This window comes from Balaenoptera acutorostrata, chromosome 18 (genome assembly GCF_949987535.1).
Source record: "Balaenoptera acutorostrata chromosome 18, mBalAcu1.1, whole genome shotgun sequence".
NCBI classification, from domain to species: Eukaryota; Metazoa; Chordata; class Mammalia; order Artiodactyla; family Balaenopteridae; genus Balaenoptera; species Balaenoptera acutorostrata.
In genome coordinates, this window is record NC_080081.1 from 28,501,238 (window position 1) to 28,645,416 (window position 144,179).

Genomic DNA, 144,179 nt, shown 5'->3' on the forward strand with positions numbered 1-144,179 from the left:
TGTCCCAGGCATTATCTCATTTCACTCTTACTAGCCAGTCTAAGACATAGGTGCTATTAACCCTGTTTTATTGAGGAAAATGAGCCCGAAGAGATAGATCAATCTGTCTGTGAGTGATCATACAGCCAACAAGTGGAGAAACATGGATAAAACCACTGCCAGTTTGATGCGGGAACCCGTATTTTGTGCTATTTCCCTCCCATCCTAGCAGTGGCAAGCAGGTAGAAAGACTTTTTGCATTTGAGATGGGAAACAGGCTGAATAGGGATGAATGCTCTTAAATCCCATCCTAACAGTGTGATACAAGTGCAGAGGGTTCTTGTGTCCAGAGCAAGAGGATATCATAGCATAACATACAATACGGTTTTATCATATACTTCCTCTCATAAACCTGCATAGCTTATGCTGGTTAAGAAAATGTTTTGTAACATTCTTAGCTATATGATACATTGTTATTTTCTTTGTTCTCATCTAAGTATAGAATTTGGAAGCAGGGTGACTGGTATTAACAAACCAGATTGACAAATTACCTGAAATCTTTAAATTTCCTCTCTTTGGGAGTGAAATGGGGGAAAATAACCAACTGAAAGGTCCTACTGAGAACTAAATCAGATTATATAGGCAGTTTATGAGGTCATATTTAAAGCATCTGTGCCAATAAAATACCAAAGGTAGCCAATAGTAGGTACCTGATCTACTCAAGCTATGAAAACTGTTATTAATAATTGGTCTTATTCCTACTCATATCTGTGGTTCCTGAATTCATGTCTTAGCTCTTATTTTTAGTGATATTGAATGAAATTAGGAGACTTTAAATTTAGAAATCTTCAGCACTGCACAGAAAGACAACTTATTTTCTGGCTCATTTATTGAACGAAGCTCCCTAAATTCAGGCCAAAACAGCTCTGGCTGTGCTTACAGTCATATCACATTAAACACAGATCGCATTTGCAAATTATCATTACTCTTAGACTCCACATTCCTTTTATTCCCCTGCCTGGAAAGAATTCAAACCATTTCGTCCATATTCATTCATTTACATTTTCGAAGGCCAAGTTTCTTTTAATGTAGACAGTTCTAATTTCTTTGGGTTATATTTCTGGTGTCCCTGGTGTTTGGTCCTCCTCCCAAGCTAGGATCATCTTAAAACTTTATGATTATGTTTTGAGATCTGCATCTTCCCCCAACACATTAATAAAAATATTGAATTAGAAAGAAGCTTGCACACATCCCTACGGTAACCACACTTACTATAGCTCACCAATTCAACAAGACTTCCACAAGGATTTACTCAATTCACTTTAACAAAATCTCCAAGAGCCTTCTTTATACCAGGAGCTGGAGGTGAAGAGTTGGATAAGACCACGTTCCGCATTTCCAAAAATTTCACATGTGAATTACCACGGGAAACAATTTAGCATCTGAGAGCCATCTTATAAACTTCTGTTCAATGCAAAGAGGGGAAGAAGTATCTCACTTGCTTAGAGCCAGCACAGTTTAAAAAATTAAAGAATTACTATTAATTCATCAAATATGGGGATTATTGGGTAACTTTATGTGTTTGCACTGTTGTATATTATTTGCAGATTAATTCATAGTTGAAGAAAGGAATGGTTTTGAAACAGGGTTGAGAGTCACTGGCAAGATTACTTGCTATGGTACCTCAAAAGCCTAGAGAGAGTACAATTGTCTGAACATGATCACAAGGTGAGTTAGCCAAACAGCCAGTAGCATGGCATCACCTTCTTCCACTGGGCTGCACTGCCTTGGGAAAAATCGCATCTGTGTTAAGTATGTCATTCTCCCTTCAAGGACCGGGTTGATTTGAGGGTAGATCTTGCACAGATCCTATCATATTTTGAGTGTTAAACATAAATTGGCAATATATTCACTATTTGATATATAATGTTAAATAGCAGACAGAAGTTGTGTAAGTTTGTGTTTGGGAAGTTGTGGCAAAGACGCCTAACAATATACCAAAAATTCAGGCTTCCTCTTCTGCAGGCTTGAGTTGTTGCTGGGAAGCGGCTGCCCAGCTAGAGACTACATTTCCCAGCCTCCTTTGCATGTAGACGGGGCCAGGTGGCTAATTCTCAACTGTTCAGTGGAAAATAATGTGTGTTACTTCTGGGCAAGACTGTTAAACAGTGAGCCTGACTTTTAATCTCTCTTTCTCCTTTTCCCTCCATATGTAAAAGACCCAAAGATCTTAGGGGAATGATGGAGCACAAAAAAGTGAGAAACCCAGGGTCTGAAAATTGTACGTGGAGGAAAGCCACCTCCTGATCAATAACACCTGCACTAATGGATGAATTTTAAAAAAAAGTTTCAGGTCTTCCCTGGTGGTCCAGTGGTTAAGAATCTGCCTTCCAATGCAAGGGACGCAGGTTTGATCCATGTTCGGGGAACTAAGATCCCACATGCCATGGGGCAATTAAGCCCGTGCCCACAACTACTAAGCCCATGTGCTATGGATCCCGCACACCACAACTAGAGAGAAGCCCACGTGCCACAACTAGAAAAACCCGTGTGCCGCAACAAAAAAGATCCCACATGCCGCAACAAAGATCCCGCGTGTCACAACTAAGACCGGATGCAGCCAAATTAAATAAATAAATATTTTAAAAAATTTCACTGTGTTACACTTGGGAGGGTATTATTTGTAACTGTAGATAAAATTACCTAAGGAATATGGAGGTTATTGAGAAAGCCCCTCAGGGTAAAGGATCAGGCAATTTGAAGGTGTTGGACTGTGTACATTGAAGGGAGTCCAACTTCTTGCTTTTTCAAAAGACTTTTTATTCTGGTCTCCTATTTCTCTCTAACTGACTCTGTCACGGACAGATTCTCCTTATTTAGAAACATCTCGGACTTCCCTGGTGGTGCAGTGGTTAAGAATCTGCCTGCCAATGAAGGGGACATGGGTTTGATCCCTGGTCTGGGAAGATCCCACGTTCCGCGGAGCAACTAAGCCTGAGCGCCACAACTACTGGGCCTGCACTCTAGAGCCCATGCGCCACAACTACTGAGCCCATGCACTGCAACTACTGAAGCCTGTGCACCTAGAGCCTGTGCTGCACAACAAGAAAAGCCCGAAGCCACTACTCGCAGCAGCTAGAGAAAGCCCGCGCACAGCAATGAAGACCCAACACAGCCAAAAATAAATAAAATTAAAAAAAAAAATCAAAGACACATCAGCTCCTCAATGGTATTTTCTGATGTAATCAGAAGAATAAAAATACTTTGGAAAAGAACTCAGGAAAGGGGGTGTAGTAAGGCCATTAGTGCTATCCTATATCTTGTACCCTCCTTAAGTCCATGGTAAGACTCTACTGGTTGTCTTCTTGCAATTAGCAAGCATAGAGTGACTGATTCCAACCAAAAATTGGGAGAAGAAATGAAATATGACACTTCTGAGATAGAATTTTTTTTTTTTTTTGGCCAATGCGGGATCTTCCCCGACCAGCTATTGAACCCATGCCCCCTGCATTAGGAGCATGGCGTCTTACCCACTGGACCACCAGGGAGGTCCGAAATATGTCATTTCTGAGCCAAAGAATTTAAGAGCTAATGTGCCACCTCTTTACTCTTTCTCTTCCTTAGAGTGGTTACCTTGGAAATAGTTGTTATCTTAAATATTAATGTCATCAGTTGGGAGAAACCTGGATCCTTGAGACATCTGATGAAGCAAAGCCCCTTCCAACTCAGCCAACTTTGTGAGAGTAAAATAATTGCTGTGTGTCAAGCCATTGAGATTTTGGAGGAGGATACATATTGCTTCTTCTACTTCCCTTGTTGATTGAAAAATGTAAATTACTCTCAAGGTTTATACATATCCACCTCCAAAAAAATCCCCCTCATTCATGAAACTTCACACAGTTGGTCATTATATTAGTCAAGATAACAAATACTAACCACTGCAATAGAAAACACCTTGGAGAACTACTTGAATTTTTAAACAATATGTGTATTACTTTGATAAAAATAATTTAGCATATAAAAGAATAAATGGACCTAACTATATCTATACTATTAATAGAAAGATGTACACTCAAGTAGTTACAAAAGTACATTTGGTGGAAGAGATAGCTGGAATTCTGTCAGGTAATTTTCAGAATCAAGGCCACAAATCAGGGAAATTTGAGCCCGTCTGGGTGTTATCCGTTAGAAGACAGGCAATGTGGGTCTGTTTTCCATAATTAGTGCATGAATAAGCAAAGAGAATTTTAAATAGGGCAATGACAATTAGTACTGAGAAATTCTCATCGATATTTCACTTTTGTGGCTAAAATAATACATTTGCTTTTCCCAATCTTGCCATACAACCCAGAGTGTACATGATTAAAAGGAGAACAATATATTCAAAATCACATGGTTACATAAGTTTCCCAGTTACATAAATATCTTGATCTATTGATTAGTTATATTTTTATATTTAAAAACTAACTTTTGTATGTAGTTTTGATAAGAGATATTTTTAAAGTATTTCAGGACTTTTCTGTTTATATTACAATCTCTGAGACTATGGACAAGTTACTTTATTTCATTGAACCATAATTCCTAATATTAGGAAAATAAATGAGATGTATGTGAAATGCCCAGTTCAGTCCTTGGGAAACAGTGAGAACCTAATAAATAATTGTGTTTATTATTCTTCATTATTATTTTTATTTTGTGTATTTCCTGGTGGGACAACATGTATTCCAATGAAGAGAGTGGCTGGCTGCCTAGGGTACTGGACCGTAGATACCTTGGGATTCACTTTCCAAATGTCCATACAGCTCTTATGCAAAAGCATTTAAACAATCAACAATTCTAGTCCACACTTTCTTTAAAAATTAGACAATTAGTAGATTCTTAAGCAAACGCTCTATGTTGTGAGGTCATAGAGAGGTGTTTCTAAAAGACTATTTTTTTTTTTTTTGGTCTCTGTACAACGGCCTAAGTATTGTCCAAGTGAAGAGCCAAACCATAGTCATCACAGCTGATAAATGATGCAGCCAAACTGTAGACACAATTGCTGCAGGAGTATCTCAATGCCATCTGGAGTTGTGGCTCTGGTGAATCACACTCTATAGGTAGCCATAAAATCGCCTACTCATGAGTGCCGGAGAAAATTGGAAGAAGAAAGTAAAAGTTAGAAAGAGAATTAGAGATGTATGTTTTCCAAATAGCCACCAAGCCCCCAGAGTTCTTGAAATTCTGCTCACAACCCTAACAGCTTCTGATTTACGTGTGAGGTTCATAAAGATAAATCTATTCAATTTGACATAAAGTAGGATTCATTCAGAAATTATGTGCTTCTGTACTTTTTTATAAAAGTGATTTGCACTGATTTTCTAAAGATTATTCACGATTTATAAAATGCTTCATAATTGAACATATCTAGTGTTGTAATTATGGCCAGGTTGAAAAATATTGTAGTGCATATATGTATGTATCAAAAGTTAGATTGTTTCATGAAAAATAGCCAAACAAACTAGCCTTTCCATATTAAGTAAAATCTTTCTCAAAGAAAGCTTACTATTAGTTTTTGAATGTTTTTCAAATGAAGCAGTTAATGTTTTTTTCTCTTTGCTGGCAACTAGCTTTCAACTTTTATTTCTGGGCTCAGCTGCATTCTGCTGCATTCTACAATATTTCAGAAAGCTCCATTCATACCCTTAGTCATCTAAGAAGCTACAAACACATCTGCATTTATTTTATTATTATTATATATTACAACTTTCTGCATTAGATTTGACTGTTACAAGCTTCAGTTTTTCCCTCACATTTTATTTCTCTAAGCACGTCGTCTGTAATGTATTCTGGGATTGCCTCTCTTAGGTACCATTCTTTTCTGTCGTTTAGAGATTCCATCTCTTTTACAGTGCAGGTTACTCCTATTATTAACAAGTTGGGTTTGGTGTTATACACTAGTATTTAATGTCTATTTTTTTCCTTGTAAGTGGTTTCAAAGATAGTATATTTGTCTTCTGAAAAAGAACAAACTCAATTCTCTAATGCAGTTACCACGCCAGCTCAACATATCCTGAGGCTGCTCTGGCAAAAGGCTGTAAAAGATTGGTATTGATATTCTATGGCATTCAAATTGTCAAGCTCCCAACAAAAGGAAGAGCATTTAGAAAATCTGGCCATGTGGCAGTTAATTACACCATTATAAACTAAATTTACAACAGGTGACTTGTAGGCTATGAATTGACGACAAACACCCAAGCTTTTCTTCGATTATTTTCCCATAAATTAAGAGGCAAGAGTAGCATTCTTTATGGGGTACATCAATGCAGATATCTTAAACATATTGCACAAATCCTACACAATTTCCATCATCTTGCATACAATTTCTTGGCGTTTGTTTTATTTTCATTATTTTCTTGCAACTCATATTTAGCGTATTCCCTGTGTTCTTCTATGATTTTTAAACTGGAGGCTCTAGCTCAAGTCGTTAGAATACAACTAAGGGAGATGACATACACTAACACAACACTATAAGACTTTCGGAGCTTCCTTCAATGGGGCTTTCTATATTCTAAGTGTGGAGCACGGAACCGGTCTTCAAATCTGAAGTCAGCTTTGCAAATTCTTGTCCTTTAAAACTTATCAAACACCTAGGGAAACGTGTACTTTATATTCAGGCTTGATCCATGTGTCATCGACGGCAAAGATCCAACATGCTATGGAAATTTCCTGGTGCATATTATAAGCTGTTGTTTGCCATCTTGGTGAGATAATCCTGCCTCATTTATTAGAGAGCCATTTCAGCTGCACTGTCAACAGCAGAGGAGAATCAGGTCACCTTTGCCTAGAATATTCTATAAAAGCTGTCAAATGTTCAGGATTATAGGCACATTAAATGTTCTGTAAGATTTCAGGCATATCAGTATTAATGAAGAAGATTTAATGTCAAGTTTGTCATCATTCTGCCTTAGATTTCTTCACTGTCTTGCTAAGATCTCGTAATAGTATGACCAAAATTTTATTAGAGCCAGTTCTTTGTGTAAGAGGAGCAGATGTTGGCAGGTTTATCTGGCTACACTTATAAATGTTGGAACGAGCACATTTTAAAATAAAAAATGGCCTAATTTGTCTTATTAGCTTTCAGAATTAAATATGCACTCCCTTTATTTCCCAGCCATACAATTCCAGTATATCAACACAGACTTTTCACAATTGGGAGGACCAGCTTATGAAAATCCACGATAAATTTAATAAGAAATTTTTCATTATGGTTTCCATTATAAAAAGCACAGTTCCCGAGCATGACTACAACAGTTCATTTTGAAACGTATTTACTTTTAAGTTGTGAACATTTTATTATAGCATTAAGAGACAAATTGATTCTTCTTATTGTACATTATGAATGCAGTGGGCATTAGCAGACGAACGGATATTGGCAGGCTCCGAACATTTCAAACTAGCAAACTGTACTGTTGAAAGGTATTTCAAGGTTAGCATGTCTCATTGGTGACTAATGTTGGGTTATTGCTGTAGCAAGCTTTCTATATACTTTTTGGATCAGATCTAGGACTTTTATCACCTTTTCAAAAAGAAATCAACTAGGCGGTAGATTCACGTAATTGGGAGGTCTTCATGATGAATTCCGCCCCTCCTGTTGCAAGATGCCATTGCATACTTTCTACCTGGGGGTCCAGCTCTGCAATCCTTTCCTTGATCCTCTCACTTCCCTATTCCTACCTTTATCTACATCCAAATAGTTCTTTGCATTTAGGGCACTGAACACTTAATGATGTTATAGGAAGTATCTAAGGTTTAACCCTGATAGTTTTAGAAGTCAGATCCTTCACAGAAATCCTACACATTTGCATTGTTCATTCCAGGTTTTAATTTATAGAACAACATAGAGGGAAATATATATGTGGAATCAAGTTCTATTTCCTTGCTTACTTCTTAGGTTTTTAACTTCAAAGTTTATTAGTTATCTCAATTAGCAGCTCTATGTTACAAGCTCAGGCAGGAACCTTCATCAAGCGCAAATGAAACTCAGTGCACTTGGAGGACCTGGGACACATTTTAAATGCCCGGAGACATATGTCAAATGTTCAAAAAGATCAGCTGTTAAAAACAAAAATATCAACAAGCAATTTATGCAAATATAGAAATATTTTAAAATACAATTAATTTAGCTTTTTTTTCTTTTAACATTGAGTCTTCACTTTAGAGGAAAATTTTCAAGACATCTGGGATGCATTTCTCCAGATGGGAGCAGAGCCCTGAGGGTCTGGCAGCTTGGCTAATGGGGAAGAGGAGAAGGAGAAATGATTCTGGAATATATATCATGTCTCAGGCATCACAGGTCAGAATGGGGGCCAAGACTGGACCAATTAGAGGGATGGGTCCAGGAAGAAGTGGAGGGATAATGGCATGGCAGTAAAATTTATCATTCAATCATATTTTCTCCCTTTTCTGCTTAGTCCTTGTTCTTGGATGTACGTTCTTTAACAAGCTAATTTACTGATTTTAATACACTAAGAGAGGAAATGTATTTGGTTTTTCACCCATTATTTTAAACTTACAAGATCATCCTTTATTATTCGATCAGCATCTTGATATATAAAAAGTCTGAAAGTTAGGAGATGTTTGTCTTGTTCCTGTTCTCCTGGGTCTGAGTTGGCTGAGACCCGAGCCCTCTGACCCTCTGTTCTCTCCCATGGAGAATGGAGGCAACACTATATAGTTATGAAAACAGTATAGTTGGCACTAAATTTAGATACTTTTTAACATTATTTTAAAATTCAAATCTGCTATCTTTTTAAAGATATAACTATCTCAAATCATTTGGCTGACTTTTTACCTGAACACTTTTTAAAAAAAATTCAGTAAAAATATATTGATGCCTAGTCAATTAAAGAGACATTTCTCCACCCCATCCAACGTAAGTCTATACCTAACACAGAACTCTGGAGTCCAGAGCTCCCCCATTGCCTAGAGTAGGAAATTTTATAGCCCCCTTTTTTATGGAAAATGGATAATTATTTAGGGAGTAAGAGAAACTTCAATTCTGCTTCCCCTGGATCCACAGGATATAGGTGAAGAAAATAATGATAATCTTGGTTGTGAAAATTAATAAACTCAGCATGATGGCAAGTGGCTTATGAACAGTAGAGAGAAGATAGTCCATCTAGTGCAGTCACTCTTCATCAAAAGTACTCACGGCTGTAAATTGTTTTTGATTTCCACACAGTGTCTTCTGTTTCTCCTGGATTGATGACAGGTATGATAACGCAAATAAGCCTGGACTCCCGGAGGCAAGAGACTTTGGGATTCTTGCTGGCTTGAGAGATGTGTGGGGTTTTTGAGAGTGTCTTTGTAGTCATTTTTCCGCTGCCAGCCCAGGCTCTCCTGGGAGCTCTGAGGGCCACCCACCCCCTGGACAGACGGTGGTAACCTTGCAAGGTCAGCCTTGTGAAATTTGAAGGGAATGGTTTCCCTAGCAGTGCTGACGGTTCCGTGTAGCCATAAAAGGGTCAAGATCAGAAGAAATTCCCCACATCCGAGCCCACTTAACTGCCCAGCGAGAGAGAAATCAGAGCATTCATAGCAGCAAAGAAATGCCTGCTTGATTTTAACACAGGGAGAGAAGTTTCGTAAGTAGATTTTTTTTCATGTGTCTAAGCAAGCCTTTGTATCTCATTTTCTCCTCTGGGTTTCCACTTTTCTTCTCTCAAGTTCACAGTTTCTCTTTCTCTGTTCAACCTATTTTCTGGAATTTCCCCAAATACTATGCCAGGAAACAATTAAGCATCTTCTACCTCCTTCCCTGACAAGAGTTAAAAGAGAAGGAGGGAATATGCCCTGAGAAGGAGAAAGCAAGTCTCTCTCCAGCTTGCAAACTCCCTCTCATTCTTTATTTTTTTGCCTTGAATATTACAAGGCATTCAGAAGTTAATTTTTGATATTCTATGTCATATTCAGAAGTAGAAGTCACAGGAGAGTTGGCATTTTGCTCATCAGCTGCTCCCGTGGAAATCTTTGTACCAGAGCTATGGAAGGGCCCCTTCTCTATGCTCAGCTGAAGTCAGGTAAAACTACTACTACTGATAATAATAATAATAATAGGACTTGCTAACATTTATAGAGTGCTATATGCAAGGAACCGTTCTAAGTGCTTTAACTTTTGTAAATCTCACAACACTATGAGGTAGGTATTATATTTATTCCCATTCTACAGGTAAGAAAACTGAGGCACAGAGAGTTAAGTGACTTGTCCAAACTCAGAAACTAGCATAGTCAGGATATGACAAAAACAGTGTCTTCACTCTTGAGCTCTGTGCTTTCACCTGTACATTCTCATTTTTTTAAATCTCAAATCCTTCAACCTAGTAGCCCTTGAACTGAGCATCTGAAAACAGAAAACGATCTCCAAGAGTGATTCCCTGAATTTTTATCGTTAAAATGAAGGCTGATAACATTATTCATAGACTGCTAAATATAGGGAAACTAGACATCACCATTTGTTTGAAACAATCCTGATTTATATCTGCTATTTAACGTCCCTTTCAGGCTCAAAAGTGTACTGATTCCCACAATAAGTCATATGGCTACCCTAAATTGAAACAAAGATTGCATTTGGAAGAACAAAAAGTAAATTGCTACTTCGATCATTGGACTTCTTTTTCTAGAAACGAAATCTTTTTGTACTTTGCCAAATTTCTAACTCCGAATTCTGGTCTGGAGCCAGACTCTTCTCTCATGTGGAATGCATGTATTCTTAAAAGAATGTTGGAGTGAGGGTGATTGCCATGCTCTCTTTGGGGAGATGATTGTTTTATTCATGCTGGTTTGATGTAGGGAGGCTCACTAAAGGAGTTGAAGTATTTTTTGTTTGTTGTGTCTTCTTTCTTAAGGAAGGGTGGGTTGTTGACTGAGGTGAAGGAAGTGCCTTGATGGCAAAGAATAGAGAACCTGCTTCAGTGTGAAAAAGGGAACCAAAGCAATAAAAGCAGGCATAATACTTGAAATGCATGAGAGAGGGGGAAAAAGAAACTTGAAGCCTCATGTATGATTTGGATTTAACATGAAGAACTGGAAGTTCAGGAGGCAGTTTGAAGGCAGAGAAAGGTTGAAGTTGAAGGGCCAGATGCTCAGAAGTGTGGACATCTTCATGAATGTTTGCGTTGCTTTTCCACAATTAACTAAATCATGTTATAGTCTTTGAATGCATTACTAAAACAAAATCTGGATTAAAAATTAAGCTGCAGAATTTGAGGAAAAATGGACATTGATAGTATCCTCAAAAAATGGTAAATAATATGGGCAAAGGGGTTGGAGGTCATTGACTATGCTTCTAGGTGAGAATTTTAGATGTTATTAAGCTCAGCATGAGTGATGGTATCTCTGCAGTGATAAACTACGGGATTTGTATTATTTTTTCACTTTTAGATTTTCTGTCTCTCTTGATTAAAGCAGTAATGTATAATGTGTAAAAGACTTCCAAGGGCTTAGGTAAGTATTTAAAAGAAAAAGCTCATTGCATATTTTAAGTAAACATCACCTCCTTGTACAATCTTTGTTGATCAATTCCTTCTATTCCTTTTACCCTACCCTCAACCCCACTCAGGCAAATCAGATTGAAGACCACAATTTTAACCTAGTTTCCCTAAATAACAGAGACTGAGGCTAGGATAAGTTACCAGCTCTTTATAAGGAAGTGAAATCTCCCAAGGCTGCAAGAATGAGAGAAAAGGGAATGAGTCACAGAAAGATGGGAAGCAAATACCAGGTGCTATGTTACTGTGCTGACGGAAACTGCTTCAGAATGTTTCCAGACAGGATGTACAGAAAGCCATGACTCAGACCAGTCCATTAGAAGGAATTTATCTGCTGTTTTATCCTGGTCCCATCTCCCCTTGGTCTGTTTGCCTCTTGAAGTGTCAACTTCCCCATGTTTTTGGATTATATTACTTGGCCCATTTGGAAGTCACAGCCTGTGGTGCTTCATCTAGTCCAGAATTGCTGGGAGGTGCCAAAGGCTCTGGGCATAGAGCTAAACTGCCTCAGGCACCAGTCTCTGAGAGCCCACAGGGAGTCTGGGCTCTTGATGTAAGCTGAGGTGGGCAACTGTCCAAGGTCATGTGACAGAGGAGCTGAGAGAATCTGAAGAAGCATTCGGATGCAACTCATATCCCTGCCTCCCCCATAGACTCTACCTAAACTGATTCTTCTCAGAGCTCTGAGTTTGTGAGAGCATCTTGACTCTTTGTACTTGTAGACATTAGTACAACATCTTGCACATAAAAATAGTGAATGAATGTTTGTAGAATAAAAGAATAAAAGAAGGAGGTTACATATCCTCAAAACTCAGAACTCCAACCCCCCAAATAAGGTATCTAAATTCTTATGACATTTTATTCACTGTATACTCAGACGTCAGAAATTCACAGCTAAAACAATAGTGGGTTTTTATAAATCCTCTAATAATTTAAACTCATTAAACAAGCAAACAAACAAAACCACCTCACATTGGCTTCTAAAAAGTCAAGCTAGCTCTAAGTACAGATTTTGAAACTATGGATAGGAACTAAAATGAGCATCTTTGACATTCCATGCTCAAAAAAATTATGTTTTTTCTCCATTTCATTACATTAAATTTTGGGAATAATAACTAACAGTTATTTTTTTAAACAAATTCATTGTTTGTAAATAATTTTCACACTGTTGCTTACAGATGAAATTTTCAAAGGAATAAATAAACCAAGGTAAAATAGCTTGCCCAGTGGTACAAAGGTAGAGATGGAAGAAGTTTCACGAAATGCTTATTTTTAGTACCTTTTCTACAAAAGCACATGCCGACCAGCAGACGAAGATGTACCCAACGTGTTTTCATACCTCTGTTACCTAACACCCCAGTATAAAGCCATAATGCACTGTATTAAAAACAGTCACGGGAACTAATAAACTTAGAAAATGGTAGTGACAAGGCTGGAGTGAACTATATAAAGGGACTAGTTTAAAGGAAAACTACCATAGATGGATAAATGAAGAAATAATGTAAGCCAGTACAGATAGAAACACTGCTTCAAGCAATACACACCACACGGTGTATCTCAAAATAGAAGCCCACAGTCTTATCTTTGCAGTTTTTCTACATAAGTACATAAATTAAAATTAGTTTTTATGCTTTTGAGGGAACAAATACTCATACATGGTAAAATAACAGGTGTGTTCAAGAAGATGGAATTTTAGATTTGGAAAGAAAATACTTGCTTGCGGGTCTGAAATGATACTATGACTAACAGATATTCATTTCAGGTGTGTAAGTATACGAAAACAAGGGAAAAATTGATAATATTAAGATAGAAAAAGTTAAACAGAGGCAAGTCTTTCTGTTAACTACTGGAAAATACATTCAGAAGCAGCTGTTGCTGGTGAACAGATGTTCTCTGTAGGTCAGGGTTTTAAGGGAAAAGAGGATAGATTTTCAAGGACTCAGTTATAATTTATATAGGTATTTGCCTTTTGTGTGTATATAGGAATATGCATCCTTTTCCTGTTCTGAGCAGAACATTTTTATTCAGCACAGTGAGAAAGCATACGGTGTATTGAGGACCAGAAGTGTGTACACTGAGGTCATTATCAACTTCCACAGACCAATTTCTTTCTTCAGTGCACATGAATTCCTGTGTCATCAGACACGAAAACCGGAGTGTTCAGGATCTCTGTTCATTTGTTTTCTTTCGTTGTGTATTCAAAAGAAAAAAAAGTACCACCTTAGTATATGAAAGACCAAGAGATAAAAATAAAAATAATTCAAATTCAAATCTGATCCAAATTAACTTAAAGTTAATTAATCATAGAAGATTCAGATAGAACACCTACTTGCAAGTCAGTGAATTTCAAATTTGGGCAAAGTCTTTTCGAGTTTTAGACGATTAGCATGTAGTCACAGTGACACTTTGTGTTCACTGTTAGGGAATGCAGCCTAGGAAAGTGCTGGATGAACAGATACCAAAGGCATCGCGCACGGGGATTATTGCTACAAAGTCCATCTTTGGGAGATCCAAGGAGAAAACGGGAAACAGAATGAGTCAGAATGAAACCTGTGAGCTCAGCCTGACTAGACCAAAATAAACATGATGGGTGGTTAACATACGGAGTGTGTCTCCAAATTCACTAATATTCTTCGTGTGGTCTTCTAGAGCCTTCTCTCTCCCCTTTTTAAGTTGACCGACCTAAAAATCTCTGTATCGAAAGTACCTGTTCTACATCATTTATTTAGAGATGTTATTGCAGGTTATTTCAATGGTTTGTTAAAATCTCAATGGATAGTGGGACTTATGCTCTGAAATAAAGTCACACAGAAACTTATTTGTATTCAAATTGTTTTTTTTCTTGAAATGATACAATTCTACTTATATCTGATGAAGTGAACAATAATAAATTACAATGACTACTAGCAAAAGAGACAACATTTTGAATCCAAATATCCAAACGTATAATTATACAACATCTGGTTAAGGGGTTTAAAATTTTTTAGTGCAAAAAGAATATTTTCTTCTAAAACCCTTGTATCTTTACAAGGGTTGTGTAACATAGATTTAGAGAAAAAAAATCATTTTTAAGCCAAAAAAATAAAAGTTGAATTTACTAGAATATTTATATTATAATAAAGTAGTTTGAAAAGAAATTTCAAAACCGTTCAACAATTAAATAAGTCATGGGCTAGATGTTAACGCAAAGCATTCATTAGTATACCTAGACCTCAAACACTTAACTAACCTGTGCTGAGAAATGAATACATAAGTTATTGAGCTGAAAGGCCTAAAGCCAAAGGACAGATAAAGTATCTGGAGTATCACTCCCAGTGGTGGTACAATCTTGTCTAAATACAATTTGGAAATAGCTGGAAAATAAGAACTATCTAAACAGCTAACTAGGGATATTTGGTAACTCGATAGAAACTTTTCACAATTCAGATGAGATAGATATATATATGTACACATGTACATATGCATATATACACGTACATGTATATAAACACAATATTTGTATAAAAATAGATTTAAATGCATTTGCATCTATGTAGATTAAGTCAATTGTGGAGTTGAGTAAAAATGGTGTATTAGAGACAAAATAGAGTTTTCACAGTATTTTTGTGAAAAATATGCAGATTGACCATTTCATATTCATTAAAATTATTAGTTGACTTATTTGCTTTCTCTCTTAGTTTACCTCTAGACAAATTAAAAAAAAATTCTAAATGAAGCTCAGATAACTTAGAAAACTTGCCCCAAAGCTGGCAACTAATAAGGGGCAGAGCAAGGGTTCAAACCCAGAGCCAGCAGGCATATTCTTTTCCAGGACATTACCGGTGCACTTCCTAATATACTTAGATTTGCATCTAAGAAGTTGTGTACAGTTGATGTTTTGTAAATTAAATCTCTCCTCAACAGTGAATTTGCTTGAATTTGGAAGAATTCTTAAATTGTGTAGTTTCCAACCTTAAATATTCACAGATTCACAGCAATTTCCCAAAGAGAGAGATATTTCTTCTTATATGAATGTGTTCCTTTGCAGCAAGTAATCAATAAGTATCAGATTACAGAACAAATGTAAGATATTGAAACTATGGGTTAAAAAACATTGTCCCTAAAACTACAGTTACGCCTTCTTAAACTCAGCAACCTCAACTTCATACTAAGAAGTGAGAAGTTTAACGGAGGGTCTATCATTGGTTCAAACGGTCATATTTTGAGGGTAAAAGGGGTTCTATTAACAAGTATATCAGAACAACTGGAACACATGGGGACAGTCCCCAAACTGACCACACTATTCATGAGAGCAACTCTACTGATGTAAATTTTGTCCTGCATTTACATCATTGCATGCAGTCAACTTACATTTTCTTATATTTTAGGAACAAGTTGGAATCATGGAAGTATCAAAATTGTTTTTAATTCTATAAGCAAAGCAAAACAGAAATGGTCAAGCATATGACAAAAAAATACAAGACACTCCAATCTTGTAAGATAAGAGAAAGGGGTGAAAATGAAAATGACAGGTTTGTTTTAAAGTATTATTGTTGGTAGGTAAAGGAAGAAAGCACTGAATAAATACAAGCCTAGTAAAAATAAAGCTATTATTATTGTTCTATTGAATACTTAACCGTGTACTAGAAACTGTTATGTGCTTCACAAACAATACCTCATGTAATTATCATAAAAATATATAAGCAAACTGTATTATCCATAATATACATAAGAGGAAACTGAGGCTCAGAGAGATTAACTAATTTTCCAATATCAACTTGGAAATGGCACAACTGATTTAAAACTAGGTCGTTTTTTCTCTAAAGCCCATACTTTTTACTAAAATGGCCAAAGAAAAAAAATCTTGGTGTCATAAGTGACAGTTGAGCCATGTACTCAAATGAAATACCCCTTAATGTTATTAAGTGTGATATTTGTTCTATGATTAAAAGCAGGCAATATGCTTTCACAGTAAGGTCATTAGATGAGGATTCAGAATATAAAAACCTACTTCTGGTCCTTAGACTATTTGTGCGGTGTTAAGCAAGTTCCTGATATTCTCCTAAGTTTCCTTATCTATAAAATTAGTTAATTCACTGAGTACACATTTATTGAGCCCATTTTCTTTTTTTTTTAACTTTTTATTTTATATTAGAGTACATTTGATTAACAATGTTGGGTTAGTTTCAGGTGTACAGCAAAGTGATTCAGTTATATATATACATGTATCTATTCTTTTTCAAATTCTTTTTCCATTTAGGTTGTTACATAACATTGAGCAGAGATCCCTGTGCTATACAGTAGGTCCTTGGTGGTTACCCATTTTAAATATAGCAGTGTGTATGGAGCCCATTTTCAATGCAAAGCCCCATTTCTAATGTTGTATGAAACCCAGAAATGAATATGACTCCAGGTCTGTATTATAATTGCATTTGGAATAGCTGTGACTTCTACATAATTATATGAGAAGTTTTGATGGATGAAATAACACTTTTTAAAAAAATCTGTGAATTCTGGAAACCAAACCCTAACCTAGAATATATTAACATTAATTGAGTGCTTAAAAATCTGTCATCTTACCTAATTATATCATCATAAATATTCTGTGAGATGGGTATTATTAGCTCTATTTTGTAGATGAGGAAACCAGAGATTAAATTACCTTCTCAATTTAACATAACCTGAAAGAAGTAAAATCAAGGATCACATTAGATCTATCTTAATCCCAAATCTATGTTTTCCATTTATTCATTTATTTATTAAACTAACAGTTGTTGAGTGCATAATAACGTGCCAGGTATGGTGCGAAATGCTTAGAAAAGAGATCAGATCTCTGCTGAGATGAAACTTACAGTCCACTGGGGAAATCGTCCATTTAAAAAACAGACATAAAAAATATAGCAGTAAAATTAACAGTTTGCGAAGGAAAATTACAGGGTACTATGAGAATGAATAACAGGGAAAATACTTAGAGTGGGTTGTCAAGGAATGAACCACAAGGTAGAGCTTAAACTCTGAGATAATCTAAATTTCAGTGCTGGCCTCATTTCACCTTTTTGACAGTGCCAATTAATTTAAGCAAAACCCTGTACAATATGGTCAATTCAATAACATTAGACCAATGGTTAAGGTCTAGGAAATGCAGTTGTGTTTATATTAGCACATACCCTCCTATCTGCGCAATGACAGGCAACTTAATTGGTATGTGAATGTGCTTTGGATAATATGGGTGTGTGTGTTGGTGGGGGGAGGTAGCGAGGAAAAAAAGAGAGCGTAATTCAAGGTAGTCAATTCACTGGTTGACATTCCCTGCTCTCTTCACCTTTAGAGCAAGAAATTGCTACCTTCACCTTGCGTGATGAATTGTTATTTTCCAGACATGGGATTTAGTTTTCTCCATCTTCTTCCATCATCTTTGCAAATCTGCTTGCCTCATAGCAGGGTTCTGAGGGTTAATCATTTATTTAGTGTGTAGAAAAGTACTTTGGGCATCTCAGAAGAAATATCTTATACGGTAGAGAATAAATAATACAACAATAACAAGCTGGTGAATTGTAGTTGGTGTGCATCTCTCATCGCAAGTCCTGCCTGGACCCTACCAGTTATTCCTCTATGGGCGGGCAGGGTGAATTACTGAAGTAAAACACACATATTATTCCTGGCCCGGAGAGTATATCCAACGGATAACAGGAAAAGGGCTCCTAAGAGTTGAACTGCAAAGGGGAAGATAAATAGAAAAACAAGATAATCCAAAAAGTGGATTCTTAACTTTTTTTATTCAAGAAGATCTTTCTAGAACTTTCATAGGGGTTGTGCAGGGCATTGTGGGCTGTATTTCTTTTTTATGGGTTCTGAACCTCCACCCTCAGTTTACTTTTGAATATACACTAGTGACCTGCTGAATGCCTTTTAAAAGATGAAGTGTAAGCACTTTTCTCCCCCAATGGATTTGCATTGATAATCTCCAAAGACAGATCCATAGACCAAAAAGACATTCTCAGTCTGTGCAGACCAGCAGGAAGCAAACTGTTCTTTTCCCCATCACATAATCATGAATACTGCTACCTCCAATTTTCCTTCATCTGGGAGCTGGAAATCCTGCAACATGAGCACATAACCGTACAAAAGGGATGAATCAACCATGGAGACCAATCAGATGTGAACTAAATTCCGTTAGGAGCTTTGGGAGCCTCTCCTCCACTCACAGCCCTGTTTCCTGATTCCATCCAGATTCCTCAGAGGTAAAGCCTGAGGTTAGGTCCATTCACGGCAGTAAAACGGGTGCAAACCCAGAGTCACTTACGATCATCCCTCTGGCGGAGATGCCTCGGTTAAGCTGCCAATAGTCAGAGAAGATCGTTCACATTCTTGGAGGAGCTAAAGTCAGTTTGCTTACTTCCTTTGTAACTCTGTTTGGGCTCATCCCCATGGGGAAAGTAGGGATTTTGATGGGAGAAAGAGAGGAAGAAGAGGTAATTTTTGGACCAGAGGCGATTTGAGAAGGCAAATAGAGGGTCTAGCTCTCTCGACATAATTAGATCCTCACCCACTCCTGAGAAAGAATTAGAGTCTGATCCAAAGGCTGCATAACTGTGGGTGCTGTCCCGGCAGGGGAGAAGTTGTACTGTAAGTGCTGGAGAGGGCAGCCGAAGCCTCCAGCGGCAGTGTTGGTTGGGTTTGAAATTGTGCCTAGGATGAGCGCTGGCCTTTCCTAGTAGCCTAGAGAGCCCACATGGGAGGGCTCGACTCAAAACTCCTCTCTTCTCCACCTCCAAATAAATAAAAGCTGCTCCACTTCTTCTGTAGGGGATTTTCCCTACATTTTTATTCAACTCTTGCCACACGTCTTAGCATGTCCATCTAACATCCTGCTCTGTAGAACAAGAGTGGGAGCTAGTGGCCTACTGGTCAGGGTGGGAGAGGGGAAGGAGGAGTGACCCATCTTCTGAACTCCTGGGACCTGAGCCTTCTGTGCTCGGAAGCAAGCCAGCTGTCACCATAGTCTAGCAGTCCAGTCACCAGGCTTCCCAGGGGCAGGCTGTAGGTGAACGGGGTGGCAGCAGCCAAGAGCTGTTCTGAGGAGGATTTCTAATGCTGCTGGGCATTGGGTAGGGGTGCTCCTTAGAGGAAAGCCAGCTGGGGCAAAACCCTGTGGAGGCAGCAAGTACAGGTCTGCTGGAGGGCAGAGCTGAGGGTGTATTTCATGGCCAGGAGTCTGGAAAGATGTGGGAGCAGAGATGGGAATGGGAGAAAGTGAACCTTGCTTCCCCGTGTGCCTGAGAAGATGATATCTCATGTCCCCTAGGCACAGAGAGGGGGGGAACATCTCACCAGGACGATGCCTGCAGAAGGTTGACCGTCACTGGTGAACTCTGTTTGGCAGTGAGGAGACTTCTCACCCTCTTGAGCCCCGTAAGGAGAGGTAGCATGCAGACCTGTGACAATATGCCCTTGGGATCCATCATGAGCCTCTCATAGCAGCACCATCCTCCTGGCTCATCCTCTGGGGCCAGGATGGGCTCTGCAAGAAGCTTGGCCCAGGCCTAGAGGTCTAGCTGCTCCTCCACCCATCACCTCCCACTTCTCTCCAGCCCACTTCTCTCCATGTATTCCAGCCATCCATAAAATCACCAGAGTGGATGTTCTTCCATGATACAAAATTATTAATTTTGCCCTTCCCCTTTCAAATAGAAAAGAAGGCTTGCTCTTCAATAAATTAAGTATTTGTGAAGGGGAGCTGTAACATGTGTCAGTTGGAGAAATCAATAATCCAAATATCAGCAGGCCTCACATCCTCTTAATAGCCTCATGTTCAATATTTCTTACTCCAGAAAAACTTTCATTTCCTTCTCTGAGAAATCTCCATGTATAAGGACTATAGATCCCATGCCTAAGGCAAGGGCTACATGATTCTAAAAACTAAATAGTTTGTAGTCATATGAAACAGCCTGTTTAATTCCCAATATTGAAAAATATTGGCTTTTAATAGTACCGTTAACCTCTTACCATCAACTATAGTTGCTTATTTATTCATTTAATCACTTAAAGCAATGGATTGGTGAGGAAGCAATTATAATGTTTCAGTACAATGTAATATTCGACTTTTTCACTCATGCAGTTTCCAGCAACATATTGGAAATGGGGTGTCCAGGAAAATCAGGTCAAAACTTCATGATGGTATAAAAGAAAAGGACTTATTTCTTTGTTCTCTGGACTTTTCCTTTGAGTCCTCAAAGCAAACTTAATGACTGAGTTAGGTAAATCGGGTTGCACAAACTTTCAGTGTAATTCTGATGTTATTGATCACCAGTTAACTGTCATTTTCTATTCTTGGTTTGAGCAACTTGTAGAGAATGAATAGACCTGGAATGAGTCCCTGGTATTTGCATGTCATTTTAGAACTGTCAAAGTGCTTTCATAGATCTAATCCTTTGGGTCCTCAGAAGAACTCTCTTACGTAGATAGAGCATCTAAGTAAAGCAATTATATTCATTCCCATTTTACAGCTGATGAAATTGAGATCCAGAGAGGAATGGATAAGCAGACCAAACAAAAGACAAGTGTTACCTTTCCCAAATTCTTGTGAGCATAATTCAAGTGTCTTTTCTTTTTCTTCTTTTTGTCAATGGTTAGTAAGCACCATTTGAAACAAAGTTTATTTTTGCCATTATTAAAAACAATAATTTTGTAATGACTCTGACCTCTTCAGGTCCTGGCTTTGACTCCTTCCCAGCTCTGGCCCTCCAGGCCTGATCCCTCTTCCCTCTAAGTCACACGATTCTAATCAATTTGTGCCTCTGTTGCTGTCACACGTTCCCCAGTGAGGCGTCAACATTCTGACCACTGATTTCAAAATAACTTTAGAAAACAGTGATGAAAAGTAGATTTTTCTACCGGAACTAATAGGTATTTCTGGGCAATTCCTTCCATATTTTTGCACAGTGTATGCTGTTCATAAATAATGTCAGAAGTGGGCCTTCGCTCCTTTGGTAAGGTGGTCATTTAATGTAAGTAAATTCACATTAAATATTGAAGATCAGAAAAAAGCAGCCTCTTCAAAGAGGTCACATTTAAGTGAAGAAAAAAAAACAAAAAAAAACACAATGTGTGGGGAGAAGACCAGCCTGGTGCTGGGTGGCACAGAGTTAATGGCTCATAGAGAGCATATACATGTTTTTTAAAGATGTTTTATTGCTTACAAAAGGAAGTAGTCTTGAGAGACTCCAGCCAGCTGCGGCTGTCAGACTAGGAAGGATCCTGTTCAATTAGTGTTGTAAAATAAAATACTTTGTAAAGGAAATAAACACGATGCTAGCTAAGATTCATGCTTTCAAATATACACAAGGTTTGAATTTTTAATTAGGACTGCTAATTACAGTCATCAGAAAGCAGAACAGAATAGATTTTACCTTACATTTAGCAGACAAGCCTTCAACCCCAGTGTATTTTTCAATTTCATTAATATTTTATGAAAATGGCCCTTGCAGCTTCAGCCTATTCTAGTCTCCTGCAAAACTGCCCCACATTATGGATGCCAATGCCTTTAAGCCATGTGCATTAGTGTGATGACAAAATGCAAAACAGCGTCTTGTCAACCATCGCATCAATTGATTCTATTAGATAGTGTAAAAACAGTTGGGTGTGACTTATCATCTCAGTGACACTAATGATGAGGCAAGACACTGGCTGAGAACAGCCATTAGCTATAAGCCAGAAATTAATGATTCTAATATTTTTGAACAAATTAACCTTAATGAACTGGTCTCGCAAATACTGTATTATCTCCAGATAAGTCAGCAAGTGGAACAACCCCGTTACATGAACACATGGTAAACTTATATAAATAAGGACATTAAATAAACACAAACCTTATATGTCCATGTTTTATAGGTTTACCCCTCTCTCATGCTGCTTGTACCTCAGATACAATATAGACCCAACTAGTCACTCCCCTGATTATAGTGAAATTGGTAGTGATTGAATATTTTATAAAATTGCCTGTAACATCGTGGAAGCATAAATAAAATATTCCCCCAAAGTTAGAGGATAACTGATTGTCAGAAAATTAAATTTTATATTTAATATACAAAGGACTTTCCTAAATGTAAAGTGAATCCTTTTGTAAAATGATGACTTTTTTCTGTTATTGTGAAGACTATCACCCCTTCTCATTATTTGTTCATCTGTTTTGTTAGGTTTGGAGTTTTGCAAATTGGGTTTTCATAAAACAAGTCACACCTGCGGTACTCCTAGGAATGAAGCGTGCATTTCCCCTCTGTAAATACTTTGGAAAAGTTCATTACAGTGAGCCCAAACTAATCATTGGTGGGATGACTTTGAAACGTAAAATAAAATAAAGACGGGCACTTTTGTTAGCAATTCCTGCACAAGAGCAAAGTACCGTACAGTAACATTTTGACCCATTCTTGCATTCTCTATAATTGTTAGTGTGCCAAAGCTAATGGCGTTCAGTTAGTAGGAGTACAATTGACAGACAACTCAAATGAAATACACCTCCCTAAGACAGTTCACTGCCAGATTCAACTGTAGCTTGAAAAAAAAAAATGTAATGAGTTTTTAGCAGTGGTTTTGCTTAAATAGTTTCTTGTGTGTTTCTTCCACACAAGGCGACTTCAGTTTTCTCTCTTCACCCAGAAATCTGCACTCATGTAACCACACTTTTCATCACAAAGGATCTTTACTTTTGTTTAAAAGTGTTTAGTACCCACTCAAATCTGTGGTCCAAAATCCTGGAAACCCATTCACAAGTCCTGTACAAAACTCAAATGGCTAGCATAGCACAGGGAGATCAGCTCAGTGCTTTGTGACCACCTAGAGGGGTGGGATAGGGAGGGTGGGAGGGAGGGAGATGCAAGAGGGAAGAGATATGGGGACATATGTATATGTATAGCTGATTCACTTTGTTATAAAGCAGAAACTAACACACCATTGTAAAGCAATTATACTCTAATAAAGATGTTAAAAAAAATAAAATAAAAAAATAAAATAAAATAAAAAAACTCAAATGGCTAATTTAAAGAAGAGGAAACAAAGGAAAGGCACTTGCCAACAACAGTTTGTTGGCTTAACTTTGACTTGCTTTTCCGGGAAGGAAGAAAACAGAATTTTCAATGTGAACTGTCAGCCCTGGTTATGACAGAAGCTCACTAGTGAGAGATCCGGAGTCTCCCCTGCATTGGCAGAGGAGCAAAGAAACCCTCCAAACAGAATTCTTTCAAGCCTCCTCTACAACTCCACTTAAATAATTTACTTTTTATTTTTTCTCAGACTATTCTTTTTAAAGTTGGCTGGCATGTGTGTTGACAAGCATGCTTTACTGCATAAGATGACTTGTGTATTTGGAAAGGGGAAAAAAAAATCACAAAAATCCCTCCAACTCAGAGAGTAAGAGAACTACTATATTTACTCTGGGGAAATACAGTTAGTCTGAACTCTGGCTTCAGCTAAGGGGCACTAGATATAAACTAATATGAGTAAAATAGCTGTTTTTGGAAGGTGGTTTACTAATTTAAGAACCAAACCAGTGGCTGTGTACCTAATTCAGCAAACTAACTGGCCATAGAACTGTTAGCTCTAGGCAGAAAGACCTTAAATCCGTTCATTAGAACATGATACATTGTTATTTAATCCATGAAAGCTTAATTCTAAAATTCATCCTTTCAAAGTTCTGACAGTTACTGGAGAGTATAGTAGATGAATAAAATGATGTGGAAATAATGGCTTAAGTGTAGCTGCTGATATTCTAAATCCTTGTTTTCACACTTCAATATTTATGATGATGTGCAGTGACTAAAATAGAAGGTTGGAAAGAAAATAAAATAGAAGGTGGAATGACAACAGGTTATTTAGGTCATTCATATATATTTGGATTATAAATGGAATGACTGACCTGGGCTTGCTGAAAATCTTTACGTTGATAAAATACAAAAGACTCTTTCCTACGTATCTCATAGTAAACGGATTCAGAAAACACAATCTTTTTTTTTTTTTTTACTAATCCAGAAAATATTCTTCTCTGAAAAGAAGATAATTTTGTGTTTTCTGAATAGTAATAAAACATTCTTTTAGTAAAAACACCATTTCACCCCCTCTACCCCTGAAAAGTTTTTATGTAATATCTTTTGAAATGGTTCACAGAATTCTACCCAGTGTATTACATGTCATACTTTATAAGATAACATATTATTAAAGATGTCTTTACATTGCTTTTTCATAAAATCTTCCTCTGTTATAAATCTTTCAATTGTTACTGGCAGGACAGAAGGAAACTGGCAGAGAAGACAGTGCTTGGCTGTAGGTATTTGACCTTAACCACTTCTATCTACAAGGTCTTCACCATTGGATGGGAAAATAGAACACGGTAGTTTATTTACTATCAGACCTGAAATTATATTCAGACCAAAGCAACAAACAGCATAGATGCTCTAGAATAGATTGCTCTGAAATGTACTTTCAACATGCAATGGAAAATGTTCCTAGAATTATTTTGAGATTATAATAAATAGTGAGCCTATGCAAGTCCATTTCTTCCTAAAGACCTATAAAGCATTCTATTTATAGTGACATACTCTCAATTTTATAGTTAATAAATACCTTTGAATCTAGATGCAAATAGTTGGTAGAAAAATTTTTTTTGATTAGTTGATACTCCAAATAATAAAAAGTATTGTAAAATTCAGGTGATTCAAAATTTGACAAATACTGGTCCTCATCATTCCATCCAACAACCAATGTACACTTAAAAAAATCTTGGGGTTTATAGTCTCCATCTGTGCAATAAACTCAAAGTGATTCCTTTTTACATCTACTTTGATATTCATCATTCATTCATTCATTTGTTCTTTCTTTCATGTATTCTTATCACAGGCATGAATTGAGCATCTGTAGCTGTGCTGCACTATAGCCACTTGTGTCTCTTGAGTACTTGAGGTGTGATTAGTCTGAACTGAGATGTGCTTTGACTGAAAAACAAACATTTTACCTTGATTATATGTTGAAATGATCATACTTTGGATCTACTGTGTTAAATAAAATATATTATTAATTTCTTTTTGATATGTGACTACTAGAAAATTTAAAGTTACATATGTGTCTTTCATGCTAACCTACAGGGCAGCAAGCACTGTGGTAGGCTCTGGAGATTCTAAGGTGAAAACCACAGTGATCTTGTCTTCAAGGAGCTTAGTTTAGTGCTGACATGAAAAGTCTAGAGCAAAAATTCCAACTGTATTATTTTCCTGTGGCTTGACATCCAAAGCAAATGCCTTTTTTATTTCTCTTTGTTGAATCAGTATTCCTAATATGTAAAAGTCACTTAATACTTGCAATGCTCTACAAGACTCCCTGTTTTTGTCAGCACAGAGTTTGGATAACTTGGATGCTAAGTCAATTTGGCCTGTTACGCTAACCTCTTCAGGAGACTTCGTCACTACTGAGGAGCTCAGACTCCTGGAGAGGCATTCGGAGCTGGTTGCCCAGCAATGGTTGCCCTTGCAATCGGCATTCAACATCTTATCCTGCTTACAGTCAATGACAAGGCTGCTTAGGGACAGGGGTACACTCAGTTGTCTGGGAATAGAATTTTCCTCCGCGTGAACCTAATTGGCCTGTACAGGGATTGTAGCTGTAACTTCAGCCTCATTAGCACCATACTTCCTCCGTTATTGATCTGGCTCAAATCGCTAATAGTAAGTACGCCCTCCTTGGAAAAGACACATCCTATGGAGAGCTCTCGCTCTGTGAAAACAGAAATACCTCACTCGTTATATCATGACATTGCTGGACCACGCTATTTATTTTCTGGAACCTTGAACTAAGTAATTTAGCTTACCAAGAAACAACTTTATTTCAGCCATAGTCACATGGTCTTTTTGTGCCTACAATAAAATATTTCAATTATTATAAGCAGTTTCTTTTTTTTCCACGTTTTCCTCAGAATAGCTTAAAGTCAATTAATTTATACTTATACATATATAAAATTTAATTTCAAAGAGGGGTAAAGGAATTTTTGACATCCTTACAATGGCATTATCTTTATGACAATTCCAAAATATTTTGCCTGTGGGAAAAATGTGGAGTTGGTACTTGGTAGTCATTAAGTCCAGGGCAGTCTTGTTAGGATAGTCAAATCCTTTTGCTCAGTGCATTACCCTCTGGTCTCCACTCCCCAACCAACTACTTGATTGGATAATGGTTGGGATTGACTGACAAGTGTGACAAAGGCCACAGGGCCATCTCTTTATGATGGGAATTGATGTCTCTGTAAATACAGTCCTTCACCTTCAATACCTTTAAACACCCAATGATTAACCTAAAGTATCTCAGATTTGCTTCTGTTTTCATTTATTCCCCTTTTACAACTGACATAAGGCCCCCAAAGACAAGAGTACTCACTGCACCATTTTTCCTGTTCAGATGGTCGATTAAATATTTATTTTCTGTAAATTTTGATTAAGAATGCTAATATTATATTTTACTAAAATGTATACTTGGGTCTATGGCTCCATAGTATATAGTCAATTGTCTCATACTTCTGACATATAACCAACTTAATATGGTTTACTTTCCACAAATATAATTATTAAGAATCATTGTTATAATATTAACTAGAAGAAGAAAATAATATTAAGCCAACAATTTATTCTTCTTCCCTTAGTTTATGCAATAATATAGTACTCTGGATCACCTTCATTATTCGAGTGAACTCAAATCTTCTTTGAAGGAATTTTATCACAATGGTAGATAAGGTTTAATTTCTCAGGATGAAATTTTTTATCAAAAAGTCTGATGTGAAATGTATAAAAATTAAACATTATCTTCATTTTTATATGTTGTTCCATTGTAATAAAAGTTGGTCGAGCTAGCAATTTTTCAGAGACAGATAAAGCAAAGTACTCGCTGAAAGCTTTAGTTAAAACAGGCAAAACCTCTTTCAAGTATCTTTTATATTCCAGTGGGAATAACATTTATGTGACAATTGTTTTAGAAATACTGATCATTTAGAAATTCTACAGTTGACTTCAATCAAATCAAAGCCAATTTTAGATTAATGATCTTTTTAGTCACTTGAAAATGAATTTTTATGAATTTTTATGTATATATAAAAATGAATAGGTTATATGAAAGCTGTATTGGATTGCATCTTGAGAATATTGTACCATTTAAATAAACTTATATTTGTATATAAGAACATTTTAATGATAAACAAAACATGAAGAGTGCAAGGTTAAGTTGAAAATCTTAAACTTCCATGCCATTTAGGTGTTTAATAGAAACAAAATTCTAATAACTACAACCATATTAAAACTTAATTAGAAAATAAGCTAAATAGTTAATTACATGAATCCACAAGCACTTATATGGTAGTTATCACTAGGTGAATTAAGAATGAATTACTAATATTTTCTACTGTTAATACATGGTTAATTAATGATTAAACAGTGTTTTACTGCTTACTCATTAATGATTTATTACAGTTACTTAAACAGTTTCCCAGATTTGAGTGCCTTAAATAGACATCTCAAGATTACTTTCCAGGTTTACCTTCTTTCTAATGTACTGATTACTCCATTTTCTACTGTATTACTCTGATCTTTCAACGGTGAATATCAAATATCTTGATTACCTGATGAGTAAGAGCTAATCCATTGGCGCATATGAATTCAAACAGTAGAACTGAATGTGAAAAGGGGCACAGATCTTCCTGTGTCAGTTCAGCTCTGCTCTTCTTCCCATGGACACATTCTCTTAAATAGTGAGTGGGAGAAGGGACTGCGGGACGTTAAACCCAAGTAAGCCAAATGGCCCCCCATCTTAGACTCTGCTCCCTGTTCCAGCATCTAAGTTGCCCTCATGTTGATGACAGTTCTGCCTGAGAAGAGCATGCTCTCTAGGTCTGTTTAGGTAAAGAGACCTTCTCTCGTGGTGGTCAGTTATGGGACCACAGAGGCCGTCTCTTAGTCATGGGGCCCAGGTCAAGGTGGTCTCTGTATTGTCACGCATCCTGGTAGTGAGGGAGATCTCTCACTGTGCAGTTCATTTAGAGATGGCCCTTACCTTGAGATATAACAGTGATGGAGCTCATACGTGCTGGGGACCTGTTCTTTATCACAAATGTGCTTGTCATTGCTTCTGGATTTGCCTAGAGTCTCCCAGAATGCAATTATATCTTCTGATATGTACCTGACAACCAGATTGAGGTGTTTTTCTCTCATTTTGGAAAGCTACATGGAAATAGCTTCTGGGGTGTGACATTGCAATCTTAATGCTTGTCTTTATGTAACTATTTATCCTTATCAGGGGGATTCTGTGGCTGCTAGGAGACTGTGTTTAGTTGGTTTAGAAATGACAGTAATGCTCTGGAAATGGCTTTTCTTTTCTAAAAAAGGACAGGTATATGATAGGGGTGAAACTACTAAAATTAACTCTCTTTCTTCCCCACCTTTCAAAAAAATAGAACTTTAAAAATACAGACCGTCAGAGGGAATGCACTTGTTTTACATTTGTTAAGGAAAGACAGAGAAATCTAATTCTTACCACAATAGCCTTAGAAATAATGATAAGCTTTATCCAATGGAAACTTGACTATATTCCTGCACTATAAGCTATTTTGCAATTCGCTGTTAAATATCTATTTTTTTTAAAAAAATCAGCTTATTTTAAAAACTTGATTTATTTTGTATGTCCTTAAAAAATTTAATATAAGTTCAAGGTAATGTGACACTTCTAGGTTTCTAGGAACAGAAAAAAAACTTATACTACGCCAAATTTGAATGGAGAAATCCGTATATTGTAGGATGGTTTCTATCTTCCATGCGAAGAAAAATGGTAGAGATAGAATTGAAAATAGTTCAAAATAGAGAAGAAAAATCAGATTAAATATTGCTGATTAATGTTGTTTATTAATCACAGCCCTAATCTATAAAAGCTGATCCCGGTTACATATTTGAATCAAGGGACAACAATTTTAGAATTATGAAATGTTGTAATATAGATTCAATATATACACATATTGACGAATGAGAATTTAGTTGTATATAATAAAACAAAAAAGTTAATATTGCAGTACGTATCTAGAAACTATTTGGAAAGAGTCATATTTACCTTTACAGTTTGAGTGTTGTTTGGGGTTAGGATTTCAAAAGCATCTGGCTAACACCCATTGCCAGCACAGTTTTGCCAGAGGTAACATTTTTAAAATTTATTTGCATCTCTTTAACTGTCAACCTCTGATGAGGTAGGGATTGAACATTTGGAAATGTAAAGAAATATATAGAAGGAGGGAAGGAGAAGAGAAGTAAAAGCAAGGGCTGTTTGAATGTTTTGCAAATTTTATACCAGCCTGAAGCAAATGGGTATCAGTCTGTGATAACTTTTGAAGGTTAATTTAGAAATCTTTGTTTCATGACATCAGTGGATGTTTCCATTATCCACTGAGATGGTGCCTTGAGTTGTAGAATCACACTTCATTCACTCACTCATTCATTCACAGATTTTTGTTCGATATCTGCTATGTGATGGGCTCTGGACTGAGCAAGGACAAGAAAGGGGCTCGGGACTGAGCAAGGACAGGAAAGTCAATTTGAAAATGAAACTAAGAGTTTCAAGAAAAGTGGCTGTATTGTGGAATTCCAGACAAAGCTAATACGACTCAGTAGCAAACCAAAATACGAGTTTTGTAGCAAAACATCAGTAGCCAAATGTCTTTTCATAGTTTTCTTCTTTTATTATTATAGTGACCTACAATGAATCTGATAAAAGTGATTTCAGATGATTTGCAGGCCCACCATCCAAACAACATTGTGCAGTGGCTCCTTCTACTATAGGGGTGCTGGCCAAGGATTGAATCCTCCAACAGTAACCTCAGCGGGATGAAGTTCTTCATGGTTCAAGGACAAAAGTCGACTAGAGTTCTAGGACATGCAGTTCTCCATTTCAGAAACAAAGACGTTAGATCTCTCGTTTCAAATATCCAGTCCTTTTTTTGTGTTGCTCCTCATAGAACTAAGCTACTGTGTGCTTTGTGTGAGGATCCTCTTCTTTGAGAAGAAACAACACCCTTGACTGCCATCTTTAGAAGGATAAAGCATGACCAAGGGACCAGGTATGATCAAAGAGAAAGGGATAAAGCAACATGTTGCTTAGATTCTTATTTGCCTTTAGTCAAAGAAAAAAAAAAAGCTATACAAGTTTGAGACCAAATTATGTTTTTGATGCTAACTAGGTGAGTTCAGATGGAGGATTTTTAACCTGTAGCCCCTGAACCCATGTAGATAGGTTTTAAGTAATCTGTGGACCCCATTATATTGTATGCAAAATTTTGAATGCATATGAGTTTTTCAAGAAAGGGCCTATAGCTTTCATCAGATTGTAAAGGGTCTGTCTCTCTAAATTTAAGAACAATTGCCTTTTTTTTTTTCTTTTTTTTTTCCTTTTGGACACGCCCTGCGGCATGTGGGATCTTAGTTCCCCAACCAGGGACTGAACCCGTGCTCCCTGCACTGGAAGTGCAGAGTCTTAACCACTGGACCGCCAGGGAAGTCCAAGAACACTTGCCTTTAAAAATCATTTGAGTGACAGTGCTATTACACCAAGATGTATTTCTCTTAATTTGGGAATTTCAAGCTTTTTATATGAAATTGTTTCCTTCAAGTTAAGACTATGTAAAATCCAGTCAATACCTGCTATGATCTGATGAAGCTGAGGAGAATAAAAAGCTAACTTTCATTCCTCTGGATTACACAAGTTCATTTCTGTATTCTGCTCTAGTTCGGGTATGTAGACGTGGCCAGAAAGTATTTCCCATTGAGGGACAAGAAAAGATAGTTTAAAAATCCTGTTTTGGTATGCTGATAGGCTCTATAACCTAAAATAATTTCTTTGGTTTTATTTATGTACTTGTCATAGACCTTTACATCACTTTCTAAATTTAGCACAGTTTTAATGTTTCTTGGGCAACTGACCATGAAAAAGTTTCCATCTTCAAGTAGAGGTAAAATAACTTAACTATTTCCGTATCCCTCAATTATGGATAACTGTAGTTTGTTCTTCTATCAGCATATTTTTGTGAACTCACCCTTGCTATCAGAAAACTTCGCACAGTAATATTTTATTCTATCCCAAAGGCACCATATGTCACATTCCACCTTCCTAAGATAGACACCAGGTGTCAGAAAATGGCAGGCTCTCAGTAGCTAAAGTTGAAGGTAATGGTCTTTGGCATGTCTAAATGCACTTTAAGAAAAAAAGTTTTTCTATGAATAAAAGATGTGGAAAAGTCAGTCATGCTAAGTTATCATTTTTAAGCACATAATTGTTAGCATAAATGAAAGTTTTCCTATAAGAGTAAGGTACTTGGATTTTATTTAACAAGACATCTTACACACAAATTAATAGATCCAATCAGATTAAAATTGTATATATATGAAAAACAACAAACAAAATAAAAACACCCCACAACCAACATATTATCATTTCTTGGAGTAGATGTGATGGAATGTATTCATTCTGGCATTGAGCTTTGACAAGTGTGGTTATGTGTAAGCATTCTAGAAAAGAAAGGAGAAAGTATATTTATTCCAACCTAAATTATGTCCCTAGATAGCATGACGGGGACTGAATTTATCATATCCTCCCATGGAATTCCCATTAAAGATATTAGATATAGGCAAAAGGCTTAAATTACTTGTAGGTACAATATTTTAACACGGGACATGCAGATGGAAATTGTATAGATTCGCAAATAGCACGGCTCACTGTACTGGAACGCTGGGTCCAAACGGCGCATTCCTTTTGAGGTTACAGTTTAGAGTAAAACAGACTTATTAATAATCAATGCACCCATATGACCAAGAATGTTATCAGCTCATCCAAGACGGAAAACAACAGGAAACTTAAGCCAAGACTCATTTAATTTTTGCCCTTCTTACTATATGCATTGGAAAAGAACCCCATTGGCCCTTTTTTAGCTAGTAATGTCTAATGCAGGAAGACAGGAATAAGCAGAGTAGAAAGCACCTGTCAGCTCTATTTCCCACTCTCCTTGATTAGCATGAAACATTAATAGGGCTTTCAGAAATTCTGGCCTGAAATGGGCTTTGCCTGAGAACGTGTCTGCCTTTACTGCATAAAAGCCACTGTCATTAAAAACAGGGCAGATAACTAAAGAAGACTCTTTCTTGAAACTTATACCTTTTTTTCATACAATGACAAATTATTTTAATAATGGGAATCACATACACTGCCATTTGTATAATATTTCCCATAAAATTCCCCCATTAAATTTGCTCCTTTACTTGACTCATCTCTTTTTTTAAAAGAATGACACGCACAAAATGATACATCATACTTTCTTATAAAGAATTGAAAATGAACATACAGTAATGGGTTAACATACATTTTAATAAAATTTTCATTGCTGTGCATTTCACTTTTCGATACTGAAAACCAGGGATGTTCCAATAACCTCAGGCAATGCCTAAGGATAAAACAAATCATATGGTGGTGAACTATTTTCGCCTACTTATTCTTCTACAGGAAAAAATATTCATAAATACCAAAGAAAATCAGATGTGCACCAAAAAATTATAACCAGTCTTAATACCCTTTGCCACATACTGTAAGTCACTGTATACTAAAAATAAAACAAAAAAAAATGCTTTAGGGATTTCTAGAATCTTTCAAGGGTTTAGTGTATTGTTAATTTTCATTAAAGGTAAGTTTCAGATTGATTTCCATCTTCCGAAATGGCCACAAAAATCAAAAGATATAATGGGATTCAAACAAGAAGGTCATAGATCATAAAATACAGCTTCCAGTCTCTTAATAAAAACTATGCCCAGATTCGTAATTTGAAGGTTGAGTTTTTTGGTCTAGAAACTTTCGATTTGAGTTGAGCACTTGTTATATTTATGAAGTCAGTTCATTTACAAAGAAAAATGCATGTTAGGGAGCCTGTCCTTACATTACGTGAGTGTGTCAGCCAGCACCCTCGACGTTCTTGCGTATGATTTCCTAAGAGGGCAAAGACAGCAGAGAACAGCCCTAGGTGAAATGAGGTGTCTACCAGAATCTTATTAAAAAGCAACACTTTGTGGAAAAACCATGTCAATTGCCCCAACTTCACCACTTGGCTATAACGGGGCAGCCCAAATTAAATGAGGTGCAAATCATAAATGTGTTTCCAATTTCTTTCTGGTGATTCTATAAGTGTACAACTCCTGCAGCATCTTATAGACAGGTTCACTAGGCACCAATGACAAGCAAAGGTAAAAGAATAAATGTACTATAGATTTAGCTAAGAATAGCTGTTATTTAAAATATTGTGAGCACTTTCCATCCTATTAAGAAACATTTTTATTTTTAATCAGGTCTCCGAAGGAGGCTGCTGATAATATTGCTCTCAAAACAAGAGGAGGCGAAAGTGCAGGGAAAGAAGGCCGTTTAAAAAAAAAAAAAAGACTAAAAAAGTCAAATCTTATCAAATGAAATTGTACAAGCCCCAGTGAACTGTCTGATGGTCATAAACCTATAGAGACTATGGAACACATCCTGAAAGGTACTTTAAAGTCTATAACATTTTTTCTCTTCCAATCAGTGTTTTGCTTCATGGATTAAAAACAGTATGTAAAGGGTACATATCTGATCTCCGTGTATTCTTGTAAAGCAAGTCTGTGCTCAAGACACATAACACACAATCTATAAAGCAAGACACACCCTTCACTGACGCTGACAACTGAAACTGACTTTCAGAGCTGGGACCCCGAGGAGGAACTATTCTAGTCATAAGTCCTGACAAGTCCCTGGGTGACATTACCTGGCGTCCTAATTGTCAGGAAGGCAAGTTAAGATTTTTCAACATAGCATTAAATCCTTTCCCAGTCCTAAGGAAACACATGAAAACCTCATGTATTTGAAATACTAACATGAAAACAGGCTGTGAATAATGGCCGAGGGACGCCAAATTGTTATTACAGAGAGGGAGGGAACCAGGAGCAGGCACACGTACAACTCCAGCTAAATCCTAATCAATAGGTCTATAGAAACATAAAGCTTAATTCCAGAACTATTAATGTGGAGCAATAGAATAAAAGCAATAATGCATATTCACTGCCCATGCTGCATTTTCTAGTAAAAATGCGTTGCACTCTGCTAGCTTGTCAATCTTTAATAGAAACTCATCAATTATTTGTAGGCAGGAGATTGAAATGGCTAATAGCTCAAATATATTCCTCCATTTCATTGCATCAGTAGCTCTAAATTAATGCCTGCATTTTTTCCCTTAAATTAAGTTGTTTAAAAAAAATAAAATGGAAATGGGTGCTTTATTTTAGCATACATTTAGCATACAGGTAAATGAGTAAACATTATTTGTTGTCCCCTGACAATTGCAAAACAGAAACAGATTTCTTTTTAACAAGCAGATGAATGTCCAGAAAGGAAAGAAAGAAAAGAAAAAACTACATTTGCACTTTTCGATATTAAAATCCTTAGAGCCATCCAGCTTAACTAAAATTTCATGAAATAGTCACAGCAAAGACAATGCTCAAAACTTACTTTGCTTCCTTCATATGACTGACATCCTCTGATAACCTGTACTACACAAAGTATATATCAAAATATCATGTAGTTGAAATGCAGAGCATTCCCCATAAAACAAAGTCACTCCATTCTACCTAATTAAAAATGAAGCTTCTCTGACATTAATAGGCAGTAAAGCAAATTTATAGGCAGACACAGAACATTTCACTCCAAAAAGTTAGCCTACAACTTGAGAGAAGGCAGGTTTTGCCAATCACATGCCAAGAAGCTACCCTCTCTGACCCCAGTCATCTCTCAGATAGCGGATACTGGCATTCTTTGCACATCAGAAATACGCCAGCAGAGACCATTCATGAGGGAAATAGGAAAGCAAGTCACATTTGAGCAGACAGCAAATGCTCCCAAACCTTGACCCACTACATGCAACACTAAGTGAGCCGCGCACCCAGCACCCAGCACCGTGAGAAAGAACGCACACTACAGGTACTCTAACCTACTCCCTGTCCTGCCGCAGGGTGCTCTGTGCCCTGCACACAAGCAGGTTTAAAAAAAATAAAGAAAAGGAGATTTGCATTATCATTACAAGCTAGTACCCGCACAACAGCACAGAACAGATGACACACTTACTGTAATGTCCCATGAAGCAAAGTTCCCATCTAGAGAGAGGCACTGTTTGCATTATTCCACTCCCTGCAAAAGGGTTAACCATTATGAAGAAACATTATGCCAGACACTAGCAGACAGCCTACTTAGAGATTACATTTTTCCATACATGATAAATCCTGGGTAAACCTGTTTTTCTTTTTAAACACCTTGCAGAATGAAGCCTAGCACTGCATCTAGTTGCCAAAGCACAATCAATATGGAAGGAGCGGTATTTTATGATTGGAGAAGTTGTTGTGTTTTTGGTGGTGAAATTCATTATTTAGTATCTGAACCCTCAGCATTTCAGTATCATTTATTCATAAAGTCCCTTTTTGCCAGGAGGAAATGGATACAGCTGTAGAGAGAGAGAGAGAGTGCGTGAGAGAGAGGGAGAGAGAGAGAGAAAGGGAGAGGGAGTGAGACGGATTGATGATATTGATCAGGTACCATCTTGAAACAAAGGCTAGGTGCTCTATTTTAGTTGACAACTGTGACACACGAAAAACAAGCAAGAGAGGGGGAAGGCTAGGGCCTTGAACACCACAGGCTTTAAAAAGCGTTTGAAGAAACCATTATGACAAGCAGGTCTAGGGAAGCTGCTGCAAAAATGTATTCAGAAGAGTCATTAAAAAATGATGCTTTGTTTGCCTTGTGAATATGAGGTTTCCAGCTCGCTGCAGCACTCGCTGCTACAGAGGAAAGGAGGAGGGCTGCGCACGGCAGTTACCTCGCTTTCTTTCTTGGGGGGTAAGGGATGATAAAGCGGGCAGGAAGGGGCTCATGGAGGGAAGATCCAACATTTTCTTCCTTTTAAGCCTAAATGTATTTCTCTGGGTCATGATTACCCAGGATTTTTCTCATCACCAATGGCTCTGAAAAAGTTGACTATTTTTTTTTATCAGAATTATTTATTTCTCATGAAACAGGTGATTAATTTAAACACCTTCGAAGGAGTTAACTAACATTACAGCTTCCTTGTATGTTTATTAGTACAGAGACTGTAAGAAAGAAATATTATTTGAGTAGCATGCAGCTCCTGGCATCAGATCACAGACAGTATTTCTTCTTGTCCAATCATCCACGTTGATGGATGCCATGGGGGCTAATCGAAATTAGGCAGAGATTCATTATTTGCTCAATCTGAAAAGAAGCCTAGAGATCTGAGTGACTTCTGAACTCCGGGAGGTGATGTTCTTCTGTAGGTTTCGTGGGCATCTGTCCGGACATTGGTGTGTATTTTAACAAAGGAAGCATCCTGGAGGCTGTCCAGGTCAGCTCAGGGAGGGCCTTATTTGGAGTTCAGGTAAAAATTTCTCATGGCATTAAAGATCATACTAGCACCAACTGCTTCCAGGCAACTAGACCCAAAGAAGGCAGTCCTAGTTCTCTTCTGATGACCACCTGCATAGGCAAGGTCTAAAAGGGGAAAAAATATTTTTTGGTTATTAGGGTTCTGAAATGGTTTTGCACAGTGTGCCTTTCCTGGGACTGAGGTGACCGGAAAGGAGGAGAAAGGTCATTTCTTCACTTTCCTCTTCAGCTATCTTGTGGATATTTACCAAAATCAGAATGTGATTGCTATACAAAGGTCTGTTTTATAAGTCGGCATCTTGGAGAGGGTATGAAGAAAAGGGAACCCTCCTACACTGTTATTGGAATGTAAATTGGTGCAGCCACTATGGAAAACAGTATGGAGGTTTCTTAAAAAACCAAAAATAGAACTACCATATGATCCAGCAATCCCACTCCTGGGCATATACCCAGAAAAGACAAAAACTCTAAATTGAAAAGGCACATGCACCCCAATGTTCACCTCAGTACTATTTATAGTAGCCAAGACATGGAAACAACCTAAGTGTCCATTGACAGATGCATGGATAAAGAAGATGTGATATATATATATATACACACACACACACACATACATATATAGTGGAATATTACTCAGCCATAAAAAAGAATGAAATAATGCCATTTGCAGCAACATGGATGAACCTAGAGATTATCATACTAAGTAAGTCAGACAGAGAAAGACAAATATCATATGATATCACTTATATGTGGAATCTTAAAAAATGACCTTATTTACAAAATGGAAATAGGCTCACAGACATAGAAAACAAATTTATGGTTACCCAAGGGGAAAGGGGTGGGGGGAGCGATAAACTGGGAATTTGGGATTAACAGATACACACTACTATGTATAAAATATATAAATAACAAGGACCTACTGTATAGCACAGGGAACTGTATTCAATATCTTTTAGTAACCTATAATGGAAAATAATCTGAAAAAGAATATATATACATATATACACACACATATATATGTATAACTGAATCACTTTGCTGTACACCTGAAACATTGTAAATCAAGTATACTTCAATAAAAAACCAAACACCAAAAAATAAATAAATTGACATCTCTGTGTGACCTTGGGAAAGTTCCTTAACTTCTCTGAACCTTAGTTCCTCATATCAAAACTGAGAAATAACATCATAGGCTTTGTTGTTGAAACTCAATGAGATGTATGTAAGAGTCTAGGATGGTGCTTTGTATAGACTATTCATATCATAAATGAAGTCGTTATAAATTCTATATATTAACACTAGCAAAGAAACCTTTTTTGATTGTTATTCTTAAAGGCAACTCTCTCATTGTTTTCTATGTAAATAAATCCATGTGGAAGAGAGAGATGGCTTATCTGGCATTTAGTTCAGCAGCCGTGGGGAGAACAGATCCCATGAGGAGAATTAACAATGAATAAAGACAATGAGATGGTTTCTGAACACACAGTTTTTCTGGATTTATTGTTTCTTCTTAAGCTGCATTCAGTAAAATCACAGCGATATTAAATGCCCAGCTTGTCTAAAGTTTTCCTTTTGTTGTGACATTTTTTCAAAATCAAAACACAATTTGAATGAAATCTACAACTTCATTACATCCATTTGCATATATTTCCAAAGTTTTCTAAGTATATTTCACTTGTTAGATCCATCCAACACTGGAGGAGGAATGCAAATGATTTTGTATCCTAATTTTTGAGATAAAGAAACCAAATCTCAGGATGCATGATCTTCTTAAGGCAAAATGAGTTAGGTTTAGAGCTTAGACGGTTAGTGCTTTTCTGCCACTATATTCACCCATCCATCTATCTCCACTATCCATGAAACATGAATTTATTTTTTCTTATTGTGAGTTAAACACTGTTATGCATTATGACAATATGAAAGCTAACTGTAATTCCTGAGAATGTCGCTAAACTCTAGAGATGAGTGTTATCTCAAGTGATCACTTAGGATATTTAGGTCTAAGACACCAAATTCGTTGCTATATTCATGCTCTCAATGAAATCCAAAAGAGAAATGTTATCATCCATTAATATTTTTGAGGTTTCCAAAGGGGTTCTCTTAATAGCACCCTTCCTCCCTGATCACGTCTTGGGGAGGCCTTACTCCATAATATAAACAAGATTTAAATTCTGAAGGAACAGAAGAGAAGTCCTTCTCTCTGGGAGTAGACTAACTCTCAAGTAGAAGGGAAATGAAAATGCAAAATTTACCAGTCAATAAGTTGCTAGGTCGGCCCCGATGCAGAGTAAGTGAAGGGAGGCCAAGAGGGTTTAAGGAAAATCCATTCTAATGGAAAATATGACCAGGGAAATGGGATTCCCCTTAAGAACAATCAAGGATCTGAGACTCCTAAAAACCAAATTCTAACAATTCTTAATGAAAATTCATTGTCTATCAATCTTCAACACCTGTTGAAACTTCTGGTTTTAGATGGCAAGTTGAATATACAGTAAATTCAGTCTAAAACATGTATTTAAAATGGAATCAATAAATATACAACTATACCTGAAAACAGCAAGGGGAACTCTTGCTGAATAATTGAGAGATTAATATATCCCTAAAAGAAGGAAGCAGATATGCAGAGCTAGCAGTACGCTAAGGTTGCAACCACTGACAAAAGCTTTCCCCATATACATATACGCCAAAGTCTACGAGGCTCAAAGGAAATATTTGTTGCAGAAGGCGAGTGTATAATGAAGACAGCTAACCTTTCAGGAGGGCCAACACTGTGTAAGACTGATAAAAACCATACAAATGAAAGAACTAGCACGCATGTCATGGTGTGAATAGAAGGAACTTTAAAGAAATATGTTTCATATAGTCAGAGAGATGAAGTAAATCTCATCCATAAAACAAGAATAATAAATAATAAAAATAGGCATTTCTATGTATATATAATATATAATTGTTGAAATAATATTCAGTAAATAGACAATGAAAATATTTGACTATAAGATTAAAATTAAGTGAAATGAAATCACAAAACAAAAAGTAATCTAGACTAGAATGTAGGATTTATGAAGACAGGGGTTTTTGTTTCATGTGATCACTGCTGTATCTCCAGTGCCTAGAAACATGCCAGGCATGTAGGAGATTTTTTAAATGAAATGATGAAGGAACTCACAGCTTCCTCCATCCTTTATGTCAGAAAGGATGGTTCTTCAACTGTGCTCTTCTTATATTGTTGATTCATCAATATCCCCTCCCTCTGTTACATATCCAATCTCTCCTTCTTCACTTTCTCTTCCCTGTCCACTGACAAACATATTTAACTAACTACCCCTTCTTTCACCCTACTGCCTCCTCCTAAGCACTTCTGGAATTTCATTCATGAAAATGCAGGCTTCATCTGCTGCCTCAACTTTTTGGTTCCATTTATCCACAACTCACAGTAGTCTCTTCCTTCCATTCAATCACTTCTTTTAGTCCTCTTATTACTGACATTTCTGCAGCTTTTTACTGTGCTGATTGTTCTTGTTTGATTTTAATTGTCCTCTCTGGAACTTATGTCGTTTCTCTTCACTTCTAACTCTGTGTCTATTCTTCTTCTTTCCTGTGACTGGTTTCTGCCTCTTGGACTACGCCTTAAATTTCCCAGATGCCATCTTCAATTCTCTTACCTTTCACTCTAAAAGCTCTGTTCAGGCGATCTCAACAAATCCTTAGCTTCAATCACCAACTACAATACACGATTCTTAAATTTATGTTCCCTGCCTGGAGCCTTTTCCTGAATTCCTATATTATATTCCTCACCAGTGTGCCATCCAGTTGAGGAAGAAGAATGTGATACGGACAACACAAAATGCGATTAGGTCCATTGCAGGAAGAAAACTGTTATGGGTCATTCCACTTATTAGCTATGTGACTGGGAAACATTACGTCAGCTCTCTGTCTTCTCATTAGAGAAGAATGGGAAGAATAGTAGTATCTACCTGATACGGCTATATCCTATCCTTTTGATAGGATGAGATGAAAATTCAGTATAGCATTTAGAACAATGCCTAGAACTAAGTAGTCAATATGTGTTAGCTGAAGTTATTATTATTATTTAAAATTTTTAGCTCACAAGAGAGACCTTGAGATCATATGAAGGTTTCAGGTAAGGCCTCTTGGAGGAGATTATCTGTGTGCTAAATTTTAAAGAATGAGGAGGAGATGAATCAATTGAAGAGTAGGAAAGACATTTCTGGCCCTGGAAACAACATGCATAACACAAAGAATGGAAGCATATGCTATGTAAGATAAAATAAAACAGGTAGATATTTCTAAAGTATAAATTTCAAGGCAGCAAATGGTCAGAGATAAAACTAGAAAATTAGATAAAGACCAGGTCGTGGAGGGCCTTGAATGCCATACTAAGGAGTGTGGTTGCTTAAAAAATTGATTTTTAAACATGGAAGTCATTAAATCCTTTTTTTTTTTTTTTTTCATTCTAGATGGAATCACTTTGGCAGCACATGGCAAGATGTCATTAAGACAACAAATTTTAAAAAATCAAAAAGTAAGGCATTCAGTTATAAGAAGACCTGAAAGGCCTGTGTTCATAATAAGATGTATGGCATCTCTTAGGAACTCTCCCAAATAGTGGGAAGTTTTGAGAGTTGATGGAGGTGCAACACTAGTCAACTGGGGCAAAGTGTGAGACATATTGATGATGACCATTTCTGTGGCTGGATCAAACACAGGTTATACAATGAACTCTAATGTGTCCAGCAGTAGTAAGTGCAATTATAGAAATATAAGTACAACAGGCTCAAAAGAGAAAGAATTCACTGAGAGAGGCAGAAACAGAACATCAAGTAGGTGTGGAATTCTAAATTGTACTATGTTTTAACCACATCTACTGTGGTTAAAACATAGTGAGAAATGCAGAGGCGTGGTATAAAATGAAGCTTAAGCACAGCTTAGAGGTAGATTGTGAAAGGCATACACCGTCTTGCCAACAATTTTTAGTTTTCATCCATATAGGTAACTGAAATTGGTATTTTATCATATTTATTGGTTTCTGAATGTGTTTTATTTATTGTTATGGAATAATGGAATGAAAGAAATGAAATTACTGTGGAGATACAGAAAATTAAATGCTGGACGTCATATTTGAATTCATATCTACATTTTCTGATTATATGTATTAGGTAGTAGATTTAAATCTCCTTCACTTCAGGACATAGTTCTCACCAATCAGATGAGAACTGAGGTCTTAACATTAAAATGTGCTTTACAATATATTCATTACATTTGTAACTGACCCATATAATAGGTTGACCATGTTTATTGCAGTTATTAATTCGGAATGTCTACAGCATTAGGGTGAAGTAAGATGTCAAAACCATTTAGTGAAGTCTATATTCTGATTAAGAATATGTGTGCTGAGTTGTTCATTCATTCAAAGCAATCACAGGTAATAATAATCCATCTTATGTTTATATACCATATTTAATCATGAGAGAGTCCAGAGCTTTTGGTAAACTAAAATTATTCCAGTGTTCAGCCATAACAATAATTGTACTAAGTGAAATAGCATAATACAAACTACAGGAACCTGAAAAATCTTACATAGGCAGTGTTAAAATACATGTTTTAAAATAGGTACTGAGTTGAAATTAATGATCTTGTTTATATACAGAATAGAATCTTAGAATCATAGCATCTTAATAAAGCAAGAAGAGACCTTGACGATCACCTTCTCCAACCACTTCATTTTACAGATGAGGAAACTAATTTCTATAGTTTTGATTTCTTGCTAGTTCCTACTAAATTGCCACATTATCTTCAAGTCATTGCTTGTAAAAATAGCATCATATTATTCACTAATGTGATATGAAAAGTATGTATTACTGAATTTGTATACTACCATCACCACAACCAGCACCCAATTCAGAAATTCAGATCTTGAAACTCCACGTATAAACTTCTCAAGATGGTGCCAAGTTCATTGCCAAGAGGAACTTCTAAATGAGAGCCGGAAATGGGTTAAGGTCAGGACTGATGTGAGTAGTATAAAATTGGAGTCCCTTCCTATCCCTGCCTCCCTAAATCTGCAAATGTGCTTGCCACTCTTTATTTCAGGGAAAGAGTTGATGACAAGAGGTTCAGAGACCCTCAAAAGACATAATGCCACAGAGGTCGTCACAGCGTTTGAACTGGGAATTATTTTTAACACCTGATTTCACCAACCGACTCAAATAGAACTACCATACGACCCAGCAATCCCACTACTGGGCATATACCCTGAGAAAACCATAATTCAAAAAGATTCATGTACCAAAATGTTCATTGCAGCTCTCTTTACAATAGCCAGGACATGGAAGCAACCTAAGTGTCCATCAACAGATGAATGGATAAAGAAGATGTGGCACATATATACAATGGAATATTACTCAGCCATAAAAAGAAACGAAATTGAGTTATTTGTAGTGAGGTGGATGGACCTAGAGTCTGTCATACAGAGTGAAGTAAGTCAGAAAGAGAAAAACAAATACCGTATGCTAACACATATATATGGAATCTAAGAAAAAAAAAAAAAAAGGTCATGAAGAACCTAGTGGCAAGACGGGAATAAAGACACAGACCTACTAGAGAATGGACTTGAGGATATGGGGAGGGGGAAGGGTAAGCTGGGACAAAGTGAGAGAGTGGCATGGACATATATAAACTACCAAACATAAAATAGATAGCTAGTGGGAAGCAGCTGCATAGCACAGGGAGATCAGCTGTGTGCTTTGTGACCACCTAGAGGGGTGGGATAGGGAGGGTGGGAGGGAGGGAGATGCAAGAGGGAAGAGATATGGGGATATATGTATATGTATAGCTGATTCACCTTGTTATAAAGCAGGAACTAACACACCATTGTAAAGCAATTATACTCCAATAAAGATGTTAAAAAAAGAGCAGGCTCTGAAGTTCAAAGAACCCTCCAAGTACACTGGCTAATTCTGGGCAGCTTCCTCCCCCTGCCTCCTGCCTTACTTTTTTCAGTAAAAATGTTGAGTCAAAGTCCTTCAGTGAGCCGCTGGCTATGTTTGGTGTTTTGTCTTCTCTTCCCCCCTTTTTTTTTTTTTTTGCACATTTAGATCCTTCCTATTCTAAAGATGCCAGCCCACAATTCCTATTATGTCTTGACCACCCCAGCCAGCACTGATGGGTCTAGCCTTTCTATAATCTCAGGGTATTTTTTTTTTCATCTCTATCTCACTTTAATTTACATGATCATAATTCGTTACTTATCTGTATCCTGGGAATGATTTGTCTGCCTAAATTAGGTTATAAGCTCCTAAAGGACAAAAACCTGTATGTCTTTCATACTCCTCCAGTGCCTACCAACATCCTAAAGACATTTCTGGCCCTCAGTAAATAAATTTTGATGCTAAACCATGAATTCTGTTTACACTGCTTAGCTAAAATCTCTCTATATAGTGACATGTTCCTAAAAATCAATATTCCAACATTTTAGAATGGTATAAGCATGACTATCAGTGATCATTTTGATTAAAATCAGTTTTCAATTATTCCTTAATTATTTTTCTACTTACAGGGTTAAGGCCCATAGTTTCACAGTGCTTGAAACTCGCTAGAAAGGAGCTTCCCTGAAAATACATTAAAAGAAAACTTTTTCTTTAAACAAAATCAACCAATATTTCATGAATGACGTAAGAACCATTCTCTTAATTATTTCCATGAGCCTGAAGAAAGGCAGTGAAGTGAAAAGTCGTTAATAAAGGCTTTGTGTTTAGATGCACAAGGCGTGAGGTTGCAGCTCTCTTATTTATCAGAGGTGTGACTTTGGGAATGTTACCTGGCTAAATCTGTGTCCTTATGTATAAAATGGGAAGAATAATATGTTTCTCATCGGGTTTAAGAAACTTAAATTAAATGAAGAATGAAATTACTTAGTCTAGGGTATCTCAAGTATCTGTTGAGCCAAAACTCAGATTGAATTTCTAGCTTTGCATGCTTAACATTGGACTTTGTAACACCACTACCTCAGCAAAGTCTACATAGAACACACATGCACTGATATCTCTTACATATATTGATGTGCATGGGAAAAGAGAACTTGGGAAGAGAAAGGTTTGTTTAGTGCCCCCATGGGAGGTGAGAAGAGAGGAAGGGAACAGGAAAAGTCAGCATGCTGTCTGTTTATTACAGTGGTAGTCTCCAAATACGGCCACCAACCATACTTTCCTTCCTGGATGCACTTGATGTGCCTTACATTTAAGAGGTAGAGTCTCTTCCTCCCTTTTGAAACTGGGATGGCCTTGTGACATGCTCTGACCAATAGAATGTGGTGGAAGTGATATTCTGGGACTTCTGAGCCCAGTCCTTAAGAGATATGTCAGCTTCTGCGTTCTCCTTCCTGGAAAACTCTGGCTTGGGGGGAATCAGCAGCCATGTTGTGAGGAAGCTCAATCTAGTATAGTAAGTAAGTAGAAACCACGTGGAGAGAGGTCCTGGAGAATAAAAAGGCCATCTTTGATATTCCAATTCCAGCTGAGCACCCAGCTGAATGGATTCACATAAGTGATCCCAGCCAACATCATATGGAGCGAAAGGACTGCCCATTAAAGCATCTGCCCTGCCTTAATTTCTGACCCACAGAATCTTAAGAAATGATAAATAATTATTCTTTCAAGCCACTAAGTTTATGGATGGTTTGTTATATATCAATTGACACTCATAAAGACTACCCACACCTAGGAATTATATCCAACCTCTATGGAAAAGGGGTATTTCCCCCATCTATGAAGAACTCAGAATTACTCTAGTTCGGGGAGGCTTTATAGGTAGACAACATGTTGTGCAATGTGAGGATATAAAGCCTTGGGGACCATAGGGCACTGCACCCTAAAGTGGAAGCAGCATATCTGGAGGCAAGGACAGCAGTGGTCTCCCTGGAGTGACCTTCCAGATGGTAGTTTCAACAGGAAGCCTGTGCAGAGTTACAGGATCACACCTGAGCATATGTAAGCCTTCCTCGGAGGCTACCACAAACAGTGGAGAGGTGTCTAGGGGCAGATATTGAGGCAAGCCCAGTGATGTTGTGAATATGAGCTCGCAATGAGTAGACCTACAAAAATGACAAGCCAGGTTCCAAGGAAGGGATTCTAGTTTGTTCAGCTTAGAATAGGGTCCTACCTTTGGACCAACCAACTTGTGGGTCGAGGGGGGTGATGGTGACCGTATTGTAGGAATGTGGCTTCTGGAAGTTAGACCACGGTACCATGAGGATGGTAAGAGTGGACGGAGGCTATAACTCAGCTGATGCTGGTCCCATTGTTTGTGTGGATCTGTTAGAGCTTATTTTCTGAATTGGAATTCTTTATTAACTTGCCTTTTATTGGGATTCTCTCTATACCCCTAGAACTTGGAAAGCCCCGGGTATAGGAGCCACTCAATAAATACTAGTTCCCTTCCCCTACACCTATTGGCACATTCCATGACTTCACTACTCTTATTTCTAGAGGTAGGGCCATGTGTGCTGGGTTATTAATAATAATAAGTAGGATGTGTTTGGCACTTTAATATTTTTCAACATACTTTGACATAGTCATAGAATTTATCTCTACACAGTGATATAGACAGCATTTTAACCTCTCAGCAGAAAAGGAAGACTCAGAGAGATTATATATCTTGTGTGTGGGTTGTCTAAGGGTCAGAGGGACCTGGATAAGAGTATAACATCCTTGTCCAGCAGGTTGGGGTACCAGCTAGGGTATGAACCAAGACACAATCATATTTTCACGGAGACTTACCTAAAACTAGGGAGTTTCTAAGGTGAAGAGTGAGATGAATAAGCAGCAGATTCAAGGTTCTGAGAGTGGCGAGCAGAACTGGGTATCAGGCTGGTTGCTTTGAGTAGATGGAAGACTTTGTTATTAGCAGGGCTTCCCATTTAAATGGTCCCAGAAAAAGTTTTAAAGACAGAAATTTATGGCTGCTTAAGGAAGTCTGACAGTATGGAAGGGTCTGGCATAGTGCTTAGGATTTAGGAGGCCCTCAGACTTGTACAGTCCTCCAAATCCTTGAGATTTGTGCTTATCCCAGTTCATGACATCCTGCTAGAGCCTCAGATGCGCTTTGCCTCTGAATCCCAGGCTGCCACTTGTTAACTGTGACCACTTTCTTAACCCCTCTGATCCTAGTTTCCTTCCTTGTAAAATGGGATCAGGCTGTCACATACGGGGAGAGTGAATAAGACAACATATAAAGCACTGATTCTAATGCCTGGTGAGAGAAGGCCTTCCTACATTTAGCTCCCCTAATCTCTTTGATGGCAGCAGGAAAAGGCTCTGAATCCCCCTTAATCCTGTTATACTATTAATAATGGGAAGCTTTTAAGTAGAAAATGAAATTTTTTCCCTCTAATTTACACACAGCCCTAAAGACTCTGAGCCTCTTGAAATATTGACTTTAGAATGAAGCTATCGTAGCAATACATTGCACACATCACATCTTAACTTGGGAAAGCTACTAACTTCTTTAAGCCACAGTTTCCTCATCTTTAAAATGGGCATAGTCATAGCATCTCCTTCTTAGAGTTGTTTTAAGGATTCAATGTGCAGTTGACAATGTAAATGTAAATGTGAAGCACTTAGCACAGTACTCATCATATAGTAAGTGCTCAATAAATGTTAACTAATGTTATGATTATTTAGGACTCAGTTTACTGCCCTACAGATTGGACATTGCAATATCTATTCTGAAGGGTATTTTGAGGATTAAAATAAAGATTATTTATATAAATATATGTAGAATAACTGGTACACAGTGAGCACACAGCCAATGCTGCTTCATTCCTTCTCTCTGTAGATCATTGCTTATTAAGACAGGGGCTCGAACAAATGCTAGCCTTTACTATTCATAAGTACTTGGTATTCATATCCAACAAAAGACATTCTTGATACCAAGAGATTAGGAGGTGTGGGTCTCTGCCTGTTTATTGGGAGAGGGGTGCAGATGATTTAAGGAAAAGTAAGTCAATTGAATTTGTAAGATCTTATCTTCAACTGCAAAAAGAAATTTAAAATTACTAACTGCCAATAAATATGAAATAGGACTTAAGGTGGCATTGATAAAGTAACTGTCACAGGCTATAGTGTCCTAGCCATACACATGTGAGTGTACACCTGCCAAGCAATTCAAACCACTCCAAAGGAGATAGTGGCAATCTTACCTCAATCTCCCACATCTTTGAGAACAAAGGAATTATTAAATGTTTACTATACTCCTTCACTATATACATAAGCTAGGCTACCAATAAATTCTGGTGTGGGTTCAAAGGTTGATGAAAATAATCTTCCAAGTTGGCTTAAGTGCTTTCAGTTTGTTTTTCTACCAAAGCAGCAATGTAAGAACTATATGAGAGAAGGACAGAAATCAATGAGAAGACATACCTCCTGGTTCTTTCCAGAAGCTGGATGGTCAACTTTGTGGATTCAGGAGCTGAGTTCTCATCATTAGGCTGGAGCATGGGCTTGTCAATATTCAAGGGTCTAGCTTTATCACATGTACGAGTTCTTGCTTCCGTCTTTTTACCGTATCACCTAGGTTGCAAAGAAACTTGGCCATGCATAGCCTGCCAAATATATCATCATCCACTTTGTAGCACAGCAACTTATGCTAGACTTTGATCATCAGATTGTAATAATTTTTGAATAGTTACTCACTTGTATATAAAGAATTGCAGAATAAGCATTGTTCTTGTTGTGGATCTTCTGCATAGAAAGTACCCAAGAGTAAAATATTGGCATTTAACATTAAAGGAATAAAAGATGCATAAGCCATTTAATGTATAGATAAAAGGAGAATTCAAAGTTTTCTTCACAAGGAATTCATTTTCTAAGAAACAACTTCAATTAAAAGTATCTGATAAATAAAAACACAGAGAATTTTAAAGCATTTTGACAAAAGAGTTAATAATTTAACAACATTTTTCTTTTTTTCCTTTGCAAGAATGTAAAAATATGAATCTCGTTTACTTAAATGTGATAATGCAGTCCTATAGAATTGTTTTTAAAATGAAAAAGATTCCTAAAGTTATTTTATTAAACAAGTCTAGAGACTAAATACAACAAAGAAAAAGGAAATTGAAAGTATTGTGTAATGAAATCAGGTATATGACTGACAGATACATTTAGAAGGAGAGAACCTAACACTAATGAAGAAGAATTCAGAAGAAAAAGAATACCTCTATAACCTTAGGAATTTTGTAATTTTTGTGGAAACTTAGAGGAATACTAAAAATGTTAAGCCTTAAACCGAGAGGTAATTGTTTAGACGAATTAGAAACAATTCAAAGAAATTTTTAAGAATGTTTAATTTGAAAGAAGCATCTGTGAATCTGACATCTTGATCGGTGGTAAAGTTGTGTAAATGTAGTCATGTATTCCCATTTGAACCATTGAAACTCCATAGTAAACAGGTCAGGTGGATGTCTCACCCTTGCTTCACTCTATGACAGAAGGGAAGTTTGCAGTCAATATGCACCAGTTTGTTATATAGCACATGCTCTCATCTGTACTGGGAAATGGGGAAAGAAAAGAGGAAGGGGCTCTGGCTCTTTCTTTCTGTTGCTAGGACTTTTATTACTGCCCCTGACAGTGTCTTACACAGAGCAAGTACTCTAGTAGATCAGAAAAGAGGCTGGAGCAACAAGTGAACACTTGAAATGGTAGTGGATAAACGTCTACCAGCATATTTGTCAGGTACCCGGATCTACTAAGATCAAGGGATTTCCATGAGACAGTCCTGGCTCCGCAGAGCTGCTTAATTACAAGTGCTTCCTTTAGCCACAAGGATGAGTGTGAATCATCATTGTCATTGCAATCATCATCATCATCAATAGCCAATAACCAAAAAAAGTTCCATAATTAAGTGTTTACTTATGTATCAACTCTTGCATCAAGAATCTGAGTTTCTACTGTAATTTCATTTACTGTGGTAAAAAAATTGAAACAAAACTCATATCAAAAGTTTATTTATTGGGAAACCCTCACTGATTTAGGACAAAATCACTTTAGCAGTAAGTTTTTTTTTTTTCCTTAAAGAATCTGCAGAAAACAAAAGATTAAAACAAGAGAACTTTAAAAAATTTCTCCTAGTTTTCTCTCTCTTCTTTATTCTGTACATATAGAATAACCCCTGAAAATGGAACAAGTAGTACATTAGTTGTAGAGACAAAATCTTATTCTTAGATTGACCTCAACATAGCTGACACAATTGCCCCAAATGTCTTGGATATTCTTAGCTCAGAGGAAACCATATTCATACATGAACAGTCTCAAACCAGTTCTGCCAGTATTGGCTTCTACCAAAAGGGAAGAAAAATTCAAAAGAGTAGTATATGGTCTATTTCCATTTTATAAATAAGTTCATTTGTATCATTTTTTTAGATTTCACATATAAGTGATATCATATGATATTTGTCTTTCTCTGAAAAAGAAAAAAATATATATATACATATATATATAAATGAATCACTTTGCTGCACACCATTGTAAATTAACTATACTTCAGTAAAAAGTTGTTTAAAAAGAAGTAGCAGAGAGCATGGTCTCTAAAATTCTTGGAGAAATAGCTGATTCTAGGTCTGGGAAAGAAAAGATACAAGGTGAATCTGGAACATCTTATGTCAGAAAGGGAAATAGATATCAGACTGCTGGGGACATATCAAAGAGAGGCAGAACCCTACTTGAAGACATCCCACTAACCAGAGATTAGGTAATTGTAGTATGGAAAATAATAATGACTGCAGTAGATTAAAATATGTCAAATATTTTAAAATTTCATCAGTATTTGTTAACAACAACGACAAAGCTCTCATTGATCATCAATAGAAGTTGCTGGGATACGCACTTACTATTCTAAAGAGTGTTAAATAAGAGAAAAGAGGCTTCCCTGGTGGTGCAGTGGTTGAGAATTTGCCTGCTAATGCAGGGGACACCTGTTCGAGCCCTGGTCTGAGAAGATCCCACATGCCACAGAGCAACTAGGCCCGTGAGCCACAACTACTGAGCCTGCGCGTCTGGAGCCTGTGGTCCGCAACGAGAGGCCACGATAGTGAAAGGCCCGCGCACCACAATGAAGAGTGGCCCCCACTTGCCGCAACTAGAGAAAGCCCTCGTGCAGAAACGAAGACCCAACACAGCCAAAAATAAATAAATAAATAAATAAATAAATAAATAAATAAAAGTTAATGGGTTATTAAAAAAAAGAAAGAAAAGTTGGAGTAGGAGGACCATTTATACTAAATTTCCTGTATGAACCCTATTTTATGGTAGATAAGGAGATGAAAGAAAATTCTCTATTGAAGAATTTTAGCTAATAAAAACAGAAGGAATGCTAGAATTAGAAACACCATTTTGCAACTTCTAATGAAATAACGTATCAAGTCAGTAATTATCAATAGCTGTTAAAACTCTTATCTGAAAAGCCAATGAGGAAATTTGAAATGGAGGGACCAGGCTGGCAATATCCAACCCAATTTTAATAGTATTACAAGTGGGACAATCAGCCATTATATGTTTCCCCATGTGATGTAAGGAAAATACATAGCAGCACTTATGAAATTTTCTTGCCTACCAAAATAACTTAAACCCAATTACCCCCTAAATCTAAAACCAATTAACAGAAAAATTCTAAAGTTAGAGGAACATGGTACAGAGGCCCATGAAGATGCAATCAGCCAAATTCTGAATATGGATGACCCAGATACTTTGACAAATCAGTAACATGAAAAAATGGAGACAGGAGAACATGTGATCAGTTAAAAGAGACATATCACAATACCAAACAGAGGCAAACCTTGCATGGATCCTAATTTGGACAAAGTAACTGTAAAAAACGCATCTTTGAGAAATATGGACATGAGCTGAACATTAAATAATTCTTTAAAATATTGATTTTGTTAGCTGTAACAATGGTGTTGAGGTTATATTGAAAAAGAGTCTTTATCTTTTAGACTTCAATACTGAAGTATTAATGGGTGAAATATAGGGATTTTGATTAAAATTCTTCAACCAAATATGGAGGGATGATTGAAACAAGATTGACAAAATGTTGGTAACTATTGTAGCTGGATGACAGGTATAGGGAGATTTATTATACTATTATTACCATATATTTAAGATGTCTGAAATTTTATATAATAAAATTTAAAAATATATTTAAAATAAAACAAACAGAAGTGGGGAGAGGGAACTGCTTCAGAGACAATGCCTTCTTATTATGAATCAATATTCTTTTTCCATTTTAACTTTTAAAGACTCCAAAGCTCACATATTTGGGAGCTTGGACTTTCCTTGGGTCAGTGTTTTTTCTGCTGATTTCCTGGTTCTAACATTTCATAACTTGCTTACCTGATACCTGGCTAATCCCAGGACATACTAGTTTCTGAATACTGAGATTCAAGATAACCCTATGGACTGTCTATATCCTTACTATGCAATGGCTCTTTAAGGAATGTTTGGACTGTGGTTCCTTGACCTTCAGACAATCTTATCTGAATTTCCTCATCATGACTCTGAAAGCAGTACCAGCTACGTACTTTGTGGGCCCCAGTGGAAAATGAAAATGTGAGGCCCCTCGTAAAAAAAAATTATAAGACTTTCCAGACAATGACAACAGAGCATTAAACCAAGTGTGGGTCCCTTCTGAGTGTGAGGCATAGTGTGATGACATGGGTTGTACAACCACGATGCCAGCCTTGTCTGAGAGTAGTTGCAGAGTCTAGCTTGATGTGTCTGCAGAGTAACACAGTGTACACAGAACATTCAGTTCTGCACAGCACAGATAAAGGAGTAAGTGAATGAGTGAAATGAGCTCCTGATAAATATTTTAATTAATGAAATTAAAACAGTGAAATACTGGTTTCTGACACCTGTATGTATAATAGCAACAAATCTAAGAATTCTAAAACATTATTTTCAAAGTTGGTCTTTCCATATTTGATAGGGAATATACAGTCTGGACATATTTCAGTCAGTGATTCCATATACCTGGCTAGAGGTTCATATCCAGCAAATGTAAATGCACTGCTTGCTGTCATTTGAAATATTTATCTTCCAGGCTTCAAGCCACTGACTTCTCGTCCCTTCTAGCCGTTCTATTAGAGCTCACTGATCTTGGTTCATTTAGCTTCCTATCCCACAGATGAGTATGATCAGTGACCCCATCTGCCGATCAATACGGCCCCGTCATGCTGTAAACTCAGACTAAATGCATAAGCAACATCTCTGCCCTTGGGGAGGAGAGAGAGAAAGGCCACGAGAGGGAAGGTAGACAGAGGGGTGGAGATATTTCACTTGCCTATACCAGATGCAATGATTGCAAATACAAATAAGAAATAGTTCCTGCCCTCAATGAGCTTCCCGCTAGTGGAGAGAAACAAAGATATAAATAAATCGTTGCCAGAGTCTTCCAGGTGCTTGGATATACTGCTCTAGTGACTTTCCCAATTGTCTTCCCCTTGTTCCTTCCTTTTCTTCCCACTGTTACCTCGCCCTCTATCCCATACCACCCCTCTATCATTACCAATTTCCAACAACAATTCTGAATTTTGTCAAAATAAAACAGATGCCCTTCTCACAGGTCTGTTAGGGAGCCCTATTCTGACTGTTGCTGAAGATGTGAAGCCCAGAAAATGGGCATTAAAGGCTCAGCCAGACTTACTCATGGGAGGAAATGGCAGAGTTCTGTCACCTTCTGTGGAAACAGATGGGGAGTCCTGACGCTGTCCCTGCGTTTCTGTCAGCTTTGCTGCCTCCTTGGACGGAGAAGCTCTTTGACAGCTCCGACCCACCATAATATGTCAGACTGTCTAGCTTTGTGTCGTGGCAACAGCCTCTCAATAACTACTAGATAAAACAGGGGAGATATGTGTGAAACTCACAAGGCTTTGGAAGAAAAGGTCTGTAAAACTGAGGGCTTCTGGAAAGTCAAGTTTTCCAGCTGAGATCAATATTCATCGGTATGTTCAAAACACAACACAAGACTTGAGTCTGAGAACTACATTGATAGTTCTTACTTTTCATTACCATATTAAAAAATTTCCTTCCTGTTGTTTTCCACCAATAATTTCTCATCAGTCTTTTCTCTTGTATAGCTATTTTCTAGCTACTAAAGAGATTTATTAAAAGAACCAGTGGGGACTTCCCTGGTGGCACAGTGGTTGAGACTCCACACTCCCAATGCAGGGGGCCCGGGTTCGATCCCTGGCCGGGGAGCTAGAGCCCACATGCATGCCACAACTAAGAGTTCGTGTGCCGCAACTAAGGAGCTGGCGAGCCGCAGCTGATGAGCCCACCTGCCGCAACTAAGACCTGGCGCAACCAAATAAATAAATAAATATTTTAAAAAATACTTAAAAAAAAAAACCCAGTAGAATAGGTAAGTAGAAGGACAGAGGTTTTAAAATGTTGGCCTAAATCTTAAATGCCATTCTGTTACCTCCTTCTCAGCGCACCTTATAATTACAAGCAGACCGATTTTTCTGGAATGACCTTGTGAAGGAAACCATTCATTTCCTCGAGTAGAGAGTGTCGCTACCTTCTGAGTAACAGTTTGACCAGGTGCTAGATAACCTAATTGGATGACATCACAGGGAGCTGAGGCCTAAGTGTTGGTTGCGCCTGCACAGTGTCCACACCAAGGGCAAAGAATGAGGATAAGAAAATGGAGGGAAAGAGAAATGCCGTGTTTAAAACAGAGGCCAGGAATTTGAATAATTTCCTTTTATAACCAAATCCACCTAATTCCGTATAATCGAATTGAAACAACAATCTGAATTAAGATAAAAAATAAGGAGGTATTTTCTCCTCTTTGGTTCCATACTTAGCGGTAAAATAGAGATGTCATAATTAGCTGGTAAATTGGCTTCCTCTATTCCAGCAAATTGAACCATTCAGGGATAGGACGACTTCTGAATTATCTGGATGGCTTACTCACACTAATCATGAATATTTATGAAATTTGAACCTCACTTTGTGCTCTGTAAACACAGCCTGAATTATTCAGATTGTTTGTCTATATTGTAATAAATGAAAAATTCTCCTTGTACCTTATTTTTAGTATTAAAAAAAAATGGGCACTATAATGTTTTGGGTATAAGGACAAAATAAGACAAAGGCATTTACCTCCCCTTATGATAGCGCCCCATTAGCCGTGTTTGTATCTGTGAAATGATTTGTTTATGTTAAACATATATTTTGTGTTTGATGGTTCAGTAGTGTTTAACCTATGGCTATGCTTCAAATTAGCTAAGCCTTTAAAACATATCAGTGATTGTGTAATTCAATCAGATAGCCTGGCAGGAGATTAATTGGAAACATATGTGACACAGTGGCATCTCAAGTGCCTGCGATAGACTAAGAAAGGATTTGCTCCGAGCTGCTCCAAACCCACGTGAGTTGAGCAGTGGTCAGCACCTACGGCCAGCAGCTAACACGGTCTCAGAGTCAGAGACCCCAGAAATAGGCTTCCACTGAACAGTTTAAAAATTAGGCTTAATGACATGTGATTTCATAGTTAAAGCAGCAAGAAGATAAGACTAAATGATCTGTGTTATTTTATTCCAAAGCCTGTGTACGTTTGTGTGTGTACCATATATATATATATATATATATATATATATATATATATATATATATATATATATACACGTATATAATTTATATATACATAATATATACATATATAATTTTTTTTCTTACCACAGTACCTGCAAGATGGCTTTAGCACACCAGTAAAATAAAGCATGTTTTGAAGGTTTTGCACACTTCTGCAGGCAGCTGGATAGCAGTTCATTTGGTGTAAACTGTTTTGTTTCAGGTTTTACTGTGCCGTGAGATTAATTGTTTAGATGATGTAAATAGGATGCCCACTTCTTGAGTTGCTTGTGGACTGTATTGTAGTTTAAGACTAAGAGAGCAGTATAGCAAGCGGATTCTTTGGGCTCTTTACAGTAACACTATACTTAAACCCTGGGACTTGGGTTTTCAATAAAGAGACAGAGCTAGGTCTATTCAAAAGAGATGCATATTCAAATTCAAAAGCTATGTGCTCTATGCCTTTTGTCTTGCTATACTTGGCGTTGTTTAGTTATGGTATTTGTGTTATAATCATTTATATTATTTATATTTAACGGGGATTAAAAGAAGAAACACTTATTTTATGTGATGTGCTGCAGAACTTCCATGCATAGCTATTCCTGTGTGATATTTCCCTTTTGGTCAGCCATACAGGGTCTAGGCTGGAAATGTTGACCCCCATTAGCTGTGGAAGCAAGGGGTCCTGCAGGTCACCTGGTGATATGATTTATAGACAGAATCTGAGGGAGATCTAACTGTACCCTTCTAAATTTATCGTCTTAAATACTAATGAATGATGGGACTATCATAGTAATGTATGAAAAACTCTTCAGAAAAGGGAAAAATACCCTAAAAATGTGGAAAAAACCACACCCAGATTATTATGAATTGGAAATAAACTGTCAAAGGTATTCATCCCCCTCCCTCAACGTTGTCAAAATGTTCAGTAGAGTAAAAAAGACATGTTATAATATTCTCGTTTCCTCTTGATTTAATTCTAGGATAAATTGGTACCTTTATTGAACTGCCTAGTTCCCAAAGCAGTGCACATCATCAAATCCGGATCAAGGGGAATTCAACGGGGGTTCAATCAGGGGTTCAGTCAGCACTTGTTGAAGGCACCGCTCTGCCTAGCTGCCCTGGAAGAGAGCTCATTAGACTTGTAAGGAGCCCATTTCACCAACAGAGGATGAGTCAAACCCCCCTTCTTTTTGTTTCCTCACTGTCTTAATCAGCTCGGGCTGCCATCACAAAATACTGTAGACTGGGTAGTTAAACACCAGGAATTTATTTTTCATAGTTCTGGAGGCTGGAAGTCCAAGATCAGGGTGCCAGCAGGGTCAGGTTCTGTTGAGGGGCCTCTTCCTAGTTTACAGCTGCCTACTCTCTGTGTCTTCACATGGTCAAGAAAGAGCAAGACTACAGAGGTCACATTTGAGTAACAAAAAGGGGCAAGAAGGAAAATATTCAGGCACTTTTAATCTAAGGTTCATATGCTATCAAGATCATGGGCATTGGAATCATCTGAAATGTTAAGTCATCATCAAAGGCCTAGTGACAAACTTCCAACAGGCCTGGTCTGGATATCTTGGGAAAGCTGTCTCATCAGATGTTGTCTGCTTTAATTCAAAGAAATCTTTGCTTTCAGGTCACCAGATGATGTTCAAAAGTTCCCCATAATTCCCATTGATATTCTTAGTTGCCTTTAGTTAGCTTGGTGCATCTAGTTAGTGTGCACATGAGGAAGGACCATGGTTTTCAAACATAAAATTGGCCAGGGACACAGTAAGGGGGATTGCCCTCAAAATATTTGGATAACTGGGATCCCACTTCTGAGGTTTTTCTCTAGAGTGAGAGAATAATTTTCAAACAGCCTGAACAACTCAAACAGCCTGCAGACCTAGTACCAGTCAGTTCTAAGGGAACAGTCTGGTCCCTGAGGAACGAGGCTGAAAGCTGCTCAGAGCAGTTCCGATAGAATAGCTCCTATTCCAAAGGTAACCTGGTCAAAAGCTGAACCAGCACAGTTCCAATGAAACAGCCTCTGTTCCCAAAGGAAAGGGCCAAAGGCTAGCATAGTTTCCGTGGAATAGTCTGATTTCAAAATTAGGTCAAAGTACCAAACCAGAACAGGGCCTTAACTAGAATGGATGAAGCCTTAAAATGGATTCCAAATAAAGCCCAGAGAGCTTCAAAATGCAAAGAGCACAGACCCTCATATCCAGGAGAAAGACATACCTTCAAACTCCAGGGTAGAATGAGAAAAGCAGTGAATGGGCTTAATCGGGGACTGCACCTGGTTGCCTACCAGCCTTGGAATTGTTAGGGGTCCTCTCTGGATTCCCACACATGTCACCAAAATGTTGACCTAAAACAAACAGATTGCAAATTACTGCTCCAGCGAAAATGGGTTTATTTGGGATCAGCAAAGAATTGCAATTTGGGGTCTGCAAACATAGCAAACCAAATGCAAGTCCCCTGCAAAAATGGAGAGAACTCTTTTATAGAGGGAGAAAAGGCAGTTGGGAGGGCTATAGTAATCAAAGAGTCCATGGCTTTTCGATGGCTGAGTTGTGACAGTTTCTCATTGGCTAAGATGTTGTCAGGAAAGAAGAGGAAGTCTTTCTTCTCCTTGTTGGGTTCTGCTATCTTTGTAAGGCGTGACAGGCCCTCTGGTCTCCTGACTCTTATTTAATTGAGATTTCTCTTTATTAATTGTTTACACCTTTATCAGGTGAGAAAAGCACTTTATCAAGTACTCTTCAATACTTTCTTACTGAGAAATTTTATCATGAATGGATGTTCAATTGTATCAAGTAATTTTCTGTCTCTGTTGAGATCATTATATGTTTTTTTCTCCTATTTCCAACAGGTCTCTGAATAATCAAGCTCAGAAAGCTACTACGTAGACACAGGAAATATAGGAAGCCTTCATGTTCTATGGGAGTTGGAGAAATCCAGAGAGAAGAGCTTGAGTTTGAGCTAGTAGGAACTGTAAGGCCATAAATTTGACTCCAAGAATTATTCATTAGAAAAAGAGTCTTTTCTCTCAATAGAGAGCAATAAAGTCTCAGGGAATAAAAGAACACCATGACCCTAGGACTGAAAGTTTTCAGACTAGACCCTCCCCACACAGGAGTGAGAACAGAAATCTTGAGCTCTCTGATGACTTGTCTGTAACCAAAAATAATTTCCAGCTGGATAGCAAAAAATAAATATATTTGAAAAATCACAAAGACAGAGTCTGTCACTGAAGACCCTCACTTACATATTTTTCTATTGCCAAGGCAATTTCCACTCTCCTTCTCAATACACAAATAAGTCTGTACCTTGGCTTGTTACATTAAGAAACTTTATTTTTTGGCAAAAAAAATCTTTAAGTCTCAGGGGAACAGAATAGCTACTCTTTATGAAGGAACTTCAAATTCATAATTCACTTTCCAGCTCAGATTGATGGAAGCTATATTTATTTTATTGTATGTTATGTTGTAACCACCCCTCCCCCCTTCTTTATCAGATGTAATTTCTTATGGATTGTTGTGTAAATATTTCAACTTGTGACCTTAAGACAATGAGATAATTTTAAATACATTTGAATAATTCTTTAAAAAATTATTTTAACCAAATATTTAAAATTTTAAGTTAAAAATCACAATAAACTCTTAACATACACATATTCCAGTGTATTTTAAATTATGGAGTGATATATTTGAGGAATGAGTGTTTCTTATTTAAAATGTGGCCTTGAAAATAGTAAGCCATTTTTATGATTCTCTTTAAAGGCAGCTTTCTAGAAGATGACTACTATTTTTCAGTTCTCTGTGATGAGTGGAGACTACAAATAAATATACTTGAAAATAAATAATTGGTTCAGGCATAGATTATACAGGTCACCAAATCTGGGTACAAAGTAAGTATGAGTCATACAGGAAAATTCACCACATCTTAAATAACCCCTTCAGAGAAATCTTTTGGTTTTGAGCCCACTGACTAGCTTGAGGAGGGGCAGGAATGGCCCCTTAGGGCATGCAAGATACAGACATAGTTCTAAAAGAGCTGCCTTCCTGTACTCAATGTATCGTAGACTGTGGCAAAGACTTCCTCATCATTACAGGCCTTCAACTCTCCTCACAGACTTCCTGCAGAGACCACGAACACACTTCTGTTAAATTCCCCACAGTTTATTTGTCAGGTATTTTATTCAAATTGCTCCCTTCTCCTTGCACAGTACACAAAAGAACAGCAATATCCTGGCCCCTCTGTACCTACGAACTGCTGTTTCAAGGGATAACAGGCAAATTTAGATCTTCATTACAATGATAGTTTGTACAGCAGAACCTATTTATTTTCTCTACCTTGCTGTTGTAATCACCAGAACAAGAAGACTGACTCTGGATAAAAGTATTTATTTGGGGCCAGTGTTGCAAAAATATTCATCTGTTGAAATGGTAGGGACTGTTTACCACCGTCCTATAGGGAGAGGACTGAAAGCTCATTATGTCTCAGCCACACAGAGCAATGATGATTATCCGTGCTCAGGTGGCATCGAAAATAAGAGTATTTTTTAAGTAAAAACTTTTCTCTGTCAATGTTTTCAAACAGGTAACAATTATCCCAATTTTCTTTTCTCTTTTTGGAGCTGGAATCTCAGTTTCAAATATCATCTTCCTAGGACCTCATATACATCTTACTGATAGAGTACACTGTAAATAAGATATGATCTAACAGAAATACTAAGGCAAGAGAAAGTAGGGAGAAAAAAAGACCTGGAATAATTGAGGCTTAATTTGACCCTCATAAGAAATGTTGGTTCTTAGGAACTAATGTACAGCATGGTGACTATAGTTAATACGGTATTGTATACTTGAAAGTTGCTGAGAGTAGATCTTCAGCATTCTTAATACACACACACACACACACACACACACACACACGTGACTGTGAGGTGATGGGTGTGTTAATTATCATGATCTTGATAATCATCCCACAATGTATATTTATAACAAATCATCACATTGGACACTTTAAATGCATATAATTGTATTTGTCAATTATTCCTCAATAAGGTTAAAAACCCAGAAATGTTGGTATTTATAGAAAAAATAAAAGCATTCTGAGATAATAGCAATCACATTAACAATTTAAATATGTATAGCTGGTACTTTATAGTTTACAATGCAGTTGCAAATTATGCAGCCTTAAAAAACTCCTTTTAGCAGATCAGGAAAAGGTATATATTTCTTAAAAATTAAGTAGAATTCTATAATTCAGAAGGAGATCTGGGTATTTCAGGGGATAGAATTCCACCAGAAGCAATTTCCTGTTTAATGTTGCCGTTCTACAAGATAACTGGCCCTCCTTCCTTTTCTTCTGCTTAACCTTATATGGAAGTGTTCTTGGTTTCTTCCTTGGGCTTTTTCTCTTCATAATGTATTCACATTCTGTTTCCTTATGCTCCTGACAGCCAAATCCATATGTCTAGCCTAAACATCTCTCATTCACATCAATATTTACTAAGTGCAATATTTACTAAGACCTAATGGTGGATATGAAAAGTAGAATGAAGATCACTCATTCAAAACATTCTAGATGAAAAATTTCCTGACACAAAGACCTGAGAAGTCTTATTGCTGGGGCCTTCAGATGGCCAAAAGGAGGAACTGAAAAAAGGACCACAACTAGATGTTTAGGATGTCAGAATTACAAGGATGAAGATAGACTCTTACATCTTCCAGAGAGATAAGAAGTTACCAAAAGGGGAATAAAAATAAATTTGACATAAAATTCTTTATCAATAACACTTGACTACGGAAGGAAAAAGAACAGTGCTTCCAAATTTCTAAGGGCAAGTGTTTTTGAACCTAGGCAAAATAATGGCCCCTAAAGATGCTCACAAGCTAATCTCCAAAACCTGTGAATATATTGCCTCCTATTGCAAAAGGGAGTCTGCAGATGTAATTACGTTCATGGACCTTGAGATGGGAAGATTATCCTGGAATGTCCGCACGGGTTCCACTTTTTTAAAAGAATTTTTCTGGCTGAGTCAGAGACAGATATGATAGAAGAAGGATCAGAGAGATGTGACATGGCATTCAGCCCACCATTGCTGGCTTTAAAGATGGAAGCAGGGGGCCAAGAGCCAAGGAATGCAGTGGTCTCTGGAAACCAGGAATGGCCCTCAGTTTACTAACAACCAGCAAGAAAATGGGGACTTTGGTCCTGTAAGCACAAGAAACTGATTTCTGCCAACAACCTGAATGAGCAGGAAACAGATTCTCCCTTACAGCCTCCAGAACAGAAAGCAGCCCTGCTGACACCTTGATTTTAGTGCAATGAGAACCGTGCCAGACTTCTGACCTACAGAACTGGAAAATAAATAAATTTGTGTTGTTTTAGGCCAAGTTTAGTCATCACTTGTTACATCACAAGTTAATACAAAATTTATGCCCAAAGTGTGAGTTAGTGTGAAGGACAAGTAAAGCATTTTTAGACATACACAGAATCAGGATAGTCACCTTCCAATTACCCTTTCTGAAATACTCACTTGATAGATACTCCAGAAAAAATGCAAGAAGACAAATAACAAGGTTTGGTAAACAGTGGAACTAACTCAGCAGATGTAAAAAATATCCCAGGATGACAGCTGTGGATCAAGCTTGGAAAGCCATCCTCAGGTCATGTGAAAACCTTGACGATGCTTTCCAAGAAACTGTTAAGACAAATAGAATGTATTTCTTTCAAAAGAAGATAAAGAACAACTGAAAGATTTTGGTAATAGTGTGAAGACATTATATGACTTTTTTCACAAAAAAAAGAAACTGAGAGGCGATTAGAAACTGCAAGAAGAAAACACTCCATAGGAGATGTCACAGCTCATATTAGAAGTAAACTAAGATGTGACATGATAGTAAGCAGTCCATGGTGCATAAGGAAATCCATATAACCATGTTGTTGGTATCCTTCACCTGAGAGTGGGCCAGGGGTGCCCTGAATTGGTGAATTTGTAGAGAAATCCGTGCGCACCACTTGGCTTAAAAGTGAACACTATATAACTTAATCCTGATGATATAAATATCTGTAATTGGCTTTCAACTTTTAGAATCAGCTGTAGACCAGGCAAAGGAGACTTCGTTATGCACCCAGAATGGCATTTAAATATTATCCATCTTGACAATATAGGGAAGTGTATGTCTGACAAAACTAAGAAGGTGGGGATGTAGGTGGAGGGAAAGGAGGAAGGGAAATGGGTTGGTAACGTCCTTCCTCCTGCATATGAGGCAGGGCAGGGTCAATACTAATGAATGTATAAATGTAATAGAATATGGCAGTAGAGAAATACTTAAAGACAGAAATAAACAGTTACACCTACAAGGTGAGATGAATATAGGGGAAAATGAGGAGAAGCTTTTTGTTTTTGTTGTTGACAACTTCAGCCCCGTCTATTTTATTTATTTAATGTTATTATTATTAATATTATTATTTTGTCTTGTGAGTGTACCACCTGCATATTTTGTAAACCACCTGTTCGTCACTGAAGACTCAGCTTAAAGGTCATCTCCTGTGTGAATCCTCTGTTATCTGGCCAGAATAAGTAATCTCACTTCTGTACTCCCTTTACACTGAACTCTATTATAATTGGACTTATCATCTTCCAAAAATTTTTGTTTACACAAGTCTTCCCTATAAGCTTTAAGTTCCTAGAAGGCAGAATTTCTTTTAAACTTAGTCCACAGCCTGGCTCATAATAGTCCTTCATCCCTCCTACCCTCCCTTCTTCCTTTTTCTTTCTTCCTCTCTCTTTCTTTTAAACAAATAAACAAATAAATAAAATAAATGAGCAAGCATTGAATGAATAAATGCCAAGTGAGGCCCCAATGTTCATGTCATCTGCAAAACTGGATTCCCCAATGCATATGCAACAAATAACATGGTAAAATCAAGGATTGCCTTATATTTAGTAGTTTTATGTTTACTCTGAAGATCCTAACTTTGGAAGACATCTCCAGAAAGTAAGGTCAACTGACTCATATTTTATTTCCAGATTTCAAAGTTTCACTCACATCTAGATCTGCATGTCTTCATTTTTAAATGACCCAAAATATTCACAACTAATACTCATGTGTTTCATATTGCCTAAAAATCCATTTTAATAAAGTGAATCCGCTTCTAGTCCTAGAATGCTTACTAGGAGTATTTTGATCCTAAAGGAGACGATTTTGATCTGAAGTTGCTTTCATCTACCTTTTGTGCCTCCGTATCCAAACAGTAAATTTTAGAATGACTATGAAAATGTGGTTGTTCACATAACAGTCACATATGAATTTTCTAATTTGTGGAAAGTTAATAGATACAGTTTTAAGCAAAATGTCAAATCAAATCACAATGAGTAACTGTACAATGAAGCTCTCCTCATATGTCTTTGCAGTACATCAAAACACTAGATAGCATAGAGAAAGAAGTATTTCCTTTCTAGGGCCAAACAGATCAAAAGGGTTCTCAAGAGTAGAAGTGGGGATGGTAACCCACTAGACACTGTACTTCTGAGGCTTCCGTCTGACTAATTACCATTTAGGGATTGAAATATAGTCCCTCAGAGAAGATGGTCACGTGACGTCACATGATGTACCACTTCTTATGAAGATCATCTCTAAGTGCAAGAGGTGCCAAGGTACATTCTGCCTCTCGGCATCTGGCTGAACCTTTTTTTTGTTTATTGAATTTTTTTTCACATCATCTGATAGTGGAGCCAAATTGTATTTTTGACTGGAAATAACTCTCTTTTGGAGAACATCATTGATTTAATGAAGACACTCTTGCAAGTATTCTACAGCACAGCTGAAATTTCACTTACCTTTTAGCTTGAGGCCATTGGTTTAAGTCCAAGTTGACAATTTCAGCTTGTTAAGTCCCTGGTGGACAGACGTCCACAATATAAACCCATTGTACATAATCTTGTAATTTTGGCAGTCTATGCACTGGAGAGCCTGAAAAAGGATACTAATGCAGAATACATTACTCTGAACAAAAGACAAGGGGGCGAGTGAGAAGGATAGAAAACCCCTTAAGAGCAGCGCAGAAAACATAATGAATCTGATATCTCCTTCCCACAATTACAATACTTTCCTTTTAATATTGACATTTTTTAATTAAAAGAAAGAAGAAAACCACCTTAATTCTAATTTTACACCATAAATATTTAAAATATAAAGAGTCTATACATTGTATACACACATGTTTATAAGTCCACTGATGGAAAATTATGCTACATAAATAAAAGTATCATTTTTACGTGAATAACACTTGTCAAGAAAATATTGAAAAAATCCCATAAAACTACACAAACTAAATTACAGATAGGAGGAAATTATAAATTTAACTCCAAATGCATTTGTAAAATCAGCAAAATGCTTAAAGTAGAAAAATAAGGTTTTTTTCTAAATAAATTCATTGTAGATTTGTCAATAAATTTATATCACGTTTTGCAAAATGAGGGAGAATGGTAAATTTCCTGTTTTAAAAATCTAGAAGTCTCATTAAAATAGAGAACTAAAAATGGTTTTATTCTTTAGCAAAATATTTAATGGAGAACCAATCAACAATTTTGATAAATTTGATAAATTTCCTATTTTAAAATCTAGAAATTTCATTAAAATAGGGAACTGATATTAATGATTTTTATTCTTTAGCAAAATATTTAATGGAGAACCAACCAACCTCCCATTTCAAGCAATTATTAAGTCTAGGTCAGTCCTTTAGTGCAGGATACTTAGTGGCTTTGATGATAAGAAACAGCTATTACCAATTGTCAGAGAAGTTAATATAACCTCATTTCATACCCTGCTCTGAGATTTGACTGAGAGGTATAATGAAAACAGTACTGCGGCCCTAACTGTGAACCAACTTACCTCCAATCACAAGCTCTCTGACAGATGACTTTGGGCAAATCATTCAGTCTCACTGGGCTTCAGTCTCTTTATCAATAATAAGCAAGTTTTATACGCTGTAGTGGAAGTGAAACAGCTGGAACAGGCTGCTGACACTATCCCCTAAAGGGCAGAGAGCTCCATTGGAGCCCAGGTTTTCTTGAGCCTAGTAGGAAGATATCCTTTACTAAATGTTTTCTCCTTCCTTCCTCTGCTTCCCTCTCAGATTACCCTTTACACCTTCTCTCCAGACACACAGCTTTACCTGCAGAATTGATCCAACAGGAGAACTGAAGACCTCTCATCATCTTGCCCGTCTAGGGAACTAAGAAACAACTGCAATCTTTCCAACTATTGTAGACTTAATTCCCCTTATATCAATAGTTTCCCATCCATTTATCGTTCTCCTTGACAAAGGACATAAGACAAGAAATGGGGACCAGCTAACATCAAATTTACTAGTTTTGTTTTCTGGATGTGCCTTTTCCGGGGTTCACTGTGGTGGTGAATATGATTTTCTCCTTTAAGCCTGGTCCACCGTTCCCCATTTGGCAAAGACCCCTCCAAAGACATAGCTCATACCTTACTTTCTGAGTCATTTCTTCCTAGGGCCTCCCCAAATAGAGTGAAGCTTCTCTGTCCTCACTGAATCCATATCTGGAGGACCTTTCCAACCTTCTATCCCTTATGAATAGTTTATCGCTTATTTTGATATCTCCAACACTTGTAAAGACGGTACAAAGTAGAGATTGCAAAATATGTTTTGAAAGTAATATTGAATAATTAACATTCAATATGGATTGTTTGAATGAATGAATGCTTTATACTCAATACAGCTTGCTTATAGAAAGCAGAATATTTTTTTTCATTGAAGGCTTATGATTAGTAACTGAGAAAACACTAATTGAAGACATTTATATAAACAGTCTCTCTGCCCCACTATACCATAAGATCCATGAGGCCAGCACCATCCCTGCTTTGCTCACTAGGAAAACCCTACTGTATACTCAAGTGTTCAATAATAACTAATTGTAATAGATCAAATGGGAGTTCTTATATCCTTAAGTGTGACCTACATATTTATTACTAGGTTTTAGAAACCTATGATCAAATACACACATAGACCAGTCTAAATGAACAACTTAATTGATTTAGCCTTAAGCACCAAAGGTGCTAAAGATCCTTCACTAAAGGAGAAAGGTGCTGGCATGGTCAGTATGATGTGTCAACTTGACTAGGCTATAGATGCCCAGCTACTCAATCAAACCTTAATCTAGATGTTACTCTGAAGGCATTCTATAGACGTGATTAGCACCTATCATTAGAATTGACTTTATGTAAAGAAGATTATCCTGGAAGATCTCGGTAGGCCTGATGCAATCAGCTGAAAGACCTTAGGAACAGAACTGAGGTTTTAGCTCCTGCCTGAGTTTCCAGTCCTCCCTTCCAGATGGCCTTATGGACAGATTTCAGACTAACCTAGCCACAACTGTGCAAGCCAATTCCCTGTAATAAATCTCTTTACATATATATCCAACTGATTCTGATTCTTTAGTGAAACCCCCATGGATCCAGATGTATTGTCTATTGATTTTGACAAATTTTGTTATATCAGAATTTTATGCACGAATTCCTCAGGGTCTTTCTACTCTCAAATGAAAGTGTTGCTTTTTCCTTCACTTCCCCTCATCCCAGGGAGGAAGCCCCTGAATTAATCTTCCAGTCAATAGAACACTTAGAAGCCTTTTTCAAAAGCTCTTTGCTGGTCTGTGTGTGTGCCCCTGTGTGTAAATATACATTCCCTCTCTCTCTTCCTTGTTGAATAGAAATTAGTAATGATAACTTTGATAGCTTCTCTCTGCAAAAATTTTTACTAAAGAATTAAGAAACCTCGGCTTCCCTGGTGGCGCAGTGGTTGAGAATCTGCCTGCCAATGCAGGGGACACGGGTTCGAGCCCTGGTCTGGGAAGATCCCACATGCCGCGGAGCAACTAGGCCCGTGAGCCACAACTACTGAGCCTGCGCATCTGGAGCTTGTGCTCCGCAACAAGAGAGGCCGCGATAGTGAGAGGCCCGCACACCGCGATGAAGAGTGGCCCCCACTTGCCGCAACTAGAGAAAGCCCTCGCACAGAAACGAAGACCCAACACAGCCAAAAATAAATAAATAAATAAAATTAAAAATTAAAAAAAAAAAAAGAATTAAGAAACCTAAGAATTTTCAGAAGACAATCACAGCTGAGAAGTTCCTGTTACGCCATGCTCGTCATTCTTACAGCCCCTTGTGTTGTTATGAATAAGCTTTTATTTTTAATGTCTACTCGTGCTCCCTAGCTCTTCAGTAGATTTCAGAGGACCTGCTTTTTATGGCAGAGTTATTACCCTAGCATTATGTTGACATTGCTAAGTGCTTATTTAGGTGATGTCTGTGGTTTTAGAAACTTTCAGGAGAGGAATTCTTAATGCCTTTCAATCTGACTGCAAAACCCCGAGGAGAGCTAAGTATTGGGGTGAACCTGGCTCAGAGAATCTCTTTCCTAAAAAAAATTCTCATTCTGTTATAGAGCTCAGAGATATTCTTTTAAAATCCAACTCTGGTACAATTACCAGACATGAGTAAGCATCTTATTCAAAACAGCAATAATAACAAACACACTGAAAAATTGTTTAACTGATTTTAATTCATCATTGTATAGAGTCCAAAGACCCTTATTTGCTCCATTGTCATCTTTATTGATTGGAAGTTATGATTATTACACTTCTGTTTTATTTTCCTTTGCTTTCTAGATAAGTTTTGGGACTTCCCTGGTGGCGCAGTGGTTGAGAATCTGCCTGCCAATGCAGGGGAGACGGGTTCGAGCCCTGGTCTGAGAAGATCCCACGTGCCGCGGAGCAACTAAGCCCATGCGCCACAGCTACTGAGCCTGCACTCTAGAGCCAGCGAGCCACAACTACTGGGCCCACGAGCCACAACTGCTGAAGTCCGCATGCCTAGAGCCCGTGCACCGCAATGATGAGCAGTCCCCGCTTGCCACAACTAGAGAAAGCCTGCATGCAGCAACGAAGACTCAACACAGCCAAAAACATAATAATAATATAAATAAATAAATAAATAAAAATTTTTTAAAGTTTTGTTTTTGCTATAGGACGTCATTCAATATTTGTTAAGTATGTTAAAACTTGAAGCGACTCATCATTTTATAAATTCTGGTGGGAGAATTGTGTCAAACATATTGAACACTGCAATAATTTATCACATTGGATAGTGCCTGAAAACAATAAAATCTAGGAATCCAGTTGTTGAAATGGTGAACACTGTGGAGAACAACCCATCAAACACAAAGTGGACCGACTGTACATCCCAATCCCTGCTTAATTGGACAGAGGTTATTTGAATTTATACTACTTTCATATTTACCTCACGAAAAGAGAAATTCCCTTGTACCAGTTTCCTATTTAGAAGACTTTATTGCTAACTTCTGCAGAAATACCCGAATTTTATTCTAAGAAATATTCCACGTTGGAACAGATGATGCCAAGAATATTAGGCAAAACTAAAATTTTTTAGATTTTAAATGGCGAGAAAAGGGTAAATTATACATGGTGAGACGGCATTTTTAATAGTAGATCTTCTCAGAGTCTTTAACACGCTCGTGTGCACCTAAGTCTCCAGGAGGAAGATAGGATTGAGAGATCTCTATTCCTAGCAGGGTTTGAGAGACGCTGGTCCAGAGGAATCAAATCCATAGCTTCTTGTTGTCATTCAAGGTCTGTTACTTTTGCTTCAAAATTAACTTCAGCTGCTTCCTTATGGATTCTACATTGGAGCCGGATTGACCAAATCATGATTCCTCAAACCCGGCTCATGTACTGACAATTTTAAGTTTTTGTAGATCTTTATCCCTAGCCTAAAAGTCTTGTCTTTTCTCTACTTAGGAAATTCTAATAAATGTTCAAGACCTATCCACTTTCTGACTTCCTCTAGTGACTATGATATTTATGACATATTTAATTTCTATCATATCTTGGTTTTTATTGTTTTTCAACTTGAATGTGTGTGTGTGTTTTCCTAATATGACGGTTAATTCTTTGAGACCAGGGACCATATGCTTTATATTTTCTTTAGAGCTCTACTTGAATTTGATGCAGCATTTTATGAATGTAGTCATTATTTAGTTTCTTCATGAATGATTAGATGAACATTTGAACATAGACACTCCTCACAGCTAGAAAGAACTAAACCCATTTGCTAGAGATGACTGGCAAATCTGAGGGCCCCAGACATGTATCTTAGTTTGAATTATTTAGCTTTTCTGACTATTCAGAAGGTATCTTATTATTCCTCACTACTTAGTTTAATTGTTTCCCATTTGTTAGAGAATAAAAAATAGAATAAGAGGAATTTCAAAATACTGAAGAAGAGATAAGTCTAAAATGATAAATTTCAACATGAAAGAAAAGAAAAAATTTTATCCTTTCATATATAATCTAATCCATATTGGGTTTCAAATAGCTTTAATTCCTCTTTACTCTCATGAAATGGTTCCCCCAAAGTAGGCAATCATCTATCAATAAGATGGAATGGACATAGATTTGGGAAACATTTGTTAATTCTCTCTATAGAATGGAAAGTAGCCATTGAAATAACAGAACAAAATCCTTTTCTGCTAAAAGATTACTCGGAAGTGAATCTGTAAAAATAAATAGGAATAGAGGTTGATGTAAAAGGAAACAGTGAACCAATGTTAGGAACTGGATGCTACAGAAACATCTCTTTCTTCTTATCTAGCTCAGTGATCTTAGGCAAGCATGACGGTCATTGAAGACCAGGTTCCTTTATGACCTCTAAGATTGGTTCCGGTGCTAAGATTCTATGACTTAATGGATAATAGGAATTGTTGCTTCTATTTATTAGAGGGCACTCATGTACACTTTCAAAAATGATTATACTATCATTCAAAAACAAGAAGAAAATTAATCTTTCCAGTCTGATTGGTAACATGAGGTTAATAGTGGAGAAAATGGGCACATAGTATGGCAAATCTTCTTACCACCTCCACACCCATGGAGTAACCCAATGGTAGGCATGTGCACATCTGGTCAAACAGCTGCAGAAAAGGACAGCAACCTTTTATTTCACGAAATACCCACATGAATTTGAGGAGTTTGAGTATCACTGGTCGTGTTCCTATCTCCATTGATAAATGAATCTTAATTAGTGCTGTTTTGAATTTCACCATTCTGAAGCATTTTACATGGATACAAACGTACTGTGGCTTTATTTTAAAATAAACCTTTCATATGTGTTTTTAAAAATCAGCCTGTAGTGTGATCTCAAAGATCAAGGCAAAACCCCACACTCTCCCCTAGTGATCAAAGTTTGATGACCTCCAAATAACAGAAAACACAATAAGTGGACTTCAGATCACAAGAACAAAAAAATGCCCAGAAGCTACACAAGTCACTGCTGGTGTTCTTTACTTAGGATCCTTTTTATGAGAGAAGAATAAAGCACAGGCTGTCAAGAGGCAGCAACTTCCAATTCCTTGGTCTGAAGCCTCTGTCTGAGTAACCAAACAAATAGGTTATACATATACTCAGGAGAAAAGATATAAAACCACAGAGGGTGGGAGCAAGCCTCAAGAAATAAGATTTGAAGAAGAAAAGAAAACAAGGTCAGAAGCAGAAATTTAAACTTGAAATTTGTAATTATGTAGCTCACCCAATTCAGCTGTACTGAAGGACATTGGAGTCCATGGAGAAGGTTTTCTTTAATATTTGTTTCAGTGATAGAGATAGAATATTTTTATAGATACTGTGATTTGTGAATTATGAAGGATGACTTTCATCCTTATCCTTGAAAAAGTTATTATTTCATTTCCAGAATAACATGATTACTGCAGATCAAGACAGTTTTCACTGAAGTCCCTCAGTCCCTCACAAATATATCAAAATATTCTGCAAAATTGAAAAGCATTAGATTAATTTAAACTTTGCTAATTTAAGAATGATTGATTTCTTATTTACACAGCATTCAGACTTCAATTTATCTCTGCCTGAAATTAGTAATACAAACAGGGAAATTCTTCTTTGATGAAAGAAAGTACTCTTTTAAAAAGCACTTTGACAATGCTTGGTGTCAGTTTATCTCTTGTAAAAATAAAATACAGTGTGTGTGTGTGTGTGTGTGAAAAAAAAGCACTTTGAAATTGCTATTAGCAAACAACTGAACTATATCATTCTTACTTTTTCACGAGAGTGTGTCTGTTTGGCAAAATCTTCTCCCTACACTTCCCGGACATGATTTTAGTTATGTGTCTCACCGCTACCATCATCACCTTCAACATTACCTGCTCTCTGTAAAGACTGAAAGAACCTCAGAATGTCTAAGTCCTGACAGTCATCAAATCTGGGGCGGGTCTTCCACAATCCTAGGTGGTTCCCCCTCCAGCCCATCTTGCACGATTCTGACATGGTGGTCTCCCTCAAATGCAGCTCGTATAGTATCACTCTGTAGTTCATAAGCATTCAACGTTGTACATAGAATAAATTATAAAAGCCGATTACGGAAGTTGATATATTTCTCCCTCTACTCTCCTAACATGTCCTAAAAGCCAATCAGACCTGCTCATTATTTCCCAGTTCATCTTCACTCTTTCCATATGCTTTCTTTGACTCATCTCTTTTTCTGAAATGCTGGACATGTTTTGAATTCTTACTCATCCTTTAAGGCTCATATGCCATTTTTTTCCAGGTAGCCTTTCAAGCTCTTCCTCCTCTCCAGCCCCCTCACCCCCCATGTCATCTCCCTGCTTGGTCCTCTCATCACGTTATGTGTGTCTCCAAGAGCGGACCACACCTGGCTTGTGGATGCGCTACCTGGTAGATGATGTATATGCTGAGGGCAAGACTCCAGGCCCTGTTCATTCAGCATCCCTCAGATACCTGGTACATACTCTAGTCACGGTGCCCTCCAATACACCTGTATCAAATTTAATTAGATAGGAAATATTTCATTCTGCTAGTTTTGACATATTACCATAAAATTCTAGCATTACCTATTGAACATTTTAAAATAATGGCATTAACTTGTGATACCAAAAAAAAAAAAAAGCCTACCCACCCAAAACTATGTTTTAGTTACTGATGATCAAATAGAAAGAAAAAAAAGCACCATATTTTTTCAGCCCCCTTTAAAAAAATCATTATAGTTAAATGATAAAATGAATACTTCCAGTAAAAGAAAGAATGTAACCATACGTTACTGGTGTTTATGTTTCTCTTTTATCAAAAATAAAAAAGAAAGTGAAAAGGAGCTCAGATAAGTAATTTGATCCTGCTTTGGAAGCAGTTTAAGAGTTTTCAGGATAAGACTCTCTATAAGTCTGACATTATTATAGTTATTTTATCTCCTTATAAACTCTGTTGTGCTTATGTTGAAATATTCAAGATGCTAATGGCATGTGACTAAAATGAAAAAGGATCCAGGGATCGACTTCTCATTCTGTAATCCTCTAATAGAAAACTTCTCTCTTCTCACTGAAATACAGGCACCTTGAATGTGGAGGTATAATACCAGAGAACACATTACTTCTCAACAGGGTTATAGTGTGAGGTAATGTGCCGCCAGAAGGGAGAGGTAGATGCATTTTCAGCCTCTGCTCTGAAGTGTTATTTACAAAAATCCCTTGAGAATAATGAGAATTCTATGCATAACCCCCCGAAAATACAAATTAATAATTAGTGCTGAATTGTGAAAACAGCACCCATCAATAGGCACATACAGACACCAAATTGCTTATAAACGTGAAGAGATAATTCTTTTCAAATAAATCTTTTGCTTACAAGCAGACAAATGGGAATTGCTTTCTGTAAATATATTATGTTCATGGCTGATAATTTTTTCCAGATACATGGACTCATGTGCATATAGAAATTTGGAAAATAAAAATTTATGTATATTTACACTCAAATTAACATTTTATTGATGGTAAAATTTTTCTTTGCTTGGTATTTTTACAGTATACTAGTTATCTTTTAATGTAAAGAAACAAATACTATTTATGGCAAGTTCAACATAGATTTCTGAGTATTCCTTTCCTCCAGCAAATATTCACTGAAATTGGTTATTAACTCTCATAACGTGAAATGTTCAGATTAAAACAATTAAGTTACACTTATGACATGATTTATTTATAAATTAACATTACTTTTTACCATAACATTCAGAGTACCTTAACCTCTATCACCTGAGGCAGAAAAAAAAAAGTATGTTCTGTATAATACTGTGGGGCTCATCCAATAAGGACTATATAAATTTACATAGTTTTTCCAAAAGAGCATAATGCTTGAATATGTTACTGTTATTCTTGTTATTTATTATTATTATTGTTACCATAGTTATTTAATCCACAATAATTATATCTTAGATCTATATAATAATTTGTGATTTTAAAAAATTCATGGTCATTTTTCACATTTTCTTCACAATTTCACTTCAAAATAGACAGTATAAGAATTATTAGTTTCATTTTACAGGTAAGCAAGTTAAAGTTAAAAGAAGTGTGAGACTCGCCCAAGTTTGCTATGAGAGCGGAAGAATTGGGATTTGAACCCAGCTCTTTTGATATCTCATTTTGTGATTTACTTGTCTTTCCCTCCATTTCCACACATATTGGTATAGAGAAACTGATAACCTCTTTTTCTAATGGAGAAGTCCCAACAGCACCCACTGTTCTTTCAAGAGTAGATTTCTCAGGGTCTTCCTTCCCAGAGTGAACATTTATGCCAACATCATATTGTCATCAATAAAGTGTAGTTTAGATCCCTGTATCATACTAGGAACCAGGGCTATCTTCATGGACATAAGACCTGTGTGTTTGCACAGTGTTCTGCTGTTGACTTAATGCTCTAATGTTAGAGTTTTGATTTTTAGTAATGTTTGAACTTTTACTGCACTTTGTGCTGGGTCTCAAAATAATGTGACTGCTTCTGCCAAGAAACATCCTCCATTTGCCTAAAACCAGAAGTAAAATAAAATAGAATACAATCAAATGACATAAAACTGTGTCATAGTACTCTTCTAATAATTTTACTAAATTCTTTCCATAAGCCCACTTGTTTGAAAAATATCAGTTGTGGCTTTCCTCTGACAAAATTTACTGAAGAGGAGCTAACACCAAAATTAGTAGGCAATGGAGGGGCGACATTGAGATGAGAGATGCATGACCGTGTCAGAGCCCCTCCAGGGATTAAGAGAAAAATCACTGTCGGCCACATCGTCCTAAAATGTATGGATTATCTCTATGTTTATTCTCTATCACCAAATTCATAAGCAGAATAGAAGACTAGTTATATGTATTATACAGGTTTGCTCTGTCCCCAGGAACACAATACCAGAGTTGGAAAAAAAGACTTTTTCCCCCTCATTTCATAATGGATTTCTTAAATTTCCTTGCATGTCATGACCAACTTAAGACCGTAAAGAACACTGAATATCACCATAACATTATAAACATATGATTTGATTTTAATTTTGATGTTTTTGTGACACCACTTTTTATCTTTCATATTTTAGAATGCGATTGTTTTTTGCTAATTTTTAAAGCTATAAATTGTCATTTGTTGTGTCCTTTTGAATATCATATTTTGATTAAGGTAAATTTTTGTTTGTTTCTTTTTTGGCTGTTATCATGTCTGGACAACTCAAAGTAGAGAGAACACTAAATTCCTGTAAAATGATAGACCGTTTCTGCATCATTTCTATTTGCCCAATCATAGTTTTAATTCATGAGCTCTTTCTCCCCATCTGTGGCTTCATAATTATCTTCAGATTTATGTAAAGTTCTAAGTGATATTGTATTTTGTTCCGTGGCCTTATTTAATGACTTTCAGGTCATTGAATGATATGCTCCCATGTACGTATTCTTCCTTCTGTCTGGATCACCCTTTACTGTCCTGCACTGTGAACCCTCCTCTCGTCAATTGACTTCCACATGTTCCTCAGATCTAGGCTCAATTTAGATGCCATCATCCCTAAAAGGCCATCCTTGACATCAAAGACCAGACTGGGTGTGTTAAAGTGCCCTGAGCTTTCTCTTATCATTGCGCTTACCACACTGCATTTAATTGTTTATCCTTCTCCCTACATACACTCATTCATCTTCGCACCTTTAAAATCCAACTATCTTACCTTGCCTGATAGTAAGTATATTTCAGAGAACAGCTGTTGAATAGATGAATGAATGATGAGGGTATGAGTAAATGAATCTTTACAACATTTCCTGGAAAACTAGTCCATTGCTCACCAGATGATACTATCTATTTAGGAGTAAAAAAAAAAAAAAAATCAACTCTATTCCTCATATAACTGGTTTTAACTCAATTATCTGTTCATTCATTATTAATTTATCCAAAACATACGGATGAAGTACCTACTGTGTGCTAGGTATGTTACTAAACACTTAATTCACAAGGCATGATCCCTACCCTGGGACACTTCGAGTAAACGCCATGGTCCTTTCTAAAGACTATACACATCATGACCCATTCACCCAGTGAATAGAATAAGACAAATGACTGCAAAGATTTTTTTTTAACCTTTGGTTAGATTGTATAGTTCAATATCATGTGTATCCACCTTACATCACATTTTATTTCTCAAACCTCTTATGAGAACCTACCATACTTTTGATACCTTGAATTTAACTATCCATGCAAATATATGCACATTTCCTACTCATAAAATGTTACCGTAGGAAATGCCTGCTTTTTTGGAAGAAATGGTAATGAACACTAAGAGGTTCTTACCTAGGCAAATAAATAAAATTAGAATTTTTCTTAACCTAATGTGCAAGTGAGGTTTTAGTGACTCATATATAATATTAAATGAAAGATAATTTTGTTAATGGCATTCACAGACGAGCAAGAAATTCCGTTTATAGTAGTCATTTCTGAGACATTGAGAAAGCAAACATGGTGAAATCAGAGTCCTGGCACGTGGCTGCACCCTTCCACAGATACTGTCTCAGCACTGCACGATAGGCTACTTCGCCCTTGGAATCTCCTGCTCCAGCATTTGTGTTGATGTTCATTCTACTCCCTCAGAGACTGGTTTTCCAATTTTTTTTACATTGGAAACTGAACAAAACAATTTATTTTCTATATTTTTCACATTTTATTTGAGATGGCAAAGCAACCTATGCTTTAGACAAAGGTAGCTAAGGAGACTCCAAACAGAATCAGAGTAGCTAGTTAATTTGTTATTAAATTCTTTATAACCAATTATTATTTTATAGCTACTATATTAATTGTCCATAAAAATCTTATGCCTCAGACATGAAAAATACATGCATTCGTCTGCTAACAATAAATGGGGTGTGTTGTAGTAACAAAATAATGGGATTTATAGTATAAGAATGGGTTTAATTTGGAGTTTCACTCTTTTAAGTAGTTTTTTTTTTTTTTTTTTGGCTGTGATGAGTGAACATGAAAAATAAACTCTGAAGCTCAGTGGAGAATTTGATTATTACTTATGGACTAATGCCACTTCAGTTCTCACCTTCCATGAGTACTTTACTCAAAGTACACCTTTCTTAATTTATTTGTTATTAATTAATCTGAACCTGTGGTCAGTGAATAATGCCACTCATTTTGTTTGAAAGAAATCATATAGGATATTTTCTACACAAAAGTGATTGAAATAATGACAGAAATTTATCCACTTCTGGATAGAGACATAGGAGGTATTCAAGAGAATTAGCAACTTGTTACCCAGAATTTAGACCAATAAACGAAGAATCCCAAATTAAAATGAAATTGGAAGAGTATTGGAAGGAAAAATACAAGTACCCTATTTGGGATACTGATAAGATACCACTACTTTTTAAAAACACATCGAAGTATCTTTAACAATTAAAATTTCAGTCTGTTTGAACATTTCACCCCAACTTAGCACATCCAACTGGGGAACTCCTCCTGAGGGACTTGGTCCTGTCCACACCCAGGCCTGTGGAAGAGTGCCACCTACTGCAACTTTGTCAAAGTCCTTTCTACACCCCATGAACTTTCTGTTGGGGAATTTGCTGACCAATTGTGTAGTATTGCAAGAGTACTTTTCCTTTCTATTTTAGCTCCATCATCTGAGTTCTGCCAACACAGCATCAGAGAATACATAATGGTTGAAAATAAATAGCCAATAGCAAAATTAATAACCTCAGATCCATCAACATATTTAAGCTTTCCAATACAATAACATTGCAAAATATGTATTTTGTTTAATGCTTGTTCCTCCCTGGAGTTCTAGCTTTGTCATCCTGTATTTCCAATTGACTTGAATTTATTTCTCTATGTCATTTGAGTAACTTCACCTTGTGATTTTCATTCATTTGGTCTTCTTCCTACCATGAAGAAGCAACTCTTCTTTGAGCTGTCTTCATTTTTAGATGTTGGGAACAAAGGTTTTTACATTTGGAAGACTGAAGTCCCGTGAATCTTAAAGTGATATTTTCTCAGCAAATCAATAGAAAACATTGTAAAGTGAACTCACATCACCTCCTCTGCTTGTGTTCTTTCCACTTGGAGCTGAATGCAGAAAATATACTGCCTGAGAGCCTAAAGGAGATTATCTCTCTTTCAAAAGAGTTGCAGATGCAGGGAGAGGTTAATTGGATATTAGCAGATACCTCAAAATGATATTTCTACTTCAATTTGGGCCTCCAAAGGATATGGAGGGAAGGCTCCGAGTGTCAATTTCTTTTTGGGGGAGACTGATGTTTAGGATAGGAAATACAGCATGTCAGAGGTATCTCCCAATGTGCGAGGCTTTAAAAACGAAATTACTCAGAAAACTTCAATAGTGCCTGATCTTCTAGTTAGGGCAGTTTTATGTTAGTGTCACCTATGACTGGAAAATGAAAAAAAGGGCACAGAGAAAATTTAAAATTTAGTTTTAATTTATACCCTGAGGTGAGGATTATATTCTTTAAGAATGTTGATATTTCGGATTGAAAATGAAAATTAACCATTACCAACCAGCATGCGAACAGATTCACAAAAAGCCTCTTTGATTGGATCTCTGCAAGCTGCAACTTTAGATAGACTCCTACGTGGCCTCTTGATTTTTGTGACAAAATATGAAAATATGAAATCTAGTGACACCATTCACATTATGCTGCTAACAGCTACACAAAATATCTTTGTTTAGGGACCTAATAAAATTGGTCATATAAAGAGGAAATGAGATTTTTAATGCAAAATGAAGCTGACAGTGCTCTTCTATTACCAGGGTCTTATTAGGGAAAAATTCTCTGACATCTGTTTATCCCCTGCAGCCAACCTTGTATTCAGAACACAGTAATTGATTCACAGCATCCACTGGGGATCTAACTGGCTCACTTTTCCACACCGCACTACACAGGTATCTCTGCAGCTAATTCTGAATGTACATCTACATCGTTATCTCCTGGTGAACTGTGACCCTAAACACTTTGGAGGCCCAGATGAAAGTGCTTTCTCCGCCCTCCAGTGCTAAGGGTGTAGCGGATTCTGCAGCATGGCAATTCACACAGGACATCCAATCAGAACCATCCCCTTTGAAGCCCATCTCAGCTGGGAGACCATGAATGATTCATAGCTTCTCTACACAGACTAAAGAGGCAGAGCAAAGCTAGTGTGTATTATTCAGGACTGCATCCTCAATAAGTCTCCATGTTCAGCAAATTGCTACAATGTTTTTTTTTTTGCTTAGTTTTTACTTCCATACCACATCTCTTTTGTGTACAAGTTTTAACAAAGAAAGAGCGGCTGTTTAAGCAAACTTGTTGATTGGGTTATTTCCCTCCCCTTTAATGAATGTTAGTGTAGTCACAGATTTAATGCAAAGGGAAGTGCCTGGCAGGGACCAGTTTTCCGAGAGAATATCCCAAGATCCCAACTTCAAATTAACTTATAAAATATATTTGGTGTCAGCTTCCTATTTTTTCATGATGAGGGTCAAAATATTAATTTTGCTGTGTACCCATGTGCCAAAGCTAGCTTCATGATGCCACATGTAAAACTAAATGAAATATTTTACCCATTGGAAAATCCTTTTGCCAGCCAGAACTGCTGGGCTGTCTAGGAGGCCTAATTCAGAATCCACACCGAGTGATCATCATGGTAACGATAACTAAGCATCTTCCCTGTTCCAGGATTCTGCAGACACAATAACTGGATATTACCCCCAAAAGAAACATCAGTTCTGGAAGCTTCATTATTAAGCAAGCAAGATTTTCCTTGTGTCATCATTCACAGAGGGTTAATTTTCCAAGCTGAAATATAGGACCAGGAGAAAACTACAGAAATCCTACCTGAAAGGGATAGTGTCACTCAACATCCTGGAGGTTTTGGTCTAGAAATACCAGTTTTCTTTTACTTGTGACCAAATCTATGGATCTAATGTTGGTGTTCATAACTATAACTTTGGTATTTCCAAGCATCTTTTAGCAATCCCAAATTTTAGAATTTTCCTAAACACCTTTCATTTTGTTGCATTCACATATGTAAGAATGTTTTCAGAACTAATACATGCCAAGAGTTTCTTAGAATCAATTAACCACAGAGTATTATTTGGTAGTTGGAAGTACTTTAGCCTAGCTCGATAATTTGAAGAAACCACCAAGAAAGACTAAAATTTAAAAAAAGTTCACAAAAAGTACTTTTAAAAAGTTCTTAAAAGATGAGAAGCTGTATTTATTAAAACATCCAAATTGCTTACATTCAGACAACACAATATGCTTTTTGAAAAATATTGCCTTAAAAAATAAATACATGAGGGTTTCATCCACCTTAGATCACCTTGCTCTTTTTTTCCCTTTGGCCCAGGTTCCCATGTGGGCTACCTGATTTGCTCATTGCTGGAGGTGATTGACAGGTATGGTGACAAAAATGCAAATGATATGCAAATAGACACATTAGGGCAGTTCTTTGTAAACAGAATTGCTGCTTATGTACATATGGTACTCCTTAATAATGGGCTTCTACCTTTGTAAATGCAAAACAATCAATTTCCACGAACCATGAAAAGCTCAGATTTAGTTCTACTATTTTGAGAGCAAAATACAAGGTAACTAGATTACTAAACATGACTCATGGGAACAACTTCAATGTATAGATTTCTTTATCCATAATTATATACACTTAAAGTGTCCTCACTTCTTTTATTATAGCTATGTATTTTGTGTATGTGCTTATGGTACTATCTTAAGATATGGTTATAATGTGGCCCTGTTAAGATGAACTTTTATCTGTATATTGCAGATAGAACCACTTGATTTTAGTTATGGTATTTTTTTGGTTCTAAAATTTCCATTTGATTCATCTTTGTATCTTCCACTCCTTTGCTAAGACTTTCTATTTTTCTGTTGGTTTCAAGAGTGTTCATGATTGCTTGAAGCAACATTTTTATAATAGCCGCTTTAAAGTCCTTGCCAGATCATTTTAACATCTGTGTCATCCTAGCATTGGTGCATGTGGATTGCCTTTTCCTGAGATTTTTCTGGTTCTTCATATGCTGCATAATCTGAGATCGTGCACTGGATGCTTTGAGTGTTATTTTATGGGACACTAAGTCTTGTTTAATACTGTGTAGAGTGTTGATGGTTTTATTTTAGCAGACAGTTGATCTAGTTAGGTTCAGGCTGTGGGTTCAAACCTTCCTTCTGCGGGCTGTCAGTTCAGTTTTCATGGCCTTTGCAGTGCTATTTGGATCTGACCCTCATATGGGCCACCCAGCCTAGGATATGGGGGTTGGTCTATTTGTTAGTTCAGATTTCAAAGTCTTCAGTATGATGAATAGAATCAGTTCCACATATGTGAGCTCTGAGCTGAGCCCATAAATTCATAAATGACTTTAAGGAACCACTTTCCCAAATTCTCCCCTCTCTATAGTCTCCTCGGTACTTTCCCATTTCTGAGGTTCATCATTTTGGTCTTCTGGCTAGAAAGGTGGGGCTTTCCTCACCCTCCTCTGCTCTCTGATGTGCACTTCTGCAGCGGTGTCTGCATCTGGTGCCAAGTGTCAGGAAGAAAAAAAAAATTGAAGAAGAGAATTGGCTCATCCTGTTGGATGCAGAGACCCACTGAATGTAGAGGAAGTTTCCCTTTCTTCAGAGTTTTGCCCCCCTTAGGCTTCTGTTGCCAGTCACTGCCACTCCTATCACAGGACTATATGGGAGAATGGAGAAAAGAAAGAGAAAAACACAGGGAAGATTCTCACATCCTTTCTGTGTCATGAGTTTCTTTCCTGGCTCTTTGAGCCAGAACTGAGAGCTTCTCCTTGAATTCCTTTGGGCTGCACACCTATGTCCACTTCCACGTTGGCTGAGAAAAAATGGAAGAATATTTTTGTATTGGTAAGATCATTTTTCAATGGTAAACTCATATTGCTTCAGCGGTACTTTAACTCTGGTGTTCATCCCGAAGGCCCCTGCTACTGTTCAGTTTCAGAATTCTCAAATGGGTACTTCATGCGTTCTGTTCTGTATTCAGTGGAAGTGACAGGGTAGACTATATTACTCCATCCTACCTGGAACCAGAACTCTCTAGAATTACATCAAATGTGAGGATATTTTTGGTGTCAGTCATGACAGAAAAGATTAGATATTCTTATCTAGAAATCAGAACTGAGAAGGAGAGTGATGATTCAAGTTACAAGGCAGGAATATGTTGCTTTTGGTGTTGCCCACAGAGATGCAAGAAGTCTAGGAGGAAGCTGCCAGGTGATGGTGGGAGAGATGGTGCCTTCCACCTGAAATCAGACATGGAGCAGGGCATGGTTTCTACAAGTTTAGTCTGACCTGTTGCCTCTTGTAAGACAGCTGATGGAAGGAGCCCAGGGTTCAAGCTAGCTTTAGGTGGAGGAATAAGTTAGAGGGATTAAAGCAGTAATGTATATGTTATAAACTTGCCCCTTTATCTCTTTTTTCCTATTTCTTATTCTTTAAGAATTAATGACATCTTCTGGAAGTGCATCTCAATTTCTCCATGGGAAAGGGAAACAAGGAAAGGAGAATTTTTTCCCTTCTTTTAAAATTCAAGTAAAGTTGACTTGCAACATTGTGTTAGTTTCAGGTATTCAACAAAGTGATTCAGTGATATACATGTAGTTTTTCAGATTATCAGGAAATGAGAATTTAATTCAACACGCATTCCACAAAGATTTATGGAAAACTTGTGAAGCGTCAGCATTTTTATAGGCGTGGAAATAGACTAGCGAAAAAAGAAAAGTTTCTGATTTCATGGAGTTTATGGTCTCAGGATATTCTAGTTCTTTTATTTCCTGGAACGTGCCCAAAAGTGTGATCGACAGAAGTGTTGGTGGGATGGCCTTAGGGGGTAAGTGTGAAGCAGAAATCAAGAGAGTAGGAGGACACCAGAGAGAATATGGGCTCTAGGTGGGCAGACCAGACCTTCTGTGGGCCGCCATGGCCCACCCTGCACATAGCGCCCATCCTGCAGACAACATTTCCTCTCTGTACTAAATCTTGGAAGTTCTGGATTCTAATTAAAAGAGAAAAGTTACAGTCTTATATTTCTAGAAAACATGTGTGTTCACTGCTCATTACAATTTCTTTATAATGATTACTTCTTTACTACAATTATATTTTCCCAGTCTGGCTACAGTTTGCTTTACAAATGCATTGACTCCCTACTTAGATTTCTCAAGAACTGGAGTTAGTACTGGAACCAGAGAAACAAGTCAAATACAGCTCCAGCGCCCAAAAAGAGTACATTCTAATGCAGAAGATTGAGAGTAAAGGATTATTTCAATACGAAGTCTAAAATCATAGGTTTTACTGTACACTAAGAGTGCTTTGAGAAAGGACAGTTAACCAAATCTAAGCTGATCCTTGAAAAAACAGTTGAATAATATTGGGAAGAGTGGACTTCCTTTGTGGCGCAGTGGTTAAGAATCTGCCTGCCAATTCAGGGGACACGGGTTCGAGCCCTGGTCCGGGAAGATCCCACATGCCGCGGAGCAGCTAAGCCCGTGTGCCGCAACTACTGAGCCTGCACTCTAGAGCCCGCAAACCACAATTACTGAAGCCCGCGCCCCTAGAGCCCGTGCTCCGCAACAAGAGAAGCCACTGCAGTGAGAAGCCTGTGTACTGCAACGAGGAGTAACCCCCGCTCGCCACAACTAGAGAAAGCCCGCGTGCAGCAACAAAGACCCAACGCAGCCATAAATAAATTAGAAAAAAAAAGAAAAAAGATTGGGAAGAGCATTTAGCTCAGACAGTACCAACATTTTTTTTTTTTAAAAAGCATAAAAGAAAGAAAAAAAGAAAGAAAAAAGGCCTGAGACAGTATTGCGTTTTTGTATAATAACATGAGTTTTGGTGGAGAGGAATCTGTGTTTGAATTCCAGCTTAATTATCAACCGGCTACGTGAACATAGGCAAAAGAGTTCTCTTCTTTATGCCTCAGTATCCGCATCTATAAGATGGGAAAAATTAGCATCACTTCAAGGATTATGAAACTTGAATAAGCTGTTAAATGTAAAATGCTAGCACAGTGAGAAGCATCAAGCACATTTGTGTTCATGGCTTTTCTTTCTTTTCCTCCTTCTCCTCCCCCTCCTCCTTCCTCTCTTCCTCCTTCTCTCCTTGATATTTTGATAATAATAATAATTATTGTTGTTGTTGTTATTATTAAAGTGTCTAGTGTGAGATAGGAAGAGGTGGGATGTAAGGATGGAAAGAGATTGGGGTGAAGTCATAGATCTTGTATGTCATCTAAGGAACATAGAAGTTATCCTGCAGTTTATGTGGAGAAATTGAAAGTCTTTAACAGGGAAGTAAACATGATCCAATCTGAATTTTCTGCAATGGATTTACGTTTAAAGGGGTAGAGGGTGAAAACTGGAAGTAGGAAAAAACACAGAAAGTAACGAAATAGTCCAGATCATGATGATTGCTTCAAGTAAGATACTGGGAAAAGAAATAGAGAAACAAGACAGATTTAAGAAATAGATATAAGTAAAATCGGCGGTAACTTATGAATAGATGTGGGGAAGGAGAGGAGAAAGAATAGGCTGACTCCCAAGTTTCTGTTTTATCTGAGTGGATGAGTCATAGTATTATTTTTTCCCAGCCTTATTAAGGGGTAATTGACAGATAAAATTGTATATATTTAAAGTGTAAAATGTAATGATTTGATATATGCATACATTTTGAAATATTCACCACAACCAAGTTAATTAATCAACCATCCATCACCTCACAGTTACCTTTTGTGTGTGTGTGTGGTAAGAACACTTAAAATTTAATCTCTTAGCAAGTTTCAAGTATATAATACAGTATTAACTGTAGTCACCATGCTGTACATTAGATCCTCAAAATTTATTTACCATATAACTGAAAGTTTGTACTGTTGACCATTATCTCCCCTTTTTTCCCACCCAGAGCTCTGGCACCCACCATTCTACTCTCTGTTTCTATATGTTCAACTTTTTAAAAAAGATTCCACATATAAATGACATCATATAATATTTGTCTTTCTCTGTCTGACTTATTCCACCTATGCTAAGTGAGCAAGGGTATATTAACTGAAAAACAGGTACTCAAGGAGAAACAGTTTGTGGGTAAAAGGCCATGAGATCAGGAAAAACAAACAAACAAACATGAGTTTGAGGTCAGCATGGACATACACCCAAGCATCTAACTAGTCTGGAGCTCATGAGAGAGGTAAAAACTAGAGCTACACATAGAGGAGACAAACAGAAAATCCCATAAGATTTTCTGAGGGACAGATAGATAGATGGATAGTAGTCAGATAGATAGATGATAGAGATAGATAGATAGAGTGATAAAAGCACTGAGCCAAGAATTGAACCCCTTAAACAATAAAATTTCAGGAGCAGAAATAAAGTGCACATTCCAAACAGGTGACAGATAAGGAACACTTAAAGAGGCAAATGGAAGTTAAATGGGAGGTGAAGACGTAGAGAGAGCAATTTTAAGTTTTTTTCTCGAAATAAACAACTGTTGCACAGATGAGAATGGAAGACATTTCAGCTTTTTTTTTTTTTTTTGGTTATTTATTATTAAGCTTCAGCAGAACAAAAACAAAGCAAAGTATTATACTTCTAAAGTTATTTATAAGAATAAATGTGAGTCCGTACACTTTATTTAAAGACACTGGTTTAGAAAGAATGTTGTGAATCCATATGTTAATTTATTAGATTGTAAAATTACTGAATGCGAAGACTGTTAATCTGATTCTTTTGGTTTTAATAGTGCCCAGTACATGGCCTTGCACAAAATTAAGTGGTAATAAAAGAATATTGAATCAAATTGATGAGCTAGGTTAGTGGTACCCCAAGTTACCAGTGCATGAAGAGGTAAGAAGCTTCCTAGGTCAATAGACATGCTGCTTCTCTCATCCAGAAAATCGTGCTTTGAATAAAGCCTCAGCTGAGCCAAATAATGGGCTTAATGTTACAGTTGATTAAATTCCAAGCCAAGGGACTTATCTCTTCTTGGGTTAATAGCACAGAGTTCATGTATCTGTTACTTTGAGTAGCCGTCCTCTAGGTCCCTGGGGTCTAAAGTGGAGCACTGACATCCCCCGAAGGGGTGCACAAAACAGTCCATTGGGACCTAAGCAGAAAACGATCATTTCTTTTCATTTATCTTTTTATCTCAAAATTATTAAGAAATGGAAATTCATCAATATTTTATCAAAAAGTTGATAGAAGTACAAGTATATACTTTATGAATGAATGTATATTTAGGGTCTATCTCACTTTTTATTATTTTATTACAGTAATAATCATGACTTGAGCAGCTATCAGAAGCAAGATACTGTTCTAGATGGACATGGGGATAGAAAGATTAGAGACAGATCCTATCCTAAATGGATTTGCAAGCTAGTTGGGTAGACAAGGTATAACCAAATGAATTGTTAAATACAATATGAACAAAACAGATCTTTAAGGAAGAGTTCAAAACAATAGCAGAATAATTGCCACCAGAAAATATTTGTCATTTGAACATTACAGACAATTTTGTTCTGCTGCAGTTCAGAGGACGGAGATGTCAGTCCAGATGGGGATGGCTAGATAAGAGGGTAAACATTTTCATTTGTTTTAAAGGATGAGCAGAGTTTAGACAGATGGAGAGGAGAGCATTGCAAAAGCAGGGGACCTGGGGGATCAAACGCTCAGATGCAAAGAAATGCTGGGAGCATGGGGGAATGCAGAGTAAGCCATCAGGCTGATTTGAAGTTTTTCATGTTGAGGAGAAATGGAAGAGGAGTCTTTAAATGAAGATAGCATCCCAAATGTGAAGAGTCAAACTTTCAGGTAAGTACTGTGGACCATTTGAAAATTTCTGATTATGTAAATTATGTGATAAATGGAATACTTCAGAGCTTTAGGCAGAAAATTTTGACATGCAGCAATAATACGATATATATGAGTAAAGAAATCTATAAAATAAAATATATATTCATTAAGTCCTTAATTGCATGGGGCTGTGTGCCGAACAATTTTGTTCAGCATTTCATTTGTCCAGGGTCATTCAGTGAATTAGCAGCCGACTTGTAAGTCAACCCAAGCACTGAGTCCAAACCCCATCGTCATAAACACTATTCTATAGTGAAGGGTGCTGGGTACAGGCAAGGTTAAAAGAATGGGAGAGACACTCCGGAAAATGAGTGTGGTGATAAAGTAACCCAGGCGCACACTACCTTTTGTGAAAGATCTTTCCTGGGCACGTGGAAGCCTAGGTAAGCAGGAGTAAGAGGGTATTTTATAGACGTAGCACCTTTTAGTTTATGTTTCCCAGATGTCTCTGTATTTCTCAAACCTGGAAGATGCAAATCACAGAAGGTGAAGAAACTGCAGCCGTCAGCCGCAGCTAATAGGTCATTTTATGAAACTGATATGTGGGTATTTAAATGAAACCATAATAATAACATCGACCGTGGTCTTCTCAGGTGCCAGGATTAACTCACTGAATTTTCACCACAACTTACTTAATAGGAAGCCCATTTTGATGATGAGAAAGTGAAGACACAGAACAATGAAGTAATTTGACAAAGAGCACATGACTAATAAGTGCAAAGCTGGGGTTGACATGATCCTGCCCACTTAACTACTAAATTATGTGGCCTGTAAAAATCGAACAGTCGAATTAAACCATCTTAAAAACTTAAAAAAAAAAAAAAAAGAATGGGAGAGAGTTGGGATGGTGGATAGAGGAAGAAAGCAAGAAGACTTTTGGAAATTATTGTGATGAAGGTAATAAAGGCTTGAAATCTGTAAGTGGCAATTTATAAAGGAAGAAATGGATTTGAAAGACATGTCATGTGTAGCACAGTGCCTTGAACTGTGCCCAGACCTTACAACGGTACCAGGTAAACCATCAATATATAGTGAATAAGTGAATGAATGAATGAATAAGTGGGAATGTTTTGGAAGCAAGGGTAATGGGACACTGGAGAATGATGGAACCGTTAACAAGTGTCGTAACAATATAGCCTAGCAGAAATACATTACTATTGCAATTAAGTCAATTAATTGAATTGAGCATGTAGTTGGGGAAAGAACCCAATCCAGACTTGTGCAAAGATGGGTGTAAAAAAAACTGATTTTATTCTAAGGATAGAATTGTTCACGATTTTAAGTATACTGGCATATTAAACAAAGGATAATGATTTCAGTGAGCATGTGATGACTTTTACTGGAGCCATTATGTCATTTACTTTCTTATTTGATAGAAACAGTGACAGGATTTTGCAGTGGTACACCTGTAAGAGAATGGTATTTTAATTGGTGGAAAAGAAACATGAAGAAAAATAAGATTTTTCTCCTTTGAAATGCTACTTCATTTCTCTTCTCCATGCAAACTAAGAAGAAACAACAAAGACTGTATCTGCATGGCTATATGACATCAGTTCTTTCACCCCAGGAAAATTTAAGAGCATATATTTATAGTCTGAAATAAAGCAAGAAATGAGAACCTCTAAAGTATTCTGGTGCCGCAAAGCAGTATTACATTAATGCACCAGGCTTTTCATTTGAACCAAAGCCATATTATGAGGGAAAACATTATATTGCCTACAAATATCCTTACTAAAATTATAAGCTTATTAAAAAATCTCTTGGTTTCCATTTAAGTCTTAAATATTTGGCAAGATTTTAAAATATATAACAGTGGTAATCTTCTGACATTTGTCTAGATCAGAAAACTTAACTTTCGTAACATAACTCAATCAGGGCAATGGACAAGATAAATGACATTGTTATCATTTTATCTTGAAAATTATTATAAATTTACAGAGAAGGTTTGACACTTTATTCTTCTAAGAAGATCCTCATAGAAATTAAATTTTGCATCTTCCTCTTGCCTTAGATAGTTTGTATTTACTTTGATGCAGGTTTCTCTGATATTGGTCTGAGGTACTTCTTTATAAAGCCTATCTCTGGACTCCACCCCAGATGTAGGGAGTTAGAGACCCAGGGCTGGAGCCCAGGAATTTGCATTGTAGCACATGCCTGAAGTGATTCTAATGCACACTAGAGAATCAGTAAAGTAGAAAATCTTCCGTGTCCAAAGAGAAAATAAGTGAGTTGTCTCCTTATCATATGTCTGTGCTTCTTTCCCCACCTTAACTGCCACTCCTCAGAGCTGTGAAAATACTTAGCCTGCTGCATATTAACTCTTCAAAGTTTATTTTTTCTCTTTTTTTCTAATTGAAGTATCGTTAATTTACAATGTTGTGTTAGTTTCAAGTGTACAGCAAAGTGATTCACTTATACATATATATTCTTTTTCAGATTCCTTTCCATTATAGGTTATTACAAGATATTGAGTATATTTCCCTGTGCTATGTAGTAGGTCCTTGTTGTTTACCTAGTTTATATATAGTAGTGTATATATGTTAATCCCAACCTCCTAATTTATATCCCCCTATCCCCCACTCTCCCCTTTGGTAACCATAAGTTTGTTTTCTATGTTGGTGAGTCTATTTCTGTTTTGTAAATAAGTTCATTTGTATCATTTTTTTAAGATTCCACACGTAAGTGTTATCATATGATATTTGTCTTTCTCGATGTGATTTACTTCACTTAATGTGATAATCTCTAGGTCCATTCATATTGCTGCAAATAGCATTATTTCATTCTTTTTTATGGCTGAGTAATATTTCATTATATATATGTACCACATCTTCTTTATCCATTCATCTGTTGATAGACATTTAGATTGCTTCCATGTCTTGGCTATTGTAAATAGTGCTGCAATGAACATTGGGGTGCATGTATCTTTTCGAAATATGGTTTTCTCCAGATACATGCCCAGCAGTGGGATTGCTGGATCATATGGTAACTCTATTTTTAGTTTTCAATGAACCTCCATGCTGTTCTCCATAGTGGCTGTACCAATTTACATTCCCACCAACAGTGTAGGAGGGTTCCCTTTTCTCCACACCCTCTCCAGCATTTATTATTTGTAGACTTCTTGATAATGGCCGTTCTGGCAGGCGTAAAGTGATATCTCATTGTAGTTTTGATTTGCATTTCTCTAATAATTAGCGATGTTGAGCATCTTTCCATGAGCTTTGTAGCCATCTGTATGTCTTCTTTGGAGAAAACTCTATTTAGGTCTTCTGTCTCCTTTTTGATTGGGTTGTTTGTTTTTTGATATTAAGCTGTATAATCTGTTTTTTATATTTTGGAAATTAATCCCTTGTCAGTAGCATGATTTGCAAATATTGTCTCCCAATCCATAGGTTATCTCAATGTTTATTTTCAAACTGTAGGTGGTAAATAATTGTGAATTATATCAATAAAAACATATTGTGAAACATGTTTAAATACATGAATTATAGTGTTCATAATAAAGCAATATTCATCATCAATAATTTTTTATTTCTCTTTGACACAGGAAACACAGATAAATTGCTACATTTAAGAGTTTTCTTGGATAACAATGACGAATGTGGTAGAAGGTCCACTCAGCCCCTCAGAGAGCACCCCGCAAAAGAGTACAACCATGTAAGTGACAACCATCAGGATTGTTTACTACTTTGCACTGTCTGGTGTTAAAAGGGCCAACTTAGGAGAAATGGCAAAGTGCCTCTGGATAAGCAAAGAGAAATTCACAGTTTAATAGCATTTGGAGGAATGTGTGTTATGACAATGAACAACTGCTTTCTTTTTAAAACTCTATTATAGGATTCCCACTTCTGACCCAGTCTCAGAGAGGAGACAAAAGCTGCATCTGATTTGTTTTTTGTTTTTTTTTTAATTAGGTCTTCTGTCCTGGTAATAACAATGAAGAGGAAAAATAACATATTGAGTTTTCTGTAATCTATTTGAAATGCGTATTTCACTGTATATTCAACAAAAACTCAGCTACATTTCTCTTCAAATCAGGAATTTCATTATTGATATGCTTTATGTCTCATTATGGGAGACATTTTTAGAGAGTCATTTTGATGTTCATGTTTTAGAGTATTAAGATTTCATAAATAACTGGGTCACGGTTATGGGATAAAATGATCGAGTAATAAAGTGTTTCAAATAACATTTGAAATAGAAGAAAATATTAAATATAAATGTGCTTTATAAAATAATACTCATTCCATTCACCAAGAAACTAGAATTAGAAGAAAACCACTGACGTTTCAAAGAATGGAAAGGGAAAATAGTTAGAAATAACTCATCCATCTGTAACGCTATCATTTAAGGTCCTAATCACATGGCCTCTCAAAATAATGATTTTGATCGGTTCAAGCTAATCATCAGGGTCTTGACCTTGACAGATTTCTACACTTTGTCCTTTATCCAAACCAGTACTCATTCATATTTTCATACGGTTCTGCCCCTGATATACCAGACAGGATGCAAACAACTTTAAAACTCTTGCAAGAAAATGTGTAGGAGCAAGATTCTGTACACCAGAGCAAGTCCTGGAGACTTGTGAAATTGTATTTTTGTCTAAATGTTGAATAATTTCCAAAATATTTGTAAGCCTGAGTCAAACCACCAGTAACAAAGGCTAGTTTGTTTTACTTATCCACATACAAATCCCAAAAAGAATTTTCAAACTCATTTTTACATGTCACACACTGAAGATATCTCTACTTGCACTAAATGCAGGAAGATGACTGTTCCCTTTAAAACTGAGAAGCAACTAAACTTGACTTATGAGTAGTCTGTGTTTATTCCTCATACCACTCATTACAGATCATAATGAAAAAAAAATCTTAAATGATATTACATGTACTTGTTATTAGAATCACTGATATGTTAACAATTCCTCCACCATTTTATGAGGCATATTCAGAAACTGGAATTTTACTTGTCATCATAGGCTATTTGCTGTTTTGTAATGGATAGTGGCTAATTAAACTTGCGATGACCTTGTTGTTCTAGTTGCAAATACAATAGTGTCTTGAGTCATTAACTAGGTTGTCAGTGATGGATGGAAGTGCTTCTCAATAATTAGGTGGTAAACAATGTTAACTGAGCAGTAATTCACACTAGCATTGCTAAGGTATTTTATAGTAACATGGCAAATGACTCATCACTGCCATCTTTGTAAAATGGTTCTAGCCCCCCAGATAAATCGTATTCTTCATTGGTACAAGAGACATTAGAAGACTATCATATTTCAAATAAGCCAAAGAATATATTCCTCTCTCAAATTTGTCCTATGCACGGAAGAGGCTTCCTCTTATAAGCTGTTCTGATTTGCAACACAAATTGGCAACTTCTCCAGAGTGGCAAGACATATGGCAAACATTTTTATCATATTGGCTTTCTTGTCATAGTTGACATGAGGGACAGAACAAGAACACAGTGAAGAGAATTCTAATGGTCCAGACGAGCATCTGGAAAAATAATAAATAAAATAAATTTGCTGATTAGAACAAATATTTTCCTTTTATCGATTCAGTTATCTTCCCCTTAAATATTCCCACATACTTTGGCCTCCAGGTCTGTTCAGTGGGTATAATTTTTTAATAATCCTCTTATTTCTCTCCAAGTTTTGGTAAGCACATTTTTTTCTTCTGTTTCATAGATTAAGACACTATGGTATAGAATGGTTAAATGGCAAAAGTGACAAAGGGAAACAATCGGTGTAGACAAAACAATCCAGGCCTTTAGATTTCAAGTTCAAAGTCACTGTTCATGAAAGCATGTGATGGTTTAAAATTGTGACTTCTGTAATAAAATTATGCCTACATTCTTAAGCTAATTCTGAAGTCTGATATCTGATTTTCATACAGTGCAGAAGACATGAACTGTTACACTGTGCAGGCCATCCACTCTTAGGTGAGAAATGGAAGACTCTAGGAAGATTACCAACCCCTTCATTTTGAGAAGGCGGTTCTGTTTTGCTTACCTGAGGACATGCAGATAGCTGATGGCAGAATTTTAACCACATGGATGAAAATTGAATTCAAATGAGTCCATTGCCAGGCAGATAAGTGCATGAGTGAGCTGGGTGTTAGACTACAGGGTATGGTGGTCACTGAGAGGAACGTACACTCTGACTCAGTATGTTCCAACAGAGCCCACAGCCCACTGACTTCCTACCTACAGTTGCATCTATCTTCTTATCATGCCATATGAACTGTCTCAGCCTTTAAGGGATTTTAACCAACTATTTTACTACTCTCTAAGTCATACAAGAATAATTGCTATTAGCTTTCTCACTACAGACATTTTTTTGAGCCAAACAATACATGCTCCCAAAGTAAATTTGGGAGAAACTAAAGAAGTGTCTTTATTTGAAGGGGCAAAGCACTCTAGATTTTCCCAAGAGAGCAGTTTTTACCTATCTTCTTATTTTTTTTCTAAATAGATGTTTATAGCATTCTGTCACTTTTACTTCAGATATACCTCTCAAAACTCCTCTCCCTCACTTCCTCTTAAAATTGTCCCTCCATACTGACTGCCTTGGTTCAGGGCCCATCATTTGTCACCTGGACTCTCGCATTAATTTCCTAAGTGGCTTCTCCATGAAGTTAGAAACGTGTTCTCCTTCTAATTGCCAGCATCCAGCAGAGTGCCCGGCACATAGTAAATTCTCAAAAATGCTGGTTAAATAAAATTCAAAACTGACCAGATGCCAAAACAGATAATAAAATGCCTGTTTCTATATGTGGACCTCAGGATCCAGAAGCCTGATTCTCATAGAATGAGAGGTCATCACACTGCACCAATGAAGCAACAAAGGAGATGCCTACTTCATTACTAGTTTTGATTGCAACTGACGCCTAAGGACCTTGCTTCAAGAAATTTAAAAAGTACATTTATCTATGGACAAAATTTTATTTAGCTCATGAAGGAAAATTTTGATAATTACAATGAAAATTATAATTTAAAATTGATTTTATAGAGATGCATGCTGTTCTAGCCTGGATATAAATGTCAAGGCTGTGTCACTTTGTTGTTTGAACCTAGCTCTTCATTGGTATCAAATGTCTCTGGGGTCATAATGGAAGATTATCTCTTAGTATTCTTTCTACATGTAGACTCATAATTTTAGGGTTTTAATGCTGCTTCCTTCACGCATACAATTAAATCTTCTTACTAGACAGAATGAATTGAAATGGAAAAAATAACTAAGTGTGTTAGTTCCTTTAGGGACTAAAAGGGTAGCTATCTTAAAATCATATGTCGTTAAAGTTATCAGGGCATTGGTCTTTGAACCCAAGAAGGAAGTTAGAAAATTATTTATCCAGTAGAAAGGACATCACTTCTAAAAATTCCTCAGATCTTTGCTGAGAGCAATTTAACATGTTTATGAGATCTGCTTTTTTTTTTTTCAGGTTACTTTCCTTACAAATTTGAAGGAAAAATACACAGCCACATGAAATTAGCTAAAAGATGAATACTCACTTTACACTTTAGGATTCTTTCGGTAAATATTTCGGAATATGACAGTATGTTTTAAAGATTTCTAGAGTGCAGGGACTAAGCACCACTTAACTTTGAATTACTGGGGTTATTGTAGTTCCTGATACATAACTGGGCTTTACAGATGTATTTTAAGAATAAAGAAACAATGGAATGAGGAAATGAGGAAATGAAATTAACCCATTATGACAGGCAACTGAAATTGAGAGCAGGCTCAAAGACAGAGTAAGGCATAAACTGCCCCCACCCCTGATACCCTAGAATGAAAACAAGTAAGCATGCCAGAGCAAGATGTTTTGTTTATGGTAAAAGAGTGGACCCCTGAGAGCTGACATTCCCCTCTCCCTTCCTTTCCCAGTTTAAGATGATATAAAAAGGCAGTGAGTTCATATGTAATTCTCAGACCTGGTGATTCCCTCTTCTGTGTGGCTGCTCTGACCACTAACTTCAGGTCTACATCCACGAGCATCAAATGCCCGGAGGACCCGAGTCCCCTCACAAGTCCACGCATCCTTAATCATGAATATGCCCTTGGCATGGCTTGTTTGTTAATGTGATAATAAGTAATAAGAAATGTTATCTTAATCCCTTCTGAGTTAACATTCCAGCCTAGTCTCAAATCTAGACCAAACTTTGTGAGGTCCAAACTCATGCATCAAGAAGTCAGGAAAGATAAATATTAATGCATGTAAAATATAACTTGAATCTAACTAACTTGAAAGTTTTATTAAAATTACAGTTGGGACACATTATAAGAATATTCTTCACTTGAATCAAATAAACTACAGGGAGTTGGCTGCAACTTTAAACACATCTCATGTATTTGTTTCAAGGAACTGTTATCCCTTAAACTCTGTACTTTATTCTCTTAGCCTCCTTGTTACTCTGCAATTCAGAGTCATACTGGTTTCATGGTTGATGGATTTCTTTCATGGCTGGTTTTCTAAACTAGCATAGAATCTTTTCCTTGATGTCCTCTGATCCCACTGGGATAAAGCTTTATCTGTTATTTACCTTTTTTAGTGGCGTGTAGGTTATATACAGAGAAGTACAAAAGCCATAGTCAATAAATTATCATAAAATGAACACACCCAGGTGATTACCATGCAGGTAAAGAAACAGATTACCAGTATCCCAGAATTCCTGTTTAGGTCCCTCATACTCCTTGTACCAACATCTATTTCCTCTTCCTTCTTCCAATTTAACCACTATCCTGAACTCCATCAACTTCTTACCATGTCCTGTCTGGGAAGCAGCATTAATATGGGAATATTATGGAATCCTAGTAATGTTTGATTCATCAAGGTAATAACTAAAAAAATATTTTTAGTGATATGAGCATAAAAACCAACACAATCAGAAATACTTCTGTATTACTTTTTAATAAAGTGTGTGTTTGTGTGTTTAGGTGTGTGTGTGTGTGTGCATTGTATACCATGTCCATTTGGATGGGGTGATGTTAGAGGTAAACGCAGGAAAGAAACAACGTAGGCTTCTCTAACTATGATGTTCGGATTACAAATAGAAATAAAGATAGATATTTAGATGTAATTTACCAATAGGATAGCTACAGCGGAAACTTAATGATTTATAAAATGCTATTTTTCTTTCTAATTTCCCATGGGTCATATGGATATTTTAGTCAAGGTTGAAGCAAGTAATGGACATTTCAGTGCAGTATGTGTTTTCCCTTGCTTCATATTACACTTATAAGGGCCAATTTTAGCCCACTGATGCACATGCATAACTCTCTCTTTTATGAGGAACATTCAGTTCCCTAAGAGTTCTACTGCTATCTATACAGATTTCCAATTAGAATGTTTCTTAATTATTAGAAAATATTACATACCAAAGGACTACTGGCCAACCTTACCTGGAACACATCTAAAGATGCAGATTATAAGTATCATTTGGGGGATGAGTTAAGGGGAAAATATAACAAGAAGTGTTGTGCAGGGGTCAGTTCCCAGTTCAGTGCTATTTAACATTTTTCCAATGACCAGGATGATGGAATATCAGGTATGCTTGTTAAGTCTGCTGATGACATCAAGTAAAAGAAATAGCCAATATCTTGGTGAATAGAATTAGAATTTAAAATGACCATAATATGTGTGAACAGTGGTCAAAAATGGAAAGAACAAAATTGAATGTGTATGCATTCCTGGTTTATATGTAATGTTGAATATGAAATGTTCAGGTAAGATAACAAAAAACAAAGAAAATACAAACCAACCAGAAACACTTTCTTTTTTTAAGGTGTGAGGAAACAAATCAAATAGAACATTAGTTTCATTTTGAAAGTCATCTGCTTTTTTATAAAAAGGGGCAAAATAACAACTATAAGAGCAGCAATAACAACAACTGAAAGTTCTTAGGAACTTTTAGGACTGTTTATATAAGAACCTGTCTGTAGCTATACTGATAAGCCAAAATAACCACTTACCATACCAATGTCTTTTCCTCATGTCCTATCATTTTAAAAGGTCAATTATCTACCTAAGATGGTAACAACTTAAGTGAAAAAATAGCAAAATGGGAGCATTCACACAAATTTAAAGAAGTCATACATATGCTTCTACTCATCTGAGTTATTGTTATGTAAAATTTTGACTTCACAAAACACTTCCCTTTAAATTTTTATTCACATATGCCTTGTCTCACCAAGTAGATTGCACAGTTTTCAGGTGCAAAAATTTGATCTTTTTTTTTTTTTTTTTTTTTTTTAAGAAATTCACATTCTTTTATGTATTTATTTATTTATTTATGACTGTGTTGAGTCTTCGTTTCTGTGCGAGGGCTTTCTCTAGTTGCGGCAAGTGGGGGCCACTCTTCATCGCGGTGCGCGGGCCTCTCACTGTCGCGGCCTCTCTTGTTGCGGAGCACAGGCTCCAGACGCGCAGGCTCAGTAATTGTGGCTCACAGGCCCAGTTGCTCCGTGGCACATGGGATCTTCCCAGACCAGGGCTCGAACCCGTGTCCCCTGCATTGGCAGGCAGATTCTCAACCACTGCGCTACCAGGGAAGCCCAAAAAATTTGATCTTTTAAGCATGCAAAAATCATTGACTGTAGGAATTATATTTTCCAGATAGTTATTGGTTGGCAATAGTGGAATTTTCTAGTTCAATTAGGTCACTCTTTGACACAGCACCTGTACTGTTATAGTCTAAGCAGTCACCTAGCGAATCGTAACAGACAGTATTTCTTTTGTACATCCAAGTAGTTGTTTAGTTTTAGCCTTTTGAGGGATGACAGGGTAAGGGTTTGCTATTTTGGGGCTCATCTGCACCGTGGAGGTTACTTTCATTAGGCTAGCAGTTCCCAAGCTGTAGTCCAAAGCCCTCTTGGGGCTCATCAAAACCCTTTGTGGAGGTGCATGAGGTCGAAGCTATTTTCAGAATAAAACTAAGATACTATTCACATTTTTCACCCTCCCTCTCTCACAAGTGTGTAGTGAAGTTTTCCACGTGTGTGTTATTGCAAAAATGCAGAAGTAATAGGAAAACTGAGCTGCCTTCTATTAAACCACATATTAAAGAGATTTGCAAAACTTCAAAACATTATTTCATCCTTCACTGATTTTTTTTGTTTTATAAAATAATTTTTTTTATTTTTATAAAAGTTATGTTTATTAACATGTAATAGGTTCATTGCTTTCATATTGAAATTAATTAATTAATACTTTTTAATTAATTAATTAATACTTTAAAATTTCTGTTTTAATTTCCAATAAATTAAAACGAGATATAACAGGGTCCTCAATAACGTTTCATTGTGAAAAAGAGACCTGAGGGCCAAAAGTATGAAAAGCACTGAATTACCCCAGGAGCTTCTAATTTGTTAGGAACCTCCAATTCCATGACATCATTTAAGACTGTCTTCTAGGGAGCAAAGTAGAGAGGAAGGTTGGTCTCGATCAATAGAGCTTAACCTTGGCTACACAGTAGAATCACCTGGAGAGTTTTTAAATGAATATTGATGCCAGGATGCTTTTTTAAATTTATTTTATTTATTGTCGTTATTTTTAGAGGCAGGGGTGTGTTTCTGTTTAGGCGTCAGGATTTTAAAAACCTTCCCATGTAGCTGTAATATGCAGACAAGGTTAGGTGTGCATGGGATAGACCTTCCTTCCTCTATGCCAGTCTGATGGAGGTTTTGGACTTCTACCACACGGTATGGTGATGCCTCCTCAAATGGTGTTACCAAACAAAACTTGTGTCCACTTGCCCACACATAATAAAGCCAATCTACTGACAACAGGTTGTGGTGAAGGAAAGTGAAGCATTTATTTCAGGGCACCAAGCAAGGAGTCCAGGCAGCTAATGTTCAAAAGACCCAAACTCCTTATGGATTTCAGGGAAAGATTTTTAAAGACAGGGTAAAGGAGAGGATTGCAGCTTGTGTGATCAGCGCATGGACATTCTTCTGATTGGTTGGTGGTGAGGTAATCAGGAGTCATCATCATCAACCTTCTGGTTCTAACTGGTCTGAGGTCTATGTGCTTGTGGTCAGCACACATTAACATCTTCCACCTGGTGGGGGTTTCAGTATTTGCAAAACAGCTCAAAGGATATGGCTCAGAATATTATCTATATCCCTTGAGGAGGAACTAAAAATCCTTGACTTTGTTTAATGGCTAAACTATTATTATTTTGTCCTGCTTGACTGTTTTTCTTTGTTTTTGCATTTTCTCACCTTTGATTAAATGCATTCTTTGGAACTTGGGGAAGGCCTAGGAGGCTAAAGTTTTTCTACAAACAAGAGGCAGGTGGAGGACATGGAGGGGGGCAGTCTGTCCTGGAAAGACCCCATAGGGGTCGGTTACAATGGGACAGAGCCCACAACACCCTCTGGGTAACGCCTATGATGTCCTAAGTTGATATGTACTTTCTCTCCCTCTTTTTTTAAAAACATTACTTGTGAATTTCCAGTGGTTTATGATTATGCATATTTTTCCTTATGATTCATAGTACTGAACTAAATTATAATAATCATTAAACTAGTTTAATGATTAAATTACAAAGTTAAAGATTTAGGTCCCATATTTCAACACAAAAGCATAAGGAATGATTTGGTATTTTGTAAAAATGTAAATAAAATAATTTTTCCTTTCTTAGATCAAACTAAGAAGTCAGGCTAAAATTACATTCCTGAAAGAGCATGTTATTTTAAGTTTAAATCAAGTAACTGGGTGACTTTCATCTCCCATTTGACATTTAGTGATTAAGTTGGTTTCAGATATACCGGTTCCTTCAAGCAGTGGCCAATTCCATAAAGTCATAAAATGACAACTTCAAATTTATTGGGGAATTTAGAAAATTTAGATTTGGGCTTGATACCTCTCCCCACACATTTTTGCCCTCTGCCCTTTTTAATATAAACTATTCATAAAGAATTCAGTCATTGTCTGTGAATTTCATCTTCTCCTTCAGGTCGACTCTATATGAGTCATATAGTATATATGTTGTCATTAATTTATGCTAATTTCATAATCTCTGGTACTTAATAGAATAAATCATACCTTTCAATATTAGAACAAAATTTGGATTTTGAAAATGATTGTACACCTTTATCAAGTATCATAGCCAAGATGGTAATTGGCTACAATATTTAACAAAATCAATTTTTACAGAGAATTCTGTTTTGAAATTTATTATTTGGAGCATTCACACAAATCTGTGCAGACATTGCTCAAATGTCACAAATGTATGAGTATTTCAGTGTGGTGTTTTCTGACGAGGTATGGGATCTCTTGTGAGATAGTATGTACAGATGAAAAGGTATTATTCTATAAACTGTTTTCATTTGCAGTTGAAAAGAAAAAAGTATTAGAGTCATTTAATTTTCCCATATATATGCTCAGTTCCAAATTTCTCTGAATGATTCCTAATGACTTTTTTTGTCCCTCAAAATCCAGTTTACTACAAAAGAGGCATCTTTTGCTAAAAGATTGGTAAAAAAATATTAAATTGCCTGACTTTTATATTGAGATTTAACCTGTATGGGACTCTGCACTTCCTGGACTTGATTGACTATTTCCTTTCCCATATTAGGGAAGTTTTCAACTATAATCTCTTCAAATATTTTCTCAGTCCCTTTCTTTTCCTCTTCTTCTTCTGGGACCCCTATAATTCAAATATTTGTTCATTTAATGTTGTCCCAGAGGTGTCTAAGACTGTCCTCAATTCTTTTAATTTTTTTTTCTTTATTCTGCTCTGCAGTAATTATTTCCACTCTTTTATCTTCCAGGTCACTTATCCATTCTTCTGCCTCAGTTATTCTGCTTTTGATTCCTTCTAGAGAATTTTTAATTTCATTTATTGTGTTGTTCCTCATTGTTTGTTTGCTGCTTAGTTCTTCTAGGTCCTTGTTAAACATTTCTTTTATTTTCTCCATTCTACTTCCAAGATTTTGAATAAACTTTACTATCATTACTCTGAATTATTTTTCAGGTAGACTGCCTATTTCCTCATCATTCGTTTGGTCTGGTGGGTTTTTACCTTGCTCCTTCATCTGCTGTGTGTTTCTCTGTCTTCTCCTTTGGCTTAACTTACTGTGTTTGGTGTCTCCTTTTTGCAACCTGCAGGTTTGTAGTTCCTGTTGTTTTTGGTGTCTGCCCCCAGTGGCTAAGGTTGGTTCAGTGGGTTGTGTAGGCTTCCTGGTTGAGGGGACTAGTACCTGTGTTCTGTTGGATGAGGCTGGATCTTTTCTTTCTGGTTGGCAGGACTGTGTCCGGTGGTGTGTTTTGGGGTGTCTGTGACCTTATTATGATTTTAGGCAGCCTCTCTGCTAATGGGTGGGGTTGTGTTCCTATCTTCTAGTTGTTTGGCATAGGGAGGGTGTCCAGCACTTTAGCTTGCTGGTCGTTCAGTGGAGCTGGGTCTTAGTGCTGTGATGGAGATCTCTGGGAGAGCTTTCACCGTTTGATATTACGTGGAGAGGTCTCTGGGGGATCAACATCCTGAAGTTGGCTCTCCCACCTCAGAAGCACAGGCCTGACACCCAGCCAGAGCACCAAGACCCTGTCAGCCACACAGCTCAGAAGAAAAGGGAGAAAGAAAGAAAAAAATAAAGTAAAATAAAATAAAATAAAGTAAAATAAAATAAAATAAAATAAAAAAATTTATTGAAATAAAACATAAAAATAATTATTAAAAATAAAAATATTAAAAAGTAATTAAAAAAAAGAAAAGAAAAAAAGAAAGTAGAGAGCAACCAAACCAAAAACAAATCCATCAATGATAAGAAGTGCTAAAAACTATACTAGAAAAAACAAAAAACAAAAAAACAAAACAAAAAACAAACAGACAGAACCCTAGGACAAATGGTAAAAGCAAAGCTATACAGACAAAATCACACAAAGAAGCATACACATACACACTCATAAAAAGAGGAAAAGAAAATACATATATATATTTTAAAAAAAGGAGGAAGAGAGCAACCAAATCAATAAACAAATCTACCAATGATAATAAACTCTAACTACTAAACTAAGATGAACATAAAACCAGAAACAAATTAGATGCAGAAAGCAAACTCCACGTCTACAGTTGCTCCCAAAGTCCACCACCTTAATTTTGGGATGATTTGTTGTCTATTCAGATATTCGACAAATGCAGGGTAGATCAAGTTGATGGTGGAGATTTAATCCGCTGCTCCTGAGGCTGCTGGGAGAGATTTCCTTTTCTCGTCTTTGTTCGCTCAGCTCCTGCGCTTCAGCTTTGGATTTGGCCACACCTCTGTGCGTAGGTCGCCTGAGGACGTCTGTTCTTCACTCAGATAGGACATCATTAAAGTAGCAGCTGATCAGGGGGCTCTGGCTGACTCAGGCCAGGGGGAGGGAGGGGTACAGAATGTGGGACAAGCCTGCGGGGCAGAGGCCGGCGTGATGTTGCAACAGCCTAAGGCTCGCCGTGTGTTCTCCCAGGGAAGTTGTCCTTGGATCATGGGACCCTGGCAGTGGCGGGCTGCACAGGCCCCCAGGAGGAGAGGTGTGGATAGTGACCTGTTCTTGCACACAGGCTTCTTGGTGGCGGCAGCAGCAGCCTTAGCGTTTCATGCCTGTCTCTGGTGTCCACGCTGATAGTCGTGGCTCGCGCCCATCTCTGGAGCTCATTTAGGCGGTCCTCTGAATCCCCTCTCCTCGCGCACCCTGAAACAATGGTCTCTTGCCTCTTAGGCAGGTCCAGACTTTTCCCAGACTCCCTTCCGGCTAGCTGTGGTGCACTAGCCCCCTTCAGGCTGTGTTCACGCAGCCAACCCCAGTCCTCTCCCTGGGATCTGACCTCCGAAGCTCGAGCCTCAGCTCCCAGCACCAGCCCGCCCCGGCAGGTGAGCAGACAAGACTCTCAGGCTGGTGAGTGCTGGTCGGCACCAATCCTCTGTGCAGGAATCTCTCTGCTTTGCCTTCTGCACCCCTCTTGCTGTGCTCTCCTCCTTGGCTCTGAAGCTTCCCTCCTGCCCACCCCCCGTCTCCACCAGTGAAGGGGCTTCTTATTGTGTGGAAACTTCCTCCTTCACAGCTCCCTCCCACTGGTGCAGGTCCCGTCCCTATTGTTTTGTCTCTGTTTTTTCTTTTTTCTTTTGCCCTACCCAGGTACGTGGAGAGTTTCTTGCCTTTTAGGAAGTCTGAGGTCTTCTGCCAGCATTCAGTAGGTGTTCTATAGGCGTTGTTCCACATGTAGATGTATTTCTGATGTATTTGTGGGGAGGAAGGTGATCGCCACGTCTTACTCCTCCGCTATCTGAAGGTATCATCTCCCTTCTTCTTCTTGATTACTGTTTTCTTTATTATGATATAAAAAATTCTGTATTTCTTAAAACAAAATAAACACCTTCATTCCTTCTTATACTCATTTAACTTACCGCTTATGCACTGTAACCTAATTTTTCTTTCCTTCAGTAAATAAGCATGAAATATTAATTGTCAACAAGTGAGGCTTCTAAGCGGTATTGTGCACAATTATATAATAGCTGTACAGAAAAACTTTGTCTCACAGTAACATTCCTTGGGGTTGATAAGAAAGTTCTCATTAACATATAATTCTCTGGCAAGATGAATGAATAACTTACATAAAGACGATCAGATAATGAACAGTCTAAGAATCAATACCCAAGTAAAATATATTCATTAAATTAAAAATTTCTGAATTGCTTACTAGTGAGAGTCTGGATTCATTTTTTTATTGTTACTCTTTATTGTTTACTGTTTCATGAGAATTTTCTTCATTTATTTGTGTACCCTCTACTGCACAATGGTTTTAAACATTATAAAAGAGCAGCATCAAGCTTCTTTCTTCACTTTTTACTAGCTTCTATTTACAAATCCATTTTGGGGGTTTCCTCTAATTTTGTGTTGGCTTATGTTTTGATATCACCAACTGTGTTTTCCCCTTTTTATTTCTTAAGTAGGAAGGAATACATTATATTCCTCGTGGTTGCTTTTTCCTTACAGAATTCCCCTGGCTCGCCACTGACAGATCGTGATATCCAAGAGGGAGTCAGCTTGCAGGATTAAAGGCAAGAACCTCAATTAGACACTCTCTGATTTCTTCAGATGTTTTTTCTAATCTTTTAATATGGGATTATAGGCAGCTAGAACCTATGCTGCTGTTATAAAAATAGTGAAGACTCTTTGTTCTAAATCATAAGCACCCGACATTTAAAAAATGTCTATTTTTCTTAATTTGAATTAATTCTGGTCTAGATGAGGATAATGAACTTTGGTCAGCTCTTTGCGGTTCTGAGTACAAAATAGCTTGATGAACACTGTGAAGCACACACACTCTTCTCAGAATCTGCTGGAAAACTCCCTCAGAGACTGATTAGTTCACGCTTGTCACAAATAGGGGAGATAATTATGGGGCTTAACAGTCTATGTGGTGGATCTTTTGAGAGGCAATGGGTAGATCTAAGCCTGTCTTTGGATCAACCCTAATTCTTATTATTGCACATATCTTGTGAGGTTTTTTGTGGTTTTTTTTAGCACATCCCCAGAGACTAAACATTGTCTCTTCCCAGAGGATGACATCACATTTCTTTTCCAGAAGATAGAATTGTCCGAATTAGATTATCTTTAATTAGTCTAATCTTATGAGCCATTCCATAAAGTTTATCGCACCCGTGCTGGCACCATGTTACAAGATTCTTATTGAATGAACTAATCTTTCCCCACGGAAATGATGCTTATAAACAATGTTACTGATTCCTTTATTACAATAAAGATTTCCTTCTCTGAAGCTTCAGGTTTCAATAACTGTTTTATGGTTCTTGGTAATATCGGATGACTTTGCTTTAATGAGAATGTTGACTTATTCTGAATTTCACTTGTTACTGAGTTATTCTACTGCAAAGTGCCTTCACAGTGAGAAAAGGCAAATAATTAAATTTAAATAATTAAAATTTTTAAATAATTTAAAAGTTTCAGAAAATTTCATCTTTATAAACTGTAATTCAGGATAATGTTATTTCTTGTTTTATCATAAGGACCATCCTCTTCAGTTTCATTCAGCCTTTTCTTTTGTAAATAGGGGCATCTACTCACACACAACATGAAAAGACCCCATTCATTAAAAGGAAATTTCTAGACAGAAAGATAAAACAAACTACCATCTCTAGAAATTATGTCCTAGTGATATTTTATTCAATCTATTTTCTGTCTCAATTGCCATCCACTTAAAACTTTAGGATGTTTCACAAAAATGTGCTTAATTTTTTTTAAAGTCATGGATTAAAATGAATTACAACCTCTGAATTAAAATTGTTGACCTGATGATCTTAATGACATTCCAAATCAGATAATAATGTCTCCAGTTTAACCTTTCTACTCTTTCAAAGCCTCTTAATATCCTCCACACCAAGATTTTCACTCTTAATTTTAAGAATTTCAATTGGTTTGTGACCTGGATCAAGTCCCTTAACTTTGTGGATTTCTGCTTTATGATGATCTTTGTAATTAGATGGTTGCAAACATGGTTTGAAAATTTCTAAAACACTCTGATTCTATGATATAAAATGCTGTTGTTCTCTGAGGACTCTCTTCTTCCCAGAAAACGTTGCCCAGTTGTTCAGAATTAAAGGAATTGCTTTTGCCAATGGGATCCTTGGTTTCTTGAGGGATTACAGTACCTTAAGTTGTATAACTTCTAATAGAATTATTTTAACACCTGATCTAGTTCCTTGGACCCATTTCTTTAAATAATAAGCTTTCCTAGGGGAAAAAATAATCCCCCTTTAAATGAAATAGATGACTGTCTCTTTTCTGTAAAAACACCCTCAAAATGAAATCAGATCATTCTTCTCCCTTACCTCTAACATATATTACAATAAGGATCATTAATATATTTTGCACCATTACAATGTAAACAGAAGAAAGAAGATCTTATTACATCAGAATAAGTGCATTTGCTTCACAGAAGGTTTTTTAGAGTGAAAAATGAGAAAGGCCATATACTCAGTTTTCCTTTATGACTTCCCTAGAAGGAAATAAAATATTTCAAGCAAAAAGCTTATTTTTGGTGGTCTGTATTGGCAAATTTGCTTACTAAAACCAGAAGGGAAAAAATGAGATGATAATTATTGGGAGTTTTGAGCGCTTTTCAAAATTAAAAAATGATCTCACCAGAGAACTTGAATTCTTAGTAAAATGATGAAATTTCCTTACTTCTTTGGACACAAAATCATCTCTTCACATCCTCATTTCTTTATATTTTGTTGTTGTTCTCTCTCTCTCTTCCTATTCCCTCCCAGCTATTTGGATTGAAAAGGAAGAGGTCGCTGCTGGTTTCTGTCTGACTTGGTTTGCATAAGTAGAAAAGACCAGCATTAGACTTTTTCTACAGAGTAATTGAGACTCAGTCAATCAGACTCAGTTCATTGATGTTTGGATCTGAGCTGCAGTGGTGTCTGTTACTGTTGGCCACCCTGGTGAAGCTGAGCAAGGCCTCTAATCCTCTTAAACAGCAGTCAAGAAATTGAGATAAAAGCTGTAATTCAAATTGTTCAAATAACAGATTTGGCAAATTAGGAGGGTTCAACCCTACGACGAAAACCAAATTCAATCTTGGTGGTTATTATGTGCTGTGGATCAACAACACAGATGAGATGCAAATCAGGTTATTACAAAGAAATTGTTAGAAATACTAATAAGAGAAGTAATTAGTTTTATTTTGTAAAGATAATGAAAAGAAAATTATAATGTGAATGAAATGGTAACATAACAGAACAACAATCTTCAGAATTCCAAAAGTCAAAAATTAGGTATTGTACACTGACAATTTCTATGTCCTCTTTGATGGGAAAAGAAAAATGAAAAGTAAGGTTTAAAAAAATATTTGTTTTGCATATCATACTTTTGGTCTAATGACATTTTTAATTTAATTCTGTTAATAAATGAAACATGAAAACATGAGCAATTTTAGTCTCTACATAATAAATATAGTGTAAATATTTATGCTTAGTTGATCATTCAAGTAAACTAACAAATCCAGCCAGGCAACTTATTTGGTAATTTCATTGAATTTACTAAAATTATTGTTTGTTTCAGTCAAAAAAAGTTGAGATTTCTCTTTGAATAGACATAGACAAGGGACTTTTAATGAGAATTTTGGTCTACCCGTGATGTTATCATAGATGTATTCTGAAACATTATCCTACTTTGTGTTCACAAGTAATGTAGGATGTACTATATACCTGTAGGATGGGGGAAAAAAAACCTTAAATTTTAATTCTAATATTTCACTTCTTTACTTGTCTTAAGGAAACAGAAATAAAACAATATATCCATCTCACAGATCACAGAAAGGCATTTCTGTGAGATTTCATAGTTATTTGATTGCATGGGGATAAGGCTGTATCTCCTAAGCTTAACCATTTCAAATACCTTTCTTTTTTCCTTTGTTTCTTATTGGTTTTTTTCCTTTCTACCTTCATATACCCAACACTTAGACTATTACCCAGAACATAATAAGCTGCTGGATAATTGCTTTTTCTGCTGAACAAATGGATGGATGAATGAATGAATGAATGAATTAGTTAAAATGTTTTAATTTAGATGAATTTTAGGAAAGAAAGTACTTGTGTGAGGCATTTCATAGTTCCTATTTGGCATTTATAATGCCATTATTTCCTTAGTATGAGTAAGGCTCAACATATTGGTTCTCCATATTCAAATATCAAATATTCTTTAATGACTTGGAAATTAAAACTTGGCCAAACCTATTAGTCATCATTCTATTAATATTTAGAATTACTACTACTGTATGTTCCTTATGACCAGGGAGTCAAACTAATTTGTCCATTTATTTCCAGCACCTTACATGTGGTAAGAACACAGTAAATATTAATTAAATGAATGGATGTGTAAATGAGTACATGATTATGTGATCAACTGAACACCCCCAATATTAGTTGTATCTATTACACAATTGCATTGAAAAGCTATAGCTAATTGGTCCAAAACTGCTGCCTGGGGAGCAAGGGTAGTTGAGGACGGTCAATGCTCATTCAATTTCATTTTCCGTACATTTATTGAACAGGTATTGAGCATGTGTCCACTCTATACAGCGTTCTGTAGTTGATCCTATAGGAAGATACATAGATATGAGGGATTTATGTATAATAAAGAGACCAAAAGAATACAAAACTGTGTTTAAGAATATATTAAAGGAACCCTCCTAGATAAGCCACCAGATGAACTACAGGGGGAGGAGGATAAGAGAATACATATCACTACCCTTTCAGGTAGCTGCTTATCTATCTGAAGTGATTCGAGATACAAAGCTGGCCCCCCAACATTCTACATTTCTACTCTTGCTAGTTTATTACTTTATTTGGCCATTATTTTTTTCCCTGACCTATTTTTAAATTAAAATACCTTAAGGAGGGGTAACACAATAAACCTCCAATACTTGGGTATCTCCTTTCCTTTGTTAGAACTATATTCTCCACCAAGGAGGCTTTGAGACTTGGGATACGGGGGGGAAAAGTGCGCTACTAAGGGAAAAAAATAAATTTGTCAGAGGAGATGAGGATTTGTCATGAGTAACTTACTTAATTTCCAGATGTGTGACCCTAGGTGATAGTAGAAGAGGATAATCTCATCATTAAGAGTACAAAGGGGGCCACTGAGGGACTGTCACAAATGAAAATAAGATTAATATATGTTTGTTGCCTATTATTTATTCACTTACCTAACAAAGTTACTAAGACAATCCAAACTCCTATCATATTTTCTGCTATGGATAAAAATAATTAAAACCCCAAATATTGACATCTTCTTTGTCTTTGTTAACCTAAAATAGGGGAAGGAAATTTGCTGAGTCTGGTGTTCAACAGCTATTGAAGACAATTCCAATAAACAGTCATCAAATATTCCCAAAGGAGACTTTTCAGGCAAAAGATGTCAATGTGCTGATCAAATCAATGCAAATAACAAAAGTACACCTGATTATATCTCTTAGGGAAAAAATATATTTGTACAATTTAATGAAAACAGAATAATTTCACCATAATAGAATTCTATCAATGTAGCTTATTACTTGGCATCATAAACAAAATCGCCTGAGTCAAAACTCATGTTGCCTGAATTATAAAATGACAAACAAAGCCTGATGTAGAAACTAGCTCTGAATCATTTGAAAAAATTAATATGTGGCAAGAAGAAAAAATCATTTAAATTAGCCAAAATAGTATGAAACTACCAAGGTCACTAAACATTGGCAGGGTTTTACTATTTGGAACAAAAACAACAGGAAGTACTAGCCTGTGTTTGGCTTTTGACATAAACATTTAGAGTTAGTCATAAGAATTGATGATATCTCAACTTTAAGGACGGGCAAATGTTTTAAGGTTTTAAGGACGGGCAAATGTTTTTTAGGGACTAGTAAGAAAGGGGCTTCTGAAATAGAAGATGGAAATGAATACTATCACTAACTGTAGCTGGTCAATGGGTTCAACTGATACACGCTCAGTGAGACAATTACTAACATTTGCTTAAAACTAAGGAAACTGAATTTCATAAATTACAGGCATGGGCGTGTAAAAAATTTTAAACATACAATGGAAGTTTTACTCTTCTATTATAGCTCCTTCCTCCTTTTAAACCAGTAGACAATTTTAGATCCTTTCCAAATTAAATTGTACTTCTCTGCTGCTGATTAAAGAACAGGAAGGATCTGAATTGAACTGGGAACTTGGTTGTCAACAACACTCATAAACTGGTATGTGACACAGGCACAGCAATGACTGGTGAGGAAACAGGAGCTGCTGCCCTTCACTAGCTCAGATTTGCTCCAACAATGAGTCGGACCTGAGTTTAAGCCAGATGGAACCAAAGGGTTATAGAAAAATCTAAAATTTCCATTAAGTCCAATTTGCCCCCCCGGACAAGATTGGAGATGAAACAACTAGAATGGATACCTAGTTTTAAAAGTCCTTAGGTAAAAGTTTGGGATTAACAGATACACACTACTATACATAAAATAGATAAACAACAAGGACCTACTATATAGCACAGGGAACTATACTCAGTATCTTGTAATAAGCTTTAAGGGAAAAGAATCTGAACAAGAATATGTATTATATATGTGTGTGTGTGTGTGTGTGTGTGTGTGTGTGTATGTGTGTACATATATATATGTATAACTGAATCACTGTGCTGTACACCTGAAACTAATACAACATTGTAAATCAACTATGCTTCAATTAGAAAAAAACACCAAACTTTTCCATAACAACAAGTCGTTAGGGAAAAGAATTGTTTTAAATTAAAATGTTTTAAGGTCTTGATGTTTAAATGTATTTTAAGTTATTTCAAATAACCATTCTCGTACCTAAGATGTAAATTTTATTGGGAAGTTAGGTTTATTTGGAAGTTATGTTCCCTCACCTTGTATCTGTTTAAAGAATAATAAGCCCCATCAAATAGGATATTCCCCTGTTTTGATCAACATACATACTGAAACACTTCTCACAGATACAGTGTAAGGCAAAGAAAGTTCCTAAGGAATAGTTAAGTCTCCAGAATGAGAAACTAAATTATATCATGTAACAATTAGGTTGACCAAAAACAGTATCAAAATCTTGAGAGAGTATCTGGGTGTTTTAAATATGCCATATGGAACATAGATGTCCTAAAGGAAGTCTAGAGAGTACTACTGTTGGCATTTAGATTTAATTTCTTTTTCTTCTCATATCAGAACTAAGATGGCTGGTCTCATAGGCAAGTCACCATTCTACCAAATTACCAACAAAGTTCCATTACCAGCCATGAAGGTTTATATATGTTGATTCGTGTCTCATATGATGTTCTGACAGTAAATCTCTTGACATAAGAATCAACCTGAAAATCCACTGTGTTTACCCAGAGGCTCTAGCAAGTAGAAATCTCTAAAAATCAAGTGAATATAGAAATTATAGGAGATAGGAAAATTTTGCAGTTCAGTGGAGTTGATAAACATTTCAAATTAATTTTTAAATGTTAAAGATTCAATACGATTGAAATAAGTTGGTCCAAAGGGAAATTTAGTTCTTCACTGATGATTTTACTTATGAATTCTTTTCCTGAACTGGTACTTTATCCACAAATTTATATATTTTAAAACAATAGCTAGGGGAAATGTAAAGAAATTTAGCATAATAGAAATTTAAACTTAAGACATGTTTTTAGAGCAAAGTTAGTTTTTTAAGTATGTTTTTAAAATAAAATTTTCCCAGAATGGGAAAAAAAAGGAAATCAGCTACTTTGGGGAGACTTTAGGACAATATCTGAGTCAGAACAAAACCCGAGGCTAAAACAGCTACTACAGATTTGTTCTAACCTAAATCTACATGCTCCAGGTTCAGTTTTCTCAGTTGTAAAAAAGAAATAATTGGCTTAGAAGAATGTTAAAGGCCCTTATATCTCGAAGAAGTTAGAAAGGAGTAATTATTCCATTTTTTTTTAATCAAAAGAAAATTTAAATGAGAAGGAGCTTTCACCTCCAAAAAGGTAGGTCATTTCAGGATTTGGAGTCTATGGTCTTTAAAGACATAGTCTCAACATTGTTACATGAGCAATGCATAAAATTGCGTTTTCATCTGCCCCTCTTCACTATTTATTTCTGGACATCATTCCCGGAATTTCAACTTCTACAAAGCAGAAGACTGAGTTGCGGCAGAGGGGGTTCTTCTCACTGTGAATTTAAATAAAAACATATGGAGTACAGCTTTCAAATATATTTAATCTATTTGTACTCCTTTGTTCCTAACAGTCTTGATTTTCCATATCTACAACTATCGAATATGTAGTAGTCTCTCTAAAATAAATAAGATCATTTTTGGAAATACATAGATATAAAATATAAAAATATTTTTATATTTTATATTTAAAAATATAATATAGAATATAAGAAGTTTACAATATAAAATATAACAAAAGTAAAAACACTATGTAATGAAACAATAAATAGGGAGGTGTAGTTTTTTAAAGATATACAATTTGAAAATTCAATGAAATACAGTATGATAAATACCAGAATAATTGTAGAACTAAATCAAATCCCAATCCCTGTTTCATCAGAAAGTATGTGGAACCACAGGATGGGGACCAGTTTGTTACTGAACCGAATTGCTGTCAAGTGATTGCTTCAGGTGGTGCTGAAGTCGTAAGAGCCCATAAAGTCCTTAACACTAAATCTTACCAGAAATGACAACATAATTCACGATGCCACATTTCCCACACCCAGGGTCTTTAAGGGAGGTGAGAGAAGGAGCAAACAAAACCAGGCAAATATCTCTCTGTGGTACCTGTATAAGCATGTATGTATAAGTGTAGATAAGTGATGGCTCTCAGCAAGGAGACTACATGCCCAAGCAGCAGTGGTGGAAAACCGAGCTCATATTTCCAAAACAAAGACACACTGGGTGGCAGCAGGAGGCCTGACAGAGAAGCAGCACTACTTTGGAAACCAGAGGCACGCATGTTATTATGGCTCCCCTCCACAGAGGGAAGGTTCTGGCAAGAGATTTCGGTGCAAAATATAAACCTTAGCAAAAGTAGCATAAACAATAGGCGGGCACCTCTTTTCCCCTATATGTGACACCTGTGAGGGATGCAAGCGCGGAACTAAGAAAGAGGCCACAAAATATTCTAGGTCTGGAGTCTAAGGGCTTTTCAGTTTCTTCCTAAAAAGAAGAATTTTACAATTACATATGGATATTGGGCTTTGAAAATTATCATCTCCACGCTCAGCTAGAAATGGAATTACCACTCATCTGACTTTTAACTACATCCTTTTTGTTCAGAGAATGGAAATATTAAGGGAAACATTAAAGGAACTATGTAGCCCAAACCTCTCCAGGTTACAGGTGAGGATATTGGCATCAAGAAGGGTAGAGAAGCTTTGCTTTTTTTCAGATTATATGGCTACTTAGGTACAGAGCTAGGTCCAGAACCGTCTCTAGGCTCCTTTCTCTAGCTCAATGCTACCACTTTATTAAGATATCTTATCATAGATAGGCTTCATTAAAATTTTAAAACTGCTTACTATCAATATGTTATGCTGTACTGCCAGCTTATTTTTGGAACTGATGCCCTTTTTAGATTCCTACAATGTAAGTCACATAGCCTATAAAATTTAAAAGACCTAAAGAGGAGATCTTAGCCTGATAATCCTTGGTGGCATACTGATTCCTTTAAAATCTACTCACCGGAAGTGATGAAAAGTGTCTTAAACTTGGCCTGGACAGAAGGCAGGTGGACGAAGAACTTTTGCAGCTTTGGGTATAGACTTTAGATCGATTGTTCAATCAGGAACATGATTACAACCTTGTCCTCACAAAGATGTATAAAATATTTATTCCGTGTTATGTTCTTTCTTACAGTTACAATAAAAAAGAGGTCTCTTACACAATGACCAGAGCCCACAGGTGACAATGGCTGAGGAAGAAGCAGGGCTTCATGTAGAAATGAAGCAGAGACTCAGAGCAGGCATTGCCAGGTTTGCATACGAAATCAGAGCAACGCTGTAAGGAAATATGTAGCCCAAGGTTATGAGACATCAGTGATTTATTTATCAAGAAAAGGAGAAAAAAATAGAAATATCTCATTGAATATTATCGGTCTCAAATTTTGCCAATAGATTTATGACTTTATGTTAGTAAGGAGGGTAATAACAATGTCACTTATGATGCTATATGTTATATGTATAAGTATGCCTGTAGTTAATAGAATTTATCAGGCAGTAGGTTTGGGCACCATTTAAAACATGGGTCAGAGGGGCATTAATTCTATTCAAAATGTCCATCTGTTGCTGCCCAACCTGCACAGAAGGTTGCATAGCAACCCGTAGAACTGCATGGATCTGGTTGGCCTCCCTCTGTTGCTTTTGTTTGCCCTCTGAGAGAGTTGCCCTTGATGGAGAAACAGTAGGTGTTCTTTTATTTATATATATATTTATTTTTTTGGCTGGAGCTTGGCCTGGTGAATGGGGGCTCATTATAGCCTGCTGAGCTAGATGGCATTGTGAGGCAATATCTGACATATGAATGTAATTTATCTTCCTGGCATGATTCTTAGTCCCAAATTGATCCCCAAATTCCTAGAACTGTGGAAGTAGAGCAATTAAAAAGAAAATACCAGGACCTTTTACTTCTATACCCCAGAAAAACACTCAGCAGTGCAGGAGAGAGAAGATTCTAGAAGTCTGATTACATTTTGAGGCACTTAGTCACAGTCAGACTACTCAATTTTCGCATTTCTGAACTTCGTAACTCTACATACCACAAAATTTGTTAAATTAGAACATTTCTCAGGAAATTGGACATCCTTACATGTCTCTTTGCAACACGTATCAATTCTAAATGCCTACATTTTCTTGGCTATTATTGTATTTTGTAGCTATCCAGTAAAATTTGCAATGAATTTAAGCATCTATAATCTCACATAACACAAGCATTTACCTGGCTTACTTTATTTCCAGTATCAGCTGTAGTTGGGGAATAGAACAAATAGTTCCTATGCACTCCCTACGTGTCATGGATATGACTGTGGGCCACTGATAAATAGCAGTCTTAACAGATCTTTGCAATCAAAGCCATCAATAAAATACTCTTGAAGAAAACAAAGTTTTGATATAATTGAAAACACCATATTTTGAGGGAAACTATTACAGTGCCCTAATATGTAAACATGACACCAAAGTATTTTATTTTAATTGGTGTTGTAACTCGACTTGGCTCTTCATGTTTTATTTACGGCACAGTCTAAGAAATGCCTTCCCTTTAACTCTGAGGACTCTATATATTTCAATTTTAAGCAATTCTAACACCTACTTTTTTCAGTTAATAATCTTTAAACTAACTTTTAATAAAGACCTAGTTGTCAAGGGAACCCTTGAGAACATTTCCGAAGTGTTTTGAGGGGAAGTAGATAATATGAATAATACTCTTTGCCATAACTGTTATTAAAACTAGAGAGCCCAGATGTGAACCCACACTTGTATAGGCAATTAATCTATGACAAATGAGGCAAGAATATACAATGGGGAAAAGACAGCTTCTTCAATAAATGGTGCTAGGAAAACTAGACGGCTACATGTAAAAGAATCAGGCTGGACTATTTTCTCATACTATATACAAAAATAAACACTAAACGGATTAAAGACTCAAATGTAAGACTTGAAACCATAAAATTCCTAGAAGAATACATATGTTCTTTGATATTGGTCTTAACAATATTTTGGGTGGTATGTCTCCTTAGTCAAGGGAAACAAAAGCAAAAATAAACAAACAGGACAAATAGGACTATATCAAACTAGAAAGCTTTTGCACAGGGAAGGAAACTGTCAACAAAACAAAAAGGCTGCCTACTAAATGGGAGAAGATATTTTCAAATGATATTTCTTTTCTTTTCAAATGATATTTCTGATAAGGGGTTAATATCCAAAAATATACAGAGAACTCATACAACTCAACATTAGGAAAACAAATAACCCATGTCCATTGCAGCATTAGCCACAATAGCCAAGATATAGAATCAACAGAAGTGTCCCTCAAGAGATGAATGGCTAAAGAAGATGTGGTATATATATATGTGTATATATATATATATACACACATATATATATACATACATGTATATATATACTATATATAATATATATATACACATACACATATATATGTATGTATATATATATATATATATATAATGGGATATTTTATATATATATATATATAATGGAATATTATTCAGTCATGAGAAAGAAAGAAATCCTGCCATTTGCAACAGCATAGATGGATCTTGAGGGCATTATTGTTAAGAGAAATAACTCAAACAGAGAAACACACACACTGTATGGTCTCATGTATATGTAGAAGATAAAAGAACCGAATTCATAGAAACAGAACAGATTGGTGGTTGCCAGAGGTGCAAGGTAAGGGAAATGGATGAAGGTGATCAAAAGGTATAAACTTCCAGTTATAAGATAGATCTTATCTGTGGTTTCACTTTCCATGGTTTCAGTTATCCATGGTCAATAGCAGTCTGAAGTATTAAATGAAAAATTCCAGAAGTAAACAATTCATAAGTTAAAAAAATTCAATTGAAAAATGGGCAGGGCTTCCCTGGTGGCGCAGTGGTTGAGAGTCTGCCTGCCAATGCGGGGGACACGGGTTCGAGCCCTGGTCTGGGAAGATCCCACGTGCCACGGAGCAACTGGGCCCGTGAGCCACAACTACTGAGCCTGCGCATCTGGAGCCTGTGCTCCGCGATGGGAGAGGCCGCGATGGTGAGAGGCCCGCGCACCGCGATGAAGAGTGGCCCCCACTTGCCGCAACTGGAGAGGGCCCTCGCGCAGAAACGAAGACCCAACACAGCCATAAATAAATAAATAAATAAAAATTAAACTTTAAAAGAAAAAAAAAGAAACACCATGATGGTAGAGAAACAGACCCTTAGGAACAAACATCTTTAAAAAAAAAAAAGAAAAAAAGAAAAATGGGCAAAGGACCTGAATAGACATTTTTTTCAAACAAAGCATACAGATGGCCAAAGGCACATGAAAAGATGTTTAATATCACTAATCAACAGGAAAATGCAAATCAAAATCACCATGAGATATAACTTCACATGTATTAGAATGACTATCATCAAAAAGACAAGAAATAACACGTGTTGATGAGGATGTGGAGAAAAGGGTGCCCGCATGTACTGTTGGTGGGAATGTAAACTGGTGCAGCCACTACAGAAAATGTTATGGAGGTTCCTCAAAAAATTAAAAATAGAACTACCACATGATCCAGCATTTCCACTCCTGGGGAGCCAGGAAAACGAAAACACTAATTTTAAAAGATTGCAACATTATTTACAATAGCCAAGATATGGAAGCAACCTAAAAGCCCATCAATAGATGAATGGATAAAGAAGGTACAGTATATATTCATTGTATAATGAAGTACTACTCAGCCATAAAAAATAATGAAAGCTTGCCATTTGTGACAAGGACAAGGCCATGATTTCTGAGTCAGAGAAATTCTTGCTACTTGAAAACAGTTCTTGATATACTACTGAGTACCTGATTCTGGGACACCAAACAAATTGAAGGACTTAACAATGGGGTGAACTTTTGACCAATGGAAATGGAAAGCTGGCAAGTATATTCTTCTCCCCTTCTCTTCCTGAACAGATTGTCTTTAGATGCAGTTGTTCTTGTGGTTTCTCAGAAGACAGTTCTGTGAGACTGAGTGATAAATTGCACTAGATAGCTCAATAGCATCTCAGTTCAGTCTAGCTTCTGTCCTGTATCACTTCCTTTTCCTCTCACTCCTGCGTTCCTGTGATATTTTCTAATAAATTAGTAACACAAAATCTTTGCCTCAGGCTCTGCTTTCTGGGGGAACTAAAGATAAGACATCTCTCCTGCTTAAGTCTCTTCAGTGGTTAAAGTCATCATTTCAACTTTACCTTTCCAGTCACCTCTCCCAACATGCCTTGCCTTGCAGTTTATGCTCTAATGATATCAAATTGATTTGCTTCACAGAAAACATGCTGTTTCATGCCTTTAGACCTTGGCTTACCCTCTTTACTCAATCAGGAATGCCACCTTTCATTCTGACTTAATTATCTTGTAGTAATCATTTCAGGGTTTTTTAAATCAACTTTTGTGTTTTTTCTTAGTAGTAAGAGGTATGAGGTGTAATAATCTATCATTTGTCTTAGAGGGGATTGTCTGGTATGCCCTAGACACTGGTGCACTTGAAACTTCACCAATATAGCAGGACCCTGAATCTTCATGACATTTCTCTCCCACACTCTGGTGTACATGTGTCATACAAGGGCCTCTAGAATAAACTGGACAGCCATTAGGATACAATATGAGGGAGAGTGGATCACCTATGAGAAAATGCAAAGGGTATTTTGAAGCTATTGGTTAAGTATCTGGACCCTAGAATTCAGACTGTTGATTGAAGTAAAGGGGAATCTATACTCCGGGCAGGAAGGTAAAGAATTCATCTGAGAGGGAGTAAGATTCAAGAATATGTGCTCTCCTCTGAAATGAAGGAAATACTTTGGAATGAAGAAGCCTGCAGGGGCAGATTTCTGACCCAGGCTTTGAGAATTTAGAAAACTTTGCTGAACAAAGGAATCAAGGTTGCTGTTTATAAGCCAAATGAATGTTGCTGATTATAGCTCAAGCCATATATATATATATATATATATATATATATATATATATATATATATATATACACATATATGACTCAAAGAGGAATCACATTTAGGGTAAAATTCACCTTCTACTTGGGGTGGGATAAGCTGATTCTTCCTTTGGGCTAAATATTTTTGAGTATTTAATGTTTGCTATGTGCTATGCTAGGCACTGAGGGAACAAAAATGAACAAAGACAGGGTCTTTGTCCGTAGGGAGCTCACCCTCTAATGCAGGACATAGAACTGTCCCACTGATAATGACCTGATAACATGGTAAATGTGTGAGACAGGTTTGCCCAGGGTGCTGTGGGAGCCTGGGGACAAGGCTGGTCCAGGGTGAGCCTGCAGAAGAGACCCCACCTTGACCCTTGCTGTCCAACACAGAGCAAGACAGGAGGATTATGACCAGTCCCAAAGACTGTCTGTAGCAACTAGCATCAATAACAAGCAATGAATACTGGGTATGGTATTCAGCTGCCAGATTTTGATGAAACGTTGGCCCATTTGATACCATATTCAGTGGTCTTTCTCTATGAGAACATTAATTGTTCTCTTTCCTGTTCTTTCCTAACTCAGTAGAAGACTTCTGAGTATGACAAGGTTATTTCTATTTCCTGTTCTGCTTTGTGTTTGCTTAATTTTTTCCAAAAACTTTTTAAATAGTCCACTCCAGTTCTGTGATCTCAAACAGGTGGCCTCTTTCACTGGTATTTTTTAAGTAAACCAACAGTTCTTTCCAGCTTCAGCATTGGAGATTCTGAAACTGCTTCTTTTTGAACTCTTTTTTTTTTTTTTTTTTTGGTCTCCTCCAAGAAAACTTCTTCATCCTCCCTCATTGCTAATGCTGTTTACTTAAAGTCCTACCCCTGGCTTCTCCTACACAATCCTATGCGGTGGGCAGGAGGGAGAGATCTCTACCCACCTGGACTCTTGCCCATTTGAGTCCGTTCCTTCCAGGACTGAGCACACAATTATTAAGACTACAGACTGCTTTGAATTCTGTTTGATGTTGAATAGAGTTGTTTATTTCACAGTTCCGGAGATTCACACATCTAAAATTGAAGAGTTCACATAGCCAGCGAGCTGCATGTGGTTGTAATCTGAGCTGGAGTACATTTGGATGGAAGGCGTATATGTGAACTGAATGCAGGTAGCAATAAGCACATGTGTTCTCAAGACAGCCGAGCAAATTTGCCTCCTTACTTCCAGCTGAACATAGAGCCTCTTTTGTCTCAGGTTGTCTTCCAGCAAACAAAGAAGCCACTTGGCCACAGAGAGCTCACGTTTTATTTATTTAGTTCCCCCCTGTAGTGTTTTCAGACCAAGCTGCCCTACATGAAGGAATCATGTCTACTGATTAGCAAGGCCAGACTGTTGCTCGGGAAGTTTCCTTGTGACCCCTGCAACAGATTAATTGTTTGCCATAAAGAAGTCTCTTAACCTTCTGGTATTTCCCTTTATACTCTCCAAATGGAGGATAATAATGCTGGGAAAGAAAAATGACTTGATATCCACAAATGAGAAGCATCTCTCCAATGTCTTTATACATATAGGCTTCCTGTTACAGTAGTAGTACTATTTTGTCCCATTTAAAATAATTCAGGAGAGTTCTAGAACACTGCTCTCTGGATAATAAAAACTGCCTGTCAAGTTTTTATCATTTTATTAAAATGTTTTATTTCATCTGATGAGAAATTTATGAAAGTATTTTAACTGTTCTTAATATTTTCAAAGCATTTTTTAAAATGTTTAAAAATGGCAAGAGATTGATAGTGCACATATGCCATTTTTCAAATGGAAAATAATTATGAAGTCCAGAGCAGTAGTTCATATCAGAAATGTAAATGATGAATACAACCTTAAAAAGGCAGTTTTTGAGATTTGGTCCATGACTATGTGTTATAGGAAATCCTGACTAAGAATGAGTGCCAAAAACAGAAGAGAAAAACAAAAAGACAAAAAAACAAAGGAAGGAAGCCAAGCAATCTATCCTCATGATGTTTGAAATAAAAATCTTGCTGTGCAATGGAAGAAGCTCTACAGAAGTAGCATTAAGAAGGGCAAAGGAGGGACTTCCCAGGTGGTCCAGTGGTAAAGAATCCACCTTACAATGCAGGGGACGCAGGTTCAATACCTGGTCAGGGAACTAAGATCCCACACGCCACGGGACAACTAAACCCACGCACCACAACTACTGAGCTCACGCGCCTCAACTAGAGCCCTCGTGCTGCAAACTACAGAGCCCACGTGCCCTGGAGCCTGTGCACCACAACTAGAGAAAAGAAAAAAAACTCCACGCCACAACTAGAGAGAAGCCCGTGCGCCACAACAAAAGATCCTGCATGCCTCAACGAAGATGCCATGTACCACAACTAAGACCCGACGAAGCCAAAAATAAATTAAATAAATAAATAAATAAATGAAAAATAATCTAAAAAAAAAAGAAGGCCAAAGGAGAGCTGTCACAGTAAATGAATATTGACCTAGGAAAGCATCACACAGCAATAAAACTTCTAGGATGACCCTTGCATTTGTGTGCAATCACAATTTTTTTAAATCCAAATTTTAATGTTAAAATCCATCAAACTGCAAAGCACTGGGAAACTCCTCTTTATCAGAAGAGTTCCTTTATTTTAAGTCAGTTTTTAAAACTGCAACAGCTTTATGCCCCTCTTGACAGAGTGCTACAAAAGATTGTACACTGTCATTTTGGAGCAACCTGATGGTTGGATGAAATAAACTTATCCACTCATGTGCACTTTTCTTTTTCAGACTCTTGTGCAGATCTGTTACACTCCAAGGGCTTCCATCCCAGTATAAATAGGTTTATATGGTGTATTTTTACTGGAATTTTCTTCACTGTTTACATTACAATGTTGCTCTGAAGCTTTAACATTAAGATTTTATCACTACATTCACTTTTAAAAAACCATTTTCAAGCTATTCATTTGTAAGCTAGGGAAATAATAGTAACAGTAAAAACATGGCAAGTCAACAAATGTTAACAATGACATATAAATGGGATGAAAAACTGTTAGTAGACATACACTATTAAATAAACACAGTTCTTGTAGCAAAGTTTAAGACAAGTGCAAAGTTTAAGAATATAAAAATTATTAGTAAAATATGTATAAAACTTGTGGACATTATGCTAAGTGAAATAAACCAGGTATAAAAAGACAAGTACCATATGATTGCACTTATATGAGGCAGCTAGAGTAGTCAAATTCTTTAAGACAGAAAGTGGAATGGTAGTTGCCATGGGCTGGGCAAGGGTGGGGTGAAAATGGGAAATTATTGTTTAATGGGTACAGAGTTTTAGTTTTGCAAGATGAAAAGAGTTCTGGAGAGCGATGGTGTGATGATCGCACAACAAAGTGAACGTACTTAGTACTTAAAGACCTTTCTTTCTAATAAGTCTCCATTAACACAGAAGCATTGAAACATATTCAGAAACCACAGCAGCTGCACTAAGGTTTACACAATCAATAGGTAGGAAAGTTTAAAAAATGGAGTGGAAGGGAGAGACCAGAATGGAGTCAGGACGTGCCAGTTTTGATCTCATCAAATTATCAAACCCCATCGACTTTCCCTGCTCCTCAACATGTAATAATTCAATCTCTGGATGACAAGAGTTAAGGACAGCTACAAACACAAGCAGCCAGCAATGAGAGTGCAAGCACGGATACACTCATGGGTGTTTTTATTGCTCTTGCCCTCGGAGGTCAAGAAGGAGCTGCTTGAATGGCCTCTGAGGCTGGAGGATCAAGAACCAGAGGCATCACAGAAGCTTCCTTGGGGAGCTTTGATAGGAGATGGACAGCAAGTCTGGTTATACACTCTCAGTCTGGCAGAAGGGAAGCTCTGTGAGTCTCTGATGACTTCCTCACTTCAATGATTGTCATCTCTTAGGAACTCTTATGCACAGACCTGAGCCCTAGTGCACTGGGAGAGAAAAATAATATCTACCCAAGGAAGATCAGTGAGAATAAACAGAACCCATGCACAGCCAAAAGAGCAGTGTGACCAAACACTTGACAGCTTGAGTAAAGAATTAATAAGAACACTGCAGAAAATTCAAGGACATCACTTATGATACTTTGTGGAGATAATAAAATGATTTTACAACTAAGCAATTTAATACATGAGTTAAAGGAGATATGCAGGGGTGGCCTGGAAGATCAAGGGTGATACATATTTCCAAAGACATAAAGTGACAACATTAACAAATGAAAATTATGAAAGAAAAGATAATACTTCAAGGAGAGGTCCAGGAGACCTATCATGGAAGTACTAGAAATTCCCCAAGGAAAGAAAGTACTGAGAGAAGAGAGGAATAATTAAAGACATGATAGGTGAAAATTTCTGTAAGTTGAAGAAGGAATTCCCCTCGTTTCAGGGTAGATTGAAAAGAAAATTTATGCATTAGGACAGAAATTTTAAAGTTTCTAAATTCTAGGGACAAAGAGACAATCTTAACACTTTCAAGCAGAGAAGTTACTCACAATGGAAAAAGAAACCAGCAGACACTGGGCATCTCATCAGTAACACTAGGTGAATAACATGTTCAGACTAGAGAGGAAAATTATTGCAAGCCATCATAGCAAAACATATTATAAATCCACTTAAATTAAATAAATATGGTATTGGTATAAAAATAGACAAACATCTGAAAAAGAGTCTAGTATTCCAGAAATAAACCTACATACAGAAGAAAATTTAGTATAAGACGAAGTAGTTTAAGTTTTTGAGAAAATTTAAATTCTGTTAATGTAATTGCCTACTGATTTGAAATAATATAAAATTGTACCATTATCTTAAACACTATATTCAAAGCTAAGTTCCATATGAATGAACTAAATTTTAAAAATCTGAACAAAATATTTGCAATTCAGATGACAGTATTAATATTCATAATATACAAAGAACTTTAGTTTCTTCACAAATTGGATATAAAGTGAGTGTCCATCAATAGGGAAACTAAGTGAAAATGTATGGCCCATATTTCAAGGATTATTACAAAGTCAGTAAACATGAATTAGAGATACATTAATTGACTCAAAGGGATTTTTGCTAGCCATTAACCAGAATAAAAGAAAAGAAAAGAAGAGAAAAGAGAAAAGAAAAGCCAACAGAAAAATGAGCCTATACATGTTTATAGAAATTTAAAAAGATTAAAGACATCTATTATTGGAAGGCATACAAGAAAAGGTATGTGTATCCACTGATATTTAAAATTTCAAGTGTTACATCTTTTGTTGAAAGTATCTGGATTAAATTGAAGTAATTCGAATTCAATTGGATCAAAAAGAATCAAATGAAAGTTCCCATTCTTTCTCCCTCAGACCTTATTTTACAAACAAAAGGATTGAATAGAAGTAAATAACTACTTAAGAAAATATAGAAAGGAGGTCTGAACTTTTGAATATAAACTTTTTGGGTCATTTAAGTTGCCTTATTTTAAAAAAAAGGGTTCAACATTTTCTTTTATATAACTTTCTCAGCTTCATAAATAGATAACGCCAAACATTGTTCTCTAGGATTCCATTGCACAGTTAACACCTCATTACCTTAAAGCACCTTAGACACTGGCATCTTGTGAACAATGCATCTACCTGTGCCAGCATTATAGATACATTGTATCCATCAAACGCTATGTGCTTATTTTTTAATTTGCTTTATTTGAGTATTAGTCAGAGTAGACAAGGTTATGCTGCAGTAACAAAGTAACCTGGGAATCTCAATGGCTTATCAAAACCAAGGTTTATTTCTCACTCATGCTATGTGTTCAAGGGTCTGTTCCAAATAGTCTCTCAGGGACCCTGGTTTCTGGGAGCTCCGCCATCTTCATTTTATTCAGCTGGAACACACAACCTCTTTATGAGAAGACCCATGGGGACCTTTGGCAGGGGAGAAGAATTGGGGAGATTCTGTCACTGGTAATTAAATTCTTTGGCTTGTCTGCTCACAATTTACTGGATAGAATCAGATACATGGTGTCACCTGACTGTGAGAGGATATGAAGAGTAACTTCCCATGTTCTCAGAAGAACTAGAAATGGATGATTCCATGAATTCTCTACCAAAGTTCGTTTTGAAGATTTAGGATTTTGTTTGTTTTGTTTTGTTAAAACATAAGTCTAATTCATAGGTGGTGGTCATGGAGGAGGAAGCTACAGAAATAAATTTATAAATAATAAACAGATAATATATAAAGAATAAACTTAATAAATAAGATTTTTATAAAGGAAATTTAGATACCCGCTAAGGTGGTTGAAAAGAAAGAAGATGGAATGCTTCAGGGTGGCCATTCTAGAAGAATTGAATGTTATTTACAGTAACAAATAAACTATGGGATTAGGTTAGAAAAGCAATGTGTAGGAATTGCAAAGGAGGGACAAAAGTCAGCTAATAAAGATTTAAAAAGCAGAGGAGGCTGCTATCAAAGTGATACAGCATAATGTGACATTTAAAAAGTGTACAGCAGAGAAGAAAAGAGCTGAGTAGGATTTGATTGCATAGACTGACTTTCAGCAACTGTGGTTGATGCTGGGTCCTCATTTTTATGGGAAACCTTAAGTACAGTACTATAATTTCACATATCATGTTTTAAGATTTAGCTTGAAGTCAGGCAGTTAGCTACAGCTCTGAATTCTGAATAAGATATTAGTTTGCTTTTACCTGAAGTCTTGAGATGTTCCAAGTTCTTTTTCTCTAAAAATGCTACAGTCACAAAAGCTTGACAGGAGAGTTCACTTATATCTTTTTAGTTCGATTTTGCCCAGAGATGGGCAGAGAGGTGGGATTGGCTAGAATTAACTTTAACAATGCCATATTTTCACTCTTCAAACAGAGGCATTTTCAGACACTTTGAGTTGTACCCTGATATGCATCTAATATGTATAATCAATATTTATCCACTGAACCATGTCTATAAACAGCAAGAGCCAAGAGCAGATCTCCCAGGAAAACTAAACTTGAATGGTAGATATCACCCCATGGACTATGAAGTTAGATAGCATAATATAATTCAAAACTTAAAAATACATAAGCTCACCACTCACTATTAATTTACTTTCCTTATAATGGGTGTCTGACTCAGCTTCTATCAGTATTGTAACTATTTTAAATTGTGTTTATTATATTGCTTATCATCTGTATCACAAAAAATTATTAAACGCATCTATAAACTTACTATCTCATTAACGCTCTAGAAAAAGAATGTTCATTAGGTTTAGTTTAAAAACAAATTTGAGAATTTATCTAATTCATTACCATGGACAAATATATGTAAATGGTAACATTTTAATACAGACATTTGAACAAACACGTTTTTAAAAACTGAAAAATCTTTACCAAAAGCACATTTTTGGAAAGTAAAAGTTTAGACAAAGGGCTAAAAACTGATTTTAGTCATTGAAATCAATGATTTCCTTTGTGGCTCTTGATTTCTGAACTGTAGCCATTATATGTTCCCCTAACAAAGAGATGGTTAGGGATTTATAAAAAAGAAGATCTTAGAAAATGAGAATGATCTGAGTCACTAACTGTCCCAGTAGTTTTATGTCTTGAAAAATGCACAATTTTTATCACATATTTTTGCTAATAACTAAAATTAGTTTTTACCAATAAAGCAGAGCCTTAAGAGTAACAGTGGAGGGATGCATGCACACCATCTCTAGCACATCATCCACACGATGAGGAATTTAAAGTGATGGAAGAATTGAAGAGAAAGTTAAGGATTTGAGTTTTTTAATTATCTGTTTCAAAAATAGAAGGAATACAAATGAAAGTATTGCTCCTAAGGTATAACTGGTGATATTACCATTTGTTAAAAATTGGTATTTAGCCACAATAATTTGGGAAGACATAAAATATCCTCTTATGTAGATTCTTTTTTCTCCTCACCCAATACCTTGAATCATGGTGTTCCTAAGTTACACAGCATTTTCCCCTGGTCTTATTCCACCATTACTCTCCTCACATTCCTGAGGAGATCTAATCCACTCCCCCACTTTTAATTAATATCTACCTGCTGATGAATTTCAAACCTTATAGCTCTTGGTCCTGAGTTTCAAGTCTTTAGGAAGTCTCCATCTCGCTGTCCCATAGGTGACGCAAATGCAATTGTTTCAAAGTTAATCTCATCGTCCTCCACCTTCCACCCCTACCTTGGTCTCAAGAACTACCTCCTTCGATGACCTTTCAGTGAATCACACCATCATACACTAAATGACTCTTGGCATCATCCTACACTTATTCCCCTATTCATACTTTCTGCTCCCCAACAGAGTTTTTTTAATCTTATTGAAGTACAGTTGATTTACAATTGTATGTTTAATTTCTGCTGTACAGCAAATTGACTCAGTTATACATATGTATATATTCTTTTCCATATTCTTTTCCATTAAGGTTTATCACAGGATACTGAATATTGTTCCCTGTGCTATACAGTAGGACCTTGTTGCTTATCCATCCTATACATAATAGTTTGCATCTGTTAATCCCAAACTACTGTGTCTAAAATATGACACAAACGAACATATCTATAAACAAAAACAGACTTACAGATATAGAGAACGGACTTGCGGTTGCCAAGGGGGAGGGAGGTGGTGAAGAGAAGAACTGGGAGTTCAGGATTAACAGGCTCAACACATATTTAATCATTGCCAAGGCTAACATTTCTATCTCCTAAAGAAATCACTAAATTTTCTTTTCCATTTTCCAATATCAGCAAACATATTTGGATCAGGACTCTCCTATGGCATATAACTGTAACCACTTCCTAAGTTAGCTCCTTAGCGCTTTGGTCTTGCCCCTTCTAATCTATTCTTTATATTGATATCCTCAAAATTCAAATTGGATCATGCTAATCATGTCCTCATTAAAATTCTTCAATGACTTCCTATCCTGTTTAGAATAAAATACAAAATCCTAAACATATCATACTTTTCCTTCATGATTTTTAGCCCTCCCCATTTGTGCTCCAGCCACGTCAAACTTAATTCTTTTTTTTTTTTTGGCTGCGTGTGGTCTTAGTTGCGGCACGCAGGGTCTTCGTTTAGGCATTCAGGATCTTTTGTTGTGGCTCGGGCTTCTAATTGTGGCGTGCAGGTTTTTCTCTCTCTAGTTGTGGCTCTTGGGCTCCAGAGCGTGTGGGCAACACGTGGGATCTCAGTTCCCTGACCAGGGATGGAACCCACGTCCCCTGCATTGGAAGGCAGATTCTTTACCACTGGAACACCAGGGAAGTCCAACGTCAAACTTAATTCTACCCTGCTCTTTCTTCACTGTGTGAACTAGAATAAGAATTTTCTTCTGTTTATAATATTTTTTCTTTATTTCCTCATTTGGTTGATTATGGATCCCAGTGTTAATATTAATTCTTCAGGGAGGCTATTTATTTATTTATTTATTTATTTATTTTTTTATTTTTGGCTGTGTTGGGTCTTCGGTTCGTGCGAGGGCTTTCTCCAGTTGCGGCAAGCGGGGGCCACTCTTCATCGCGGTGCGGGGACCGCTCTTCATCGCGGTGCGCGGGCCTTTCTCTATCGCGGCCCCTCCCGTCGCGGGGCACAGGCTCCAGACGCGCAGGCTCAGCAATTGTGGCTCACGGGCCCAGCTGCTCCGTGGCATGTGGGATCTTCCCAGACCAGGGCTCGAACCCGTGTCCCCTGCATTAGCAGGCAGATTCTCAACCACTGCGCCACCAGGGAAGCCCAGGGAGGCTATTTTTTAAAACCTTCTCCAAATCTAGGATTATCATTTTCTCTTATATCCAAAACAGTGGACAATTCTTCATAGCATGGTGATTATCATATTTTGTTTTAATTATATGTAAGCAGTCTTCACTTTGCATGGTTCTCATATGCACAAATTTTGGTTACCTTGATTTAGTTAACTAACCTCAGTCCCCCAACAACATGGTTCAAATTTAAGTTATTGGATTATATTAACGATTTGTAACTGCATAATGTAAAAACTTCTCTGCTAGCTCTCCAATCCACAAGTTGCTACGTAAATAACAGGTGTACATCAGGATCAGTTACCAATCACAGCATTTCTTTCAAAGTCTGTCCATGATTGGTCAGTGTGCATCTGTCATTCAGTTCACATATAGACGGCAAAGCATTTAGTTCTGTTAGCTCCTAGTCTCCCTGTAATTAACCCACATTACATTTTACAAAAATGGATGATAGAAAGAGGAAATTAACAAAAATGAACATGCAGCAATGAAACAAAAAGTGACCATGTTAGAAATGAAATACAAACTGTATGTAAATGGAGTTTTAGAAAAGATAGCTGACCATGAGAATATCAATATTGCTTCTGTTTAAGAAACTCTAGATATGATGCCAGAGGAACTTAGTGCAGGTGAATTTGTCAACATACATGAGGAAAGTGGTTATTATGAAGAGGATATGTGATGTCCCAGCAAAAACTTCACATTAAAGGAATTCCCAGAGATATTTCAGGACATCGAAAGTACAAAAGATAAAATACTGAAAACTGATCCAAACTTAGAAAGGACCCTGACAATTTACCAAAGTATCAAGAAGGTGCCTGTTCCACATCATAATTTATATGTCACATTATTCTTAAGTTTTTATAAAGAAATAAAATGCTTTAATTCTTAGTGTTTTAATATTTTAAATTATAGTGTACTAAAAATATTAGTTTTACTGTTTGTTCATTTCCCTATACATTTACAACAAACAGAAAGTTTTTAATATTTTGACAAAAATGGCAATCTTAATTTTTCCTGTTGATTATGAGGATTGCTTTGTGCATTTCCAGCTTGCACAATCCCACTCTATCGTGCAAGGTGAGGACTACTTGTAGTTAATTATCTCTTTCTTCCACCAACTTTTATGATGGAATCCTAGTGCCTGACAGAGTGCCTGGAACAAAGGACTCCATCTGTTTCAGGTAGCTCTTCCAGGCAATGGACCTATTCCTTTCTTAACCTTCCTGCTTTTAACAAATTAAAATTAGCTCCTTTGGATCTTTCTGAAAGAAAGCCCTAGCCAATTTAAAAGTTTATTATGTTATTTTTATGGTTTTAAGAAACATTCTTGTAGCCACTTGATATAGACTGAGTATTTGTGTCCCCTGAAAATTCATATGTTGAAATCTAATCCCCAATGTGATGGTATTTGAAGGTGAGCCTTTGGAAGGTTATCACATCATGAGGGAAGATGCCTCATGAATGGAATTAGTTCCCTTATGAAAGAGACCCCAGGGATCTTCCCTTTCCCTTCTGCCATGTGAGGACACAGGGAGAAGATGGCATCTATGAACCAGAGCAGGGCTCTAACTAGACACCATATCTTCAGACAAATTGATCTGGAATTTTCCAGCCTCCAGAACTGTGAGAAATAAATGTTTGTTGTTCATAAGTCATTCAGTTTATGGTATTTTTTAAATAGCAGCTCAAATAGACTAAGGCATAATCCTTGATTAAATGTCCAGTTTTTCACATTTTGTACATATTCTTGTAAGAGATAATCCTTGAGTTTACTGATTGAATTTTGTTTTAGAGAGTGTCCTTTTCCTTGTAAAGATCTTCCCATTAAGAATTTTAGAATAGGGCTTCCCTGGTAGCCAGTGGTTGAGAATCTGCCTGCTAATTCAGGGGACGCGGGTTCGAGCCCTGGTCTGGGAAGATCCCACATGCCGCGGAGCAACTAGGCCCGTGAGCCACAACTACTGAGCCTGCGCGTCTGGAGCCTGTGCTCCGCAACAAGAGAGGCCGCGATAGTGAGAGGCCCGCGCACCGCGATGAAGAGTGGCCCCCGCTCGCCGCAACTGGAGAAAGCCCTCGCACAGAAACGCAGACCCAACACAGCCAAAAGTAAATAAATAAATAAATAAACCCCCCCCCAAAAGAATTTTAGAATATACATTGTAAAGCAACTATACTCCAATAAAAATTAACTTAAAAAAAGAATTTTAGAATATATATGTGTTCTCTAAATCTTTTCAAAATAACTTATGGTGTACTGATCCCTCATGTTCAATAAACTTAAGATGACGTTTTTGCTTTATTGCCCCCATATTTACTATTCCACATATTTCTTCAGTGGTCAAGATCTGTTCCAACCAAAAGTTCTTCTCCTTAATTCCACTACCTTCTGTAAATTTTCATAGAGAAAAGTAAATTAATTTATGTGATTCTCTGTTTTAAATTAATGAGTGTTTCACCTGATGTCTGGACAGCCCAGGTCCCCATTACTATTAATATTATGTAGAATTATGGAGACTATTACTGTCCTTACCTACATTAAACTTTAAGAAGAAGTCAGACATTTTTTCATAAGGTTCAAGATCTGTGATCATTTTGTGGACTGCATCACCCATTTGCTCCATCTAAATGGGGACATATAGTTCCCACTCACAGTGACATCACTTCCATTTCTTCTTTTATCTTCACATCGCTTTTAGCTGCAAATTGTAAAATTCCATGAGGTTAAATCTCCATGAAATAGAGTATATTTTTTTTCTACAGAACCTTTTGTTTCTGTCATAATGTTCTGAATATATGGATATCATTATACCAAGTCTCAGAGATATGTTGCTACATTTACCTCTTTTCATTAACACTTGACATTCATTTCATTTGCTATCCATATCTGTGTATCCTCATATAGACTTCTAAAGAATACGTGCACGTGAATATACTGGTCTTAGCCTGGGTGCCTCACCCCTACCAAAGCAGACACTGGCACAAAGTTTTATAAGGTAGCTTATCTGATAGCATGTTTCCAGGAAACAGTACTGAACAAAAGGAGCATAAACAAGAATTGGAAAAGCTAATACAAAGGAACATTATTAAATAGGCTGTTCCTGTAGGCAGCAGTTTTGTGATAGAAACAGCCATCTAAGGAACAAAAGGGAGAAGCATTTATCCATTGACTTCCAATGCCTATTGGGTTTGGTTTGGTCCATAGAGTGTTACCTTCTTCTCAGTTCTGGGATGCTCGAATATTGTAGAAACTTAATGTAATTAAATTTGAAAAGAAATGAACAAACACCTATACAATTGCCACACTAATCCATCAACTTTAAAAGTGTAAATAAATTACAGTATAGCCTTACAATTGAATATTATACTGCACTGAAAATTAATAAATTCCAGCCGTTTTCAACAATATGGATGAATCTCAGGAAGGCACATTTACACCTAAAACCTAAGCAAAAGCATCTATTTTATAAAGTGATCAATATTCCAAACAAAATATGGTTCAGTGATAGAAATATATACAGAAAAACCATAAAGATAAACACAAAGTTTAGAACAGTGACTAATACTGAGGAGGGATGGAATGGGGTGGGATAAAGAAAAGAGCAAAGCAGTCGTGTTATTTTCCTTAGAAACGGTGCTGGGGATATGGGTGTATATTATACCATTATTCTTGAATCTTTATATGGTACATATATTTTGTAAGTGTTCTTTTGCAACTTCTCAATATTCAATTTATAAAAATAGTATTTAATAAAAAAGTTAGAATTCTTAAAAAACCATGTTTAGCAAAAGAACACACAAATGGAGTGTCTGCACTTGTAAATCTGTGGAATTGGGCCTTTTCTGACAATCTTCAGTGAATATTTTATATTCTCACAGACATCTCTGTTATAAAGGTTAATAACTATTGTTAATTTATCCATCACGTTATAATTTAGCGCAATTATTCCTATACAAGTCAGCATCAGAGTTACCTTGCCATTAGAGCTGTGTCCTTGTTGACCATGGACCTGATTTTGATTAAAATCATAACCTTATTACATTAAGCCTACAGCATGAGACTTCCCTCTCATTTAATATTGCTTTACTTTACTAGCTACCAGTTTTCTCTCTAGCAAATTGTTTTTACGTTTCCACTTTTCCTGCTTCCCCTCGTTTTAATAATTATATTGACAAAACTCTAATTACTATCTCCAGAACAGGAATCTTAGGAAGCATAATCAATTCACATTTTAATAAATTTTGATATCTTTGTGCTTTGTAAAATTTAATATGATGGCTTGTATTTAACAGCGTGTTACTATATTATTTCTGCCACAGAACGGCATTTTTCCTTCTATACAGTCTCTCATTTATCATGGTGAAATACTTTCCCTCCAATTAATTATTAATACAATTTTAGCATGAAGAGATCCTGTTTTATATCACTTGACTTTATAATAACTGCATTCTCATGAAAATAATATTTTCAGAAAACTGAAAATATTTTAGTGCATAGCAAATTATGCAGTCTTCCCAACTGCAGATATTGTTTAGAAAATATGAAGTTAAGGAAAATTAAAAATTAGGTAACAAAAGTTTTTGGAATAGACAAAAATCCTTCTTATTTAGCTTCTCTTTCTCTTAGTATAAATACCTAAAAGAACAAATATTTGAGTATCTAATTTAAAATTATTGACTTACATAAACAAAAAGGGAGAGGGAGTTCTGCTAATATTTTCTGGGTTATTTGTATCTATGAGAACTACTTAAATTAAATTGCTACCTTAGGTCCTTAAGAGGCCATTACGTTATTTATGAAGGGGATGACAAGAGGGACAGGTGTGAAAGAGGATGGGTAGATAAATAGATAGATAGGTAGATAGATAGATAGATAGATAGATAGATAGATAGATGGTAGATCATTTTCTTTCATTTTCTTATTTTGATTTTAGGGTACTGCCAGTATGTGAGGGAATCTATTGGCCAGAGGACTTATCTGGTTGGGGGAAGTTCCATGATAAAGTCCATGTGCTGATTTCTCACCCCAAAATGCTAAGCCAATGCACAATAGCATTGAGCTGCTGGATGATGAAAGAGACATTCTAATGCTAGCAACAAAGGAGACCCAGTCAGCTCTGTGTCAATATCCCATTAACATCCAGAGATAGCCTTGGGGGAACTATAAAGTTACTCTGATCAACCTTCCCCTGCATGGTCATACCAGACTATTCTGGAAATACCTATTCATGTCTCTTAATTGTAAAGTCAAATCAGTTTTCTACAGGCATTCCTTAACTATGCATACCCTAGAACTGCCAGATGACCAAGGTTAGCCCCTAAAACCCCCGGGAAGCCCAGAGTTCCTCACTTGGGTATAGAATGTAACCATACTGATGTCAGGGAGGGAAAGTCAGGGCCGGCACTTCACTGCCTATGGCCCCCATGTGGAACACTGTCCTTTAGCCAAACTTTGACCAGTGTCTAATATTCCAGAGAAAGCTTCTGTGAAGAGCGTTACCATGCTCTGAGATTTCCTCTACAGGACACTCACCATATTCCAAGCCTCTGTTCTCTCCCAGATTGCTGTGAGTCTCTGTCATTATCTCAAGAAAATACCACAGAGCCTCTGTTCCTAGTTTAGGATAGCTCTAGAGAACGCTGGAGCAGAACTTAGTAGCATGTGAAATTTTCTGAGCAACGTAAATGCTCTGGGGAGATCCAGGAGCCAACCCCAGGACTATTGGTCCTCCTATGGGTTGTCTTTTCTCTGGCACTAGTCTAGAAAGAAATCCCTGTATCTACTGTGAGTCATCGTTCTTTTGGATCAATCTTGAGAAAACACAAAGAAAATGTGGACTTGTCTACAGATACGCATCTTCCTGCTTTCTGGGTAATCTTGTCCTATCTGTCGGCTTTATTTAACAAAGAAATAAGGTGATCATCTTACCTTTCCTCATCCTGTCCCTCCTTCTCAAAAACAGAATCCCAGGCACACATACTTCTGGATAAGAGCGAGAAGATTTAATAGACACATGGAGAAAGAACAGGCAGGTTAGCCACACTTAAAAAGCCCTGTGTCCCAGCATCCCTCTCCTTTCAATGCTATGGTGCACTGACTCCTAATTCTTCCAAAGTTCATTTCCACACTCTCCAATGCCTCGAGGTATAGGACATATTTGCAGCAAAGGGATATTCTCACAATTCTTTGGACATGTGTCATTGTCCTCTCTGCATATTGAAAATAATTAAAATGCCTCAGAAAGGTATGGCCCAAGGCACAAGCTCCCTGCTTCTCACATTCACCTGCCTGTAAGAAGCCAGCTCAGGCTCCTTTGACCAGCCATGGAGGAAGGCTGAACTGTTATAAATGACTTTAATAAATGCAAACTACAACGAGACATTTTAGGTCTTCTATGGTTGGTCCTTTAAGTTGATTATCAGTTTATAAGTTATTCTGTAAACTGCATACATGAATTTTATAGAAGTAATGATATTACATGGACCCAAGTGTCATTTTTCAATGAGATGTCACATGACCCGGTACTTAATGTTTATGGCCCAAGAAATGCCAAATGCTAAATGCTAAAAGTTTTAAATAGTTAGAAACTGAAAAATAAAATAAAATTCACCCCTGATTTGACCAAAGTAGACATGAGTGACATTGAATGGCAATATTTCAGTACAGTTGCTAGATATATATCAATTTGTTCCTCTTTGTAGATGGGTCTGTAAAGGTCGTTCACATTTTACGTACTGTACAGCAGCCCCTATGGTTTTGTGATTCTCTTTTATATGAACTGGAAACTCTGTTTATAGTTTTCCCTGATTGCACATTCAACTCTATTCATATTCCTTCTTGCACATATGCCGTTAAATTTATGGAGTTCTTGTTCAAGTGTTTACATTTTTCCTTCTAGACTTAAAAGAAATCTTTAAAAAAATTATGTGCAAGGAATTGTATGTTCGTTATAGTTCACCTGATGGAAAGATTAGAGTGGATATCCTCAATTATGTTTTACTCTGTACAAGGCATACAGCATATTTTGTCTTATTATTGAAATAACTAGGACCCATTCGAATTTCAAGGGAAACATACCAGTAGAGGATGGTTAGATGTTTTACATGCTCATTTACTCACCTGTACTTAAAGCTTGAGTGCAAAGATGTTAAACAGTCTTAAAATTTTTAACTTCTCCTTACAGAGTTATTTTTTTCTTTATTTTTCCTGTATGGTTAAGAACATCACAAAGAAAATTTCTTATTGAAATGAATGTTATTGATAGTAGTAATAACATGTAGAAAATATTAAAAACAGATTAAATTGGTGGGAAGAAAGCAATTTTAAGTAATGCCTCTGTGTTGCTCTCCCACTCTTTATGCTCCAGGGTATGCATCTAAAGGAATACACACATCAATCTTATTAGTGTTAATAGTCTAGATACCTGAATTCCTTGGCATGTCTCTAAATATTTAAGTCAGATTGTAACAAAATCATGTACTTGTTCACTTTGCAAAGGTGCACTGGGGAGATAAAATGGCAATAACTTATTTTATCTGTAAGGTTTGAGGGCAAGCAATATTAATGGTTTGTTAATGGCTTAATGAGTGGGCTACAAACCATTTAAGCATGCAGTGAGCCTTAGCTTTTCAATGACTTTCCTAATGAAAGAGCTATATGACTGCATGTCTTGTGTCACAATAGAGATAGTAGGGAAGGTACCTAAACAATGGTGATGGTAAATCAATTGATCTGTAACCTTGTTTTTATACATCGAGAAAGATATGGAGAGAGCATTTTACTATAGCTTTATTTCTAGCTGAAGATCAATAAATAAAAGAGACAGCTCACTATTTGAAAATGTTCCCTTTTACTTTGCTTCGAAAGCCAAGGCAGGCAGATTGATGTCCTATTTTGTAGATGTGTCGGTTTCCTTTGTCACTTCTCAAAGATTTAAAGTTCTTCAAAATTAAATATATGATAAAGAATATCTGTGAATCTAGACTTTATTGTCATGACTAAGGTTCAGATTGAAGATAAAGCTGTGGCATGATAAAAATGTTCTATTTGGTTTTATATTATTCATGGATATCATTTTTTAAATTGTCCATCAAAGAAAAGATTCTATTATTCTCATTCGTTGAATTTTCTTTCAGAAAAATGTAGAACATGTGAAACTAATCATAATACTAGTAGTGATAACATTTCAAAATGCAATAATTTGAGATATTGTTAAGAAAATGAAAAGACAAGCCACAGACCAGGAGGAAATATTTGCCGAACATGTATCTGATAAGGGACTTACAACCAAAATACACAAAGAACTCTGAAAATTCAACAATAAATAAACAAAATTCAATTTAAAATTGAGCAAAAGATCTGGACTGATACTTGACAAAAAAGATATGTAGATAGCAAGTAAACACCTGAAAATACATTCAACACTGCTAGTTATCTGGGGAAAAAAAATTAAAACCTCAGTGAGATACTATTACCCACCTACTGGAAAGAAAGACTAAAATAAAAAGAACTGACAATGCCAAGCACTGGAGAGGATATGGAGCAATTGGAACTCTCACACACTGTTGGCAGGAATTCAATGGTACAACTTTTTGTGAACAGTTTGGCAGTTCCTTATAACATTAAACAAACAACATACAACCAGCAATCTGACTCCTAGGTACTCACGCAGAAGAAATGCAATCTTATATTTAAACATAAACCTGTTCACAAATGTTTATAATGGCTTTGTACATAATGGCAAAAAAATAGAGACAATCCAAATAGCCTTTTACTGGTGAATGAATAAAGAAACCTGGGAATATTCACGCAATGAAATAAAGTAATAAAGAGTTATGAACTACTGATACACACTATATCTTATATAAATCTCAAATGCATATGCTAAATGAAAGGAGCCAGACTCAAAAGGCTACATAGTATATGATTTCATTTATATGACATTCTTAAAAAGGCAAAGCAAAAAGGGAACAGAAAACAGATCAGTGCTTGACAAGAGCTGGGAGTTGGGGGTGAGTTAACTACTAAGGAGCATGAAGGAAGAACTTTTCTATATCATAATTGTAGTAATATTTATATAAATGTATGCATTTGTCAAAACTCATGGAATTTTACACTAAAAAGGGGTAAATTTTATTATATGTAAATTAAATTTCTATAAACTTGAAATTGCAATAACATGGAATTAACATAAGAAGTTATCAAGAATTATGATCTTTCAAAAACTGAATGTATAAATGTTTTAATCCTTTAACTGTAGATGATGAGATAGTTAACCTCTGACTGGTCTAGGGTAGGGACTGGCAAACTTCAGCCCATAGGCCAAATCTGGCCCACCACTTATTTTTATAAATAAAGTTTTATTGGGACATAGCCAAACTTTATTTATGGATGCTTTCACATTCCAATGGCAAAGTTGAGTATTTGTGATAGACAACATATGGTCCATAAATCCTCAGATGTTTATTATCTGGCCCTTTGCAAAAGAAGGTTGTTGACCTCTGGTCTAAGGCTAAATACCACACTCATTAAAATTCTTGATCTTCCTATAAAATTTAGTATTTTTTTAAAGATACCCAAAATTTAAACAAACACAAACAAAGGAAATGCCATCAGTAATACAATCAATCAAACTTTATAGTAAACATTTATTAAGCATCTACTATATGCCAAGAATATAAAAGTGAAATTTCTATTTTTGCCTGAATTGTGGAACTTAAAATTCAGTTGATAGAATTTTTTCTTAAAAAGTGAAAGTTCTATTATAGAGATTAAAATTGAAGGAAGAGTTGTTATTTCATTGAATATTTTATTCTTCCTTTCAATTTCCATTTTCGCTGTTCTTATTCAGACTTTGAGTCTTTCATGGACTTCTGGCCTGGCCTCCATGCTGATCAATTAGTTGACCTTCATACTAATGCCAGAAATATAAAGCTTATCATGCCTCTTCTCAGTACAGTTCAAAAGCTCTGTGTTGGTCTTGGAATTGTTTACAAACCCCTTAGGATGTACATATGGCACTTTATCATCTGGTCTCAATTTATTTCCATACTAATTTCCTATTTTATTTCTTACATCCCAGGTTTCTGCCACTCTAGAGTATTCCCAACCCTTAAACATGCAATATTTTTCTCTATTTACACATTTCCTTCTTTACTCTAGAGGGTCCTTTTCCAGCATTTCTGCCTCTAGAATTCCAATTACTCCTCAAGGTCAAGTTCCTTTGCCAAATTCTCTGTGAAGTCTTGCTTGGTTTTGTAATGACATAATTGCTTCTTCCTGTTTTCACAGCACTTTGCTTATATCTGTAACTCTAACACTCCTACCATGTTGCCTTATTAATTGTCCCATGTTTGTCCCCCATCTTGTTCATGTGCACTGATAGGAGGGACCACATCCTGTCATTTGGGCCCCTTCTTCCGTAGCACCTAAGATTATATTGATACATTGCACATGGTAGGTATTTGGCAAGTACTCCTTGACTTGTATTTAATTAAATTCAAACTTTGGATAAGCTATTTTTTGTAAAATCTTACAATAATGATGACAACTTCAAAATTCATTCACAACATTATTTTATATTGTCTGCCCCTCCAGCTACCTTATATACCTATTTTTACATCCTCAATATCCTTAGCAGTCCAATTCATGGAACTTAGTATTTTTAGAATTCCTCGTTGAAACTCATCTAGTCCCTTTAATTTTCCTAATCATTTTGATGTTCTACTCTCTCTTTAATTCTCTACATGTTTATAAGTTCACATGGATTTACAGAACAGATGTTTATGGTTTCACTAAAGGCAAAGGAAAAAAGAGTCAATACTTTTAGAATCTAGGCAGATCAGCTTTTCTCCTACTTCTCTCATGAGGTATCTTTTTCAGCCAGATATGCCTGGGCTGACAAGGTTGTTTCCATGTGTACAAAAATGCTTGTGTGCATGGATTATGTCTAGGGTCACTATACTGTGTCCTCTACCTTTAGTCCCCACTGCTAGGGTAAAAGTGTCATTGCTGGGACTTCCCTGGCTGTCCAGTGGTGAAGACTTTGCGCTTCCACTGCAGGAGGCATGGGTTCCATCCCTGGTGGGGTAACTAAAATCCCACAAGCCACTCAGCATGGCCAAAAAAAAAAAAAAAAAAGTGTCACTGCTTTCAAGTTTTTCTCTTTTGCTGTCAATGTGCAGCACATTTTTCTTTCCCATTAAAGTAAACATCCTTTCACTAATTGATTCAGTGCACTGTTCTCTATCATTCCAATGAGGTTGCAATGGTCAGCCTCACCCAGCTGTTAAGTTGTGGAATCTGAATTTAAACTTGTGCAGTGAGCACCCAGCAGGAAACACTATGCATGGGGCCTCCAGATATTGTATGTCCACTATCTCACTCTTAGCATCAAGACTTCTGAGGATCAGAGTGGACAAAACAAGATATGAAGGACTTCTTTAATATGCTGATTTTATTTACAGAGCTAGAGCAAAAAATCTTAAAATTTGAATGGAGACACAAAAGATGACAAATAGCCAAAGAAATCTTGAGGAAAAAAAAAGACAAAGCTGGAGGAATCGGATCCCTGACGTCAGACTATGCTACAAAGCTACAGTAATCAAGACAATGTGGTACTGGCACAAAAAAAGAAATATAGATCAATGGAACAGGATAGAAAGCCCAGAGATAAACCCACACACCTATGGTCAACTAATCTATGACAAAGGAGGCAAGGATATACAATGGAGAAAAGACAGTCTCTTCAATAAGTGGCACTGGGAAAAGTGGCCATCTACATGTAAAAGAATGAAATTAGAACACTCCTTAACACCATACACAAAAATAAACTCAAAATGGATTAGAGACCTAAATGTAAGACCGGACACTATAAAACTCTTACAGGAAAACACTCTTTGACATAAATCACAGCAAGATCTTTTTTGATCCACCTCCTAGAGTAATGGAAATAAAAACAAAAATAAACAAATGGGACCTAATGAAACGTAAAAGTTTTTGCAAAGCAAAGGAAACTACAAACAAGATGAAAAGACAACCCTTAGAATGGGAAATAATATTTGCAAACGAATCAACGGACAAAGGATTAATCTCCAAAATATATAAACAGCTCATGCAGCTCAATATCAAAAAAAACAAACAACCCAATCAAAATATGGGCAGTAGACCTAAATAGACATTTCTCCAAAGAAGACATACAGATGGCCAAGAAGCACATGAAAAGCTGCTCAACATCACTAATTATTAGAGAAATGGAAATCAAAACTACAATGAGGTATCACCACACACCAGTCAGAATGGCCATCATCAAAACATCTACAAACAATAAATGCTGGAGAGGGTGTGGAGAAAAGGGAACCCTCTTGCCCCATTCGTGGGAATGTAAATTGGTACAGCCACTGTGGAGAACAGTATGGAGGTTCCTTAAAAAACTAAAAATAGAATTACCATATGACCCAGCAATCCCACTACTGGGCATATACCCAGAGAACACCATAATTCAAAAAGACACATGCACCCCAATGTTCATTGCAGCACTATTTACAATAGCCAGGTCATAGAAGCAAACTAAATGCCCATTGACAGACAAGTGGGTAAAGAATCTGTGGTACATATATACAATGGAATATTACTTAGCCAGAAAAAGGAGCGAAACTGGGTCATTTGTAGAGATGTGGATGGATCTAGAGACTGTCATACAGAGTGAAGCAAGTCAGAAAGAGAAAAACAAATATCATATATTAACGCACATATGTGGAACCTAGAAAAATGGTACAGGTGAACCAGTTTGCAAGGCAGAAATGGAGACACAGATGTAGAGAACAAACGTATGGACACCAAGGGGGGAAAGTGGGAAGGTGGGGGTGGGATGAATTGGGAGATTGGGATTGACATATATACACTAATATGTATAAAATGGATCACTAATAAGTACCTCCTGTATAAAAAATAAATAAAATTCTAAAATTCAAAAAAAAAAAAAACACCCAATCCAAAAATGGGTTGAAGACCTAAATAGACATTTCTCCAGAGAAGATATACAGATGGCCAACAAACACATGAAAGGATGCTTAACACGACTAATCATTAGAGAAATGCAAATCAAAACTACAATGAGGTATCACCTCACACCAGTCAGAATGGCCATCATCAAAACATTTACAAACAATAAATGCTGGAGAGGGTGTGGAGAAAAGGGAACCCTCTTGCCCTGTTTGTGGGAATGTAAATTGGTACAGTCACTATGGAGAACAGTATGGAGGTTCCTTCAAAAACTAAAAATAGAACTACCATACAACCCAGCAATCCCACTCCTGTGCATATACCCTGAGAAAACCATAATTCAAAAAGCTACATGCACCCCAATGTTCATTGCAGCACTATTTACAATAGCCAGGACATGGAAGCAACCTAAATGTCCATCGACAGATGAATGGATAAAGAAGATGTGGCAGATATATACAATGGAATATTACTCAGCCATAGAAATAAATGAAATTGAGTCATTTGTAGTGAGGTGGATGGACCTAGAGACTGTCATACAGAGTGAAGTAAGTCAGAAAGAGAAAAATAAATATCGTATATTAATGCATATATGCGGAATCTAGAAAAATGGTACCGATGAACCAGATTGCAAGGCAGAAATAGAGACACAGATGTAGAGAACAAACGTATGGACACCAATGGGGAAATCAGGGGGTGGGTGGGATGAATTGGGAGATTGGGATTGACATATATACACTAATATGTATAAAATAGACAACTAATAAGAAACTGCTGTATAACACAGGGAACTCTACTTCACTTTGCTGTATAGTAGAAACTAACACAACATTGTAAAACAACTATACCCCAATAATATAAATAAATAAATAAATAAATAAATAAATAATAAATAAATAAATAAATTCAATTATAAAATTAAAGAAAATGTTGATTTTAAAACAGATATTTGTTTTCTGGATATGCTGCAAGTTACCTTGTCACCTCTCATTTATGTCTCCAAGTATGTGTCCCATTATACTTAGTTAGCTATTAATACAGCTGGATACCTAGTATACTATGGAATCCTTTAAGGTCCAGTGTTTATTTATACTTTCTTGGCACTTATAGCATTGGCTGTCTTTTAGTAAGATCTCAATACGTCTTGAATAGATACATTGAAGGGTATCTTTAATCTTAAGGATGACACAATCATCAGAGGTTCTCAAACTCTTGTTGAGCTTCAGAAGGAGGCCAAATCTTCATTCTCCTATGGTTAAGAGTAAAAGGTCAGTAGTTAAGTATTCCTTATGGAGTATTTTTGAAACGTGCCTAAGATAGAGTCATATAAAATAAGATTACCATGAAGTTGTGTAAAACTCTCATTTCTAATTCAACAGGCTACTAAATGATCTATTAATTACTTTTTTTTTGCACCACACAGTACTCAAAGCATTAGCACATTTTATTAGATTATCTTCAAGAAATTTTCACCTTAAATAAAGACATGCCTCTGTGCATCTCTAAAATTCTTAAGTCTTATGGTTTTCAGGTTTTCTTTTAATTTTTTTATTAACAAGTGCCTCACCTCATGCTCCTACCACTATTCTTCCTAGTCTCTCTCATCTTCCTAGGATTTTTTATGTTCCAGAATATTTTTATGCATATGTTAATATAATACAGTCTTACCCTTCCTTGTTTTCATATACCAAAAATAGCATGCTACCTGTTCTGGACCTTGCTTTTTCATCCAAAAATATATTCTGTATCTCTGCCACTCTATATACAGAAATATCCAAGCCTCTTCTTTACAGCTGCATGATATTCCAATTTGTGACTATATCATAGTTGATATTGCCTTGTTTCCAATATTTTGTTATTGTAAGTGACATCAGAGTGTAATATAATTGTGTTATTTGAGCCGGCAGTGTATCTGTAGGCTAGATTCCGAGAAACAGGATTTCTGGGTTCAAGAGTAAATGCATCTGTAAATTTGATAACTACCGCCGAATTTACCTCCATAAAGTTTGTACCATTTGACGTTTTTCCGGAAATGTATAACAGTACCTGCTTCTCCATGGCCTTGTCAACAGAACATGTTAACAACTTTTTGGTTTTTTGCCAATCTATAAAGTGAGAAAAGATATCTAGTTTCGGGCTTCCCTGGTGGCGCAGTGGTTGAGAATCTGCCTGCCGGTGCAGGGGACACGGGTTCGAGCCCTGGTTTGGGAAGATCCCACATGCCGCGGAGCGACTAGGCCCGTGAGCCACAATTGCTGAGCCTGCGCGTCTGGAGCCTGTGCTCCGCAACAGGAGAGGCCGCGGTAGTGAGAGGCCCGCGCACCACGATGAAGAGTGGCCCCCACTTGCCGCAACTGGAGAAAGCCCTGGCACCGGAACGAAGACCCAACACAGCCAAAAATAAATAATAAATAAATACTACCGATCCCACAAGGTCTGTCTCTAAGGGACCTCCTCTAGGAAGCCCTCCTAGATTACCTGGCTGAGTGCCCTTGATCAGCTCCTCTCTCACAAGCCCAGCTCCCAGTGAGTGGGTGTCAGTCACACAGCTACCGGTTTCCCCCTTTAAAAAAAAAAAAAAAAAAATCTAGTTTCATTTTACATATCTCTCATTATGAATAAGGTTTATCTTCTTTTCGTATTTTTAATACCAGTTGTGGTTCTTTTTTCTATGAACTGTCTGCATGAGACTTGCTCATTTTTTCTATAAGGTTATTGGACTATTTCATCTCAATTTCTAGTAGCTCTTTATATATTATGAAGATTAACCCTTTTATCTGGTATAAGTTGTAGATACTTTTCCCTAATTTGACATATGTCTTTTGACTGCTTATGGAGAGTTTTTTGTTTTTGTTTTGTTTTTGTCTTGACAAGATTGTTTTTATTTTTACGTAGCAAAAGTTTTCAATCCTTTCTTTTATGGCTTCTGAATTTTGGGTTGTAGTTAGAAAAACTTTTTTCCAGTCCAAGGTTATAAAAAAAAATGAACCCATGCTTTCTTCTAGGACTTCTATGGTTTCCCTTTTTACATTTACATCTTTTATTTATTTATCTTGATGTATAATACAAAGGACCCAACTTTGTCTTTTTCACAAATAGTTATCCATTTGCTCCAAAGGCATTTATTAAAATAGTCCATTTAAAATAAATAATCCATTTTTATTCCACTGATCTGAGTTGCCATCTTTATTGTAACCTAAATTCCCATGTATATTTGAGTCTATTTCTATGCTTTCTATTCTGTTCTATTCTGTCCATTAGTCTATTATGCATCTTAATTGC